The sequence below is a fragment of the Dreissena polymorpha genome, chromosome 8, assembly GCF_020536995.1.
Source record: "Dreissena polymorpha isolate Duluth1 chromosome 8, UMN_Dpol_1.0, whole genome shotgun sequence".
NCBI lineage: Eukaryota > Metazoa > Mollusca > Bivalvia > Myida > Dreissenidae > Dreissena > Dreissena polymorpha.
In genome coordinates this window covers 94,583,029-94,691,565 of record NC_068362.1, presented here as the reverse complement: position 1 = coordinate 94,691,565, position 108,537 = coordinate 94,583,029, and the positions used below count along the sequence as shown (strand labels likewise).

At 37.4% G+C, this 108,537-nt stretch overlaps 1 protein-coding gene and 2 long non-coding RNA genes across 3 annotated transcripts; all 3 read right to left on the bottom strand.

Annotated features, from left to right (window-relative positions):
* Positions 1-8,018: 8,018 nt before the first annotated feature.
* On the bottom strand, positions 8,019-79,204 carry LOC127842812 (major facilitator superfamily domain-containing protein 10-like). The gene is made up of 12 exons (XM_052372559.1): positions 79,002-79,204; positions 51,634-51,851; positions 51,281-51,377; positions 49,798-49,901; positions 36,146-36,304; positions 34,370-34,561; positions 34,024-34,120; positions 33,039-33,150; positions 18,968-19,023; positions 17,940-18,083; positions 13,927-14,064; positions 8,019-13,203 (listed from the first exon to the last, which is right to left on the bottom strand). Exons 2-12 carry the CDS (start codon positions 51,835-51,837, stop codon positions 13,094-13,096), a joined length of 1,413 nt encoding a protein of 470 aa, XP_052228519.1. The 5' UTR covers positions 51,838-51,851; positions 79,002-79,204; the 3' UTR covers positions 8,019-13,093.
* LOC127842813 (uncharacterized) lies at positions 15,739-17,862 on the bottom strand. Its single transcript, XR_008031886.1, has 2 exons — positions 17,489-17,862; positions 15,739-16,155 (listed from the first exon to the last, which is right to left on the bottom strand). It is a non-coding gene; the product is annotated as an uncharacterized LOC127842813 (long non-coding RNA).
* LOC127842814 (uncharacterized) lies at positions 22,136-25,554 on the bottom strand. Its single transcript, XR_008031887.1, has 3 exons — positions 25,519-25,554; positions 23,114-23,431; positions 22,136-22,214 (listed from the first exon to the last, which is right to left on the bottom strand). It is a non-coding gene; the product is annotated as an uncharacterized LOC127842814 (long non-coding RNA).
* Positions 79,205-108,537: the final 29,333 nt, after the last annotated feature.

The window sequence follows — 108,537 nt, the reverse complement described above, 5'->3', positions numbered from 1 at the left end:
TATCCTACGCGGTCACCATCTACTCTGCCATTTAGAATGTGTATGTCAAGGGAGCAGCACTGATCGATTAAAAATGTCCCAAGCCTGTTTAAAACACAGTCTTTTGAGACTCTTTTCTTATTAAAAGTGTCGCAAGGTTATGCAGTTTCCCATACAATGTGATCAATATCGTCATTCGGAATATAATCTTTTAGATAATCCGTTCGCGCGTTAAGATCACCCTCTAGAAGGATAAGTGCAGATGGAAAGTCAGAGAGAATTAATAATAATTTCCGACGTAAAATGTCTATACTGTCATCATTGTCTTCATCGTATATAACTGATATTTCTGGTGAGATGTATGTGAATATCATAAATAGTTCATTGGAATATCACGTCAGATCGCATGACACGTTCACAACATTGCTAGTGTTAAATGTTATAAATTACTGAAATCTGACTGCACATATTCCTTCAAGGCTTTGGGCTTCGGCAGATGAGAACTGCGTGTTATCTATGCAAATACACATAAGAAGGAGGCTTGGATTGGGTTTTTAAGTTATGTTTACATTTTGCATATATCATTACCAAAAAGAACGAAAATAAACAGACATTGACACACGTGAATTGTCGGAGATGTTTGCAAAGCTGTCAACTTCAAGTCATGTATCATTGATCCAAATTTAGTTCAGATTTATGAAAGTCTACCCATAATTGGAACTAAAGGCAGAACATATTAATATAAATGTTTACATTGCCTTACTGGCGTATATTTTTACCTGTATGAATCAATTGCTTTACATTTACAATGATTTTCAAACAATACAATAATCACCAAAAGATACAAAGAAGCTGGCAATTAAATAAGCTTCAGAACGGATATAATTATGAAACCTCAAAGTTCAATGGAAATGATCTTAAATGCATCAGAGTGGGCATAAATCAGCTGTAATAGTGAGCTTTTAAGTTTATACATGAACTGCACTCCTGTCACATCTTGACATCTTTGGCACTGCACCGGATCATATATTTTTTTTATCAACATTTTGAATGTAAAGTCGAATTTCTCCGCCAATACGATATTTTTTTTAAGAAACCCCGACGAATATGTTACTCGGTGACATTGGTTATTACCATTTTCGGGGCAAAAACTTTTTCACTGGCATACCTTTAAAGAAATTTGTAAATAAAGTGCTAAATAGCGGACAAATCCATGCATCGTCGACTTCAAATAGCCATATTTCAATAAATCCTGCATAATAATAACCATGATTTTTCTAACATACATGATAATACCTCATTTGCATATACCAAAAGATATTTTAATTCAAAAATGCTTTTAAACAATTATAGAACTGGATTACCTTACCCTACCGAATTTCAGCAAAATGTATCGGAAACTTTTCCAAGCACGTCCAACTTTTCACATCATATCGGGTTTCCGCGGGTGATGAAATTAAAACTGTATCATTAATTCATAGAACAACATGATTTGTCGTAAGTTGTGGAAGAATATAATAACGCAGTGATTTTGTCAGAGATGCGAACAAAAACTCTGTCTGTTGAGTCTTTATGACGCAAAGATCATTTCAATCAAGACAAGACTTTCCAGTAAATAACAAGTCCTTCTAAGAAAATTAAAATACTCGCAAGACGGTGGATTTTTTTTTATAAATGCGAACACTATTGTTTTATCATCTGCCAACGCATTATATTATAGATCTACATCGTCATCGTAAATGCGCGCACTTCGGACACTGACACAGCCTATGGTAATGCTCATAAACTGATCACTGTGTTACCTCCCCTTTGGATTTAACGATAGACACTTCATTCACATGTAAAGTCCTCACTGTCACTGAATGACAATTTATATTAAGTTCCATTTTCTTAGTTTAGGCAAAGCCATGGTATTTTCTACTTAATTAAACGTGTGTATATATTACATGTGGTTTACAGTTACAATTGTACACTCATGAAAACATTTAGTCAGAGAAAATCATATAAACAAGAGCTGTCAGAGGACAGCGCGCTCAATTATTCGAGTGCTTGACAGTATAACGGAAGCCATCATGGAGAGGGGGTATAATGTGTGTGTGGGGGGTCATTTAATAAATGATCTTTCAAGAATAAGGGGAAGGGGGGGGGGATTCTGGGGTGAGGCGTGGGGGATGTTTTGGGTGGAGTCCATTGTGGTATGTCAGGTAAGTGTTGTTTTGTCAAAGTATGAATCAAATGTGATCATAAATAAAGAAGTTACTGTAAAGAAGAAATACTGTTAAAACCACCATGTCAAAAGTGTTGTCCCTCAAATCCTGAGCGAAACTAGATAGAATGTTTCGTCAGAGAAATGACGTCACAATAGATACGTCATAAATTGCGTAATCAAGTAAATGAAAATGATAAATACGGAAAGCGGGTTCGGTAATATATTTTAAAGAAGAAAAAAAGGATTATATATAATATAACGATAACATTCATGATGCGTCCCAATATTTTTTTTCAAAGGTCAAATATTAGACATCGTGCGTAGGAATACACTACTTCCGGAAAGTTTAGCCGACCCTGCTTTATTTGGTCAATGTTTGCAACAGAGGCAGGATAAAAAGCAGAATAGCTCTATTATATAGATCTATAGTTCATATATAGTTAAAGTAAACCTAGTGGTAATATTAAAACAACACTATAGAAACTGGCCAGGGATTAGGAAAATACCTACTCCTAAGAACACGTCTTGTTCGGTCTACGACTGGATCAGAAGAGAGCGTGAAACGCAGTTTGTGAACCCCACTTCTGCAAGAGTTCATTTCCTCGCTCGGTCTTGGGTAATGGGCCAATGAAATCAATGTGCACTCTCTCCATCTGGGCTCCCGCCTGATACATAGTCATTGGGACCCTCCCGTAGTGTTTGTTCTTCTTATTCTTATTGCACACGGGACACGTTAGCACAAAGGTTTCAGTATCTTTGGACAATCTTACCCAAAAGAACTTTTCCTTGAACTTTGCTTTAGTTCTAGCCACACCTTGATGACCTGATGATGGTTTATCGTGATGCCACACCAAAGTTTGTTCTTGAAGGCTGTTGGGTACCACTAGTTCAAGATCTTTGCTGTTCAGTTTCTGTTGAAACAAAACACCATCCACTAGCTAGAACAGTTCTTTATTCACCCAGTAGTACTTGGCTTCTGGACTGGCGAGGAATAAAATTCCTTCATCAGGCTCTTTGCCCTTTAACAGCCACTCGAGGATAATAGTCAAATCTTTATCCTTGCTCTGCTCCACCTGTAGTTCTTCCAGGGTAAAACGTAGGTGTTTCTGCAGTACTTTCTTGCATCACCTTTACATCACACACTTTGACGCATTGATCACCCACGTTGATGATATCAAAATGAGCATCACTCAATCCTAAATCCTCATTATGGACTAAAACATTGTCTTTGGCTTGCGCAATGAAACTGGAACTTGCACTTGATACAGTTTCCACCAAAACCTTGTTCGCCTGGTTATTTGCGAAATTGGACAAATTAACGACATCATCCACATCTTCAGTGAAACCACCCCATTGTTCATGTGCACGTTTGCAGTAATGACAACCCCCGCATGGCAAGTGCTCTGGACGAATACCCGTTACGTAAAACGAACAGGGAACCAGATCATCAGGCCTTCGGGATAAACTGTCTGTATTACCATGTTTCTTACCCGGCCGATGTTGAATAACCACGTGATATTGGGACAACTCTTCAATCCATCTAGCCAACTGTCCTTGGGGATCCTTGAACTTCAGTAACCACGTCAGACTGGAATGATCGGGTCGCACTGTAAACATTTGTCCCAGCAAATTATACCGGCCTGTTGGCTGCCAAAACTGTCCTTGGCATCAGAACTTTTACTGTCCCCAACGATTCGACAACGTAGTCACTGGGCATGGGTGCATCTAACTTACACGGCAAGCGTACCACCGAATAAGGTGGGACCACCACTCTCTTTTTCAGCATCACTCTAGCCGCCGTCGGCTCTCCTTCTTTAAAACTAGAGCTAACTGGTATTCTTTCCCCATCCAGTATCAACGTGTCTGATTGCATATCCAATAACACTCCAAGATGATCCAAAATAGCATGCCCTAAAAGAATGTGATCGACGATTGGAGCCACATTAATCCTTTCTTTAAAGCAACGGCTGCCCGATTGCATCTTTAAAGGTGCTGTTATGAAACCTTTAAGAGCAGTTTCTGCGTCGGCCATCTGCATTACTACATCTTGGACCTTTTTCGTAGCTTTCTTCAACTTCTCATACATTCTTGAAGAAAGAATCGTAATTTCTGCCCCCGAATCCAACTTTGCATTCAGTAATAAATCACCAACCTTGATTTGCACTACAGAAGTGTCTGCCTGTACCCTGCATATCTTTATTGAGTCACTTGGCCCTCCGGAGCTTGTCCCTTGCTCAGTGGACTGGTTATCTTTACCGTCGTCACTTTGACTCAAACTTGACTGTACTTTCTGTTGACTCAATTGATCCTTCTGCATTTGCTCTTTCCGTGTAGGCGAGCCACAGGCCCCACCTACAGGAGTTATTACTGAAACTGGCGGAGTATGCTGTGAGCTATGCTGAATACTCCCCTTTTCTGCCTGTTTTGGTACTTCTAACATGTTCGGCGAGTCAAAGGACCTACCGCATGAATCTGTAACGGCTGATTGAGTCATTTGTGGTCCGCAGTTAACTGGTCGTTTAGGAACATCAACGCTCTTTATATTTTGTTGTTGTTTTGGTTGAGATATCTGTTGGGATTTCTTGAAAACCTTTGGCGAGTCACAGACCCTGTCCTTAGAAATCGCCCCTATCTTTTGAGATATTATCTGTTGGGATTTCTTGAAAACCTTAGACTCTGCCCTTAGAAATCGCCCCTCTCTCTCCCCCCAACCGACCTTTCTGGTACACCATCAGTTTTAACTTTTGTGGGCTCGGACGTGTGGTCTTCCCGTCGAGCCCCTTGTCGTTTAAACGTTTGGGCTTATTCTCTTTTTTCTTCAACCATTCCTGATACTGTATACAATCTTTTTCCGGTGACCCATTTTTCCACAGAAGAAACATGGCCCCCATCTTTGTGGCTTCTCACCAGGCTGGGTCTCCTTTATCACAGCTGTAGGCGGGGTAATGTGCATTTGCTTGGAATATTATTTCAAAGCAGATGCTATAAGCTCAACTGTCTTTGCTTCTGAAGACGGCCCCGTCTGTTCTTTTTGCCATCTACTGCCTGCGATATGTATTGGTGCTGTTTCACCAGGTCGAGGGCTTCTTCAATGCTCGAGGGATTTTCCAAACAAGCATGCTTGGCTGCCTCTTTGTCATAATACCCCTGGCAAAAACGGGCAATCGCTTCAAACCGCATGTGGTCCTCTGGAAGGTCCGCAAATGCTGGTGTGGCTAAAGTAAGCACACGGTCGGCCCAATCTTGCAACGACTCCTCCTGTCCTTGCACAGCCTGCCGGAACTTAGCTTTCGATGTCTCACGAAGTTCCTTGGTACCAAAACGAGACTCCAACGACTTAATTAACCGACGAAATGAATATTGTTCATTTTCTGTTGTCGTAATAGTGAAGAAGTCCTCTAAACTCCACAACAGATAAACTTTGCATTCGTCTTCCGACCAATTCATCACCTTTTGGTAACTATCAAACTTTCGCTTAAATGATAGCCAACTGGTTTTCCCATCATAACGCAACGCCTTCGGGTGTTTCCGAGGATCACCCTGTCTTTGAGAGCTACGTTTGTGAGAAGAACCATCGTTATCGTACGTTCGACTGTTCTTAGCCTTATCTTTATGTGACCTTGACCTCGATTCGGAGTCTGAGCTTGATGAACGACGTGAATGCGCCTTTCTTGTTTTCCTTTTACTTTTCATGTGTACTGATGGACACCTACGTGGTCTCACACCCCCATCTGACTCTGAACTGGACGACGATCTATGCACATTTACTTGTCTACTTCTTGATTGTCGTCCGTTTGTCTTGTGTGAAACCGTCAACCGTTTTTTAGACGATGATAATGGAGAACTATAAGTCCTTCCATTATATTTGCTTTCATCTCGTGTTGGTGACTTCCGGTGCCCTTTGTCGCTGTACGTCTTACACTTCCGATGGCTACGTGAAGACCTTTTATCTTCTGGTGACTGTGATCCACTGGAGGATAGTGATATAGAAGACCTACCACCTGCAGTTATTCTTCTCCTACTTCCGGTTGTCCGTTTCCGGTTGCGTGAAGACTCTCTTCTGTCTTTTGGTGAATGTGACCGACTAGAAGATGGTGATCTATAAGACCTACCACCTTCAGTAATTTTACTACTGCTTCCGGTTGACCGCTTCCGGTTGCTTGAAGACTCTCTGCTGTCTTTTGGTGAATGTGACCTACTGGGAGATGGTGATCTATAAGACCTACCACCTTCAGTAATTTTACTTCTGTTTCCTGTTGTCCGCTTCCGGTTGCTTTTAGACTCTCTTCTGTCTTTTGATGAATGTGACCTACTTGGAGATGGTGATCTAGAAGGCCTACAACCTGCAGTGATTTGACTTCTACTTCCGGTCACCAGCTTTCGTTGTCCACCCGCATCAGTTTGTTCACTGTCCCGCTGTTTTTTAGAACTTGGTGTTGGGTACTGCCCAGCACTGTGAGAGATAGATTTCCCCAATTTCCCGTATTTATGTCCCGATGAATCCACCTGACCAATTGGTTTCTGTGTCTTTGAGGCATTTAAACCTGTTCGAGCCGGAGAACATGAGCTGGCTCTTGAACTACTAGAACGCCGACACTGGTCATCTTCAAACTTCACTGGACTGTAATGACGGACCGTTGGTTTAGTCTGTGTCAACAAACCAGGCCATGGTGCTCTACTGTACGGCGGATTCGCCCACGAGGACATTATTGGGGCAGTCGTGGTTATCCACGAAGACTGTGTGTGTGCCACTGATAGTCTTGTACTCGTAGACACAGGTATGGGGTTCAGGCGCAAGGGACATGGAGTGCTGCAGCCATTGAATTTAGATCTTCATGCATAGACAAGCAGTCAAAATCCATCAAATTTCGGGGTTTAGGCTCAGAAATGTTCAACATGGCTAACACTTCTGACGTCATCTTGCCCCGCAAGGCTAAATGCAGCACTTCTTTGGTGACATACCCATACGAGGAGCGCAATTCCACAATAAGGGTAGCAATTTTCTCACCGACTCCAGGAATTTGCATTAATTCTCGCACAGATGCAGTATTCACGTTGATAGACATTTTTATTGCAGAAACAAGTGCAGGGCCAATTGAATGTAACAAACACACAAAAACAATACCACTACTGTTTTATTTATTGAACTACCAAACCAAAATATTCAATAAATTGTAAATTACTTTAATTGCAATAAAAAAATAATATTACACAAAAGCAATGCCAACAATGTTTTTTAAGAAAGGATAATTGGATGTAGGACTTCGCAGCTACCGGTCACCTTTGCGGACACTAAGGTTTTTACCTTTGAACTATTTATGACTACAAGTCACAAATACACTGACCAAGCGTGACTACAAGACACAGCTTGACGGTTAAATGGTTTAAGCATGACTAAAAGACACTGCTTATACAAATAGACCAAACATTAAAATATAATGGCTTTACTTATTTCCCCAAAATGTTCCCAACACTGTCCCTTTAATACTGTTGACGGACTCACTGGCTACTTAAATCCGTGTAATTAATTAATTACACTGATACTCCTTTACAGTGTTAATCCTTAACCCCCACCGAGAAACTGCTGTACAATCAACCAATTATTTTCAAAACCCACAATTTCCCTATACTCGGTACCAGCCATGTCTCTGAGGTTGTAAGTCACGTATTGAGAGGGTCTCATACGTCATTTTATTAGACTGGTACATTTCCACAAATATCGGAACATGAAAGGTCATGCATGGGAGAGCACGTCAACAACACACTTGGGCTGCGAGCGGAGTTAGACTGTGAGGCAAGGACATGTGGCCAGCAAGGAACAAGACATGGACAGGTTCTGATTAATTTAATTAAATAGACAAGCCATATTTACACAATGTAAAACATAGCAAAGTATGCGCAAGACGTTTAACAAGAGCACCGCATAACGGGTGCCACGCTCGGCCGCGAAAGCTTTGTCAGAATTTATTTTTTTTATTTTTATTTTTTTTTAAGAGGTCAAAGTGACCTTGACCTTTGACCTAGTTATCCCAAAATGGGTGTGGCGTGTAGAACTCATCAAGGTGCATCTACATATGAAGTTTCGAAGTTGTAGGTGGAAGTACTTTTATTTTAGAGGCAATGTTAAGGTTTTAACACGACGCCGGCGGACGGCGGACGACGAACAGGCCATGACAATAGCTCGGGTTTTCTCCGAAAACAGTCTCGCTAATAAAACTAAAACTTCAACGACCAGCATTTATTTTTAGCACGATGCAAAGGTCATTTTATAAGTTAAATTATTTAAAAGCTGATGTATCTACATGAAAGTTTATTCAATTCGAAATGAATTCAATATGGAAAGCCATTTGGAACAGTAAAAGAGCATGGTTCGCAAAATAGCACACAGGCATCTGTCACATTGTTTCTCATCAATAGTTCTGTTAAACATGGAACAATGACTTAAGTTCTGACTAAGAAGTTACCCATGAAATACAGCGATTTTACATAATTTCTCACTAACAAAGCCATAGATACAACCTAACAAATGCGCCATCTATAACCAGGTATTCAAATGCTAAAGAGATCTTAAAAACAAGAGGGCCTGAAAGGTCCAAAGTCGCTCACCTGAGATACAAAGGAACTGACCTGCTCAGTGCAGCGCCAATATATCATTAGAACAAATGTTCTGACCAAGTTGCATTAAGATTGAACTATAAATGTGATTTTAAGAGTGCTAACAACGTTTATAGGCATATTAGGATAAATTGCCCAACCCCTGGTGGCTATGTTTTTCAAGAGACCGGAACTATTTTCGAACTGATCCAAGACATAGTTAAAGCCAAAATGTTCTGACCAAGTGTTATGAAGATTGGACAATAAATGTGAAAATTAGAGTGTTAACAAGTTTTTACTATAACCATATAAGAAAAATGCCAAGCCCCCTGCCGGCCATGTTTTTCAACCAACCGGAATCATTTTTCGACATTGTCCAAGATATCATTGGGAAAAATCTTCTGACCACGTTTCATGAAGATCAGACAATAAATGTGTCCTCTAGAGTTTTAACAAAGTTTTACTATAGTAATATAAAGCCATTGAGGATAAATGCCCTGCGCAATGTTTTTCAACAAACCAAAACAATATTCGAACACGTCCACGATATCATTGGGACAAATCTTTTGACTTAGTTTCATGAAGATAGGACAATAAATGTGGCCTCTAGAGTGTTAACGAGGTTTTACTATAGCCATATAAGGAAAAATGCCCTGCCCCTGATGGCCGTGTTTTTCAACAGACCAGAACCATTTTTCGAAATTATCCAAGATGTCATTGGGACGTATGTTCTGTCCAAGTTTCATGAAGATCAGACCATAAATTTGGCCTCTAGGGTGTTAACAAGGTTTTACTTTAGCCATATAAGGAAAAATGCCCCGCACAATGGTGGCCATGTTTTTAAACCAACTGCAACCATTTTCAAACTCATCCAAGATATCATTGGGATATATCTTCTGACCAAGTTTCATGAAGATTGGACAATAAATGTGGTCTCTAGAGTGTTAACATGGTATTACTAAAGGCTTATATAGCCCTACAAGGAACATGCCCCGCCCTCTTGTTGCCATGTTTTTCAACCAACTAGAACCATTTTCCAACTCGTCCAAAATATCATTGAGACAAATCTTCTGACCAAGTTTCATGATGATCGGACACTAAATGTGGCCTCTAAGAATGTTAAAAAGGCAAATGTTGACGCCGCACAAGCACAACAGACAAAAGGCGATCACAAAAGCTCACCATGAGCACAGTGTGCTCAGGTGCGCTAAAAACTTTCAACTATAAAACACACAGAACAGTGTCATAATAATACAGAAAAATAAGACTTTCAAAAATACGTAATAACACATACCATATGCAAATTGAACTATGAAAGACCAATGCGTATATATCGTGACCAAGGCCCTGAAGACATTCAATAAAATTTAATAACCCATCCATATGAAAACATAGTGAACTATGGAAGACCCATACGTATAAAGAAAAACATTGCACAAAACAACATAAGCAAATACATTTTAGCAACAAGAATATCGTGCATATAAAAATAAACTATATAAAGTCATGTCTCTGGCAGTTATAAAAACATTGTTTTATACATATCTACGCATTAATATAATGTCATGAACTTATTAACTGTATCACAATTATGACAACACAAATACAAGTCAGTCTATGCATACAAGGAAGATTTGAGCATCTCATACAAACGGTCAAAACACCTTTTCAATACAAGAGTAAACATAGGATGCTGAGCTCAAAATACAAACATTATTTACCTAAGGTTTTATCTTTTACAACAAATTATCAATATTATGTCACAATAGAACACTGTTTTTTATGTTTGATTACTCTTTGAATGATTTATGCACAGACAAATATGTTTGCATGAAAAGATGACAATGATGGAATGTACTCTCAAAGCAATAACAAAAGGGCTTAAAATGCCAAAAGTCGCTCACCTAAAATACGAAAACACTGATCTGTTCTCCTTGCTGCCCAAGATATCATTAGAACAAATGTTTTGTAAATGATTCTTGAAGATTTAACTATAAATGTGAATTTTAGAGGGTAAACAAGGTTTATCTATATAAGGAAAAATGCCCTGCACCCTGTCCGCCATGCTTTTCAAAAGACCGGAAACATTATGGAACTAATCTGTGATATCATGACATAAAATGTTCTGACAAAGTTCAGAAAAGACTGGACTATAAATTTGACTTTTAAAGTGTTTACAAAGTTATACTATAGCCATATTAGGAACACTGCCCCACCCCTACCAGCAATGTATTTCAAAAAACCAAAACCATTTTGGAGCCCATCTTATCATTAGAACAAATGTTCTGACCAAGTTTCATGAATATTGGACAATAAATGTGATGTCTAGAGTGTTAAAAATGTTTTACTTTTGCCATATAAGGAAAAATGTTCCACCCCCTGGCAGCAATGTTTTTCAACCAACTAGAACAATATTTGAACTATTCCAAGATATTATTGAGAGAAATATTCTGACCAAGTTTCATGAAGATCAGAAATAAATGTGGCCTCTAGAGTGTAAACAAGGTTTTATTATAGCCATTTTAGAAAAAATGCCCAGCTCCCTGGTATGTTTCAACCAACCAGTACCATTTTGAACTCATCCAAGTCCAAGATATCATGGGGACAAATCTTCTGACCAACTTTCATGAAGATCGACCAATAAATGCGGCCACTAGAGTGTTAACACAGTTTAACTATAGCAATATAATGAAAAACGCCCGCCCACTGGCAGCCATGTTTTCAACCAACGGGAACCATTATCAAACTCATCCATGATATACTAGTAATTAGGACAAATGTTCTAACCCAGTTTCCTCTAGAGTGTTAACAAGGTTTTACTAAAGCCATATAAGGAAAAATGCCCCGCCCCCTGGCGGCCATGTTTTTCAACCAACTGGAACCATTTTCGAACTTATCCAAGATATCATTGGGATAAATCTTTTGATCAAGTTTAATGAAGATTGGAAAATAAATGTGGGCTATAGAGTGTTTACAAGGTTTTACAATACTAGCCACATATGCAAAAATGCCCCGCCCCCTGGTGGCCATGTTTTTGAACCTACCAGAATCATTTTACAACTTGTCCAAGATATCATTGGGACAAATCTTCTGACAAAGTTTCATGAAGATCTGAAAAGAAATGTTGCTTCTAGTGTGTCATAAAGGCAAATGTTGACGCCCAATGATGGACAGAACGCAATCACAAAAGTTCAGCAGGAATGAGCACATTGCGCTCAGGTGAGCTAAAAAGCAACGGAAACTTTAAGACAATGTGAATCAATATTTTAATACCATTATGGAAACGCTACCAATAATGTTACAAGAAAATTGTATAAGAATCCATAATTAATATGCATTAAAAGCAAACTTGTCAATGTACTAAATTGCCTCATGTTATGTGTTTTTTTTTAAACAGAAAATCAATGTGCTACATAGCATTGGGTTCACATATGACAGCATGCCAATAGAGCAGATATTTGTGAATGCCTAGTGAACAACCTATGACATTCTAAGATGGTAACCAAGATATAAGATCTGACAGTTGTCATTTCATAAAATGGAGCCTTTGAAAAGCTTGCTAAAAAAAGCCTGGACGAGTTTAAGAGATCACTGTATGATATGATATGGGGTGTGAGATATTTTTAGCACATGCTTTTAAATTAGCAAAAACAATTAATGAATATGTAAATGTCATGATAAAACTGAAAAGTGGTTTACCTACATCACTTCACTTTACTACATCCTTTCCACAAAACAAAGAAACTATTGGTCATTAAAAAAGAAAGTAGCCAATGAAAACCCTCATAAAGCAATACAATGTTCAAGAAAAAAAATCAAAATGGTTATATTAGATAGAAAAACTGTGGAGCGTGTGATAAATGCAACTTTGAACTTGTGAAACATTATTTGCATGATAAAGAGACTTTCATGTCTGTTTTTAACTCATAGAATTCAATACTTTACATATATTCATTGGCCCTAAGTTACAATTTAGGGGTTTCATTAAATACGTGCATACGATTAAATTCATGTTGGACGAACACACAATGATTTTACACTCACAACTAACAGCACCTTCCAACGATATGTATATCTGCAGCAGTAGCATTTTATAATGATCATTTTCTTTACAAGAATATTTCAATTTACTTATACAGAATCATACACGATTTTTTGTGTGAGTAGTACGTCAACAAGACTGTTGAAAAAATAAAACAAATATATCTGACATGCTTAAAAGATTAGAAAATTATCTTATATGTTACAAATAACATACTTAAAATGTCAAACAACAAGTCTAGAGAATGCTGCTGCTATTCAGTGTGGCTGCTAGGAGGTCTTGACAGTCTTGACTCCCTTGGTCTTCAAGAGGAAGTAAGGTATGACCAGCATGACTCCTCCTACTATGTAGCATATATGGCTCCCACAGCTCCAGTACACTGAAACAACAATGACAAGCAGTTTCGCATACCAGCCTCTGGAAAAATGGGGCTTAATGCATTTGTGTGCCTAAAGTGTTGTCACAGATAGATAAGCCTGTGATGCTCAAACATTTTTTGTTTAAAACAGGAAGTCTCTTCTTAAGTTAACCAATATCCAGTTCAGGTGGAAAGTGTTATACCCGATTAGCCTGCGCAGACTGCAATCTGGCCTACCAAGGATGACACTTTACACACGTGCATTAAGCCCAGTTTTCCCAGAACCAGACTATATAAATCTTGATGTTAATTCAAGGCAGCACCAACATTGGTTTTTCAGTATTTTCATACTGTCAAGAGTGAAGACCGCAAACATAGCACACTACATGACTTAGATACAATTCTATTCATGAAAATGTCATGTGATTTTTGTAATACAAGTCAATTCATTTTCAAGAACTATGTTTTCTTTCATACATGGATGTTGAATGAAGAAACCAACTCAATTCAAACAGAGCAATTTGTAAGAAAATCACGCCCCTTTGGTCTACAATCAAAGTATTAGAGTGTTTACAACTCAAAATGTCAAAGTATAATTAAATCAAGGTCCAATCTTTCCTAGGGAAATTAAGATTATTATTGATATTATGCTAACAAAGATTTTCATGATTGCTAGATTTTAAATCTGACCTGACACTAATTTGAGCGTAAGATAATGTTTACATGATGTGAGTTGTGTCTTACCTGCTGATGAGAAGAAGGGTCCCAGAGCCCTAGCCAGTGCCCCTAGAGCCCTGAATATGCCCATGATAGTCCCCTTCTGGTCATCACCCCCATACATGGACACCACCGTTGTCAGACATGGCACCACAGTTGCTGAGGCTGAAATACAAGATTGTATGTATGTATGTTGTGGGAAAGTGTGGGCAAACAAAGTGAAACTTATATCCTTATCCTTATATCCTTAGTTGTTGAAAAGTCTCATTAAAATTTCAGAACAGGACACACCTGTTTTTATAAATCTCAAAAAAATATTCATATAGACAAACACAAAATTCTTGTTCATAAAGCATAGTAGGAATAGCATTATGATATGCAATCATGAACTTAAGAGGCCAGAACTTTTACATGCAGGCAGTTAAAACAAAACCTACATTTGTGAAAAACAATGCCCCTGAAGTCCAAGGCCAATAACTTTTCAAAAAATCAAAGGACGGGAACGAGTTTCACACCTCATGTATGTAGCCTCACATACCAAAAATCAATTCAATATCTGCAAGCTTTGCGTGTAGTTCTTCCAGAAAACTTTTATTATAGAGAAAATGTCTAAGTCGAAAGCCCATAACTTTGCCAAAAATTAATGGACTGGAACGGATTTAACACTTCATCTGTAGGTCATGTAGGTTGACTCACATGCCACAAATCAAATAAATATCTGAAAGCGTTGGGTAAAATTAACTCTGGAAATGCTTGTTTTAGGGACAATGTCTAAGTCCAAGGTCCATTACTTTGCCAACAAGGGCTGTTTGTAAAACATGCATGCCCTCAATATGGGCTGTCAGTTGTAGTGGCAGCCATTGTGTGAATACGTTTTTTGTCACTGTGACCTTGACCTTTGACCTAATGTAAGTTATCATCCGGAAACCATTGTACTATTTCGAGTCACTGTGACCTTGACCTTTGACCTAGTGACCTGAAAATCAATAGGGGTCATCTGCCAGTCATAATCAACGTACCTATGAAGTTTCATGATCCTAGGCATAAGCATTCTCGAGTTATCATCTGGAAATCATTTTACTATTTCGAGACACGTGACCTTGACCTTTTACCTTGTGACCTAACAAGAGCTGTCAGAGGACAGTGCGCTAGACTATTCGAGTGCTTGACACTTCTTGACTCATTAAAATTTACGTTATGTAAGCCATCATGGGGATTGTTCCTATTCAATAATTTATTAGACAGCCTTTCAAAAATAAAAAAAGGAAAAAAAATATATATTTTTTTTTTTTTTTTTGGGGTGTGGGGGGGGGGGGGGGTTGTAGGGGGTTGAGGAGGGGGTATAATGTGGGGGTGTAATAATTTATAAGATGTTTACAAAAAAAATATGTGGGGGGGGTGGGGGGTAGAGGGGGGTAGAGGGGGTGGTATAATGTGGGGGTGTGGTATTGGTTAATTATAGATGTTAAAAAAAAAATTGAGGGGTGGGGGGGGGGGGGGGGTCGGGGTTGGTGGGGGATGCGCGGGGGGTTCTCTGTAATGTGGGGTGTGGTCATTCCTTCCTGTTTCCCAAACAAAACTATTTTTTTTGGGGGGGGGGGGTAGGGGGGGGGGGGGTGAGAGGGGGTATAATGTGGGGTGTGGTAATTTCTGAGCTGTTTAAACCAAAAAAAATTTTTTTTTTTGGGGGGGGGGGTGGGGAGGGTAGGGGGATGCGGGGTGAGATGGGGGTATAATGTGGGGTGTGGTAATTTATTAGATGATGTTTAACAAGGGACAAAATTGTCACAAAACCAGGTTTTCATTGTGAAAAAAAAATCTGATAAAGGGAGAAAACTCAAACTGAACTTTTGAAATGACCAAAAAAAATTAACCCCCTTTGTAAGTTTTTTTTTTTTTTTTTAATCTATTTTTAGTCGTGGCGACCTTGACATTGGAGATATTGACGTGATTCTTTCGTGGGACACACCGTCCCATGATGGTGAACAAATGTGCCAAATGATTTTAAAATCTCACAATGAATGACATAGTTATGGCCAGGACAAGCTCATTTATGGCCATTTTTGACCTTTGAACTCAAAGTGTGACCTTGACCTTGGAGATATCGACGTAATTATTTCGCGCGACACACCGTCCAATGATGGTGAACAAATGTGCCAAATGTTTTTAAAATCTGACGATGAACGACATAGTTATGGCTCGGACAAGCTCATTTATGGCCATTTTTGACCTTTGAACTCAAAGTGTGACCTTGACCTTGGAGATATCGACGTAATTATTTCGCGCGACACACCGTCCAATGATGGTGAACAAATGTGCCAAATGATTTTAAAATCTGACAATGAATGACATAGTTATGGCCCTGACAAGCTTATTCCGCCAGCCCGCCCGCCAGCCAGCCCGCCCGCATTCGCCAATCTAATAACCAGTTTTTTCCTTCGGAAAACCTGGTTAAAAAAACAAATTAGGGGGGGTCAGGTTGGGGGGGGAGGGATTCTGGTAGGGGCGTGGGGTATTGTTTGGGTGGAATCCATTGTGGTATTCAGGTAAGTGTTGTTTTGTCAAAGTAATAATAAAATGTGATCATAAAAAATAACAAATGATCTCACACTGACATGAAAAAATATCCTATATTTATTAAACATGAAATTTAAACTTATTGCATTTGTTTCCCCTGTATATAAGAAAGATATAATTGTGTATTACCTCACCTGTCCTGCTTATATTTATATTAATCAACAAAATTAAACATTAACACAATATTTAATAGACAAAATATACCAAAAATCTCATATTCTGATAATATTTTTACTGATCCACTTTATTTTACTCAAATGATGATGTTTCATTGGACTGATAATTATAGATTTAGGATTACAGACCAGTTGCTTCAGTTATATTGTTCAGAGTTCGCCCTGTTGGCCGTGTATGCGTTCTTGAGTTATCATCCAAAAACCATTTTACTATTTCAGATCATCGTGACCTTGTCCTTTGACCCAGTGACCTCAAAATCAATAGGGGTCATCTGCGAGTCATGATCAACGTACCTATGAAGTTTCATGATCCTAGGCCCAAGCGGTCTTGAGTTATCATCCGGAAACCACCTGGTGGACGGACCGACAGACATGTGCAAAGCAATATACCCCCTCTTCTTCGAAGGGGGGCATAAAAATCAATGGACCAGAATGAATTTCACACTTCATCTGTACGTCACGTAGGTATCCTCACATACCAAAAATCAGATCAATATCTGAAAGCATTGCATAACAAGGGACAAAATTGTCACAAAACCAGGTTTTCATTGTGAAAAAAAATCTGATAAAGGGAGAAAACTCAAACTGAACTTTTGAAATGAACAAACAAAATTAACCCCCTTTGTAAGTTTAAAAAAAAAAAAAAATCTATTTTTAGTCGTGGCGACCTTGACATTGGAGATATTGACGTGATTCTTTCGTGCCACACACCGTCCCATGATGGTGAACAAATGTGCCAAATGATTTTAAAATCTCACAATGAATGACATAGTTATGGCCAGGACAAGCTCATTTATGGCCATTATTGACCTTTGAACTCAAAGTGTGACCTTGACCTTGGAGATATCGACGTAATTATTTCGCGCGACACACCGTCCAATGATGGTGAACAAATGTGCCAAATGATTTTAAAATCTGACAATGAACGACATAGTAATGGCCCGGACAAGCTTGTTCCGCCCGCCCGCCAGCCAGCCCGCCCGCATTCGCCATTCTAATAACCAGTTTTTTCCTTCGGAAAACCTGGTTAAACCCTCTGGAAAACAGTTATTATAGAGAACATTTGTAAGTTGAAGGCCCATATTTACACAAACATCAATGGAGGTCTGTGACTTTGGACCATTGTAATATTTTCAAAATACAATGCATGCAAAAAATATAAATACCCCCCCCACCTTTCCTTTTTCGCTTTGGTTTATTTGATACAGTACTGTACATAATACAAGAGCAATATATGCAATAACAACCAAATCCCTTAAACATGTCAAAGTTCAGTGTGGTACTTACCAAAGGAGAACAGTGCTAGTGCAGTGTATATCCATAGGGCAGTGTGAGCGAAGGCCATGAGGATGAAGGCAGGAATAAGGAACAGGATTCCCTGCAGAGCTATCTGTATCTCCTTGCCAGCAGACACACGGCGCACATACCCACCTTAAACAGCAGGCACATTGAAGGTTAGTCAGTGTTTAAATACACACAAACCTGCTTTATAAATGCAAGTAAGTAGCAATGTACACCTCTGTGAGATGAGAAAACAATCTGTCTTGCATATTTTTTATGCAATTGTTAACCATCATATTCCGAAGTGCATGTCTGTTGTCATTCTGATGGCATCTGATGCCTGACAGAATTCTGAGCTTTTATTCATACAAAGCAACATGTAAAGGGTATTTAACAAAGAAGCAGTACACATCTCTGACTTGTGTACCGTATTAAAAACCTGAAATAAACATGACCCACAGAACATTCTTCAGCTCAGGGTCATTAAACTTCTGTTATTGAAATTGATTGAAATCCCTTATAATCGGGAAAAGGTTAAGAATTACCATCAAAATTAAAAAAAAACAACATATTGTTATTCTTTTGTCACTTATTTTTTAATTGTTCAGTAATTTATATGAATTTTTGTAAAAGAACTTGGCCATGTTTATCTCTTGCATATTAAAGAAAATGGCGGATGAAATGGTTTTTCAAATTACTCAAATGGGTAACAATTTTATGATTGAAGCCAATCCATGGCTTTAAATATGTATGTAGGACCTTAAATCCATATGCATTAACAACAAAGTTAAAGTTGAGTCAAACACAAGTGTCCAAACATGTTTATTCATTTTTTTACAATAATGCAAATATTTAAACAAATCAACTGATAACAAATGTTGAAAGCTGGACAATATTGCATGTTAAGCATTTATGTATGATAATGTTTCATTATCTATTTGTGTTACAATATGTTTATCAGCAGAGTAAAAGATATGTATGCTTAATTGGTAAAGTAAATCAACTAACAAATGCCAAATTTGACACTATCTTACCTTGAACTGAGGCCATAATGGTTCCAATAAAAAAGAACATTTTTCCTTGCTGCATACTGAAAAAAAACAATCTTACATAAAAGTTAACATTATATTTTATTTACACTTTTACAACAAATAGTAACATAAAAACAGTATTATGTGAAGTCGGAATAAGACATCAATTTGGGAATAAATTGTGTTTTTTTCAACAGTGCATAATACGCAGCTTTACAAGTTGTATTTATTGAGTTTTACAAAATATAATTAAAATATAAACGTGCATATATAATAAGTTAATAACATCATTTAAATTGATTTTACTACAAAACTGGATTTTTTATTGATTTTTTAAAAATCCTAATAAAATGAAACTGTGTCCATGCGGCGCATGAACACAGTTTAAAAATACAGTAAAAATTATTTTAAAAATCACTGTTAATGAAAAAGTCATAGAAAATTGCTTATTAAGCTTGAAGTATAGATAAAATAGTACAAAAATAAATTCAGATCATGAAATGAATAGTTTTGTTTGAGAAAATCATCAAAATGATGCCCATTCCCAGTTTGATGTCTTATTCCCAATTCACATAATACAGTGTTCATAAATAAAAACAGTCGTCAGAAACTACATTTCATCAAAAATAAATTACTGGAAACACTTTCACATAATTTAATTAATAATAAATAGATACAGCATATTGTCACTAATAACTATCAGACATTTTGAGAATGTTTTTGTTTAATTCAAATAAATCAATGTAACTTTAATTCATCTAAACACAAAGAACAAGCGTGAGCCAACTCTCTTCAGCAGAAGAAGAAGTCTGAATTTCAATGTCTTCTTCCAAAAGGTAAGATAGTTATGATTACTCATTTCCAAGAAAAACATTAAGTTAACAACAACCTATTTTGACAAGAAACCGTCGGAGACGGGTGATGCTCCCCAAAGGTTTTTTTTGTCACAATATTGCACTATATATTCAGATAAAAGGAAACGTCGAGGGCACAGTAGTTGGGGGGACAATAATTTTTTTTATAGAAAATTTCAAAGGGCCATAACTTTGTGAAAAATCATCCGACCAGAACCCGCTGATAATATGCACATCTCCTCTTGGTAGTTAAGCTTCCCATAAAGTTTCGTTGAATTCCGGTCATTAGTTGCTGAGAAATAGCCCGGACAAGAATTGCACTATATGTACAGTTAATGGAAAATTTCAAAAATTTCAAAGGGCCATAACTCTGTGAAAAATCATCCGACCAGAACCCGCTGATAATACGCACATCTCCTCTTGGTAGTGAAGCTTCCCATTGTGCACGGACGGACACACAGACACACGGACGGACAGACGAAGCGGCGACTATATGCTATTTATTTTGGGGAGCATAATAAACAATTTCATGCTCAAAACAAGAGCTGTGTTTGTGAAACACAATGCCCCCTACTGTGCCGCTTTGAAGCCATATATTTGACCTTTGACCATGAAGATTGACCTTGACCTTTCACCACTCAAAATGTGCAGCTCCATGAGATACACATGCATGCCAAATATCAAGTTGCTATCATTAATATTGCAAAAGTTATGACCAAGGTTAAAGTTTTGGGACAAACACACATACAATGACAGATAGACACATACAATGACAGACAAACAGACAGGCCAAAAACAATATAATCCTGGTCATTCGATCCCAGGGCATTAAATAAAATAATTCAAAAATCCTCATTAAGTTGTGATGTTTACACATGATAATTATTTCAATCTGAAAAACAGAATTGTGTACTGGCAAGCAATCTAATAAGAATATTAATGAACAGGCACAGGAAGAGACAGTACTACCTGCATGTCATAGTTTAGTCTGTTATGTGTGAGGAATGTAAGGGTGAACTCAAGTCCAGAGTACAGATAGAAACAGTACTACCTACCTGTCACAGTTGAGTCTGTTATTTGTGAGAATGTGTGAACTCCAGTCAAGAGAACAGGTCGAGACAGTACTGCCTACCTGTCACAGTTGAGTCTGTTATTTGTGAGAATGTGTGAACTCCAGTCCAGAGAACAGGTGGAGACAGTACTACCTACCTGTCATAGTTGAGTCTGTTATTTGTGCGAATGTGTGAACTCCAGTCCAGGGAACAGGTGGAGACAGTACTACCTGCCTGTCACAGTTGAGTCTGTTATTTGTGAGAATGTGTGAACTCCAGTCCAGAGAACAGGTGGAGACAGTACTACCTACCTGTCATATTTGAGTCTGTTATTTGTGAGAATGTGTGAACTCCAGTCCAGAGAACAGGTGGAGACAGTACTACCTGCCTGTCACAGATGAGTCTGTTATTTGTGAGAATGTGTGAACTCCTGTCCAGAGAACAGGGAGAGACAGTACTACCTTCCTGTCATATTTGAGTCTGTTAGGGTGAGGAATGTAAGTGTGAAGTCCAGTCCAGAGAACAGGTAGAGACGGTACAACCTACCTGTCATAGTTCAGTCTGTAATGTGTGCTGAATGTAAGTGTGAACTCCAGTCCAGAGAACAGGTGGATACAGTATTCCCTACCTGTCATAGTTGAGTCTGTTATTTGTGAGAATGTGTGAACTCCAGTACAGAGAACGGGTAGAGACAGTACTACCTACCTGTTAAAGTTCAGTCTGTTATTTGTGAGAATGTGTGAACTCCAGTCCTGAGAACAGGGAGAGGCAGTACTACATACCTGTCATAGTTCAGTCTGTTATGTGTGAGGAATGTAAGAGTGAACTCCAGCCCAGAGTACAGGTAGAGACAGTACTACATACCTGTCATAGTTCTGTCTGTTATGTGTGAGGAATGTAAGTGTGAACTCTAGTCCAGAGAACAGGTAGAGACAGTACTACCTACCTGTCATAGTTAAGTCTGTTATGGGTGAGGAATGTAAGTGTGAACTCCAGTCCAGAGAACAGGTGGAGACAGTACTACCTACCTGTCAAAGTTGAGTCTGTTATTTGTGAGAATGTGTGAACTCCAGTACAGAGAACAGGTGGAGACAGTACTACCTACCTGTCATAGTTCAGTCTGTTATTTGTGAGAATGTGTGAACTCCAGTCCAGAGAACAAGTAGAGACAGTACTACATACCAGTCATAGTTCAGTCTGTAATGTGTGAGGAATGTAAGTGTGAACTCCAGTCCAGAGTACATATAGAGACTTACTACCTACCTGTCATAGTTCAGTCTGTTATTAGTGAGAATGTAAGTGTGAACTCCAGTCCAGAGAACAGGTGGAGACAGTACTACCTACCTGTCATAGTTCAGTCTGTAATGTGTGAGGAATGTAAGTGTGAACTCCAGTCCAGAGTACAGGTAGAGACAGTACTTCATACCTGTCATAGTTGAGTCTGTTATTTGTGAGAATGTGTGAACTCTAGTCCAGAGAACAGGTGGAGAAAGTACTACCTACCTGTCATATTTCAGTCTGTTTTTAGCGAGAATGTAAGTGTGAACTCTAGTCCAGAGTACAGGTGGAGACAGTACTACCTACCTACCTGTCATAGTTCAGTCTGGTATTAGTGAGAATGTAAGTGTGAACTCCAGTCCAGAGTATAGGAACAGGTAGAGACAGTACTACCTACCTGTCACAGTTGAGTCTGTTATGTGTGAGGAATGTAAGTGTGAACTCCAGTCCAGAGAACAGGTCGAGACAGTACTACCTACCTGTCATAGTTCAGTCTGTTATGTGTGAGGAATGTTAGTGTGAACTCTAGTCCAGAGAACAGGTAGAGACAGTACTACCTACCTGTCATAGTTGAGTCTGTTATGGGTGAGGAATGTAAGTGTGAACTCCAGTCCAGAGAACAGGTAGAGACAGTACTACCTACCTGTCATAGTTCAGTCTGTTATTTGTGAGAATGTGTGAACTCCAGTCCAGAGAACAGGGAGAGACAGTACTACCTACCTGTCATAATTCAGTCTGTAATGTGTGAGGAATGTAAGTGTGAACTCCAGTCCAGAGAACAAGTAGAGACAATACTACCTACCTGTCATAGTTCAGTCTGTAATAGGTGAGGAATGTAAGTGTGAACTCCAGTCCAGAGAACAGATGGAGACAGTACTTACTACGTGTCATAGTTCAGTCTGATATTAGTGAGAATGTAAGTGTGAACTCCAGCCCAGAGTACAGGTAGAGACAGTACTACATACCTGTCATAGTTCAGTCTGTTATGTGTGAGGAATGTAAGTGTGAACTCTAGTCCAGAGAACAGGTAGAGACAGTACTACCTACCTGTCATAGTTAAGTCTGTTATGGGTGAGGAATGTAAGTGTGAACTCCAGTCCAGAGAACAGGTGGAGACAGTACTACCTACCTGTCATAGTTGAGTCTGTTATTTGTGAGAATGTGTGAACTCCAGTACAGAGAACAGGTGGAGACAGTACTACCTACCTGTCATAGTTCAGTCTGTTATTTGTGAGAATGTGTGAACTCCAGTCCAGAGAACAAGTAGAGACAGTACTACATACCTGTCATAGTTCAGTCTGTAATGTGTGAGGAATGTAAGTGTTAACTCCAGTCCAGAGTACATGTAGAGACTTACTACCTACCTGTCATAGTTCAGTCTGTTATAAGTGAGAATGTAAGTGTAAACTCCAGTCCAGAGAACAGGTTAAGACAGTACTACCTACCTGTCATAGTTCAGTCTGTAATGTGTGAGGAATGTAAGTGTGAACTCCAGTCCAGAGAACAGGTAGAGACAGTACTTCATACCTGTCATAGTTAAGTCTGTTATTTGTGAGAATGTGTGAACTCCAGTCCAGAAAACAGGTGGAGAAAGTACTACCTACCTGTCATAGTTCAGTCTGGTATTAGTGAGAATGTAAGTGTGAACTCTAGTCCAGAGTACAGGTGGAGACAGTACTACCTACCTGTCATAGTTCAGTCTGGTATTAGTGAGAATGTAAGTGTGAACTCCAGTCCAGAGTATAGGAACAGGTAGAGATAGTACTACCTACCTGTCACAGTTGAGTCTGTTATGTGTGAGGAATGTAAGTGTGAACTCCAGTCCAGAGAACAGGTCGAGACAGTACTACCTACCTGTCATAGTTCAGTCTGTTATGTGTGAGGAATGTTAGTGTGAACTCTAGTCCAGAGAACAGGTAGAGACATTACTACCTACCTGTCATAGTTGAGTCTGTTATGGGTGAGGAATGTAAGTGTGAACTCCAGTCCAGAGAACAGGTAGAGACAGTACTACCTACCTGTCATAGTTCAGTCTGTTATTTGTAAGAATGTACGATTTCAAGTCCAGAGAAAAGGTGGAGACAGTACTACCTACCTGTCATAGTTGAGTCTGTTATTTGTGAGAATGTGTGAACTCCAGTACAGAGAACAGGTGGAGACAGAACTACCTACCTGTCATAGTTCAGTCTGTTATTTGTGAGAATGTGTGAACTCCAGTCCAGAGAACAAGTAGAGACAGTACTTCATACCTGTCATAGTTCAGTCTGTTATGGGTGAGGAATGTAAGTGTGAACTCCAGTCCAGAGTACATGTAGAGACAGTACTACCTACCTGTCATAGTTCAGTCTGTTATTAGTGAGAATGTACGTGTGAACTCCAGTCCAGAGAACAGGTGGAGACAGTACTACCTACCTGTCATAGTTCAGTCTGTAATGTGTGAGGAATGTAAGTGTGAACTCCAGTCCAGAGTACAGGTAGAGACAGTACTTCATACCTGTCATAGTTGAGTCTGTTATTTGTGAGAATGTGTGAACTCCAGTCCAGAGAACAGGTAGAGACAGTACTTCATAACTTGCATAGTTGAGTCTGTTATTTGTGAGAATGTGTGAACTCCAGTCCAGAAAACAGATGGAGACAGTACTACCTACCTGTCATAGTTGAGTCTGTTATTTGTGAGAATGTGTGAACTCCAGTCCAGAGAACAGGTAGAGACAGTGCTACCTACCTGTCATTATTGAGTCTGTTATTTGTGAGAATGTGTGAACTCTAGTCCAGAGAACAAGTGGAGACAGTACTACCTACCTGTCATAGTTCAGTCTGGTATTAGTGAGAATGTAAGTGTGAACTCTAGTCCAGAGTACAGGTGGAGACAGTACTACCTACCTGTCATAGTTCAGTCTGGTATTAGTGAGAATGTAAGTGTGAACTCCAGTCCAGAGTATAGGAACAGGTAGAGATAGTACTACCTACCTGTCACAGTTGAGTCTGTTATGTGTGAGGAATGTAAGTGTGAACTCCAGTCCAGAGAACAGGTCGAGACAGTACTACCTACCTGTCATAGTTCAGTCTGTTATGTGTGAGGAATGTTAGTGTGAACTCTAGTCCAGAGAACAGGTAGAGACATTACTACCTACCTGTCATAGTTGAGTCTGTTATGGGTGAGGAATGTAAGTGTGAACTCCAGTCCAGAGAACAGGTAGAGACAGTACTACCTACCTGTCATAGTTCAGTCTGTTATTTGTAAGAATGTACGATTTCAAGTCCAGAGAAAAGGTGGAGACAGTACTACCTACCTGTCATAGTTGAGTCTGTTATTTGTGAGAATGTGTGAACTCCAGTCCAGAGAACAAGTAGAGACAGTACTACATACCAGTCATAGTTCAGTCTGTAATGTGTGAGGAATGTAAGTGTGAACTCCAGTCCAGAGTACATATAGAGACTTACTACCTACCTGTCATAGTTCAGTCTGTTATTAGTGAGAATGTAAGTGTGAACTCCAGTCCAGAGAACAGGTGGAGACAGTACTACCTACCTGTCATAGTTCAGTCTGTAATGTGTGAGGAATGTAAGTGTGAACTCCAGTCCAGAGTACAGGTAGAGACAGTACTTCATACCTGTCATAGTTGAGTCTGTTATTTGTGAGAATGTGTGAACTCTAGTCCAGAGAACAGGTGGAGAAAGTACTACCTACCTGTCATATTTCAGTCTGTTTTTAGCGAGAATGTAAGTGTGAACTCTAGTCCAGAGTACAGGTGGAGACAGTACTACCTACCTACCTGTCATAGTTCAGTCTGGTATTAGTGAGAATGTAAGTGTGAACTCCAGTCCAGAGTATAGGAACAGGTAGAGACAGTACTACCTACCTGTCACAGTTGAGTCTGTTATGTGTGAGGAATGTAAGTGTGAACTCCAGTCCAGAGAACAGGTCGAGACAGTACTACCTACCTGTCATAGTTCAGTCTGTTATGTGTGAGGAATGTTAGTGTGAACTCTAGTCCAGAGAACAGGTAGAGACAGTACTACCTACCTGTCATAGTTGAGTCTGTTATGGGTGAGGAATGTAAGTGTGAACTCCAGTCCAGAGAACAGGTAGAGACAGTACTACCTACCTGTCATAGTTCAGTCTGTTATTTGTGAGAATGTGTGAACTCCAGTCCAGAGAACAGGGAGAGACAGTACTACCTACCTGTCATAATTCAGTCTGTAATGTGTGAGGAATGTAAGTGTGAACTCCAGTCCAGAGAACAAGTAGAGACAATACTACCTACCTGTCATAGTTCAGTCTGTTATAGGTGAGGAATGTAAGTGTGAACTCCAGTCCAGAGAACAGATGGAGACAGTACTTCCTACGTGTCATAGTTCAGTCTGATATTAGTGAGAATGTAAGTGTGAACTCCAGCCCAGAGTACAGGTAGAGACAGTACTACATACCTGTCATAGTTCAGTCTGTTATGTGTGAGGAATGTAAGTGTGAACTCTAGTCCAGAGAACAGGTAGAGACAGTACTACCTACCTGTCATAGTTAAGTCTGTTATGGGTGAGGAATGTAAGTGTGAACTCCAGTCCAGAGAACAGGTGGAGACAGTACTACCTACCTGTCATAGTTGAGTCTGTTATTTGTGAGAATGTGTGAACTCCAGTACAGAGAACAGGTGGAGACAGTACTACCTACCTGTCATAGTTCAGTCTGTTATTTGTGAGAATGTGTGAACTCCAGTCCAGAGAACAAGTAGAGACAGTACTACATACCTGTCATAGTTCAGTCTGTAATGTGTGAGGAATGTAAGTGTTAACTCCAGTCCAGAGTACATGTAGAGACTTACTACCTACCTGTCATAGTTCAGTCTGTTATTAGTGAGAATGTAAGTGTAAACTCCAGTCCAGAGAACAGGTTAAGACAGTACTACCTACCTGTCATAGTTCAGTCTGTAATGTGTGAGGAATGTAAGTGTGAACTCCAGTCCAGAGTACAGGTAGAGACAGTACTTCATACCTGTCATAGTTAAGTCTGTTATTTGTGAGAATGTGTGAACTCCAGTCCAGAAAACAGGTGGAGAAAGTACTACCTACCTGTCATAGTTCAGTCTGGTATTAGTGAGAATGTAAGTGTGAACTCTAGTCCAGAGTACAGGTGGAGACAGTACTACCTACCTGTCATAGTTCAGTATGGTATTAGTGAGAATGTAAGTGTGAACTCCAGTCCAGAGTATAGGAACAGGTAGAGATAGTACTACCTACCTGTCACAGTTGAGTCTGTTATGTGTGAGGAATGTAAGTGTGAACTCCAGTCCAGAGAACAGGTCGAGACAGTACTACCTACCTGTCATAGTTCAGTCTGTTATGTGTGAGGAATGTTAGTGTGAACTCTAGTCCAGAGAACAGGTAGAGACATTACTACCTACCTGTCATAGTTGAGTCTGTTATGGGTGAGGAATGTAAGTGTGAACTCCAGTCCAGAGAACAGGTAGAGACAGTACTACCTACCTGTCATAGTTCAGTCTGTTATTTGTAAGAATGTACGATTTCAAGTCCAGAGAAAAGGTGGAGACAGTAATACCTACCTGTCATAGTTGAGTCTGTTATTTGTGAGAATGTGTGAACTCCAGTACAGAGAACAGGTGGAGACAGAACTACCTACCTGTCATAGTTCAGTCTGTTATTTGTGAGAATGTGTTAACTCCAGTCCAGAGAACAAGTAGAGACAGTACTTCATACCTGTCATAGTTCAGTCTGTTATGGGTGAGGAATGTAAGTGTGAACTCCAGTCCAGAGTACATGTAGAGACAGTACTACCTACCTGTCATAGTTCAGTCTGTTATTAGTGAGAATGTACGTGTGAACTCCAGTCCAGAGAACAGGTGGAGACAGTACTACCTACCTGTCATAGTTCAGTCTGTAATGTGTGAGGAATGTAAGTGTGAACTCCAGTCCAGAGTACAGGTAGAGACAGTACTTCATACCTGTCATAGTTGAGTCTGTTATTTGTGAGAATGTGTGAACTCCAGTCCAGAGAACAGGTAGAGACAGTACTTCATAACTTGCATAGTTGAGTCTGTTATTTGTGAGAATGTGTGAACTCCAGTCCAGAAAACAGATGGAGACAGTACTACCTACCTGTCATAGTTGAGTCTGTTATTTGTGAGAATGTGTGAACTCCAGTCCAGAGAACAGGTAGAGACAGTGCTACCTACCTGTCATTATTGAGTCTGTTATTTGTGAGAATGTGTGAACTCTAGTCCAGAGAACAGGTGGAGACAGTACTACCTACCTGTCATAGTTCAGTCTGGTATTAGTGAGAATGTAAGTGTGAACTCTAGTCCAGAGTACAGGTGGAGACAGTACTACCTACCTGTCATAGTTCAGTCTGGTATTAGTGAGAATGTAAGTGTGAACTCCAGTCCAGAGTATAGGAACAGGTAGAGATAGTACTACCTACCTGTCACAGTTGAGTCTGTTATGTGTGAGGAATGTAAGTGTGAACTCCAGTCCAGAGAACAGGTCGAGACAGTACTACCTACCTGTCATAGTTCAGTCTGTTATGTGTGAGGAATGTTAGTGTGAACTCTAGTCCAGAGAACAGGTAGAGACAGTACTACCTACCTGTCATAGTTGAGTCTGTTATGGGTGAGGAATGTAAGTGTGAACTCCAGTCCAGAGAACAGGTAGAGACAGTACTACCTACCTGTCATAGTTGAGTCTGTTATTTGTGAGAATGTACGATTTCAAGTCCAGAGAAAAGGTGGAGACAGTACTACCTACCTGTCATAGTTGAGTCTGTTATTTGTGAGAATGTGTGAACTCCAGTACAGAGAACAGGTGGAGACAGTACTACCTACCTGTCATAGTTCAGTCTGTTATTTGTGAGAATGTGTGAACTCCAGTCCAGAGAACAAGTAGAGACAGTACTTCATACCTGTCATAGTTCAGTCTGTTATGGGTGAGGAATGTAAATGTGAACTCCAGTCCAGAGTACATGTAGAGACAGTACTACCTACCTGTCATAGTTCAGTCTGTTATTAGTGAGAATGTACGTGTGAACTCCAGTCCAGAGAACAGGTGGAGACAGTACTACCTACCTGTCATAGTTCAGTCTGTAATGTGTGAGGAATGTAAGTGTGAACTCCAGTCCAGAGTACAGGTAGAGACAGTACTTCATACCTGTCATAGTTGAGTCTGTTATTTGTGAGAATGTGTGAACTCCAGTCCAGAGAACAGGTAGAGACAGTACTTCATAACTAGCATAGTTGAGTCTGTTATTTGTGAGAATGTGTGAACTCCAGTCCAGAAAACAGATGGAGACAGTACTACCTACCTGTCATAGTTGAGTATGTTATTTGTGAGAATGTGTGAACTCCAGTCCAGAGAACAGGTAGAGACAGTGCTACCTACCTGTCATTATTGAGTCTGTTATTTGTGAGAATGTGTGAACTCTAGTCCAGAGAACAGGTGGAGACAGTACTACCTACCTGTCATAGTTGAGTCTGTTATTTGTGAGAATGTACGATTTCAAATCCAGAGTACAGGTGGAGACAGTACTACCTAACTGTCATAGTTGAGTCTGTTATTTGTGAGAATGTGTGAACTCCAGTCCAGAGAACAGGTGGAGACAGTACTACCTACCTGTCACAGTTGAGTCTGTTATTTGTAAGAATGTGTGAACTCCAGTCCAGAGAACAGGTGGAGACAGTACTACCTACCTGTCATAGTTGAGTCTGTTATTTGTGAGAATGTGTGAACTCCAGTCCAGAGAACAGGTAGAGACAGTACTACCTACCTGTAATATTTCAATCTCTTATGTGTGAGGAATGTAAGTGTGAACTCCAGTCCAGAGAGCAGGTAGATACAGTACTACCTACTTGTCATAGTTGAGTCTGTTATGGGTGAGGAATGTAAGTGTGAACTCCAGTCCAGAGAACAGGTGAAGACAGTACTACCTACCTGTCATAGTTCAGTCTGTTATTTGTGAGAATGTGTGAATTTCAGTCCAGAGAACAGGGAGAGACAGTACTACCTACCTGTCATAATTCAGTCTGTAATGTGTGAGGAATGTAAGTGTGAGCTCAAGTCAAGAGAACAAGTAGAGACAGTACTACATACCTGTCATAGTTCAGTCTGTAATGTGTGAGGAATGTAAGTGTGAACTCCAGTCCAGAGTACAGGTAGAGACAGTACTACCAACCTGTCATAGTTCAGTCTGTTATGGGTGAGAAATGTAAGAGTGAACTCTAGTCCAGAGAACAGGTGGAGACAGTACTACCTACCTGTCATAGTTCAGTCTGTTGTTAGTGAGAATGTGTGAACTCCAGTCCAGAGTACAGGTAGAGACAGTACTACCTACCTGTCATAGTTCAGTATGTAATGTATGAGGAATGTAAGTGTGAACTCCAGTCCAGAGTAAAGGTAGAGACAGTACTTCATACCTGTCATAGTTGAGTCTGTTATTTGTGAGAATGTGTGAACTCCAGTCCAGAGAACAGGTAGAGACAGTACTTCATAACTAGCATAGTTGAGTCTGTTATTTGTGAGAATGTGTGAACTCCAGTCCAGAAAACAGATGGAGACAGTACTACCTACCTGTCATAGTTGAGTATGTTATTTGTGAGAATGTGTGAACTCCAGTCCAGAGAACAGGTAGAGACAGTGCTACCTACCTGTCATTATTGAGTCTGTTATTTGTGAGAATGTGTGAACTCTAGTCCAGAGAACAGGTGGAGACAGTACTACCTACCTGTCATAGTTGAGTCTGTTATTTGTGAGAATGTACGATTTCAAATCCAGAGTACAGGTGGAGACAGTACTACCTAACTGTCATAGTTGAGTCTGTTATTTGTGAGAATGTGTGAACTCCAGTCCAGAGAACAGGTGGAGACAGTACTACCTACCTGTCACAGTTGAGTCTGTTATTTGTAAGAATGTGTGAACTCCAGTCCAGAGAACAGGTGGAGACAGTACTACCTACCTGTCATAGTTGAGTCTGTTATTTGTGAGAATGTGTGAACTCCAGTCCAGAGAACAGGTAGAGACAGTACTACCTACCTGTAATATTTCAATCTCTTATGTGTGAGGAATGTAAGTGTGAACTCCAGTCCAGAGAGCAGGTAGATACAGTACTACCTACTTGTCATAGTTGAGTCTGTTATGGGTGAGGAATGTAAGTGTGAACTCCAGTCCAGAGAACAGGTGGAGACAGTACTACCTACCTGTCATAGTTCAGTCTGTTATTTGTGAGAATGTGTGAATTTCAGTCCAGAGAACAGGGAGAGACAGTACTACCTACCTGTCATAATTCAGTCTGTAATGTGTGAGGAATGTAAGTGTGAGCTCAAGTCAAGAGAACAAGTAGAGACAGTACTACATACCTGTCATAGTTCAGTCTGTAATGTGTGAGGAATGTAAGTGTGAACTCCAGTCCAGAGTACAGGTAGAGACAGTACTACCAACCTGTCATAGTTCAGTCTGTTATGGGTGAGAAATGTAAGAGTGAACTCTAGTCCAGAGAACAGGTGGAGACAGTACTACCTACCTGTCATAGTTCAGTCTGTTGTTAGTGAGAATGTGTGAACTCCAGTCCAGAGTACAGGTAGAGACAGTACTACCTACCTGTCATAGTTCAGTATGTAATGTATGAGGAATGTAAGTGTGAACTCCAGTCCAGAGTAAAGGTAGAGACAGTACTTCCTACCTGTCATAGTTGAGTCTGTTATGGGTGAGGAATGTAAGTGTGAACTCTAGTTCAGAGAACAGGTGAAGACAGTACTACCTTCCTGTCATAGTTCAGTCTGTTATTAGTGAGAATGTAAGTGTGAACTCCATTCCAGAGTACAGGTAGAGACAGTACTACCTACCTGTCATAGTTCAGTCTGTTATTTGTGAGAATGTGTGAACTCCAGTCCATAGAACAGGTAGAGACAGTACTACCTACCTGTCATAGTTGAGTCTGTTATGGGTGAGGAATGTAAGTGTGAACTCCAGTCCAGAGAACAGGTGGAGACAGTACTACGTTCCTGTCATAGTTCAGTCTGTTATTAGTGAGAATGTAAGTGTGAACTCCAGTCCAGAGTATAGGTAGAGACAGTGCTACCTACCTGTCATAGTTCAGTCTGTTATTTGTGAGAATGTGTGAACTCCAGTCCAGAGAACAGGTAGAGACAGTACTACCTACTCGTCATAGTTCAGTCTGTTATTGGTGAGAATGTGTGAACTCCAGTCAAGAGAACAGGTGGAGACAGTACTACCTACTTGTCATAGTTCAGTCTATTATTTGTGAGAATGTGTGAACTCCAGTCCAGAGAACAGGTAGAGACAGTACTACCTTCCTGTCATAGTTCAGTCTGTTTTTAATGAAAATGTAAGTGTGAACTCCAGTCCAGAGAACAGGTGGAGACAGTACTACCTACCTGTCATAGTTGAGTCTGTTATTTGTGAGAATGTGTGAACTGCAGTACAGAGAACAGGTGGAGACAGTACTACCTACCTGTCATAGGTCAGTCTGTTATTTGTGAGGAATGTAAGTGTTAAATCTAGTCCAGAGTATAGGTAGAGACAGTACTACCTACCTGTCATAATTGAGTCTGTTATTTGTGAGGAATGTAAGTGTGAACTCCAGTCCAGAGTATAGGAACAGGTAGAGACAGTACTACCTACCTGTCATAGTTCAGTCTCTTATTAGTGAGAATGTAAGTGTGAACTCCAGTCCAGAGAACAGGTAGAGACAGTACTACATACCTGTCATAATTCAGTCTGTAATGTGTGAGGAATGTAAGTGTGAACTCCAGAGTATAGGAACAGGTAGAGACAGTACTACCTATCTGTCATAGTTGAGTCTGTTATGTGTGAGGAATGTAAGTGTGAACTCCAGTCCAGAGAACAGGTAGAGACAGTACTACCTACCTGTCATAATTGAGCCTGTTATGTGTGAGGAATGTAAGGGTGAACTCCAGTCCAGAGTATAGGAACAGGTAGAGAAAGTACACCAGACCCAGCTTACGGACCTCTGACAGATCTGTAAGGTTTAACATAAAAATTGTGACAACAAACATGATGAAGGGATAAGAATAGCTTTTCAGTTTTAAACTAGATCTTTCTTAAAAATACATAACTAAAAAACCTCACTTCTTTGTGAGCCATGATAAAGGGCATATATCCTAGGAATGCGTGGGGATGAAAATGTCTTGCATACCTACACTAATGGTGATAACAAATTTCAAGTTTCAATTGAATTGCTTGCACAATTTTGAATAGTTCGCTCTTCATACTGATCAAATTGTATGCAGACTGACTGATCATCTCACTGCCAGGCAGAGTGACTCCAATTAACCCTATCAAAACTTCATTTACAAGTTCTTTAATTGCTGGGGCAGGGAGTGCTGAACACAGTTCTGTAGTAACAGTTCAGATGGATTTATACTTTAATACAGCATAAAAATTTATTAAAAATATTTTGTTGCCTTCTACTGAGTTTTAATTCTATGTACAGATAAACTTGATGTTAAACCAATCGTTCAACTTTCTCTAACAAATTAGTTAAAAAAATTTCCAATGCAAGATTCATTATTTACATTTTTGAGAAATTTAGTCAATTTAAAAGAGCATTTAATCAATTCAGAACCACTACATCAATATACATTTCAGTGAAGTGTAAACATCTTTTTGTTTTCAAATAACCTTAGAGAACTGTTCGGAGTTCCTTTACTCTGAATCATAACACAACATCTTTGGATGTTGATTTGAACAAACAAGTGTGCATTTTATACAAACAAAACATTATTGACATTACACATTGATTATTATTTAGTTTCAAACAAATATTTTCACACTCTAACAAAGTTATTTAATAGCACTTCACAAACATCATACTATTGGACAAGATGCCTACCTTTGGTAGTTAGTTTGGACACAGATGAGAACTTGAACAGGGACACTGGATTGATGAGATAGGACGTGTTCTGCCAACCACTTGAAATAGACTTGGCCTGAAACACAAGTGCATTAAAAAATATATGTACTCTGATACAAGTGTGTACAAGAGGCAAGATTTTAACAGCCACATCAAACTGTTATTTTAAACGCAGAAATAGATGTGTACAACATATGAGCTTGCAAACATATAAGGCCTATATAGTACTTAGAGGATTGATCAAATTTTTACCAATCTATTGCTTGTAGATTTTTGAAATAAAATGCTTATACTTCACACTTATTTAAAGAAAGTGTTTTCCTACCCTGCGGTGTTCAGGCAGTGATTCCTTGAAGACTGCAGCCACATAAACCACATCAATGGTGGCCAGAATGAGGGCAAACAACGCTGGCAGCACATAGAACTCCCCCTGCTGTTCACGCGCCCAACGAGAAAACACTGCACCCACCAGGGGACCAAACACAAAACCAATTGAGAACGCAATCCCTATCACCGCCTGAAATGTCGACAAGATCATACTCAGTATGAATTATGCTACAAAAAACAACAACTGCACACTGGTAACACTCCATTCAACTGTGTAGATGGCTCAGGGAATAGTCCAACATGTGTGTGGTGTGAGTCCCATGATCACAATATTCATCACCTAAAACAATAAACAATCCATCATCCCCATTTTACATTGCATTTACATCCCCCTGCAGGTTCATCAGGGCATGAACATAGTTCAAGCAGGAATCATACTTACAAATGTTCTAGCATTTATGATGAATTAAACATTTGTATTTCTTTTCATTGAGCCCACACTATAAGAGATCCGTAAACTGGGTCTATATGTGAATAGTGAGAGCAAGGAATGGCAAATCTAGTAGGAGATTGATATATCTGCATTTCTACAGAGTCAAAGCACTAAAGTACTAAAAAATAGCATTGTATTATATCTCACCCTTACTTTAAAGTTATATAAAAGGGGAGATAATTCAAAAACTAAGGTAGATAGAGTTATGGTTCTTGGTCACTGCACTTCTCCTAGTTGCCATCTGTTTATATTTCAAGTAAATCCCTTCAGTAGATTTAGAGTTATGCTCCGGACAAAATCTGTTTATATTCTAAGTTTAAAGTAAATCCATTGAATAGATTTGGAGTAATGCTCCGGACAAAGTTTCAGACGGACGGACAGACGGACAGGACAAATTACTATATCCCCTCCGAAAAAATATTCGGCGGGGATAATAAATACACTCTCTTTATATTTGGATGCAATTTGATAACATTTTACAAAATCTTAAATAAACATAGCGTAATCTTTGATAGGAATTAACATTCATAACTGATATGAGCCAAGCTCTGTCAAAACACGTGCTTAAAGTGTTATCCCAGATAAGCCTGGCCAATCCTTACAGGCTAAACACAATGTTCTGCCTAGACTGAATTTTCATTTAAATGAAAAAGTCCACTAAATTGAAGAGTGTCACCCCTGATCAGCCTGTGTGGACAGGCATAGTTTTCCCAAAGAACGGCTTATATATTCTTGCTTCTAGGATTGGTATGTGTAATAACCAAAGCAAATTGACCACAGGTGGCTTGGGAAAAATAATAAATTGTAAGAGGGCACTTAACCGATTTACACTCACAGGCAATACTAATGCAACATCTTTAAAAATTAAATTGCTTAAACAGCTGAACGTATCAACTTACAATTTTGAACAATGTTGCCAAAGGAAATTTTCTACAAAGATCCTTTAAAATAATTTCTCCATGACACTCTGATACTTCTTTAAAATTTGCTGGTGTGGTTTTCTAAAGATGCAAATTGATTTACTTTTGCATATGACTCTTTTCTTAAAACAATAAGAAACAAACATGTTTAAAAAGCATCTGTGAGAAATAAGATGAGTGCAGACCGGTCCATCCTAAAAGTAGCCAAGTATTTGAAAACAAGCCTGTACCCATGTGAAACACATGCATTTGGTAGAAAAAGCTCCAGTAAAAAAAAATTCAACAAATAAACCATGTTAAAACAGTTCAGCATTTAACACAACATAAAAATGTTTAATGATTTAAAGGTGAGATAACCGACCATGCCTTTCCCCCGTCGGTGTGGAGGCAGGACGTCAGCTACGACTGCTGTAGTGAGGCTGATATTACCCTTGCTGATACCACCTACGATGCGAGCAATCACAAACAAACCGAAGTTCCTGGACACTGCCCAGATGGCATACGACACTGCCACACCCACCTGGAAAACATACAAATTATATTAAAATAACCGATCGCGCTTGTTGTAGTGCAATAGAAAACAAATGCTATGGGATGGATAGCAACCCCACAATACAATTGAAAAGCAAAAATGCACCTAAAAACAAATGACTATGGGTATATTTTTATCAGAAATATCTCATTAAAAAATACTTAAGAAATTGAGCTGTTTCCAAATGGAACTATTAATCTTAAAAAATAATGTTTTTATGGCATTTTTTACACTTATTTTTTGCAATTGTATAATTTACCCAATCAAAACGTAACCGTCTGTCTAAAGGTCATAGGTCGCTCATCTGAGACATGGAGATAGAAAGCATAATGTGCAGACTTTGTGATGTTTGTGTATCAACTGTGGTTTTTATCTATGATTTTTACTCTGTATGATAATAATATGGTCCAAGACAGAATACCCAATACTTTCATTCATCAATATTTAAAAAACAAAAGATGTGTTCGTCAGAAACACAATGCCCCCTATTGCGCCGTTTTAGATTTTTTTTTCTTTTTTACCTTTGACCTTGAAGGATGACCTTGACCTTGAACTTCCACCACTCAAAATGTGCAGCTTCATGAGAAGGCCACTTTGAAAAAAAAAAGAAATTTTTTTTTTTGACTTTTGACCTTGAACTTCCACCATTCAAAATGTGCAGCTTCATGAGAACGCGGCTTTGAATTAAAAAAAAAAAAATTACCTTTGACCTTTGACCTTGAAGGATAATCTTGACCTTGAACTTCCACCACTCACAATGTGCAGCTTCATGAAAGGCGCTTTGAAATTATTATAATTTTTTTTTTACCTTTGACCTTGAAGAATGACCTTGACCTTGAACTTCCACCACTCAAAATGTGCAGCTTCATGAGATACACATGCATGCCAAATATCAAGTTGCTATCTTCAATATTAAAAAAAGTTATGGCCAATGTTTAAGTTTTCGGATGGACATACGCCATATATTTGACATTTGACCTTGAAGGATGACCTTGACCTTCATCTTTCACCACTCAAAATGTTCAGCTCCATGAGATACACATGCATGCCAAATATCAAGTTGCTATCTTCAATAGTGAAAAAGTTATGGCCAATGTTAAAGTTTTTGGACGGACGGACAGACGCAATATATTAGACATTTGACCCTGAAGGATGACCTTCACCTTCACCTTTCACCACTCAAAAAGTGCAGCACCGTGAGATGCACATGCATGCCAAATATCAAATTGCTATCTTCAATATTGAAAAAGTTATGGCCAATGTTAAAGTTTTCGGACGGACAGACGCCATATATTTGACATTTGACCTTGAAGGATGACCTTCACCTTCACCTTTCACCACTCAAAATGTTCAGCTCCATGAGATACACATGCATGCCAAATATCAAGTTGCTATCTTCAATATTGAAAAAGTTATGGCCAATGTTAAAGTTTTGGGACGGACGGACAGACGCCATATATTAGACATTTGACCTTGAAGGATGACCTTGACCTTCACCTTTCACCACTCAAAATGTGCAGCTCCGTGAGATGCACATGCATGCCAAATATCAAGTTTCTATCTTCAATACTGCAAAATTTATGGCCAATGTTAAACTTTTTTTCAGGACGGACAGACTGACATACACACAAACTGACATACTGACTGGCGGACAGTTCAACTGCTATATGCCACTCTACCGGGGGCATAAAAATTACAATCAAACAAATATCATACAATCATTGTATAATATAAAGACACATTTACAGATACATGTAAGAAACAGCAGTAAAATCAACAAGAGGGCAATGATGGCCCTGAATCGCTCACCTGACTAACCTTGCTACATCAACTTAAATTCTATCAGACCCATATACAATCCCAAGCCAGATTTCATTTATTAATACATTCTGACAAAATTTCATTAAGTTATGATGAAAACTGTGACCTCTTTCATCTACACAAGGTTTTACTAGAATTGGCCCCGTGACCTAATTTTTGACCCCAGATGACCCATATATGATCCAAAATCAGATATTATTAAGATAAACATTCTCACCAAATTTCATAAACATCTGATGAAAACTGTGACCTCTATTGTCTAAACAAGGTTTTTCTATTATTTGACCTAGTGACCTAGATTTTGACCCCAGTTGACCCAAATACAATCCCAACCCAGATTTTATCAAGATAAACATTCTGAAACATTCTGACCAAATTTCATAAAGATTGGATGAAAACTGTGACCTCTATCGTCTACACAAGGTTTTTCTATTATTTGAACTAGTGACCTAGTTTTTGACCCCAGATGACCCAAATACAATCCCAACCCAGATTTCATCAAGATAAACATTCTTACCAAATTTCATTAAGATCTGATGAAAACTGTAACCTCTATTGTCAACACAATTTTTTTTTCTATTATTTGCCCTAGTTTTTGACCCCAGATGACCCAAATACAATCCCAACCCAGATTTCATCAAGATAAACATTCTGACCAAATTTCATAAAGATTGGATGAAAACTGTCATCATCATAATGGGGTTGTTTACCCTCGGGACTTCGGTTAGAAACCATTGCCCGAGCACACTGCTTAACATAAAACTCTACGTTTAAGAAGCCGAAAACGGCTATAATATGGTCAGCCCGATTTTACTGGGCTGTACCATTTATAATACAACTATACATTGCAGTGTTGATGCGGTGCTTCAATAAAAATCTATTGGTTAAAAAATATCTGTACTTTTCTATTCAAAAAGTGTTAAAAAACGCCGTATTCGATAAACTTTATGGACGATGTCTTGCCTAAAGCTGTTAGAAAGCGGCGTTTTCATTGGTTGGCAGTATTTAAAAGCCGGGCTCTGATTGGTTATCTCTTTCACGTCCGCGCAAACGCAAGTAGGTCAATCCGTTTTGAGATGTAGAATTCACACAAAGAACCACCTTTAAATGGCGTCCGCTCCTGCACGGACGTGAAAGAGACAACCAATCATATTGTAAGGCTTCTGCTCTTTTGCACTTTTAAAATGTAAAAAAAGCAGAATTTCATTAGGAAATGTATGAAACAAGAAGGAACAAGCAAATTCGTTGAATTGATATCCCCTGCCTATATATTTCTGGACACAAAAGTGTTATATTTGACACTAAAATAGCATTATTTTTTGAAGATACAAAGGGCCATAACTCTGTTATTACCAGATGGAGTACAATGCCATTTGGCGTGCATCATCCTATTATCCATATATATACTCATACCAAGTTTCAATGAAATCCGCAAAAGCACTTCCACGATATGGCTCCGGACACAAAAGTGCCTATAGTAAAAAGCATTTTTTCAAGATACAAAGGGCCATCACTCTGTTTTTAACAGATGGTGTACAATGCCATTTGGCGTGCATCATCCTCTTATGCATATATATACTCATACCAAGTTTCAATGAAATCCGCCAAAGCACTTCCAAGATATGGCTCCGGACACAAAAGTGCCTATAGTAAAAAGCATTTTTTCTTGATATAAAGGGCCATAACTCTGTTTTTAACAGATGGTGTACAATGCCATTTGGCATGCATCATCCTCTTATGCATATATATCTCATACCAAGTTTCAATGAAATCCGCCAAAGCACTTCCAAGATATGGCTCCAGACACAAAAGTGCCTATAGTAAAAAGCATTTTTTCAAGATACAAAGGGCCATAACTCTGTTTTTAACAGATGGTGTACAATGCCATTTGGCGTGCATCATCCTCTTATGCATATATATACTCATACCAAGTTTCAATGAAATCCGCCAAAGCACTTCCAAGAGATGGCTCCGGACACAAAAGTGCCGGACAGACAGAAGGACAGCCGGACGGACAACGCAAAAACATAGGCGGAGGGATAATAATTACATCCATTAATGCTTGAATCTATTTGAAATTAATATGATTGGTATATGTTATTAAACCACTATGAAGATGTTATATTAATATTATTGTTATTATTATTATTAACATTGCCACTATGTATTTACATACATAATAAAGTATCAAAATAAGGTGTATATTTAAGGTTTGAATTTAATGTCATACAACAAGATCTAGGCAGTGGGAAAATATGACTATTTACAACATTAATTTAATACCGTAGGTTTCCACGTATAGCGCGCTCCCGTGTAAAGCGCGCAGGCTGTTTTTTAAATGCAAAAATGGAGAAAAAAATATTAAAAGACAATAAAACCACCAAATCGGACCGAAAATGGCTGCCATTTTACTATTGCACAATCCAATAATCCGGGGCATTGGAAAGCTTAATTAAGCATTCAAAATAGGAAGCGTTATTATGATTAGGAGCATGGGTTGCATAGCACTATACTTTTCTGACAATTTTGTAATTTTCTAGCAAAAGATTAACAGTCCACGTGCATTTCGTGAAAAACGTGAGAAAAAAAGAATTAGTGTACATCGTGTGATTTTTCCTCGGGGAAAGCATGGGCATTACCGGTAAATTTGAATGTCGCATAGGAGACAGGGATACAGTTGTTGAGGTACACCACTATTAAACGTTTAATATTTATACACACAAAATGCAATTGCATATCTTCACGTTCTCAAGTGTCAATTAGTGTCTGAAATGTCAATTAGCGTCTTAACAAGTAGTGACACATATTACTCAATAACATCTGCCAATTGCGAAGTGCAAAATGACCCCCTTTCACACCTACCGTTACCCGCAAAAAAGACCTCGTTCTCACCTACCCTTGCCTGCTCTCCGGAATGTCGACAACAATCCCCATCGGAATTCATCAATAAAGAAGTGTAAAAACACAAACAAAGAAATGTCCGCAAGTTTATTCAAACAAATTTATTTTTGACCAAAAGTTCTTCTACCGCGTTCATATCTACCAAAAGCGACTTATTGTTGTTTCGACAATGGCCCCTCAGTCTGTACGATTATAGGGTGGTAGTTTTCTGGATAAAAACATGGCGGCTATTTTGATTATTTACGGCCACAACATATTTTTTACCAATTTAGCAGCCAGGATAGCGTTGTATCAATGTATAGCGCGCACCAGCTTTTTAATTTGAATTTTGGAGGTACAACACTGCGCGCTATACGTGGAAACCTACTGTAGTAGGAAAGTTAGAGCCTGGTTGAATAGCTTTCATATGAAAAGAGAATTTGCATGTAGACATGCAGTTATATGGAAAATTGTAATTTTTAATGTGTATATATTTATGTATGTGGCTCAATATTAAACACTTGCAGACAGGGAATATAGCCGTAATGCTCCAACATAAGACCCTGTCTGTATGGAACTTAAAGAGGATTGGGCTATGGAGAAGAGAAGTCCCCCCAGAGTGGCTTTAAAACAATATTTAAAAGTGAAATTTGTAAAAACCCTTATATAATGAGGGTAATAACTTACGTGTCGCCAACCGGTCACCTTTATAGGGCCACATAAAAATCATGAGTAAAACAATGTGCTTTACAGTTAAAAAGGAGACAAAACTAAATTTGTACAAAAAGTACATTATTTACAATATGTACAGTACTATATGCATTTATATATATATAATACAAATTGCCACCCTGGAGGGTTGAAAGAAGAAGAGATTTGGAAGTGTAGGCTGGAGTGAAAAGGGGAATAGCCAGCAGGGGCGATGCCCCTAGGTTGAACTAAGGGAGGTAATTGTGGAGATGGGGTCTACAACGGTTGTTTCCCCAGGACCAGAGAGAGTGCACGGTAGATGAAAAATAGTTTGAATACAATTAAAGGAAATTTAAAAAAGCGTGATATAAAATTGGGAAAAAGACCAGATATTACCTATGGGGGAAAACCCCCACAAAAAGCTCTTATCCAACCAATATTATTAATATATTGGGGATAACAATAGAGGAAATAGTACTGAAGTACCTTATCTGCTATGTAAAATAGCAATTAAACACAGAACCAAGGCAATTTGCTATTTAAAATAGCAATTTAACATAAAATAATGAATTTGCTATATAAAATAGCAATTTTAACAAGGATTAATGTAATACAAGGTACAAAGCCCGCTATGACGCAGAAACAGCAACACAAAGAAAATGTTAAAGCAATTTGCTATAAAAAATAGCAGATTCACACAAAAATAAGGAAATTTGCTATACTAAATAGCAATTTGAACAAGATTTAATGTATTACAAAAAACAAAAATTGCTATGATGGAAAAATAGCAATATTAACAGAATCTACAATATTACCAAGGAATTGGTATTACCCTGAATAGGGCTAAATAAGGGTTTTGCAAGGTATAAGGCCCTGTACCGTGCACTCCAGTCCGACATGGCTCTTCAAGTTTGAAGGGGAAAGGGTGAGGTGTCAAAGGGGAAGAGAGGGGGTGCAATGCAGCCAACAATCCCAGGTTACTGGACAGCCACGTCCTTTCTTATAATAAGAACTGCCATAAAATATGGTTATATTAAGACACTGAGAAATGTAAATGGTGGACTAACGTCATACTCTCTTAAAAAATGTTTTAAAATAAAGATTACCAGGTCAATACCATTGGCCTGATTTAGAAAGGGCGGGGTAGAACAATAAACCTCTTAAAAAACTAAAACAAGATTGTGTAAAGGTGACACAAACCCAACGCAATTACAAGATTGCATGAGATTTGTGTAAAGATCACACAGTTTTAAAGAAAACAGTCACAAGACTGAATATTTGGGTGGGTGCTGGCTGCTCTCCCTCCCCCGATGACCTAGATTTTGTCAGTTATCTGACAATCTAGAAGGTATTTGGCGAGGGCAGATAAGACCGGGCCCCTAGCTGCTCCCTTGGGGTCTAGCACATTGGAAAGGTTTAAAACTGGTCCATGGGAGTGCAATGCAGCTTCAAGGTGGTCCCTCTGCGCCTTATGGTTAGGACAGTGCAGCAGCATGTGGGGCGCAGTGAGGGGTTCCTGGCACCTAGGACATGCAGGGTCTACACCGAGGACATACTTTCCTGTGCCACTGGGTAATAGGGTGGTTCACATCCTCAGGGGCGTGATGGCTCTGTCAAGCACAATGCTTGCTGAGTACCTGTCAGGCGGCCTGAGGGTTTTCGTAGGTCTGGTAAAAGTATGTCGACGGGAAGCCAAATTGTCGGTCCGGAGGTTCTACTGACCCACGACATATTTCTTTGTCAGGGAGTAGATCTTAGTAGGTGCCAGGGGTTCCCCAGCATCTACCTCCCTCCTCAAGAGGCCCTCCTTAGCCCCCCTGTCGACCTGCTCATTCCCACTGATGTTGACATGTGCTGGACACCATACTAATGTGACCTATAAAGATTTATCTAGGCACTGTTGATGAAGTTCCAAAATGCTAGTTAAAATATCAGGCCTAGATCTGCTATTTCTGTTTTTTATAGACTCAAGAGATGACATTGAGTCTGATAAAAAAACAGTTTTAGTAGGTTTATTGACCAATATCCAGCACAAAGAGTATTTAATTGCCAAAAGTTCTGCTGTAAAAATAGAGAGATTGTTGCTGAGCCTGTGCGTTTTGGTAATATTTTTTGAAGGAATTACAAAAGAGTAGGTTACCAAACCAGAGTTAGGCCATTTGGAGCCGTCAGTGTAGATTTTTAGATGCTCAGCATAGATATTATCTATAAGGGAGAGAGTTTCTGACTTGATGAGGTGTGGCAAGTCAGTTTTCATTATTTTATTAGAGAGTGATAGGTCAACATCAATGGGTCCAAGCGTCTAGGTTATTTTTTTGGAGGGCCTCAGGTCTGCTACAGGTACCTTGTTGAGGCTGGCATCTTCAACAAGAGTCCTAATACTCACACCAAATGGTAGGGCGACATGCTTACGCTTAAGTATTTTCCCCTTGATAAAGGTGCCAGTCCCGACAAGTTTGTTAACAGGGTTTGAACCATGCCGAGACTTAGCCCTAGCCCAGAAATTAAGGGACTGCTGATTTCGACGCAAGTCTAAATGTAGACTACCGGCCTCCTCTTCAAGCAGTGCAACCAGTGTGCAGCTCAGGGCCCTCAGAGCAATCCTAAGTGCCTTATGTTGAATGGCATCAACCATTTTTAGGGCGTTTGGCTTTGCACATGCATAGATCTGGGCTCCATAATCTAGCTTTGGACGTATAAGGGACTTGTAGAGAGTTAAGAGGCTATTTTTATCTGATCTGAAACATGTGCCTCTTAACATTCTCATTAAGTTTAGGTCCCTTTCGCACCTTTCTGCAATATTTGAAGTGGTGAGTAAAAGTTAACTGTTTATCTAGGTACATACCTAGAAATTTCACCACTTTTTCAAAGATAATTTTGGTGCCGCCTAAATTTAAGTCCAAAGAGTGCTGAATTTGGTCGCCAAATAGTACTCCTACTGTTTTGGTTGGAGAAATTTTGAATCCCCATTCAATTGCCCATTTCCATATGGAGTCTAAGTCTGCTTGAGCCCTCTTTTGCAGGCGTAACATGTTAGACCCCTTTCACCAAGTGCCTGAGTCATCCGCAAACTGGGAGATAACCATTACTGAGTCTTTTACGGCATCAGGTAGACTGTTTACAATGAGGGAGAACAGTCGCGGGGATAATACGGACCCCTGGGGGGTTGCGCGGTCAGTTATGGCTACCTCTGATAACTCCCCATTGACCCTGACCTGGATTTTACGGCCCTCTAGGAAAGCTCTGAGGTAGTGAAAACAGTATCCAGTGATTCCATAGTCAGCTCGCTTTTTTAATATGCCAAAGGTCCATGTTAAATCAAAGGAGGCCTGCAGGTCCAAAAAAATTGCTAATACTGATTGCCCTTGATTTTTTTGCGGAAACAATGTCATGTTGTAATCTAGCTAGCTGATCTAGAGTGGATCGCCCCTTTCTAAAGCCAGACTGGAAGGGGTTTAGTATGTTATTTAATTCCAATAAGTGTTCTAAACTATTTTTGACCATTATTTCTAGTAATTTACCTGCATGTGATGTTAAACTTATTGGACGATATGAGTTTGGATCATTTTTGTCCTTACCTGGTTTAGGAATTGGAATCACTGTGGCCTGCTTCCACTCGGGTGGTACCATGCCTGTCCTATACACCTGATTGAATAGGTTAAGCCATATTTTGAGAGTTATGGCTGGCATATTTTTAAACATAAAATATGCTATTTTGTCAGGCCCCGTGGCGGTGTCTCTCCTGGTGTTAATGGCACTTAATAATTCTGTTATAGTAAATGGTAAATTGAGAGGCGTGTTGTTGTCCCCAGGCTCATTTAAAATGTTTTGGTGCTCAGTCTCAAACCGCTTTTGATACTTCAAAGTTTCCAGGGGAAGGTTTGAGTCACTGGAGACAGATTGGAAATGCTGTACCAAAAATTGAGCCTTGTCCCTTGGGGTAGTGGCAATTTCGCCTTTGTATTTAAGTAGCGGTACAGGGGAGAATGATTTTCCTTTAATTCTGTGATTTTTTTGCCAAAAATCCCTAGTATTTTTCTTATTAATAATTGCCGAGTCACAGAATTCTTTCCAATTTTGAGTTTTTGCGTCCAAAATAACCCGCTTTGCCTGATTTTTGTGGGACCTATAATTAAGAAGATTATGCTCAGCGGGGTTCTTTTTAAGAATTTTTAATGCTTTATTACAGTCCTGTACCGCCTTGGAGCACGCCTCATTCCACCACGGGACCCTATTTCTGGCCTTAACCTTGCCGGAGGAGACCGGTATGCTACATTCCGCTATGGTCAGTATCTTACTAGTTAAGATGTTAAAAAACAGATTAGAGTCCTGAGAGTGGACATCTGCAAGGGCGAGATCTGAGCAGACGTCCCTAAACTGAGCCCAGTTAGCTTTTTCCAATAAAAACTTTTGCTCACCTGAGCATTGAGCCTCAGTTCCCTGTGCAATATAGTTGAGCAGGGTAACCTATTGTGGGAGGTGATCAGATCCCATGGTATCATTAACGGTTGCCCATGCAGACTCACTTGCTATCCTGGCATTAACAGCAGTAAGGTCAATGTGGGAGTTTAATCCAGTGGGGTTAAGTCTGGTTGGAGAACCGTCATTGAGCAGTATAAGATCTTGCTCGTCCAACTATTACCGCCCGACCTTCTGCATCTGAATTGATGGAACCCCAAGCAGGGTGATGTGCGTTAAAGTCGCCTGTGAATATAACATCAAAGGGTCCTTTAATGGTCCTTAATTCCTTACAGGGGCCGTTCAGAGTTTTAAGATCACATCCTCTTGAATATAAATTGACCAGGATAAGAGGCCGGTTCTTATCAATAACCAATTTAATTGCTAATGCCTCAATAGCAGTGCTACCATCAGATTTAAATTGGTTGTTCACTCCCAGGTGTTCATAATTAATTGAGTTTTTAATATATATGGCAAGGCCACCAGCAATATTATGGTTTAAAATACCAAAATTTTTTAATTCACAGTTGTACCCAGGTATATGTTTTACTGTACTATTGGAAAATTTAGTTTCCTGTAAGCATAGGATATGGGTATTAGGGTTATTATCAATATAATATTTTAACTCTGTAAGTTTGTTGGCGGTAAGACCACCAACATTGAAAGAAATTATTTGCAGACTACTGTCCATATTGGAGTGAAATGATCTTGCGTTTAATCTGATTAAGTTGACGGTGCGGAGATTTAACTCCTAATTTATGACCGGCACAGGCCCCTTTGAGTTTCGCGGGGGTCCTGGCCGGCCGAACTGGTTTCTTGTTAACAGAGGAGGGACCTAAATACAATCCCAACCCAGATTGCATCAAGATATACATTCTGACCAATTTCATAAAGTTTGAATGAAAAATGTAACCTATATTGTCTACACAAGGTTTTTCTATTATTTGACCTAGTTTTTGACCCCAGATGACCCAAATACAATCCCAACCCAGATTTCATCAAGATAAACATCCTGACCAAATTTCATAAAGATTGGATGAAAACTGTGACCTCTACTGTCTACACAAACAAATTGTTGACGGACACACGCATGCACGCACACACACACACACGCACAACGGACGCCGGACATCACACGGTCACATAAGCTCACCATGTCACTTCGTGACAGGTGAGCTAAAAATCATCATTTCATGAATTTATGTGCTTGTTTTTCTTTTAACATGTTGTCAGTTTGTGTTTTGTTCATGAGTTGTAGTACTGATACAAAGTTACAAAGTTTTCTATTCAATCAAGTTGACATTATACATGTTGTGATGTAGCTGTTTGAGCCATCATAATACTGCATCAACAAAAAAGACCAGATCTTTTAACAAAATGTTATCTTTTACTAAATTAACGGTTGAGTTGATGACATGTTTGCAAATATAGCTTGTCTTTAATAATAGCGCTCCTTATTGATTAACAGCTTTATGCCACCCGAAGCCAGTTTGAGCCAAAGAAGAAAATAACATGTGAAAATTGTGACCGGGTTTGTAAAAACAGTTTGAGCAATCCAATAATTCGGCCCTTTCAAAATCGAGCCATTCAACAAACAATAATAGGAATATTAAGCGATAATAAATCTGTCCTTCCAGAGGAATTCGAGCCAACCAGAAGTTCGAGCCAAGCGAGTTCGAGCTATCGGGTTTTGCCTGTATTAAAAAAAACAAGAAGACCACTTGGGTGGGGCAAACTTTAACCCCATAATTTATATAAGGGAAACAAGATGGCTCCTGTTTGAACCCTCATGATTGAAAAAATTTGGCAGAAGACCACCATACAATGTTTAAAGCCAAATATTACAATTCTTGGTCTTCTAGTTGTTGATGAGACGGTCTTTTAGTCATTTACCAATATTAGTCTATACAATTCTTCTGCCCTCTGGGGCGTAACCAGTTTTTTCACCCCAGCAGCATGATTTGAATCCAGCGGTATGATTTGAATCCAGCGGTATGATTTGAATAAACTTAGTAGAGTGCTACTGGATGGTGTTGCGCAACACATATTAAAGCCCTGACCCTAGTGGTTTTGTGAAAACATACATGTAAGTCATACAAACAAACAAACATAAAGATTCAAGAATTTTCCTTCCAACAAATGTTACAGACAGAAATATGGTTTCAAAGAATTATGTTTTAACGAGAGGACTCTAGGCTTAGTTGAATCTTTTATGAGTATTATATTAAGAAAAGATGTGTATGTTGATATGGTTTTATTTCTAAGACTGTGCTCCATCTTTGCCTAAAAGATGATAAAATTAATGGTGTTATTACTTTGCATTTGTGTGAACTTTAGATTACAAAGGGAAATTAAGGTGCATGTAACATTCCAAACCATTTTTTTTTAAATTACAACTTCCAACCAGAAATGTTGACCCTTGAAGTTTTCGAGAAGATTTTTGAAGTATTGATTATAATAACCTCTTTTATTTAGCTCTGGTGACCTACATATTTAATGGAACAATTTGAAGAACTTTGAAAGAGGGTATCTAAGAGGCATTAATGTGAAACATTTTATTAAAATCTATCAAGAAATTAAGGAGAGGTTGTTAAAAAGAAAATGTGAAAAGGTCTCGCGCACAGTAAGGGACTTCTGACAACATGGTATCCTTAAAGCTCCCCATGAGCACTATGTGCTATGGTGAGCTAAAAAAGCACACAAGAACCAATTATGGCCTTGTCAACATTATTTAGGGAACATTTGAATAAGTCAAAGTAAAATCAGGACAATGTTAAAGTAATAATACGGTCAGGTCATGTGAGTGTACTGAGTGTTAAATGGAAGTAGCAATTCTTTAAAGAAAGTAGTATTGATGTTAATAAGTCAATTTAGGGTCACCAAGAATTTTGACCTTCTGAATCGAAAGAGAGATAATGCCAAGGTCCAAAAGTGGTACGGATGATGTGGGTGAGTTGAAAGCATTCAAAGATAATATCCATGCCAGTATCAAAGCTCTGCAGCATGCAGTGCAGATGTTAGGCATCAGCTTGGGTTCCCCAAGAATTGAGACCTTCCAAAAGTCCAACAGTAAGTCAATGTCAAGGTCAAAATGAGGTCAGTTGATGTGGGTGAGCTGATTTCATAGAAAACGCTTTGTAAGAAGATTTATTAATGTTACACAAAATGTGTCATTTTTTATTAACCATTGTATGGATGAACAATTGCTATACACCTCTCAGAATTTAGGGCATAACAAAATCTCTATATGAAAATTAGATAGAACGTAATATATTAAGAAATATTTCTTTGTGGGTGTGGCTTATTTAACAAACAGACGCCTGTGACCTCTGTCTCAGACAGATTCTTTGGGTGAAGTCAAACATGAACATTGTTGTTATCTTTGATGTGTACATGTATGTGAATTCAAAAAGTTTGAATGCCTCAACTTTGAAGAAAACACTGAGTAAGTAATAAAGATGTAACAAAGATCTGACTCAATGATTATAGCCAAGACTTTGACATCATGTTTCAATAGAAATTATCATTTATAACCTTGTATAACACTACAGGTTACATGAACATGTAACACACTGTCAATAGGAAAAATGAAGAGCCATTCCCCCCCCCCCCCACTTCCCCCACCCACATACCATAGTGAGTATGAGGAGAGGTTTACGTCCGTACACATCTGATGTGGCACCTATCACAGGGGAGGCTACAAACTGCAGCAGGGAAAACAGCGAGCCAATCAGACCTACAAAACAAACAACACATTAAAATGGCTGCCCTGACAACTACATGCATATACAAATGACCTCCCAAAGTCTGTTCCATAAACTGTCAAAATTCTCTCTGGCTATTCCTTGTGAATTAATAACCATTCATCAACATGAAAAACAGGACAGTTTACCACAAAATCAATTGTGCAAAAAATTTAACTTTCAGTGATAACCCATGATTATAAAACAATAAAATTCAATTGCTGACATATCTGCAAGTTATTATTATTTGTAAAAACAACATAAAGTGTTCACTGTATTAAATCATAAAAGCATCACATAATTCACAGAACATGCTACAAAATTGTGACAGCAATGGTGACACACATCTTTCACACTTTGCTACAAAATAAAACACATTTTTACCTAACAAATGCACAATTAATTCTTTATCAGAATGGAGTTTCACTCATTATCAGCATGTGAACATTCGCACCAAATCAGGGCCACTGATAAATCAATGCATTAAATCGAATTTATATATTGAATACAGTATCTGTTTTATATCAAAAGTTAGTGTTCTTAAACACTTAAAAGGTATCATAAAGGTGTCACAGCATTGCATCTGAACTCTTTACAGGGGTTGAGTTGTGAGGACAATCAGCGTACAATCAAACTCCTTAAACTCTATCAGTTCTTATCAACCACTTTGATAGCAGAACACCAACTATATACATCAATGATTAAAACTGTGATAACTGCATTGGCTTATGCAAAGCCTTGTGGTATTAAAACAGATTCAAGGGCACCTATACCTCACACTTAGTTTAGACCTAATAAACCAAACGTGCTTTTAAAACAAATTTAATCAAATGTATAAAAACATAAATCTGTACACATGCTGCACGACTTCAATACTTCACACATTTCCGTGTACTTGTGTCGTTAGTATCCGATATGTATAAAAATAATTGGGAAATGGGTTAAAGGAATTAGTAAACAAAGAAATATCCATCTTTAAACAAAATTTTACTTTCACAATAGCAAATTTTCTGAAGACAAAATGTAAAACAATTTCGGTGTAAGAAAGATTGTTATTTAGTTTCATCCACATAACATTAAATAGGGGTACTCCATACAGCTTCTGAAGACTAAAATGTATGACAACATGAAAGATATGAGGAGGGAAACATTTCAACTCATCCACACTGCACAAATAACAATGTTGAAGTATTCAATATAGCAAACAATACAACTCCAGAAACTCGTATAGGGAGAGAAAACCTTGTTATTATCATCTACATTAACAACAAAAAACCAACTATAAATTACTAAAACTGCAATCACCACCTTGAAATTAATGTATACCCGGTACATATATCATGTGAATGCATGTAGGTGACTGATTTCTTACCTCCAAAGAGTACAGAGTTCCAGCGAGGAGTGTCTGGGGCCCCTACTAGCTCTCTGAAACTGGACACGGAGTCCTTCAGTGATCTATACAGGCCATCCTGAAATAAGTTTACATGATTTTCAATACAATTTTTCAATCTGTGTGAATGTTCTCAAAAATATCCATTAAGACTTGGGTTTGTCATTTGAATATCACTGCATAATTGTTAATTTACTGTAATTGTGATTCATTAATGAATTTTTTTTAAATTATGTGTAGACCTCAAAGAGATATGGACAATAAATATTTTCGAAAAAATCTATCTTACAATTATTTTTAATTGGAAAGGGTTTTAAAAGAGCCCTACATGCTACCTCTTTGGACCCATAGTAGTCCAGAATGGATGGCAGCAGAGGCAGAATTACAGTGAAGGCAAGAAGATCAATCAGAAGGGAGATAAACACGACTTTAAGGATCCGTTTCTCTTCTGAGGTCAGAGTTGTGTCCCCTGAATCCTCCCTTGAATTCTGTGTGGCCTCTGGACTGGAGCCGGAGTTTTGAGACCTTGTAACAGCCATCCTCAGACTTAATGCTGCAATAGAAGTTGATATAAGATGAAAATTTAGATGAAACGTAATGTATTGGTTTCTATATAAGTAATGTGTTCATCAACTGGATTGTTAAAACATTTTGTTGAGACTTTATATCCATTATGCTTTCTGGTCAGTTGGTTCTTGTTTATGACTCTTGCTGAGTGAACATCATATTGTGATTTATGGTTGGATTGAACTAGTTTACCTGTATAAACATTTCAAACATGAGTGGATTCGGCTGAACCTGTGAAAATTGGATTTATCACATGTGTGGGTTAAGAAAGAGACAAGAGTTCCGCGGTCGGAGATGACCGCATTGAAGCCGGATTTTTTATTTAAATGACAGGAAAGTACCTTTCGTGTTTTTGTCAATGCAATACTTAAATTACTGAAATATTGTTCAAAGGTCAAAATGAAATGTAAGTACTTTTCAAGGCATGAGCAAACCTTGTGTTATGTTTTGAATGCATGCATATACATGAACAACAATAACATTTAAGGTCACAAATATGAACTTGAATTGACAATTAGGAAAGTTTGATCTCAATTTTTTTATTAGCAAATTAGTAACATATTGTTTGAAGTTTCCATCAATTTCATTATCAAATGTAAGAAAATAAACTTAGATGAAATAATACTATTTATTGTTTTGCTTTCACATACCTACACAGAAATCCAGACAGCCTTCAAATGAATGACCTTGAAATGACCAGTGGTTACTAACTAGTTCTGGCCAACCTTCATGTCAAGTTTCAAGACTCTAGGTCCAAGCATAAAAAAAAAGTTATAACAACTTTAACATTTTTTATATTGAAGGTCACAGTGACCTTCACCTTCAAATGAATGACATTGAAATGAGCAGTGGTGATCTTCTAGTACTGGCCAACCTTTATGTCAAGTTTGAAGACTCTAGGTACAAGCATACCAAAGTTATAACATGGAATAAGAACTTTAACATTTTTACCTACCAAAGTTATAAGAACTTTAACATTTTTACATTCAAGGTCACAGTGACCTTGACCTTAGAATGAATGACCTTGAAATGACCAGTGGTCATCTAAGTGTGCTTGCAAACCTTCATGTCAAGTTTGAAGACTCTATGTCCAAGCATACCAAAGTTATAACAATTTTAACATTTTAACATTTAAGGTCACAGTGACCTTGACCTTCAAATGAATGACATTGAAATGACCAGTGGTCATCTTCTAGTACTGGCCAATCTTTATTTCAAGTTTGAAGACTCTAGGTACAAGCATACCAAAGTTATAACATGAAATAAGAACTTTAACATTTTTACATTCAAGGTCACAGTGACCTTGACCTTCAAATGAATGACCTTGAAATGTCCAGTGGTTACTTACTAGTTCTGGCCAACCTTCATGTCAAGTTTCAAGACTCTAGGTCCAAGCATACCAAAGTTATAACAACTTTAACATTTTTACATTCAAGGTCACAGTGACCTTGACCTTCAAATGAATGACCTTGAAATGTCCAGTGGTTACTTACTAGTTCTGGCCAACCTTCATGTCAAGTTTCAAGACTCTAGGTCCAAGCATACCAAAGTTATAACAACTTTAACATTTTTATATTGAAGGTCACAGTGACCTTCACCTTCAAATGAATGACCTTGAAATGACCAGTGGTCATCTGTTAATCCTGGCCAACCTTCATGTCAAGTTTGAAGACTCTAGGTCCAAGCATACCAAAGTTATACCATGAAATAAGAACTTTAACATTTTAACATTCAAGGTCACAGTGACCTTGACCTTCAAATGAATGACCTTGAAATGACCAGTGGTTACTAACTAGTTATGGCCAACCTTCATGTCAAGTTTCAAGACTCTAGGTCCAAGCATACCAAAGTTATAACAACTTTAACATTTTTTATATTGAAGGTCACAGTGACCTTCACCTTCAAATGAATGACCTTGAAATGACCAGTGGTCATCTGTTAATCCTGGCCAACCTTCATGTCAAGTTTGAAGACTCTAGGTCCAAGCATACCAAAGTTATACCATGAAATAAGAACTTTAACATTTTTACATTCAAGGTCACAGTGACCTTGACCTTCAAATGAATGACCTTGAAATGACCAGTGGTTACTAACTAGTTATGGCCAACCTTCATGTCAAGTTTCAAGACTCTAGGTCCAAGCATACCAAAGTTATAACAACTTTAACATTTTTTATATTGAAGGTCACAGTGACCTTGACCTTCAAATGAATGACCTTGAAATGACCAGTGGTCATCTGTTAATCCTGGCCAACCTTCATGTCAAGTTTGAAGACTCTAGGTCCAAGCATACCAAAGTTATACCATGAAATAAGAACTTTAACATTTTCGAGCACGCCGCCACCCCGCCCGCCCGCCCGCCCCCCCGCCCGCCCGACAACATCAATCTATAAGCCGAGATTTTTTCGAAAAAAATCCGGCTAAAAAATTGATTGTGTCCTATAAATGATCAATCTCTCCAGACCGTCAGAAAAAGAACACCTTTTCAATCCATACACAACTTAACAATTTAGTTTAAAAAAGCATGAAAATACTACTCATAAAAATTAATTTTCGATAAAAATAAATATTCAGACTCAACTTATCAAAAATACGATAAATAATAATCAAAGTATAACAACAAATTGTATACATGTTCATAAACAATTTTTGCAAAAAAGGGCAGTTAAGATTCGGACGTAGATAACTCATTCTTTCGATTGTTTGATTGCAAATGAACTTATTCCATTGATGATGATGAAAAATTTGGAACCATTTCAATTAAATGAATTAATTGTATAAAGATTTTCATAAACAAGGAAAATGTTTTGCGTTATCATACCAGTAAATAACATAATCATATATGAAGTAAGAACTCATGTTTGCTAATATAAAATCTTCTTCTTGCCAAATTTACTACCAAGTATTACAAACATTACTACAAATGTTGACAACATAAAACTTTTTATTTGATTTATTAACCTTTAAAAGGATTCAATTAAAAAACACAGATATGAACACAACATTTACAAAACATAAAAGGAAAAAAACACACCAAAAACTCTGTAAAACAATACTTTTTATCACTGCAATAAGTTACCTTAACACTTAACTAATATCACAATGAATTCAATGCACACTGGCCAAGTCAAAACTGAAATAGATATGGCCATGTACAAACAGGCCTTCTGAGTGTTTGGTGCTTGTGAGTCAGTCTTACAACAGTTAAATCAAACTCTTGCTGCTCAGGACATAGGCATGTTAGACATGTCTCCACAAGTGTCTGTCATCCAACAAGCTTTATCATTACAGTTGAATTACAGTCCAACAACAGTACATACCAGTAATTGAAACAGATACATGCCTCTGGGCTTTGTTGTACATCTTCTAATGTCAATCTGTGACATGATAATTTGGTGATCAATTCAGTTGATCCATGGCTTCATTACACAGCATATTTCTCTAATGTAGGAAAATGCAATCAATGATATAAAACATGAAGCAACTTGCAGGGGTTCTTTCCAACGATGGATTTATATACAATTATGAACATTACAAGTACAAATATCCACTTGATTCAAGTTTTGGGATAAACATGCTTAAAGCCCAAAACTATCTTGAAGATATCTGTTAAACAGTAAAACATCAGTTCAATTGAAGCACATGATTGCAACATCAATATTTTAGCTCTGAAATGCTATCTAGAGCATTGTATGATGATTGTGCACACACATGGTGGTGTGAGTTTCATAAGAGAAACATCAACAAATGAATCATGTTAAAATTGTACTGCACTGTTTACCACTTGGATATCACATGTACATGGTGGTATTCCTGTTACTTGGATATCACGTGTACACAGTGGTCATCCTGATACTTGGATATCACATGTACACAGTGGTCATCCTGATACTTGGATATCACATGTACACAGTGGTCATCCTGCTACTTGGATATCACATGTACACAGTGGTCATCCTGATACTTAGATATCACATGTACACACTGGTCATCCTGCTACTTGGATATCACATGTACATGGTGGTCATCCTGATACTTGGATATCACATGTACACACTGGTCATCCTGCTACTTGGATATCACATGTACACACTGGTCATCCTGCTACTTGGATATCACATGTAGATAGTGGTCATCCTGATACTTGGAAACCACATGTACACACTGGTCATCCTGATACTTGGATATCACATGTACATGGTGGTCATCCTGATACTTGGATATCACATGTACACAGTGGTCATCCTGATACTTAGATATAAAATGTACACCCTGGTCATCCTGATACTTGAATATCACATATACACAGTGGTCATCCTGATACTTGGATATCACATGCACACAGTGGTTATCCTGATACTTTTATATCACATGTACACAGTGGTCATCCTGATACTTGGATATCACATGTACATGGTGGTCATCCTGATACTTGGATATCACATGTACACAGAGGTCATCCTGATACTTGGATATCACATGTACACAGTGGTCATCCTGATATTTGGATATCACATGTACACAGTGGTCATCCTGATACTTGGATATCACATGTACACAGTGGTCATCCTGATACTTGAATATCACATGTACACAGTGGTCATCCTGATACTTGGATATCACATGTACATGGTGGTCATCCTGATACTTGGATATCACATGTACACAGAGGTCACCTGATACTTGGATATCACATGAACACAGTGGTCATCATGATAATTGGATATCACATGTACACAGTGGTCATCCTGATACTTGGATATCACATGTACACAGTGGTCATCCTGATGCTTGGATATCACATGTACACAGTGGTCATCCTGATACTTGGATATCGCATGTACACAGTGGTCATCCTGATATTTGGATATCAAATGTACACAGTGGTTATCCTGATACTTGGATATCACATGTACACAGTGGTCATCCTGGTACTTGGATATCACATGAATACAGTGGTCACCCTGATACTTGGATATCACATGTACACAGTGGTCATCCTGATACTTGGAGATCCAGAGCTCCAGATAAGGATTTGTGAAATTAGTAACGGTACTGCCACTGACAGAAAGACAAGGAGTAACGCTGAAAATCAATTAGTACTTGTACTACCATATCCAAAAACACAGGTAGTACTGTACTACCCATGTTCTTGAATATTGAAGGGTGTATAACTGCCGTTACAAAAACATTTGCATCAATTATAATAAATATACTTAGCTTTTTAAACAGTTACTTTATTAGGTTTTCCATTCAAAATTATGATGCAAATACAACTACACATTTAAACTCGTGACTAAATACTAGTTCTTCATTTAAATATTTTTTCTTGACAAGAAAACACAAGCCAACTAGAAAGCTAAGTTAATGAACACAAATGTCACTGTCTCATCTCAAAAGAATAATTGCTTAGCAGTTAACTGTCAAAGCCACATTTTTAGCCACCGATGCAATCAAATTGTTTAATGTCCGGCGAGAATGTCTTTTTCCTGGGTTTACAGATTGAATGTCAGGATGGTAAGACGACCTTATGTAGCCATTGCAACAAAGAGTGTTTTATTAACCGCTTTCGGTTTAGCCGGCCCTCCCAATCTGAACGCATCGGACAGTGGGCTACACCACACCGTCTCTCTGATGTACGTAGGCGGCCGTCATATTGGATTTGGAACTACTTTAAAAAACAAGATGGCGGCCCCCTTGTAAAGAGGAAAAATTTGAAAGTGTGTTTGAGCTCGTATTTTTCAAGATAACATTCTTTAAGTAATAATTTAATGTAGATCTGTGAATTCCCACAACGTACTTAAAAACTTGTTAAAATTTAAAGATGTCATTACTGATAGGAGTACTTATACTTATAGTATTGACATCGAGTAAATTTAAAAATTAAATCGACTGTTTTCATTATATTTTGTGAGATACGAGGATTGCTTACATAAACTTGATAAAGTATGAAACACATCACTCATTGTATGAGCATGGATGGCCGAGTGGTCCAAACGGTAGACTTTTACTCCATGGGGTCAATGGTTCGAGCCCATTTGAGGGTTACTTTCATATTTGTATTCAATTTTATTCCTTTTTTTAATTGCATCTTTTAGATCCAATGTTTGCATTTATCAATATAGCATAGAGTCTATAATGAAAAGAAAATTTGGGGAAATCTTATGTTGTAGTTAGATTTTGTGACATTACAAGGATTGCTTATCAGGGCTTTTTTTCCTTAGTTTGTGAAGCGGCCCTGGCCCCCTCACTTTGTGAAAAAATGAGTGGCAAACTTTTTTAAATTGTGAAAAAATGAGTCACGAACTTTTTAAAATTGTGAAAAAGCTAGTTGCGAACTTTTCAAAATTGTGAAAAATTGAGTCGTGAACTATTCAAAATTGTGAAAAATTGAGTCGCAAACTTCTTAAAATTGTGAAAAACTGAGTCGTGAAATTGTTAAAATTGTGAAAAACGGCCAATTTTGTAAAAAATTCACGGCCATGTTAGGTTTGTGAATTGTCCCTATCAACATTTTAAAATGTCCTTCCAGGGCCACTCGCAAAGAAGAAAAAAAGCCCTGCTTATATAAAGTATAAAATAAACAAGGGTTGGCACCAATTGACCGCCCCCGGTTTTAACCGGGGTTTTTTACTGGTTAAAACCGCCCCGGTCAATACTCCCGAAGTGGTCATTACTGGTCAATTTAAGATTCGACACTAAGGCACGTCCGACAGACATTGTCTAGTAAGATCCGTGGTCGGGCTGGTAAAACTGTGGGCTAGCTTGTCCGACTGGTCGTACATACAAAATCTATACTGATTCATATAACTATAACTAACCGAAAACCTTTTTCTCTTAATGTGTAAAATAACTATTGTATCCATTATTTACATCAGAACAAAACTAGCGTATATAAATAAACGCGGAGCATTCACATGATTCATCGCTATTTTTAGACGCGAAGGAGAGCTTCCCGCAGAAATAGCTTGTTTCCATTGGTAAAGTTGTCATGAATATTAACGCTTTGCATGCTGGGAAATTTGTAGACTGCTAAAAAGTTGTCTGCTGAATTTCTAAAATTAGCATTTTCTTCAAAAAAAATTCAAAGAATACTATCAGAATAGCAAACAGTTTGGATCCAGATGAGACGCCACGTTTTGTGGCGTCTCATCTGGATCCAAACTGTTTGCAAAGACCTTCAAAATTCGGTTCCAGCACTGAAAGAGTTAATGATTTTCTGCAGTGTTGTAGAACTTTACATCATGTTTTTACGACTTCTATGGAAAATCTGTATCGTCAATGTAAACATTTTGGCGTAGCAGACGAGAGAATGTAATTTAAAGAATGACTTTGTTGAAGATTGGATTTTCATCCGACAAATAAGTTAATAAAGAAGAATCCAACGGTAAAACTGACACAGATTATTATGATGGTAAAGGGCATTGGAGCTGTGGTAGCATGGAGCACAGCGGTCAAGGAGGCCAGAATTTGATAACGTTTAATAAATGTCACATGCTGTACAGACATCATTTGTTTAACTGGTGATAAACAGTGAAATTACAACAAACAATTTATGTTGTTAAATACTTAGTAGTTTTATTTAATTTTTTACTCTGTGCATCAAAATAACTTTCTTGTGTTCACTAATTATTTTCTGATAAAACCTGGTTAAACAGTTACATGACATAATTCTGTTTATTTGCTATGTCATTTATGGTCTAGTAGACATCAGATTCGGGCTAGTACATTTTTAGAGGAGCTGGTCCGATGGTCTGGCTGTAAAAAAAAGTTAATGTCGAACCCTGTCAATACTGGTCGATTGAACTTTACCCCCAATTTTAATTTATATTCCATGCCTAATTAAACAATATTGATAATATAAATTAAACCACAGGAGTTTGAAATTCTATCAATATAGCTAATCTAATGGCTAAACATTTTTGTTAATTAGCCATAAGATTAGCTATATTGATAGAATTTCAAACTCCTGTGATTACACAGACATGTTGCCAATAATGTCTTAAGCTATTAATACCCACTATTTTATACCCGTTCATGCAATTTGTAGGCCAACCTCTCAAAATTTTGCAAATAAGTCAAAGTTGGTCAATTGGATTTTTCTGGTTGATTGAACCTTTTTTCAATTCTAATGAATTATGATGCTCAGATAATTCTGTGCTTGATTCAACAATAACCTGTCAATTACTGTGTATGCGTTGTTCCTCATATCCCACTGTCCCCACAGTCTTCTAACAGTCTTCTCACCTATACTGGTTGGGGCACCCGCAACTGATAATAGGGCCTTAAATGGCACCTTTTTGACACAATCCTTACTTGTAGTGTAATCTTGCATTGATTTCTTTAAATACTTTTTAAACAAAATAGTGAAAAAAACTTCAATTTTTATTGATATAAGAATAAAAAACATAATAAGAAACAATTATTAAAAGAAAAAAATAATTGAAAAGAAAAGTAGACCCCCACTTGGAAAACATTATTTGTTGGCAAAATCAAGAACTTTGATTGTTTATTCATTTGAATACCAATTGAACTTTTTCATATGAAAGGGAAAAAACCCTCATAATACAGAAAGGAAACAAGTTAGAAGTAACTATTAAATAAATAGCAAGTACAATGTAATCTTCTTTTGTGTGAGTGATATGAAATAGCCTAAGGGCAGATTTGCTTAATTGTCAATATCAGAGACATAACACTGCATGCATTTTATTACCAACTAAGAGGCCAGATTTATAACCCTAGAATACACAAGAGTTCTGTTTGTCCATCTGCTTATCAAATAGATATACCAATAGATAAGTGAAATGCTATGGTACCTACAATAGTAATAATACTTTAGTAACGAATGTGATACACTGAGATAAAGATATTGCCTTAGTCCTTATGTAATTGAGGCTGTTTCCATAAATAATAAAGAAGTAACTTTTTACAGCTTTAAAGATTTTTTTTACAATAAATAACTCAGAAAAAAGTTTATCAATTACAGAATAATTATTGATTTAATATAAAATGGCTCCTTTGTAATGTTTAAATGCTACAATTTTCAATCGACCAGTATTGACCGGTTTTAACCGGGTATTGACCACCGGCCCGGTCAATACTCAATTGACCGGTCAATATGTCAACCCTGAAATAAACCACTGACTATAATGGGAGCACCGATGGCCCATTGGTTTAAGCTTTTACTCCAAGGGTCAGTGGATCGAGCCCTGTTAAGGAAGACTTCCTTTCTTTCTTTTTAAATTTCTATTTTTTATTGAGGTATTTTGCTCAAATGTTTACTTATCAATTTAAAGTATTTAATAACAAACTTCAATCAAGTCTAATCGGTGAAAATTTCCCTTTGAATTTGCTAGTTTTCCTCTTACATGCCCTTGTATTTTAAGATAGAATACTTTCCTCTCCAGAGGAAAGAGGTGTGGGTTTGAATCCCATCAGGGGCTTCAGAGGATGATTCATTTTAAGACAAATGTTAATATTTGCTTTAGTGTATCCCAAAAATAACCTAATATTAAATATATAACTGTGAAAGATAATTCAAAATAATGTTTATTTCTATATACATTGTGATCCATGGACATAAACATTCAATTATGCAAGAAACATGTATGATTTGAGGGATGAATACGACAGAAAACTTAGAATGGACATTCATTTAAGATTGTTAAGTAATTAAAACTATAAATGTTGTAAAGCTTGTATATGACATCCTTGCTTCTGGACAGCAGAACAGTTTAGGCATAAATGATTACTCTTTTTCTTTAGAATCAACATTTATGCATTATTACTTAAGCAAAGTTGAACTTTTTTAAAACGCGATGAATTGGGAACTGAATTTTTCATGTTCGTTGCTTGCAATTTACCAGTACTGAACATAATGTTACTGGTGAACAAATGCCTTCTCTCTTTACACTTTACAGGGAGATGGTGTTTTTCATAAATATCCAGGTTAATTTGTATAAATACCGGGTAAGACCTCGTATCATATTTATATACACGTAAGCTTTACATTTATGATGATCACATTTTGTGTTTCGCTGTAAATTTACAGAGAAAATATACTACAGCAGCATGTCACCAGAGTTGTTAAAAGGGCATTTAGACAGTATTGTCCCTGACTTTTGCCCATTTTGACATATTCTTATAAACAAGAGGGCCACAATGGCCCTGTACATGTATAGCTCTACTGCTGAAAAAAGGCTGAAACAAATACTCTTGGCATGTGCAAATACTTAAATATAGGCCCTATTTAAGCACATGTACACTTTTGTGACTCCCTGGGCTGGGTCAAATTTAACCCCAGGGGCATAATTTGAGAAAACTTTGTAGAGGACTACTATACCTCACTACATACAAAATGTGGTAGCCCTAGGTCCTAGAGTTAAGGATAAGAATATGTTAACAGTTTTCACAAAATAAGCAAGATATAAGCGTATATAATGTTCAATTTTGTGACCGCCGGTCAGGGTCAAATTTGACCCAAAGGGCATAATTTGAACAAACTTGGTAGAGGACTATAAGATGTTAATGCAAACCAAATTTGGTAGCTGTAGTCCGAATGGTTTTCGACAAGAATTCACAAAATAGGCGCTTTATAAGCGTTTATTCAATTTTGTGACCCCCGGGGCAGGGTCAAATTTGACCCCAGAGGCATTATTTGAACAAATTTGTAGAGGTTTATTAGATGCCACTACATACCAAATTTGGGAGCCCTTGGCCCAATGGTTATGAACAAAAATATTTTTAAAGTTTTCACAAAATAGGCCCCATATAAGCGTATGTTCAGTTTTGTGACCCCCCGGGCAAGGTCAAATTTGACCCAAGGGGCATAATTTGAACAAACTTGGTAGAAAACTATTAGACGTTACTACATACCAAATTTGGTAGCCCTATGCCTTATGGTTAAGGACAAGAAGATATTTAAAGTTTTCACAAAATAGGCCTTATATTAGCATATAATCGATTTTGTGGCCCCCAGGGCAGGGTCAAATTTGACCCCTGGGGCATAATTTGAACATACTAAGTATAGGACTATACAATGTCACTACATACCAAATTGTGTAGCCCTAGGCCTAATGGTTATGGACAAGAATTTTCTTTTAAGTTTTCACAAAATAGGCCTTATATAAGCATACATGTATGTTCAATTTTGTGACCCTCGGGGCAGGGTCAAATTTGACCCCAGGGATAAAATTTAAACAAATTTGGTAGAGAACTATAAGATGTCACTACATACCAAATTTGGTAGCCCTAGGCCCAATGGTTATGGACAAGACGGTTTTAAAGTTTTCACAAAAAATAGCCCTTTATAAGCATATATTCAATTTTGTGACCCCCGGGGCAGTTTCAAATTTGACCCAAGGGGCATTATTTGAACAAACTAAGAAGAGAACTATTACATGTCACTACATACCAAATTTGGTAGCCCTATGCCATACAGTTATAGACAAGAAGTTTTTAAAGTTTTCACAAAATAAGCCTTATATAAGCATATGTTCAATGTTGTGACCCTCGGCGCAGGGTCAAACTTGACTCAAGGGGCATAATTTGAACAAACTTGGTAGAGGACTATAAGATGTCATTACATACCAAATTTGGTAGCCCTAGGTCCAATGGCTATGGACAAGAATATATTTTAAGTTTTCACAAAATAAGCACTTTATAAGCATATATTCAATTTTGTGACCCCCGGGGCAGTTTCAAATTTGACCCAGGGGCATTATTTGAACAAACTAAGAAGAGAACTATTACATGTTACTTCATACTAAATTTGGTAGCCCTATGCCATACAGTTATGGACAAGAAGTTTTTAAAGTTTTCACAAATTAGACCTTATATAAGCATATGGTCAATTTTGTGACCCTCAGGGCAGGATCAAACTTGACCCCAGGGGCATAATTTGAACAAACTTGGTAGATGACTATAAGATGTCACTACATACCGAATTTGGTAGCCCTAGGCCCAATGGTTATGGACAAAAGATTTTTAAAGTTTTCACAAAATAAGCACTTTATAAGCATATATTCACTTTTGTGACCCCCGGGACAGGGTCAAACTTGACCCCAGGGGCATAACAAACTTGGTAGAGGACTTTATATGCCACTATATACCAAATTTGGTAGCCCTAGGCCCAATGGATATGGGCAAGAAATTTTTTAAGTTTTTACAAAATAGGCCTTATATAAGCATATGTTCAATGTTGTGACCCTCGGGGTAGGGTCAAACTTTACCCCAGGGGCATAATTTGAACAAACTTGGTATAGGACTATAAGATGCCACTACATACCAAATTTGGTAGCCCTAGGCCCAATGGTTATGGATGAGATTTGTAAAGTTTTCACAAAATAGACCCTATATACGCATATACTCAATTTTGTGACCCCGGGCAGTGTCAAATTTGACCCCAGGGGCATAATTTGAACAAATTTGGTAGAGGACTATTAGATGTCTCTACATAATAAATTGTATAGCCCTAGGCCTAATGGTTATGGACGAAAAGATTTTGAAAGTTTTCACAAAATAGGCCTTAAATAAGCAATTTTCAATTTTGTGACCCACGGGGCAGGGTCAAATATGACCCAGGGGCATAATTTGAACAAATTTGGCCAGTGGAGCTAAAAACTGATTCTTTGTTTAGCGTGCAAAGGGGATTGAGGAACATTTTTTGGTGCCTTTTTAAAAAGTTGCTTCATTGTGTGGAAAATTGAGTTTAAAAATGTATGCACAATGCCTAATATGTGGCAAATTCCAACAATGTCTGTGGTTTTTCATGTAAAAACAAGAGATGTGTTTGTCAGAAACATAATGCCCCCTAGTGCGCCGCTTTGAAGCCGTATATTTGACCTTTAAGGATGACCTTGACCTTTCAGTACTCAAAATGTGCAGCTCCATGAGATACACATGTATGCCAAATATCAAGTTGCTATCTTCAATATTGCAAAAGTTATAGGAAATGTTTAAGTTTTCGGACAGACAGCACATGTAAGTTGGTTTTACAAATTCACTGAGGGTAAACATTGGGCACTTATATAGTTCAAAGTGACCGGGAAACAAATTCTTGTGTTCTGATTTACATACATGTATTTACACTTGCAAAATTCAAAATTAAGAATGGTAATTGTTCTCTTAATGCCAACAACTGCATAAATCTTAACATTGTAAACTGGTTGTTTTATCTTTATTACTACTTTTGTACATTCTTTTGTATTGCCCTCTTTATATTAACTTTCAACATATATATTATATCCAGTAATTGTAGATATCATATGTTTTGTGATGTAAATGTGTAGGGTTCTTGTTACTTGTCACACCATTTCCATTTCATAATGCCTTAACACTGATATAGGATATTAGTGATTTTTGATTATTGTATTTATGTAAACTTATTCTATATGCCGATGAAAGTGTCATCCTTTATTTTCACAAAGATCCTAGTATCATCAGTAATGCTTTTTGTAAAGAACTTGCAAATTGTATTAAATGGTTAGTGGATAACAAACTGTCTTTACACCTTGGAAAAACTGAATGTATAGTGTTTGGTTCCAAAAGGAAATCTAAACTTCATAATTTTAATGTAAAATGTAATGATCACACTATTGTTTCTCAATCATCTGTTGAACACCTTGGTTCAATATTCGACACTGATCTTTCTGCTACATCTATTGTTAATAATATAATTAAAAAAGGTGAACTCAAGAATAAGATTCTTCAGGGGCGTAGCTAGCATTTTTTGAGCTGTAGGCCAGAATATGTTACATAAAAACGGGGTGTGTGTGCGGGGGTCCTCCCCCAGAAATTTTTTAAATCCAATAACGCCTGTGGTGAGATTTAAAGCATATCTAGACAAATAATAAGGTAAGAAAATATAAGACTTTGGCCTGTATTTCTTTGATATTTTACTTTTTTATCTCAATGTCAGAGAACTAAATTTTACTGTATTATCTTTATACCAGAGAACTAAATTTTAAAACAATATTGAACAGAGAAACATTTAAAATTGTAACACTCGCTTATTCACAAGTCAAACCATGGGAATACTTTCTAATAATACTGTCTGCATGTCTATATAGAAAGAAGTAGAGTTGATAATTGGAAGATATGTCCTTTGAACAAGACCAGAATCCATTGCCTGAGGATCATGTCAATATGAAATGCAGATTCAGGGTCAACATTTTAATGCATTTTTAAAGTTGAAGCAATTTTAATTTTTTCATGTTTCAAAAAAAAAATGTAGGCCCGGGCCTGCTGTGCCTAAATGCAGCTACACCCCTGTTCTTTTATAGACAAAACCACTGTTCAAATATGGAATTTAGAAAATTGTTATGTAACTCATTGCTTCAATGCCATTTTGACTATGCTAGCTCTTCATAGTACAATGGTATTAGCAAACAGTTAAAAAATAGATTACAAGTTGTACAGAATAAAGTTGTTAAATTTATTCATGGATATGACTCTAGAACATCTTTGAAAGTTAAAGATTTTAGTAATATTGGTTGCTTCAATGTTCAAAACAGAGTTAAGCAAATAACACTCATTCATGTTTATAAAATTGTTAACAAGAAATGTCCTTCTTACATGACCTTTTTTGTATAATAATTTTAGTTTAGTGTCTGATATACATAGTGATAACAGTAGACATAGTAAAGATAACTTTTATTTACCTAAATGTCCTCAAGTGAATGTTTTTACCAGCACTACTTTTAATTATAAACGATCAAAGACTGGAACTGTTTACCTGCTGATGTAAACATTCTTATAAAAGAATAAATATGAATTTGAAAACAGAGTGAAAACTTCTCTCACAGACAATATGATTGAAATTGAAAAAGATGCTGATTTTATTTGTTACTAGTAGTCTTATTGTTTAAATTATTGTTTTATGTGATTGGTTTGTTATATTATATATATAATATATATATATATATTGGTTTGTTATAATATATATATATATATATATATATATATATATATATATATATATATATATATATATATATATATATATATATATATATATATATTACTGTTGTTCAAATAAGTCATCAATAAAGTATTTGTATGTACATTTAAATGTAATGACAAATTGTCACAAAATAGTAGTATACATTGTGTAACTAATGCTCTCTAATAATATATGCTAATTACTATTTGATCTCAAGACTATAGTCTCAAGTTTAAATTAATGATATTTTTATGCATATTAATGCCACCATTTTTGTACATTTTCCACCCATCTATAGGGCCCCATTGGAAATAAGTTGCAAACCTTTCATGGGACATCCTGTGGTATATATATAATGTCTTGATTTAAACATCTTGTAACTACTTGTTATTTCAGATCTCTGCCAAATACACTGACTATTTACTTATAACTGAATTTAAATGATTAACTTTGACTGTGATATTCAAAATGTGATATATCAATGCATTGTGATCCAAATCCTGTGATAATTGTTTTCCAATTGTTAAATGTTGTAAATTGACTGTACTTGTATGGCATATATATACATATGCATGAATAAATCAATATTTAGGAAAGTGTGACTGACACTGTTTCCAGACATATTACAGTTAAATAACTTCATGTCAGTAATGGCAGTCATGGATGGAAAATATCTTTTTACAATTGTTGCCTGCACTGTCGACCATATTTAGTGTTTTTGTTTCCCATCTAAAGAGTAACGACCCAAAACCATGGGCATGCCTGTGATATGTATCTTAAAGTTTCTTAAAAGATAAATAATATTAATTTTAACAACACCACAGCTCAGTTTTAACATTTCCAATACAGTATGTCTTATTTTGAGAGGCCATTCTGAATTGAGTTCATTTCCAAGGGCAAAGTTATGCCTTATAATATATTAATATTACAAAACTGAACATTGTTACACTGTCCCTAATTTTAATGGCACTGGATTGTTTAAGGCTTTGAAAAGCTAGTTGCCTGGCCGGGATTATAACAACATCTGGAATTAAAATGCCTAGGATAAAGTATAAACAATATCTGCCAGAAGTACTGTATGGTTGCCATCATCAAATGTACAGAAAGAATCGTTTTTCAAATTCAATCAAGCCCCACTCATTCCATTTCATGAAATATACAGTTTGTGACTGCCTGGCTGGTCACTATAATGCCATTGGGACCAACGTGGAGTTTACTATTTCTTATATTACATCGAAAAGTTTTCTCTGTACCACTGTACAGTGTTGTACGATTGTTGATGGTATAGAACATAGACATATTGATTAAATCTCAAAGTTTGTCGCCTGCAGCCGAACATCAGCAATGTTGCAATGAATATAATTTAAGAAAAACTGATTCTTTTAAGTTTGAATAATGTTGATGTTTTCCCTTCAATAAACAACTAATAGGCTTTTTTAGCATTTTATTAAAACTTGAATATTTTGCATGCAAAATATCTAATTTTAAACAATAACATTAATAAATATTCTATTATATTACTCCTTAAAGATATTTGTCCTTATATATCTATATTATCGGTTGATTCAGTGCAAATTTAATGGTGTGTAACCCGAACTATATTTTCGGTGTAATATCTTCCGCCTAGAGGAGTAAGACATATCCTTCCACCAAATACACCCGAGAGACGATCGCCGATATGGCGGAATTGTCCGAGGAGTCCCGATTGCCGGCCCTCCTTGCGCGCAGACATATTTTTTTGACGGGTTTACAAGTAACCAGAAATCACGCGACAGAATAGACAATAATACCGAACCCAGTCTACAACATTTCGGTAATTTAAATAACGAAAAAGCGGCGTTAGGTTAGAGACCAGCAAATCACGCCGCGCCGACGCGGACGTATCGGTACGGCCAGATTTTTTTCGTAAATGCGTAAAAGGGATATTCAAGTCGTAATTGTACGTCCAGTTTATCAAATTAAATGCGTAAACCTTCATGAAAAAGCCAAATGTACGGCTGTACGGCCCTTATCTGGAGCTCTGGAGATCACATGCACACAGTGCTCATCCTGATATTTGAATATCACATGTACACAGTGGTCATCCTGATACTTGAATATCACATGTACACAGTGGTCATCCTGATATTTGAATATCACATGTACACAGTGGTCATGTGAACTTAGATTTTTAGAGAGCTTATATATATGTCTGTCTGTAAACAAAATGAGCAATGGAATTATATCAGATGTTCAAAATTGTCAAAGGGTTGTTAAATCAACGATTTAAAGCCCAAGTCTCACTATTGCCGGTAGAGCCCTAGTCCATCCCAGTTTGCTAATGCCGGTCGACCAGCGAGAACCGGGATGATTTTGTAGAAATGTTTTAACGCGGTCACACTATTTTCCGGTGCCGCCCCGGTTGAAGCCAGTCAACAGCCCGGCAGAGTTCCGGTCAACCGCTGACTGGCTATAGTCTATCCCAGTGAAGCCCTGGCAGAGCCCCGGTTGTCGCAGGTAATGCACCGGTTGAGCCCCGGTGAAAGCCGCCAGCATCCCGGCAGAGCCCCGGTATACCGTAACTCCGCCGGCACTCACCAGGGCTATGCCGGCATCAGACCCCGGCAGATTTACAGCAACGCCCCGATTAACCTCGGTCATCGCCAGTAATGCCCTGGCCGAGCCCCGGTTAATTCCGGTGGCGTCCCAGCAAAGCACCAGTTTACTTAATGTACCATAGCTATACCGGGACTCTGCCAGCATTCCTGGGGGCTCCACCGGGGTGTTGCCGTAGCTCTGCCGGGGTCTGTATGGGCCCCGGTGGAGCTACGGTGCCTTCCCGGTTGTTCCCAGTGCTGTCCCGGTTGTTGCCAGAGCCACGCCGGTCGTTGCTGGTCCTTCCCAGTGACTCCCGGAGGTATTAAACATTTTAATACTTTCCCGGTGGAGCCCCGGTTGTCCCCGGTTCATCCCGGTGGAGCCCCAGTTCATCCCGGTAGAGCCCCGGTTCATCCGGGTAGATGCTGGATCATGCACCGGGGCTCCGCCGGCATCATAGTGAGACTGGACCTTAAGGAAAAAACGATAGGTCCAATTCAAATTTAGCCTGTATGTCGACCAGTGCCTGCAAATAAATGTTAAACACGTAATACAAAACTTGCTATAAGTATGTAAAAGCACTAAGTACCTAGACCACTGTGTTGTGATCATTTTTAGTATGACAGTGTACAGTAGCAACAAACTTGTTTAATTAATTCATTAATATGAATAGCAGATTTCCTGTTTATTTTGAAATACATACTTTGGCTGTTACTTGTTGTTCCATGATAAATGTTTAATACGCTGGTAAAAAAGCAGATTGTTTAGTATTTTAAAGGTAATACAATTTTATGATATTGTTTGGAACAAACTGCATACTATGCTGTATTATACTTATCTTTCATACATGTACATGCACTGAATGGTTTATAATAATTCATTAATTCTACAGTTTTACAAAATACATAATCACTTTGCAAGGACATGTACCTAAAAACTCATGTAAATTGATTACAGTGATTTAGTATTATGTATTGTGTAATTATTCTTTTACGTTCAAATAAATTATGTTAAGTGTTTTATCACCATATAAGTTTGTATATATTCACTGAATATATTAACATTATTTACATGCTTTTGCTTGCGGCAAAGCCTAGAAAGACAATGACTGACATAAATAAGCTCATATGATTACTGATATATGTTTGTTACATGTGTTATTAGAAAGTATAAATAAAAAAGAGGGCCTGAAAGACCCAAAGTCGCTCACCTGAGATAACAAGATATTATTGGGACAAATCTTCTGACCAAGTTTCATGAAGATCGGAAAATAAATGTGGCCTCTAGAGTGTTAACAAGGTTTTACTATAGCCATATAAGGAAAAATGCCCCGCCCCCCTGGCAGCCATGTTTTTCAACCAACCGGCATCATTTTTGAACTCGTCCAAGACATTATCGGGATGAATCTTCTGACCAAGTTTCATGAAGATCGGACTATAAATGTGGCCTCAAGATTTTACTATAGCCATTTAAGAAAAATTTCCCGCCCCTTGGAAGCCATGTTTTTCAAGCAAACATAATTATTTTCAAACTTATCCAAGATATCATTGAGACCAATCTTCTGACAAAAGTTCATGAAGACTGGACAATAAATGTGGCCTCTAGAGTGTTAACAAGGTTTTACTATAGCCATATATAGCAATATAAGGAAAAATGCCCCGCCCGCTGGTGGCCATGTTTTTTTAAGCAACCAAAACCATTTTCGAACTCATCCAAGATATCATTGGGACAATTCTTCTGACCAAGTTTTATGATGATCGGAAAATAAATGTGACCTCTAGAGTGTTAACAAGGTTTTACTATAGCCATATAAGGAAAAATGCTCCGCCCCCATGATGGCCATGTTTTTCAACCAACCAGCATCATTTTTGAACTCGTCCAAGATATTATTGGGATAAATCTTCTGATCGAGTTTCATGAAGATCGGACTATAAATGTGGCCTCTAGAGTGTTAACAAGATTTTACTATAGCCATATATAGCCATATAAGGAAAAATGCCCCGCCCCTTGGCAGCCATGTTTTTCAATCAAACGTAACCATTTTCGTACTCATCCAAAATATCCATAAGAAAAATCTTCTGACCCAATTTCATGAAGATTGGACAATAAATGTGGCCTCTAGAGTGTTAACAAGGTTTTACTATAGCCATATAAGGAAAAATGCCCCGCCCCCCTGGCAGCCATGTTTTTCAACCAACCGGCATCATTTTTGAACTCGTCCAAGACATTATCGGGATGAATCTTCTGACCAAGTTTCATGAAGATCGGACTATAAATGTGGCCTCAAGATTTTACTATAGCCATTTAAGAAAAATTTCCCGCCCCTTGGAAGCCATGTTTTTCAAGCAAACATAATTATTTTCAAACTAATCCAAGATATCATTGAGACCAATCTTCTGGCAAAATTTCATGAAGACTGGACAATAAATGTGGCCTCTAGAGTGTTAACAAGGTTTTACTATAGCCATATATAGCAATATAAGGAAAAATGCCCCGCCCCCTGGTGGCCATGTTTTCAAGCAACCAAAACCATTTTCGAACTCAGCCAAGATATCATTGGGACAATTCTTCTGACCAAGTTTTATGATGATCGGAAAATAAATGTGACCTCTAGAGTGTTAACAAGGTTTTACTATAGCCATATAAGGAAAAATGCCCCGCCACCATGGTGGCCATGTTTTTCAACCAACCAGCATCATTTTTTAACTCGTCCAAGATATTATTGGGATGAATCTTCTGATCGAGTTTCATGAAGATCGGACTATAAATGTGGCCTCTAGAGTGTTAACAAGATTTTACTATAGCCATATATAGCCAAATAAGGAAAAATGCCCCGCCCCTTGGCAGCCATGTTTTTCAATCAAACGTAACCATTTTCGTACACATCCAAAATATCCATAAGAAAAATCTTCTGACCCAATTTCATGAAGATTGGACAATAAATGTGGCCTCTAGAGTGTTAACAAGGCTTTACTATAGCCATATAAGGAAAAATGCCCCGCCCCCTGGCGGCCATGTTTTTCAACCAACCAGCATCATTTTTGAACTCGTCCAAGATATTATTGGGATGAATCTTCTGACCAAGTTTCATATAGATTGGACAATAAATGTGGCCTCTAGAGTGTTAACAAGATTTTACTATAGCAATATATAGCCATATAAGGAAAAATGCCCCGCCCCATGGCAGCTATGTTTTTCAAGCAAAGGTTACCATTTTTGAACTCATCCAAGATATCATTGAACAAATCTTCTGAGCAAGTTTCATGAAGATCTGAAAATAAATGTGGCCTCTAGAGTATTAACAAGATTTTACTATAGCCATATAAGGAAAAATGCCCCGCCCCCTGGCGGCCATGTTTTTCAACCAACCAGCATCATTGTCGAACTCATCCAAGATATTATTGGGATGAATCTTCTTACCAAGTTTAATGAAGATCACACAATAAATGTGGCCTCTAGTAGGGCTGCAACGAATCCAAAAAATTTGTTCAGATCCGAATCCAAATATGGTTTCTTACAGTTTTTCGGATCCGGATTCCTCAGATAAGAGAAAATGAGAATTGTATGTCTAAATTAAAGAAATCAATGTTTTAGAAGTATAATTTGACTACAAAGCATTAAACATTTATTAACAAAAAACATAACAAAGTTCTCGTTTAAAATTGTAGCAATGTCAAAGCAAAACGAAACCTTAAGGTTTATTCACTTAAAAGTTTGCTCGTTAACATACACTTTTCACTGTTCATACAGTTTGATGTTTGTTTTCACAAAAATTAACATATCAACATTGTCCGGGTCTAGGCAAGCCCTATGAGCACTGACTAGGTCTCCTGCTGTGGAGAAGATTCTCTCACTGGGCACTGAGGTTCCTTGCATCACAAGATAGCATTTAAACTTAGTATATGACGAAAGATGCTTTCAAGACATTACATGATGCAGGAACACAATATGACAGGTCGCTAAATTTACCTGAATAACCTTCTAGCCGCACTGGATCCACTACCTTTGTTTTTTATACAACTCAGAAAGACAATAAGGATTGAAAACTTACTTATTGCCTAACAGCGCTAGGTTACATACAACTATGAAAATAAATATCCAGAACCGAAATTTTCATGGGTGGATCCGTTCCCGCGAATCTGAAGTTGGATCTGATATCATCGGATATTTCGGGTACCCGCTGCAGTCCTAGCCTCTAGAGTGTTAACAAGATTTTACTATAGCCATATATAGCCATATAAGGAAAAATGCCTGGCCCCTTGGCAGCCATGTTTTTCAAGCAAACGTAACCATTTTCGAACTCATCCAACATATCATTGAGACCAACCTTCTGACCAAATTTCATGAAGATTGGACAATAAATGTGCCCTCTAGAGAGTTAACAAGGCAAATGTTGATGCCGCACAATTCACAACGCACAACAGACACAGGCGATCACAAAAGCTCACCATGAGCACGTTGTGCTCAGGTGAGCTAAAAATATGGATAATAGGTAGATGTAAGATTAGAAACAAACAATCATCTTAAATAAAAATTTTGAGGGATAAAGCTGGGTGTCCGCTGACAGAAAAATTAATTTTAAAAAATGTGCAAATTATAACCATGTCATCGATTTTACCGATATTATATTTTCAATAATACCGGTATATAGGAAAATAAATTGACAGTAAAAAATCTTAGCTAGTCATTATATTCAACATAGTTTGCATAAACACATATCAAACAAATACTCATCATTTACACCTTTAATCACACAAACGAACTGACAATTGATTCAATTAAAAACCCACACAATTAATACACAAGTATACAAATTGGTAATAGTTTGCAAACGATAATGCTGTTAAATTATTTTCTTTAATCAATCATAATCAAAGGCAATATTTAAAAAACTAATTGACAAAAAAAAACACATCAACCAAGTACTCATCATTAACACCTTTAATTAATTAGAACGCGAAAGACATTTTCAACAAACGGACTGCCAATCTAACCCCACTGTAATCAATTAAGTACTAAAGAAAAAATAAAATATAGGGCCGAACAAGCTTGGAGCCAAATCAACCTAAATTTTAGGACTGGGCCGAAAAAGCTTGGTGCAGAAAAGCCTGCTTCCCATTAAATCACTACAACAGCTTTAGTTGAATTGAGACATAATAAAACAATCTGTATCCTGTGTAGGATCAGTATTTGGTTTCTAAAGAGTGATAAAAAGGATGCTTGCACTTAAAGGATCAATACCAAGACCCCCAAGTCGCTGAGCGGACACCATATCCACTACGCCACAGCCACCAAACTATCTTTGAATTCTACAGGCTGAATAACCACACATTTATAGCGAGCTCGCAGAGCAACCATAGGTGGCTCGAGAAGCTCGCATTATGTTTACACGTGTATTTCAATTTGACTGTAGATCTACAGGTTATTGTTCTGAAAAGTTTGGTATCTGCGCGCGCAATATCCGAACCGGATATCCGCGGGTGCTGGACGTTTCGTGCCACTACCAGTTCGTGCCACTGATATTTGTGTAGGAGGGCATTGGACGTTTCGTCCCACTGATAATATATAGGCGGATAGGTGTGAATAATACCGTATAGGTGTGAAATCATAACAGGAAACTTTCGCACCTTTGATTGTAACATCCGTTCAATGGGAAAACAACATTGTTTTTTTTTCAAGATTGTTTAAGAGTCAATTTAAATGCTTCATATAATACATTAACAATACATAACATAAATGTATTAAAACATCAGAAGTGAATGAAAATATACATCTTAAACAAAAAAATTGCATCCTACCCAATCTTGTAGGATTATCTTGTGTTGGCAGAGATTACATAAATATATACAAACATTTGCAATAAATTGACATTAACAACATCAGAAGTGAATGCATTCATACATTTTAACAATATCTAGATTGATTACATAAATATATTCAAACATTGTTTTAATACACATATACAAAAGTGTACCCGAGTCAGGGCATGCTTTGACACAAGGCGGATTGTCAGATCCACTGTTTCTGCCTCACGACGCAAAAGGGGAACGAGCACGTAAAACCCTAGGTCGTGACGCTCTGCTCGACCGTTGATTCTGCGATGCCATCCTGGAAAAAAAAAATGTTGTGAACTATGATGTATATTAGTTTGTATTTAATAATATTTAAATTATAACTATCCAATGAAAATATGATATACTAGTTTTTATAAGATAATATTTAAATTATAACTATCAATTGAAAATAATATATTGCTTTATTATTCTATACATGTAAAAAAATACCTTTAACGTTGTTGTTCGTTCGTGTGTGTTCAACTGACTTTCTGCTTTGTGTTAACTGACTTTCGGCTGTGTGTTCAACTGACTTTATTTCCTCTGTCAATGAATTACACAGTTTACCTCAAAGACCTCGTGAAGAGGCCGGTAGGACCTGTGAATAAACTCTGATACACACATACACAGTTTGTATCATAATTAAAGCGGTGAGTTGTTTACTTATCGGTTACTAATTGGCCACTAAAGGCCCATGTCGGTAAATTAAAGGCCCGAGTCGGTAATTAATTGTTTGCTAATTACGTAAAGACACATACGGCTAATTGAAAGTTTGTGAGGCAATAGTAAAGCAAAAGCTTTTCTTAAAAAAAAAAGACCAACTTTATTTTAAATTGTATTACTGTTCATTCATGTTATATATTATTTTGTATATATATAATACATACAATTGAAGCATAGAAAATAACAGCATTTCATGTTTTATATTTATTAAACATAATGAACTATGCACACATGTTTTTATACTAACAATAAATCATTTTATTTTATTTTTACAAGCCCATACACATGATTCATAAAAAATAACAACACTTTATGCTTTATGTTTATCGCATATAATACACTATTTACAAATATTAGTATTCTAATGATAAATCATTTTATTTGTTTGTTATTTATAATCATAATTGTCAACTTTGTTGTAATTTTCTACATTTATATACACCCCAATATCATTCACACCTATACGGCATTATTCACACCTATCCGCCTATATATTATCAGTGGGACGAAACGTCTACCCCTTTTCAACACAAATATCAGTGGCACGAACTGGTAGTGGCACGAAACGTCCATAAACAATATCCGCAATATCCGAAACCGGAACTGGAAATTGTTGAAGTAAATAACCGGCGTCTCCTGATTGATCAGAATGATACAATAGATAAAAATGATCAAGTTTACGGCTTTTAAATATTTTAAAATTCTTCTCTGTATTTATTGTAAATATATATCGCGAATAAAACATCGGCATTCTTCACATAAAACAGTTGTCTTCATTCCGGGAGTTCCCGTTTGATGACGTCATCGCAAAATTTAGAATTGGAATTCTGTTAACTTGTTGTTAAAAAAAATAATTTTTTTTCGTTTTTGAAATCATCATTTCAAGTTGTTTTTCTATTTCATAAAAAATACATAGTATGCCAATTAAATTAATTATCTCAAGAAAAAAAAAATGAACTGGTGGGCGGAGTCTTTAGCGGCTATGTTACAGTATGCTTGTCAGGCTGTGACAATAAACTTCCAGGACGAAATTAATCTGTTTGAATACCATCAATAGTTATACAAATGCCTGCATTTTGTGCAGTGTGTGGTTTTTCAAAGACATATGACAGAATACTATGTAAGTATCATTGTTCACTGGAATTTGTCCGACGCGTTAAAGAAATGATTACACGCCGAGGATTGCAATGAGCAACAATCATTAGCATCATACCGTTACAGTGACTAACAAGAGTTTATAAAAAACACTTAAGTTAGTATAAACGTCACGCTTATCTTAATGGCATCGTTCATCCATTGTTTATAAGAATTAAGTTGACAACTTAAATCCACGATATGCACTTCCACTTCTATTCTTCCATGTCTTTATCGAAACTTAGTTTAAACCACACTATTTTATGGTATTCTTATAAAAGTTCTTATAGAAGTTTACATTTATGCATGCTAAACACCCACTCCGAAATACGTTTTGCATTCGTTCGATGCTTTAAACAAAAAGTTTAATGTTAAGAAACAACTCGTCAAACATTTCCTTAAAGTCCAGATAGTTTACATAAAACTCTTGCGTTTCATCACAGAAATGACGTCACACTATTTACTACGTAATACATTTCGTAATATGAAATCAAAGAAGTTTGTAAATACAGAAAAGGGCTTTATGTTATTCTTTTGTATATTGGCTAAAGGTGGGGATGTTCGACAAACTGCAGTTGTTCTGTGATTTTTAATATTATAGTGACAATCTGTTTTAGGCGGGGTTTTGTGCTAACAGTTCAGTTCATCAGGTCACATGAAACCCTTTAATAAAGCCCATTTGTTTTTTGATTGCTGATTAGCAAAATAATAAAAAGTTCATTACCTTATTTTTTATACCAGTCTTTACAAACTCCACGTTTTTCTGCTAAGAAGTGCCTTAGTTGAAATAATACAACTCCCAGGTATTGACCCTCCGGGTCGCTGGGAGTTGCAACCGACAACCTGATTTTCCATAGAAACTCGCCGCCCAGAATCCGGACGGCAGTTTAAACGGAAATATTAGCCACATAAACTATTTAAACTAAAGTTTTTTGTGAGTTTTTTCTATTAAACATTAATCGAGCTCGCTTTGAGGCTTTGCCTTATTTCATATTATATATTATTGTGGACGAACCAGTTATCGAACACCTAAGAAATTACGTTAAATTACCTTAAAATTGAAACACTTAAAATGACAAAAACATTTTGTTTAAACAAATGACTAACAGTTCAATCATTGAATGATTTATCTGTAAAGTTTTCCAGCAAACTACCATCAAGAAATCATAACAATGATTCCCTGATTATTGTCACCTCTAGCAGACAAAACAAAATGGCGGCCGATGTAAACATCACCTATTACCGACACTTCATATATACTACTCCAGTATATACAAAGTTACATGACTATCACGTGACCCGGACTTACCGAAAAATCTGCGTCTGCTGCAATCAAAATTGCAAACGGAAATATGCTTTTTGGTGTGTAAATGCACGTTTTGATAAATGCATTCAAAAAGTAATAGCAAAAAAAACACAAAACGGTGTAAATAACAATAAATGCATTCCTTTAACCTGTTTTCAACGCATTTGTTTCAAGCTAAGTAGGCAAGTAGGTCATGGACTTCATGTGCAACCATTTGTTTATCAATGTGACGTCATGTGCACTTTTGCGCATGTGCATACAGAACCAAAACAAAACGTCCGATAATAGGTGCTGTTCGATAACAGGTACTTACACATCTAAAAGCTTGGCAGATGAAAAATGCTTCCTCCAGCAAAAAATTAGATTTAATTGTTTGGATGCATTATTTTTGTATTGAAACTATTGTAAGGTTTTGACTTTTATACACAATAGTCAATAATCTCCAAATTTTTATTACATAACATGGTTATCAAATAAGCTTTTGCTCGTTAATTAGGTAGCATCTATTGTCATAGTGTATAATTATGTACTATTTAACCCAAATTCGGAAACGAACTTAACTGTTATAATACATATTACAACAAAATCTTTAATGAACTGAAATAATGATAAGGTAACATACGTTCGAAATAAGGTAAAACCGCATCAATTACGTCACACAGTTAGTTGGGCGGATTGACACGTCAATAGTTGTCAACTTCTTAGTTTCATTTTACCTGCCTGGTTTGATTGTCATTTAAGTTTAAAGCTTAATCGATTAACTTTTGGACATGCAATTAACCAACAATCGTGATACATCGGCTCACTCTGGATTAGCAGACGATTTATTTCATAAATCAATCTTACGGAGGAATCCGAGATAGCCGATGTATCACGATTGACATCGGCTATCTCGGATTCCTCGGATTTATTTTGAAATAAATCGTCTGCTGATCCAGAGTGATTAACCAAGTGTCTTGGACGGCCTACAGTTTCCCTCGCGTCGGACATCTTTTCAATGCCGCCAGACTTCTATTTGTTTACAATAGAAGCTGGGAACCAGATTGTCCTAATTTTAGTATTAGCATGTCTATCCGTAGTATTGGCAGGTGCCAATCTCTTGCACTACGGTTACATTACAATCTCTTGCACGACGGTTACATTACATTCACCTCTGTGTTAGGCTCAGAACGGTGTTATGAAAGCGTCTCATTCATGTCATGATCATACCAAGCGTTCATCATTGAGGTTACAAGGTCCTCGGATGTTTCGCCCCCAAGACGTTTCCGCCCTGGTCGATTCGCACCTGGTCGTTTCGCCCCCATATTAGCGGAACACTAGGTGTTGAGTAGTTTAATTGGTGACCATTATATAATCATCAAAGAAAGTACCCTGAAGCATGAGTCTTAAATTAAAAATGTATTTCATTCCCTCATTATGTAAATGTGATAAAACAGGTGTTAGTTATGGTAGCTATAGCGCTTACCATTTGTAGAAAACGAAATGTGAAAACATTTGGAGATCCGTATTAAAAAAAATAAACAGTGCTGCTATATATTGTAATGTAAATAATTACGACTCATTCAGTTTATAAATGTGCTTTGCTGTAATTTATTATTGTGTGCTATGTATACTCGAATAAACTATGTGTTCTGTTCTATTATATTCAAAAAATATTCATGTAGTGCAATTTCATATTTAATACAATACAATGTATGGAAATAAAGCATTTGGTTTCTTGTAAGCGTGATATTCTATTAGTATTAAACTATTTATTAAATTCAATTAAAAATGACTTTGTAAATGGAAATAATATTAAGAAAGTGATGACATATTATAATGTTAAAGTCGTAAGACAAAATTAAACATCTTAACTGCGATAAGTTCCATTTATTAACTTCACAGCTTACGCACAAAGTGGTGCTTGGGCAATACTCAATTACTGACACCCGCCTTCGATTGTCAATAAATAAACAAATCGGTTTTCTTTTAAAGTGCTCCCTTAATGGATATTTGATTAACAGTCTGAACAGGTGTTATAAACATGCCATTCAATGCGGAAAGCTTATCTGTTAGAACATTGCCGCTAATCCGATGTTGTTGCGTAATGTTATTTTAACTATCAGATAAAGATCGTCGTGTATTCGCTTCACAGTAAAAATGATTTTATAAAATGTTTTTTTTGTGGTTATTTTTATTTTTTATTTATTAATAATGAAATGATAAATCAACTTGTTCTATTATGTACTTGATTTACTAATAAAACGATATACATTTACTAATTATAAAAAAGTTATTATATAATCCATCACTACCTGCGTGATTGCGGAAAACTATACGGACCGCCAGACATGGAGTAACGTACGCTGTCGAACTCACCTACCTGCGTGCCTGCGGAAAACTACTGAAATATCGAATGTGTTCATCGCGTTGTTTTAAATTGTTATTTTATGCCAAATAAATAAACAAATAGACTCTACGGACATTTCTTCGTGTTGTCATACGCTGTTATGTTTATGTACTTCATAAACTATATAAATAAAGAATGCTTTCATTGTCGTTTTATGTAACTAAACTACTGAATTATCGTATGTGTTCGTCGCGATGTTTTACACTGTTATTCTACGTTATTTTATGCCAAATAAATAAACAAATAGACTCTACGGACTTTTCTTTGTGTTGCTAATACGCTGTTGTGTTTATGTACTTCATAAAATATATAAATAAAGAATGCTTTCTTTGTCGTTTTAGGTAACTAAACTACTGAAATATCGTATTGGTTCATCACGTTGTTTTACACTGTTATTCTACGTTATTGTATGTCAAATGAATAAATAGGTCAGAAAAATTATTTCTTTTTAGTTTTTTGTTACTACTCTAGAGTCTAGACTATAAGTTTAATAATTGACGTGATAAATATCCTCTTATTAAAAATCATATAATGGTCACCAATAAAACTACTCAACAACTAGTGTTCCGCTAGTATGGGGGCGAAACGACCAGGGCGGAAACGTCTTGGGGCGAAATAACTAGGGTGCGAAAAAACTTGGGTGCGAAACGTCTGTAAATCGGTTACAGTATACTAAACAATCTCTTGCACGACGGTTACATTGCATTCACTGCATTAAAGAAAACCATCTCATACCATGATATCTTATGTCAGTCTTAATTCATTATTATAAAATTGATATGGTTTTTTATGTTAAAAAACCAACATACATACACACGTCGAAGCAATTCCTAACGTCACTCAGACCCACATTATGTTCATTTGTTTACATTTGTAAAGTGCGTGGAATGATTCCATCTGCGTAAATGGACAATAAAATAGTTCCAAAGAGTTGCATTAAAACAAGTTTTTTGCACGATTTATCGTACATTTAAAAGTCATATTTCTTAATTTAATGCATTCGATCTTAAATATCCAATCAAATATACATTGAATGCGTTTGTTCGGTTTTAGCTATTTGGTAGTCAAAATGGCGTGCTGAGCCTTTCGCAGAGTTGTATGTGAGAGCAAGGAACGACATCTCTGCGTGGAAATTGTATGTGAGAGCAAGGAACGACAACTCTGCGTGGAGATTGGGCAGGTGCCAGACGATTCGCCCCGACGCACTACATGCTGAAAATACCGACTCGTCCACCGATCCGCCCCGTCTGATATTCCTTATCGCCCCAGATCCCTATCAGATCGCCCCATTATAAATTTATGTGTGCTTAGGCTAATACAATTAGGTGTCCATTAAGCGTTCATAAACAGAATACCATTACATATACATTTTAACAATATTATTTCAAAGCTGTCGGGACCTTTAAAAAAACTACACAAATAAGTAATTATCGGCTTTTGACGACTTAATAAAAATTAACACGCCACGCGCAGACAACAAACGTGCGAAATTACGCTCAATTAACAGCTGGTTTTAATTGGTGTATGCACTTCGGATTATTGATTGATAATTAGTTGCGAATTATATAACTTGAACATTTCCAGTTCATCGTTACATATACATAACTGACAATATATAAGCAATAAGCACATGCATAGTAATGCGAAAGTGACCAAATATAGTACATAAAAAGGTGTTAAAAATGCACTAAGGCCATCGATCATATTACTAAACGTTTGCATTCAATTTATCAGTTCTCATTTAAAAAGCATTTTTACAATATATCGCTTGTTTATTTAGGACTTTGGTTTTAGTATTTGTTAACAAAAGAATAAATTTATGCATACTAGGTCGGTTATAATAGAATTTGTCAATATACATTTTTCTCATATCTGTATAAAGAGGACAAAAAGGTATTCGTCTTCAATATCACCTGAGTTACATATATTTCATTTGCGTTCGTTTTTAGGAATATTTATATGTCTCCCAGATTCAATGTTTAACATTTGGGACGAAAGTCTTAATTTTGATATGTATTTTCTTAAATTAAAGTTTTGGATTATGTTAAGGTAATCAGATAGTTCAAATCGATGTTTCAATTCTTTGAATAGAGTTAATGAACTTTTAACATTTAAATCATTTAGTCACAAACCTATGTAAATATCAATAAGTCTATTTTTAAATATCGGAATAAATACACTTGCATTTACTGATTCTGGATACATCAAAACATCTACAAAACCAGTGTTTTGTAGCCAGTCCCGTACTTTGGTAATCCAATTGTTACATCGTATTATGTATTTTCAGCACCATTTCTCATATAACGTATTTACCCCAATGGAAGTGTGTGTAGCGTGTTCCCGTGGCATCCGCCGCCGGCAACATGGAATTGCCTGTGTTGCATGTTGCCGTCTTACGCACAAGTCCTGTGCTACAGGCAAGTGTTTTTCATTAAATTTGCTTAATGCAGGCTAAATTGATATTGCTTGTGTAAAGTAATGCAACTTATTAAATTGACAAGTGGAATGGGACGGATTGGATAGCCTTAATATAATCTATATTTGTTATCACATTTGCAAATAGTCTGGAAAATTACTTTAAGAAACATACAGATTGTCACGAGTGACTATTTAATATACTTCAAGTTTACTCTGCACTGATTATAAGTCACTCCGCGCAAAATTAAAACTGCGTGTGAGAAAACGTAATATTTGCATGAAAAGCTTTATATACATGTAATACGAAATGGAAACTGTTTAGGGATAACTGCGGTAGAGTATATGGTGGCTGTTCGGGAGCAGAGGGATATGCGGTTCACCTGTACAGAATGCACATATCCACCGACGACGTCAATCTCCGCATCACCGTCGATGCCGGTAAAATCTCCACCGACGACGTCCATCTCAGCATCGCCGTCGACGCCGGTAAAATCTCCACCGGTTTCAGACAATTGTAGATTATCCGTACATATTTTTTTATATAAATATGTTTGTCCACTGATGAATAAACGCGTCGAGTTGTTTGTTCATGCTTGCTTGCTACATGTATCCCAATAGTTAACTCATTCTGCCCAATTGACGTATGGAGTCGTGTGTTTTTTCATATCAAGTCCATCAAGTTAATCTGCCAATACCCAGCCCACAAATAAACATTTTTCTTTGTGTCAATGCAAATATATATACATGTTGTATATATATAACATGTTGATTTCTGACATTTTTGCTAATGTCCGATTTTTTAAACGACGTCATTTTCAATGGGAAGTAATAATTGGAATTGTTTTCTTGAACATTTTGTAAATAGGATTGTCCAGGGACATATATAACATAATTCTTATTTAGCGTCCATGGATTATCCGATTATCATATAATTTTAACCACTATATCTTCAATTCAACATGAAACAGTGTATGAAAAGGTTATAAAAGAGCTCCCCGAAATTAAACGCCCATTAGGATTGAATAAAAAAAATCACCTTATTATTGTCGTAGAAGGAATTGTATTCGATAATATTTATCTAACAAGTATTCTAAAGTTTAATATATTTAGTGTGATACGTGAACCAACGCGTATAGTAAACTTTTTATAAAAGCAAAACAAGTGCTGATTATGATTTCATTTGTCACACATTCAATTACCGTGTGTGTTGATGGACGAGACGTTATAAAAGGCCAACGCTTCCTGCGTTAATTCGATTATCCATTAATAAGGTAGATCATATCAAGTTATTACTCCAAGATATGTAACGTTACAGACAAATGTTAATCATTCAAGATAACGAGGCGCTCGAATAATATTTTCACTCCTACTCACCAAGGTCGTAAATATATAAGGCACTGATATTTGAGATATGGGGCGAATCGGTTATCACAGATGGGCGGGGCGATGTGAAAACCTGGTGGAGCGAACTAAATTGCAGGCGGGGAGAGCCGGTATGGGACGAATTAGTGATGGGGCGAAACATGGTACACCCGTATTGGCCCGCTTAATGAATACATACGATTTTTGGAAATGAACAAATACAAAAACACGTATGTGTTATATGTCAATTTATAGTCAAATGTGTATTCTTTGACATAACAACTCTTGCTCACGTTGTTCTTTTTTTTTTTTTAAATAACACAAAGATCTATTAATATAGATCTTTGTATAACATTTTATGAAAAAAATAATCTGAGTATAAAACATTTCATAAAGCTACTACTAATCCATAAACAAACTAATATAATTGTGTGTTTTGTAATTTAATAATCATAGCATAAACCTGGTATAAAGATAAACATTAAACATTTCTTTCCAATGAACACTGGACATCATGAGAATATTCATCGTAATAGTCATAGATAACCATCAAATACATAAAAACTTCTAAAAAAAAACATAAAAAAAACAACTTTCTAGCACTTCTTGAAGGTTTTTCGTAAAGACACGATACTATGAGGAGGGCCGATACTATGAGAGTAAGGGATACAGCTAGTATGCGCGCAGGTGTTTGAATGAATTATAAAATACAATATTGAGGCAATAAAACACGCGCGCTTTAGTATTAAGCTTTCGTATAGTCTTGGCCAATTTACATAAAACTTCATGAACTGTATAAGAGATATAAATAACAATTTAAATCTTACATTAAATATAGCTAATAATAACGAATATAACGCTGCGCTATGCTAGATTGTTCTGAATTTAACTATCCGAAATTATGGCCTCTGAATAAGGAATTTGTCATTATTCGGAACCTGCATTTTGACGTTTTTTAAGATGGTGTGTGTATTGTCTCTGTCAAGAGCAACGAAGAAGCTAGTGCTCCTGGAACTGACAGTGTCATGGGAAGAGCGAATGGAGGAAGCCCACGAGAGAAAAAAGGCCAAATACCAGCCGCTACTTGATGAATGCCGACGACAAGGATGGAAGACCTGACACCCCCCTATCGAGGTTGGCAGTCGGGGCTTCGCCGGGCAGTCACTCTGGAAGGCTCACGGAGTTTCATGTTTTACTTAACAAAACAGTCCCTCATCTGCACCACCAAGGCAGATAAGCTGATGCAGCAACACACTGTGGTCATCAATGTGGACACATGAATTTTTTTAATTAAAATAATTAACAATCAACAAAACACAAAACATTATTAAACACAGTTTTACAACCTAACATAAGAGTGCAACATAACATTGATAATGAAATTATTGAAACCGAAAACATGAATCACATACATGTAGTATCATATCATGGTATACAGTTTAAATTCTGTATTTTATGCACATTACAATTTCTATAGACTCTTCAATCAAACATTTTTAGGACATGAAAAGAACACCAAAACATCCTATATCATAAAATGTACATACAGAATATAAGAATTTTATGGCAGCTTCTGCATATAAAATGTATTTGAAATTGAACATCAAAGTAATTAATTGAACAAAATTGCACTGTGTTATTAATACCAATTGTAAAACGATCTTATCTCATGGGTATCAGACACACAATGGTAGATGCATATCCTAAATTATTCTACAAGACTTCAAATGCCCCAAAATATTTAAATAATTTCCAATATTCAAAAGAATTGGAAGCCTGTAGATACGCTCAATTCCATCTAAGATCAGGAAGAGCATTAAATATCCCCTCAGAAGAGCGTCCCTGGAGAAAGACCTGTTACAACTATCTGCTAGGATTTGTTCTCACCTCTGAAATGGTTAATATTTTTCTTCATCAAAGGTGTCCATATACATATGTAGATATCACAATGGTGTACAACAGCACTCCTATACAGGAGGTTGAGGACCACCTGCGAAATTTGCACTCTGACGAGAACAGAGAACAGGACCTGGGCGATCCCAACATGCTTATGTCTCCGGAACAACCAACATATCTCTATGACTATGCGGAGCCAAAAATGCAAGAAGTCAGAGACTTCATCAGAAGGGAAAGAACAGGATCAGCGCCAGGGCCAAACGGAATCCCGTACAAAGTGTATAAGAACTGCCTGAGACTGCTGGGGATACTTTGGAGACTCATCAAAGTGGTGTGGAGGAAGGGACTATTACCAGACTGCTGGTTACTTTCAGAGGGCTGCTTCATACTAAAAGAAGAGGACTCCAAGACTTTGAATCAGTTCCGGACTATTTCCCTTCTTAACGTTGAGGGAAATGTGTTCATGTCCATCCAAGCAACGCTGCTTACAAAGTACATGTTGGCAAACAAGTATATGGCCACCTCAGTGCAAAAGAGCGGAGTGCCAGGGGTCTCAGAATGTCTTGAACACATAAGCGTACTCACACAACTCATAAAGGAGGCCAAGGCAACCAAAGGAGATCTGACGGTCTTGTGGTTGGACTTAGCCAATTCATATAGAACATATCTAACTATACAACGTCATGGCAACGCCTCGAAGTTGTGAAAGTTACCGGCTGTACTATCCCTGACATTCTCTCTGCAGCAATAAACCTAATGGTGAAAACAGGAACCTAATGGTGAAAACAGGAACCTAATGGTGAAAACAGGAACCTTATGGTGAAAACAGGAACCTAATGGTGAAAACAGGAACCTAATGGTGAAAACAGGAACCTTATGGTGAAAACAGGAACCTTATGGTGAAAACAGGAACCTAATGGTGAAAACAGGAACCTAATGGTGAAAACAGCAGAGAAGATGAGCCGAGGTCCAATAACATCTCAGGTATACGCCAGTCACCATCAAGAGCCTTCATGGATGACATGACATCAACATCTAAATCCGTTCCAGAAGGAAGATGAATGTTGGAAGACTTAGAACAACTCATCTCATGGTCAAGGATGAAGTTTAAGCCAGCAAAGTCCAGGAGCTTTGTTCTGAGGAAAGGAAAGATCGATTTCGCTTCAGAATCAACGGAGAACTCATCCCGACAGTGACTGAGCAGTCAGTAAAGAGCCATATTTTTGCGTGGTGATGAGGGGCGAGTCTGATCATTTGCCTATTAGTTCTAAAATAGTTTTGGGCAAAAAGAAAATCATTCGTGCTAAATACAGCAATCAATATTACTGAAATAACGATATCGAACACTTACCAAAATAGAAAAGTATAAAAGGAAAGACGCGCACAAGCAAGATTTCCTGAGAATATTTGAAAACAGTTTTAACATTCAACATTCGCAAATATTTGAAGCAATCGCGTGCATGGATATTGACGAAGCGATCGATAAAATATTAAATTTGTACAAATACGCTGCATCCGATATGATGGTTAATTATAAAACAAACTATCTTAATAAAAATGACACTTCAGTAAATCAACCGTGGTGGGATAGAGAATGTAACGCGGCTAAACAAACGAAGTACGCAGCATTACGAAGATTCCGGTTAAGTAATGATGTAACGGATTATCAATACTATATATCACTCCGTAGAGGGTTTAAAAATATATGCTCGGCCAAAAAACAAGCGTATCAAACGACGAAAAGAAACGAATTGGTTTTATCGCGTACTAAACCAGAGTTGTTCTGGAAATTAATAAAAGGTAGTCATAAGAAGAACAACAAAGATTCTTGTAATATAGATCCATTTTCATGGTACGAATATTTTAAAAGCCTTCTTTGTAAAGACAATCAACCAAGTCTAAATGAAATAAACCTAGAGGTTAACGAAACTGAAGATGATCAAGATCAAATATTAAACACAGAAATCACTAACGAAGAAATTATAACAAGTATTTAAAAACTCAAAGATGGAAAATCGCAAGGGACAGATGGCATTGGGGCGCAATTTTATAAAAATACGATGCATATGATAACACCTTTACTTCGAGATTTATTTAATAAGATTCTTAATACAGGGCATTTTCAAAATACTTGGCGGGATAGTATAATTGTCCCGGTATATAAGTCAGGCGCTACAGATTACCCCTCTAATTATAGAGGTATATCATTAATTAATGCAATGTATAAAATATTCTCCAATATCGTATACAACAGATTATGCAAATGGGCAGATTTAAACAATAAATAGCAGAATCACAAGCCGGTTTTCGCAAGGGATATTCAACCATTGATAACTTATTTACTCTTCAAAGCATGGTTAAAAAATATACGTGTAAACCTGGTGGTAGGTTTTATGTTCTATACGTAATTTCCAAAAAGCATTTGCTAGTTTTATTATATTAAAATCCATGTATTCAAATCTACGCGGATGTGTACGGATAAATGATAAAATGTCACGCAAAACTTCAATCGTAACATCGGCACTAGAAAAGGGGACGTAGCCAGTACAATATTTTTTTATTTATACATGAACGAGTTGTCTCCCTTTTTAAAATCTAAAGGTCATACGGGTATTTTTATCACCGAAGACATTTCAGACATAATTTGCATTCTTTTTGCCGATGACGTTGCGAGCTGCGCTGATACCGCGATCGAGCTACAATCACAATTGAACTCTATATCGGAATTTTGTGAAAATACTGGTATGACAATTAACCAACAAAAGACGAAAATCATTGTTTTTAGAAACGGAGATCCGCTAAGATCATACGAACATTGGATCTTTAAAAGTAATCCCGTAAATGTCACATCTGTATATAAATACATGGGTCTATGTCACATCTGTATATAAATACATGGGCCTATGTCACATCTGTATATAAATACATGGGTCTATGTCACATCTGTATAGAAATACATTGGTCTATGTAACATCTGTATATAAATACATGGGTCTATGTCACATCTGTATATAAATACATGGGTCTATGTCACATCTGTATATAAATACATGGGTCTATGTCACATCTGTATATAAATACATGTGTCTGTCACATCTGTATATAAATACATGGGTCTATGTCACATCTGTATATAAATACATGGGTCTGTCACATCTGTATATAAATACATGGGTTTATGTCAAATCTGTATATAAATACATGGGTCTATGTCACATCTGTATATAAATACATGGGTCTGTGTCACATCTGTATATAAATACATGGGTCTATGTCACATCTGTATATAAATACATGGGTCTGTCATATCTGTATATAAATACATGGGTTTATGTCACATCTGTATATAAATACATGGGTCTATGTCACATCTGTATATAAATACATGGGTTTGTGTCACATCTGTATATAAATACATGGGTCTATGTCACATCTGTATATAAATACATGGGTCTATGTCACATATGTATATAAATACATGGGTCTATGTCACATCTGTATATGAATACATGGGTCTATGTCACATCTGTATATGAATACATGGGTCTATTTCACATCTGTATATAAATACATGGGTAAATGTCAAATCTGTATATAAATACATGGGTAAATGCCTCATCTGTATATAAATACATGGGTCTATGTCACATCTGTATGTAAATACATGGGTCTATGTCACATCTGTATATAAATACATGGGTCTATGCCACATCTGTATATAAATACATGGGCCTATGTCACATCTGTATATAAATACATGGGCCTATGTCACATCTGTATATAAAAACATGGGTCTATGTCACATCTGTATATAAATAAATGGGTCTATGTCACATCTGTATATAAATACATGGGTCTATATCACATCTGTATATAAATACATGGGTCTATGTCACATCTGTATATAAATACATGGGCCTATGTCACATCTGTATATAAATACATGGGTCTATATCACATCTGTATATAAATACATGGGTCTATGTCACATCTGTATATAAATACATGGGTCTATGTCACATCTGTATATAAATACATGTGTCTATGTCACATCTGTATATAAATACATGGGTAAATGTCACATCTGTATATAAGTACATGGGTCTGTCACATCTGTATATAAATAAATGGGTCTATGACACATCTGTATATAAATACATGCCTAAATGTCACATCTGTATATAAATACATGGGTCTATGTCACATCTGTATATAAATACATGGGTCTATGTCACATCTGTATAAAAATACATGGGTCTATGTCACATCTGTATAAAAATACATGGGTCTATGTCACATCTGTATATAAATACATGGGTCTATGTCACATCTGTATATAAATACATGGGTCTATGTCACATCTGTATATAAATACATGGGTCTATGTCACATCTGTATATAAATACATGGGTCTAAGTCACGGTTTAAGGTCGCCGTGGTGTAATGGATATGGTGTCCGCCTTGCGACCGGGAGGTCACGGGTTCGATCCCCACCGTGGGAGCGTTCTTTAGATCTCCCCCAAAGACACCAAGTACTGGTTCTAGGCCCAGGAAACGGACTCGAGAGCGTTTATATAAGCCTAAGGCTTTCGACGCAATCGAGCTAAAATAAATAGGTTTAAACTAACTAAATACATGGGTCTATGTCACATCTGTATATAAATACATGGGTCTATGTCACATCTGTATATAAATACATGGGTCTATGTCACATCTGTATATAAATACATGGGTCTATGTCACATCTTTATATACATACATGGGTCTATGTCACATCTGTATATAAATACATGGGTCTATGTCACATCTGCATATAAATACATGGGTCTATGTCACAGCTGTATATAAATACATGGGTCTATGTCACATCTGTATATAAATACATGGGTCTATGTCACAGCTGTATATAAATACATGGGTCTATGTCACATCTGTATATAAATACATGGGTCTATGTCACATCTGTATATAAATACATGGGTCTATGTCACGTCTGTATATAAATACATGGGTCTATGTCACATCTGTATATAAATACATGGTTCTATGTCACGTCTGTATATAAATACATTGGTCTATGTCACATCTGTATTGAAATACATGGGTCTATGTCACATCTGTATAGAAATACATGGGTCTATGTCACATCTGTATATAAATACATGGGTCTATGTCACATCTGTATATAAATGTTGGGTCTTCTTTTTACACCAAATTATCATGAAGAAAAGCGAAAGAAAAACTTGCAGCTCAAGCCCGAAAATCTATGTTTGCTATTAAATCATACCAAAGAAACTTTGGATATTTTTCATACACGGAATATTTTAAATTGTTTGATTCAATGGTAAAACCTATACTTACATATGGCTCTGAGATATATGGAATAGAATTCTCAGACATACTCGAAAAAGTACAAATCGAGTATTGTAAATATTTTCTTGGTGTAAATAAATCTGTAAATTTTAGCATTGTACTAGCAGATTGTAGTAGATTACCTCCGTGTATAGAGCATCATGTTAAATGCGTTAAATATTGGTGTAAATTGATTAGTATGACAGATGATCGATTTCTTTTATACCTAATGATAAAATCTGACATTTCTGCAGTGAAATAACAACAGTGAAAATAACACAATTGTTCTTTTCACCGATGAAAAGAACAAACTTTCGGAATTCCTTTTTCTATTTTTAGATTATCATATCAAGATGTACTTCCCTTGTTTATATCCTTGTTTATTTTTTTCTGTGATCACGAGTGAAACAAAATCAATATTCCACCGAATCCAACACGTTTTCTTTTAGTTGTATGCTTTTTTACCGTTTATTTACATTGTAAAAGAGTTTAACTGAAAAATTTCCCTGGAATAATGACGTAATTTCGTCAACAAAATGACGTCATATCAATGTATTGAGGCACGCCACGGGAGAAACTCCGAGAAAGGGTATTTTTTTAGCAAAAGGGAAACAGCTGTTAATTATTTTCTTTGAAAAAGGGGCATAAAAGAAACAGAAAATTTGTTCATGTCAGTGTAAGATCGTTTGTTATTTCACTTGTGATCATAGAAAAATAATATTTTCACTCGTGGCTGCGCCACTCGTGAAAATATATTTTCTATGATCACTCGTGAAATAACAAACGATCTTACACTGACATGAACAAATATCCTCTATATCCTAGAAATTGTTCTATTATCTTAAATCGACATGACGAAATCGGAAGAACTTACTGGGTGACATCTATAAAAGATATTTTGTACCGTTATGGATTTGGTTTTGTTTGGATAAGTCAAAAGATAGGAAATGTGGAATTATTCTTAATGTCATTTAAACAAAGATTGATTGATTGTAATTCACAGAACTGGCTTGAAACTCTAGGAAATTCATTAAGATGTGATACTTACAAACAGTTCAAATCTATGTTAAACCTCAAAAAATATTTGTTTAGCGACATACCATTTTATGTTCGAAAGTCAGTTGCTAGATTCCGTTGTTCAAGCCATAAATTAGCAATTAAAACTGGTCGGCATTTAGGAATTTTAAGATAACACCGATTATGCTCATATTGTTCAGTCTATTTTAATAATGTATGTATTGAAGATGAGTTTCATGTATTCTTTAAATGTCCAAAATTCAACCAAGAAAGGCAAATGTATATCTTTTCATGGTACAATGGTGAACAAAATTTCCTAAATTTTTGCAATCTTATGCACATTTCTGATGAAAGTTAATTAAAAAGCATAGCCTTTTTTGTAACTGAAATAATGAAAAGAAAGATGTAGAACAAAATTGATGTTCAAACTTGATGTATCACAACTCAAAAAATAATATGCTGTTACTTATATATGCTGTATTTTGGCCCGGTGACAAAATAAACTTTTGTCTTTGTCTTTGCAAGTAGTTCAGGAACTCTCTCAACGACACGGAAAGTTTAATAGAGATGCTGCAGCAGTTAGATGACTGGGTGCAATCCGTGGACAAGAGCGGTCTACCTGGAAAGTACAAAGCTTGGATCTATCATCATGGAGTATTACCAAGACTTATGTGGCCTCTTTTGGTGTACGACGTCCCAATATTGACTGTCGAAGCCATGGAGAAGAAATTGACATGACGCCGCCTGTCAATCAAGTTTATATCTAAGAACTGATCTATCAATCAGCGATCGATTAATCGGGCGCGTTAGTTAGCAACGCACTGTCCGCCATTTTGTAGACAAGCTATGTATAGGTTCACTTTTACTTTAGCGAGTTTCTTTTGTTTTCCTCTTAAAAAAGTAGATTAAACATGGTTAAACGGTGTCGATGGGGACTATGTAACTCGGACAATCGATATCCTGAAAGATTAGTTGGTGACATTTAATTTATATCGTTTCCAAAGCCGATAAGAGATCTTGAGAAGTGTAAGAGATGTATAAATGCATGCGGTCGTCACCACGAACAATTGAACGTCAACACTGTCAAAGACAATTATAATATATTTTTATCAGATATACTAGCAGATTTAAATAGTTTATGTTATCGATCTGATTATCACATAATATTTCACGTTTTTTTTTTAAAAAGTGTAATCAGTTACTAGGTCATTAATATTGTGGCGTCCGTCAGGATGGGTTTATTGGTTTTCTTTGTGAGTTATATTCTTACAACAAGACTGTCGGCAGTTTAAATAATATATTTATTTAGTAGGTTTAATATGTTATTGCAAAATTAAACAAGTTTGGTGGACACTTTCTCAGAAATACGTTAAAAGTTATTTTTAGTTACCCAAGATGTTTTTACTCACTTTACTGCCCAGACAAGTGGAGCTACCAAGATGGAAGTTGTGCTGTCAAATTCAAATTCTAGCGCACTTATATACTTTCTGGAAAGTGCCCACGTGACCTTAACTGACCAATGACCATATGACAGCCTGCCAGCATAATAACAATAAACCAATAGGATTCTGACAGCTCGGGAATCATCCAATCAGAATCCGTCAGCCTGAGCTGTCAGAATCCACAATGATGCTGGCAAATTCTGTGTCATAGCGGCCATGACAGGTCAGATTTATGCATAACATTTACATAATAATGCATACATATGGCTTGTCAATAAACAACAGGATCGAAATGGAAACAATACACATAATACTAATAGTTCTGTTAGTGCAGTTAATAATTCGTGGTATTACGGAATAAGTCATGGAAATGAAATGGATTATTGTGTTAAAAGGATGTAAACAATGGACATTGCAAGCCTTACACGAATAACAAGGTAAGTGCAATTATCATCATCATCATCATAATCATTAGTAGTATAACTTTGGAAACTGCATTCCACGTAAGTATAACAGTAAACAATAAAGCATTTAAGCATATAATGGGTGTGGGGGTGGGTCATTACAATCGCCCCACCTTTCTAAAATTAAAATTCTCCTGAATTTTGATAGCTCAAAAGCAAACGTCATGTGGTAGTTATCACATAAAATATACTGCAATTCAAACTTATTATAAGACTAACATTAATTAACAAACGAACATGAACATTAGAAACAGTTGGTAAGTAGTTGTTATCCAGTGCATATAACTTCCACCAAATACCATTACGCCGTACTTATTCACTCGGGGTAATAAGTCACACTAAGATATTTTCAATCTTACAAAGGTTCTTGTTTTGCATTCAATGGTTGTACACTACACAATCATTATGAAATAATTACCCACACAGTAACGTAATAGCGGTACATTCATATCGCAAATCCCTAGAAGGTTGGTGTGCACAGACAATCAAACTATTGATTTTAACTTGAACAGCAACAACAATATCAGATAACAATACTGAACATAATAAATTTAAATTCGTTATAATTCGTGAATACGTTTACCAATTATCGATAATACAGTAACTATTATCAAATTTTAAACTTAACGCGTAATCACACAATTTAAGTTACCCCTCTGTTTCAGGTGTAATTTAGAATAATGACATAATGAACTTAATAAAAAAAACACTTAGTTCAGTCAATAAACAATAAAATGCAACATATTTGTGAATCAAAACGACAATACAATACATCAGTCAATAAACAATCAAATGCAACACATGTGTGAATCAAAACGACAATAATAATAATAAATTATCAGTCAATGTCCAGACTGAATGACGCCGTAGAATAGTTTGCATGTTAGTTAGGTGTAGCCTTCAACACCGGAAATTGAGTCACGAAATCAATGTATGGAAAACGATTGTTCGCAAATAACAACCACATGTTTGAGGGTTAGTTTGTCATCCAAGTGAACCTCGCCGTTCGTGGTAAAGTATACCTTTATTGTCAAGCTGTCTATTTAACTATCATTTATCGAGTTTCTTTGCTAATGCTTCACACATTTATTAGTTTTAAATTAAAGGAATTGTTAATAATGTTTGGATCAAGATAAACTTGGCAATCGTTCACACGCTCAGCAATTATTTGTCTTGATAACTTAGTTACACATATATTGTTACAGATTTGAGACATCAAAGTCTGAAGAGTAAAATCAAGACCAATTTCATCAGTCGAATATAGTACAATATACGACGAAGACATCAGGGGAGCACGTAATGGATCGACATCAGGAGAGCACGTCATGGATCGACATCAGGGGAGACAATCATGGATCGACATCAGGGGAGCACATCATGGATCGACATCAGGGGAGCACATAATGGATTAAGTACAATATACGAAGAAGAAGACATCAGGGGAGCACGTAATGGATCGACATCAGGAGAGCACGTCATGGATCGACATCAGGGGAGACAATCATGGATCGACATCAGATAATGTCAACGAAAACAATTCATTGTCGATTTTTCCTTCTACAGTAGAGGACCCATGAGAAACCGCAACATGCGAGACCGATATACCGCCTGCAGCTCCCACTGATACCGAACGAATATCACGCCAAAAGCTGCTCCCAGCAGACCGCGATGGTCCATACACCTTTACGAAATCTTCCTGGAAAATGGCTAAACAAACCATCTCCCTGACATGGAAGGCCGTCTCCGGAACATTCGTATCTGGGTGAACCGTAAGGATGTGGCGTTTCATATCAGCTGCGCGTTTAATGGTTACATGGCAAAATGGACACTCCACTCCCAAGCGCTGATGTACAGTCTCGACATGTCTCTCAAATTGACGTTGAGTTGCCAATGTGGCATGGCACAACCAACAATTTTGATGTTTCATTCTGTAAATTTACAAAAAGGTATAACAGTTTATAAGTTTGAAATTTGCTACTTTATATGTTCTCGCTTACTTATTTTCATCTTCATAAAAAAAAAGTTATATGAGTCATTTATACATAACACTCCATTAACTCAATTATATGTGTTTTACACTTTAAGAATTTTACAAATGTCTGAATGTTTAAACAGCAAGCCAATAATGTTCTGTTCAAATTGCATGTTATTGTACACATAGATATAGTTCACCAAATCAAATGTTATATGCAAAAAGCAAGTTTATTTGTTTCAGGTATCAACGAAGTGTCCACCACCCTAATAAAAAGGCAACACAAGTACTCAAAGGTATCACACATTACTCTAAAATCCACTAATTACTTTTAATAGCACTATTTTGAAACGTCTGCTCCAAATATATAAAACATCATATTTATTTAAATATGAAAGAATAACCGATAACGAATATGGTTGCGCAGGCCAATTCAATTATCAAAACATGTGATATATAGCCCATATCACATACTATGGTGCCTTTAACACGGTCACCACAACTTCATGAGCAACTTAGCTGATTCTCCCCAGCTTTTGCAGCAGCTCATAAACTATATATTTGGATCAAACCGACACACAATATAGTGATATAAAAATTAAGTCATATTTACTTAATTCATTTATTTATTCGAAATCTGCACTTGACTTATTGCAGAATTGAGCAAACCAAGATGGAATATGGTTTCCTTTGTAGGGAATTAATCTGTCTATGTGATACACTTTTGGCTTTAACTTTAGTCCACTCTTTACTAAATAGGTTATGTCGTCTAATTTCCTTGTTATTACATATGGACCTTTCCATTTGCAGGTCAATTTCGAACAGACTCCAATACGTCGAATCGGGTTATACAACCAAACAGCTTGGCCGACCGAAAAAGACCTCTTTTTCGCCTTGATGTCATAATGACGCTTCTGATATGCTGTGTTCTTACGAAGAGACTTCCTCGCAATTGTATGACAGCTCACCAGGACCGTCTGTAACTGGCTACAATATGACTCTGGATCCCGTGCCTCAATTGAAGAATTTGGTGACCCTATAAATGCCTCTACTGGTAGGGTTACATCACGCCCAAACACCATTTTGTTGGGAGTTACACCAGTACTGCTGTGCACGGAAGCACGATAAGCCATGGTTAGCTGTGGAAGGTACTCATCCCATCTCTGTTGGTCATCTTCACAATAAATGGCCAACATGGATTGAAGAGTTCTGTTGAATCGTTCTGGACAACCATTACTTTGGGGTCGAAGCGAACTTGTTGTTACTTTGTCGATGTGAAGAAAATCACAAATATCTTGAAAAAGTTGTGAAGTGAAATTTGTCCCTTTATCACTTAAAATTTGTTGAGGACAACCAAACCGACAAATGAAATTATTTACTAAAACATCAGCAATAGTTTTTGCTTCTTGGTTAGGCAGGGGATAAGCCTCAGTCCATTTTGTAAAATTGTCCACTACTACTAAAATATATTTGTTGCCTTTCAGTGTTGTACTTAAAGGACCTAACACGTCAATGGAAATTCTCTCCATTGGTTCACCATTGATATAATTTCTCATTGGGGCTTTAGGAGCTGTATTAGACTTACGACATGCACATTTATCGCATTTAGTGATATACTTATAAACATCCTCTTTCATACCTGGCCAATAGAACGATTGTTTAAGCCTATGTAAGGACTTTTCTAAACCCAAGTGTCCAGCAGACGGAATGTCATGCGAATACTTAATAATTTCATCTCGTTTCGTTAACGGTACAATAAGTAAATTTTGTTCGAAGCCAGTTTCCGTGTCTATGAAAATACAATACAATATTTGGTTAATTACTTTAAGTCTATCCCACATGCGCCAAAGTGTTTTAAGAAAAGAAGTACCATCTGATATTTGATCCCATGAAGGCCTATCTAATTGGTTTGTCTTAGCATTAAGAATAGGACTAATATTTGGGTCATTTAATTGGGCAACTAAAAGGTCATCAGGGGTCCAGCCATTTATAACTATTTGTGCGTCTTGTTGTATTGCTCGTATAGTTACACTGTTATTTTGGTTTATGATTAAATTATTATCACAATCACTGTCAGTATCTTCATTATTTAAATTCTCTTGTCTTTCACAAACTTTACATGGTCGTCTACTTAAAGCGTCAGCATTTGTATGTTTGAGCCCAGGCCGATGAACAACATCAAGGTCATATGTTTCTAGTTCCTGTAACCATCTTGCCATTTGACCTGACGGGGTTTTCAGCTTTTTGATCCAACTTACAGCTGCGTTATCAGTTCTAAGCAATGTTTTCTGACCATATATGTAGGGGTGAAAGTTCTTGAAGCCATTACGGCGGCCAAAAGTTCTTTTCTTGTTGCACAATAATTTTTCTCGCATTTACTAAGACCTTTGCTCATGTAAGCAATAACACGTTCATGACCGTTTTGCACCTGGGATAATACACCCCCAACTGCTAAGTCACTAGCATCACAATCTATTATGTATGATAATCCCGTTATTGGATAAGCTAATATGGGTGCTGACGTTAGCGCCTGTTTTAATGTTTCAAATGCACTATTTGCGTCCTCATTCCAACAAAATTTAATACCTTTTTCACATAACTTGTGGAGAGGTCGAGCTATTTTAGCAAAACCTTCCACAAAACGTCGATAATATGAGGCAAGACCAAGAAAACTTCGCATTTCTTTGACTGACGTTGGCACTGGCCAACTATGGACAGCTTTTATCTTTTCCGGGTCAGTGGAAACTCCTTCCTCAGACACTATGTGGCCTAAGAAAGTTATTTTCTTTTGAAAGAAAGCACATTTGGAAGGCTTTAACTTTAGATTGGCATCAACGAGTCTGTCAAAAATACGGGACAAACGCTCCAGGCCTTCAGAGATGGTGTTTGCTGGCGAGGTTATATCATCCATGTAGAGGACTAGTTCTACCCACTGCAAACCGCGTAGAACATCCTCCATGCAACGTTGAAAGGTTGATGGAGAATTCGCGAGGCCGAACGGCATACATACCCACTGGTACAATCCCAGTGATGTGGCAAAGGCCGTCTTTTCACGGTCCTCTGGTGCCATTTCAATCTGCCAGAAACCGGAACACAAGTCCATTTGGCTGAACCAGGTCGCACCGGCTAATGAATCCAAACAGGCATCTGTTCTAGGAAGAGGGTACGCGTCCTTAACGGTAACATCATTAAGTTGCCTGTAGTCACAGCAAAACCTAACGGTAGAGTCCTTCTTTGTTACAATGACAACAGGAGAGGCCCAAGGACTTTTGGAGGCTTCAATGACATCCTGTTCGAGCATTTTCTTGACTTCATTTCGCTCAGCTTCCTGTTTTGCCAATGGTAATCGACGCAACGGTTGTTTAATTGGTAGCGCTTGACCAGTATTAATACGATGTTGTACCCGGTTACATTTTCCCAAGTCACTAGAATGTTTTGCAAAAACAGAACTGTATTTTAATAATAATAATGCTAACTGATGACACTCTTCTTTAGCTAGAAATTTCGAGCTTCTATCATAAAGATCTTTTAAATGCTCAGGCAAATCAGTTCTACTGGGGTTTACAATTTTATTTTCACTAGTTGGTGTCACTGATCGTACTTGAACTTTATTAAAAATTTCTTGATCAATGTATGGTTCACAAGTGCCAACTGATTGGTTTTCGTGTAAAGTTACAGAGCTGTCGGAACAGTTTACATAATTAATTTTAAGGTCACTATCGTTTGTAGTTAACACACCAGGCAACATAAGACAGTGAGGATTTGCAGAGCCGATAGGTTCCGCCAGCGAGTACTTTGTCAGTTTATCTTTATTAGAAATGCCGACGGATACAAAAGCTGCGGAATTGGCAGGAATTACAATTGTCCTGCGCACAATAACGCGACATGAAAAAGATTTTTCAGAGCCCACAAAGCACGGGATCTCATTACAATGGGTAACAAGTTTACCGCTTTTGTAATCAATAATTTCAACATATTTCAAGAGAAAATCCTGGCCTATTATGCCATCTTGCGAAATGTCACAAACTAAGACCTCGATGTTGAAATTACAACCATTTAATGTAACTTCTAAAGCAGTTTGGCCATGACAGTTAATTTGATTTGAACCGGCATCGAATACAGGGGTTGCAAATGGAGTTAATAAGTATTTTGAAAGCTTAGGCATATTTTGATAAACGGTACTTGATAAAATGGAGCATGTTGCACCGGAATCAATTAAAAATTCTACTTCTTGAACATCAAGTTTGCCTGACACGTAAAAACCATTGTCCCAAACTTTATCAGAAAAACTACCGGTGCGAATTACATTTCCAGCAGGCCGATTTTGATTGGATTCAGTCGACACATGACCTACTGGGTCGACCGTGAGCCGTTTCCCTGAGACAAATGTGCAGGAACGTTTCGAGAAACTTCGCCAAACGATTGACGTTCACGCTGAGGACAGTCCCGGAAGAGATGCGCTTCCGAGCGGCACTTGAAGCACTTGCGCGACTCGCTCTTTGTTTTGGGTGACTGTTGCGTTGATCTTGCAAGAGACACGCTTTCAAGACGCTCCAGGCGGGAGTCGAGGCCCTTAATGAGACCTGACAACTTCCGGTCTATGCCGTTGGTGTCTACGGCTCGAACACGGCTGGATCTTTGTTGATCATACCCGAGGATCGACTCATACTTATCGATCACTGCAGCGGCCTCGTGAATACTGGAACAGTTGTTGTCGATACAGCGACACTTCATTTCGGGTGAAATTATTTTATACAGTTGATTTAAAGCAACAATGTCCTGTGATTGTGTGTTCAATTGACTGTACGCTTTCTTTGTGAGTTGTCTTATGTCGTCACAAAGAGAGATGATGCTTTCTCCGGGCCGGCGCTGTCTATTCTCCAACATCCCAAGGTACTTCGATTCATGTACACTGCTGCCGAATCGTTGTTTCATACGTTTTACCAACGTACAATAATCGCGGCGCTCGTACTCGTCCAGGCTCATATAAAACTGCCTCGCCTTTCCTCGAAGACTGGATGCTAGGAATAAAACACGGCTCCTCTGGCTCCAAACACAAAGCTCGGCGCAATCCTCAAAATGGGAAATATAACTCTCCCAAGGCTCTTCGCCGCTGTATGGCTCTGGCTTAAGATGGGGGACATGTTCGGATGCCCTCCAGTTGTTACAACGGTCAACACCTACGTTGTTGAAATTGAGATTTTGCGCTCGGCCATGTCGGCGCACGGGACTGGACCCAGCCTCGGAATCACTTTCCGACGTACACGGCGGAACAGGTGTTGCTCGCTGACGTCGACGATGGCGACCAGTAGACATGGAAGAAGTTACTGAAGCTTCACTCCTAATTTCGAATTCACTATTTTCTAAATTTCTCAAATTTAACACAACCTCGGAATCCGAACTTTCGCTAGCCATATTTTTTAATTTGCACTTATTTTAAAGGAATAGTCAAAGATTTATAGATTTATATTAACCACAATATTTATTAAATGTTCCTTGAACACGGGCCTTTTAAATAAACACAATATGTTAGTTATGCAAAAATAACACACAATATATTTTATATAATATCTATATTGCGATTCGCGAATCACGGATAAAATATTTTAAATTATCGAGGGATATGCCCCTTTAAACCACTTCAACGAGCGCTAAGTAAATACTGCGTCATATATTCATTCAATGACGTCATCACATTGGAATTTACTATAACTTCAGGCGGGTTTGTAAAATCGTCCTTCGGCACTGAACGATCCCCAGTTCTGACACCAATTGTGGCGTCCGTCAGGATGGGTTTATTGGTTTTCTTTGTGAGTTATATTCTTACAACAAGACTGTCGGCAGTTTAAATAATATATTTATTTAGTAGGTTTAATATGTTATTGCAAAATTAAACAAGTTTGGTGAACACTTTCTCAGAAATACGTTAAAAGTTATTTTTAGTTACCCAAGATGTTTTTACTCACTTTACTGCCCAGACAAGTGGAGCTACCAAGATGGAAGTTGTGCTGTCAAATTCAAATTCTAGCGCACTTATATACTTTCTGGAAAGTGCCCACGTGACCTTAACTGACCAATGACCATATGACAGCCTGCCAGCATAATAACAATAAACCAATAGGATTCTGACAGCTCGGGAATCATCCAATCAGAATCCGTCAGCCTGAGCTGTCAGAATCCACAATGATGCTGGCAAATTCTGTGTCATAGCGGCCATGACAGGTCAGATTTATGCATAACATTTACATAATAATGCATACATATGGCTTGTCAATAAACAACAGGATCGAAATGGAAACAATACACATAATACTAATAGTTCTGTTAGTGCAGTTAATAATTCGTGGTATTACGGAATAAGTCATGGAAATGAAATGGATTATTGTGTTAAAAGGATGTAAACAATGGACATTGCAAGCCTTACACGAATAACAAGGTAAGTGCAATTATCATCATCATCATCATAATCATTAGTAGTATAACTTTGGAAACTGCATTCCACGTAAGTATAACAGTAAACAATAAAGCATTTAAGCATATAATGGGTGTGGGGGTGGGTCATTACAATATACAGAAGCGAGGTTCATCTGCATTACTTAAAGAGAAATAAAACCCAGCATGAAGCCTAATTCGTGCTGTATTTTATTACTCCGATAGTAATGCACTTTATTGCCATTATACATGTTATTAGAAGGTGACACGTGATATATTATATTAATAACGGTATCTACACATGTGCAGACATGTGATGTCACCAATGAACGCTTTTAATTCACCTTTGAGATCGAATGCCTAGTTCTCATTTTTTTTTCAACGAGTTTCGTTTGATTTGTTCGAAAAAAAGCGGAAATGAAATAAGGCAAACACGGTGTGAATAGGTTTTATGTAACTCTGACATTCGGTATCCATAAGTTAGATTAATTAAATATATACCATTTCAAACGCGCAAATGCGGTCTTGACAAGAGCAAGTGGAAGCTTCAATGTGTAGAATTACCGATATCACCTTTTTGGAGCATTTATTTATTTAAAAAACTGGAAATGTTATGTTAGAAATAACTACGCATTATTAAGTATGAATTATATCACGTGTGCTTGTAGAATAATTGAAAAGATTGGTACCAACTTTGCGTAACTTAACGAAATCCCCGTTATAAATTGAGTTTTGTGTGTGTCAGAAACATGTGAAAACGATTATATGTTTTTATTTTAATAGAATCGAATCGATAAATGCCACATAATAAGATTTATTATTACTGATATAACCAATAAATGCCGAACTTGGGAGAAGTCGGTACCTGCGCCAGCGTCTGATACAGGTAGTTTTACTGAATTCCCCTTCATACAGCGCTACTTTATATATGACAATGACCAAACTCATTGTGTTGTCTTGCACTTTTAATTATAGTGATTGATAAATGTCCCATAAGCAATGTTTAATATTATTAATATCACTTTTATACGTAATAACATGTGGGATTTTGGTACACTCGGTGTCAGAAAGCGTGTAAAACCTCACCGGAATCCCAGTTTAAAGCGCTATTTCGTGTCAAATACACGAGTGGAAATGTTTCGTAAATAACATGGGTAAATGCCGTTGAAGAAGTGTTAATTTATTGCCAAATCCAACATCACACGTAATAACAGGTTCGATTTCGGTCAGCGCGCAAGCGTTTGAGAACGTTATTTATGTACCGAAAAACCATGCAGCTGGAGCGTGCTCGTCGCGACCGAGGCCAGGAGCCGCCTGCAGAAGATTGATATCTCGCGGCTTGATCTTCTGCGGATGGCTCAGCAAATCCAGCTGAGTCCGTCACTCTCGAGCCGGACGTCTTATTCACTGCTGAGACTGCTGTCTTCTCCAGGATGCAGCGGATCTTACCAATCCGCTGTTTATCGTCGAGAGTTCGCTTGCCCGTACCGGTCCAGAGGTCCCGTCTGTAGAGGGACGGGTACGGCGGGACAGCAAGACCACCAGTGGAAGGACATACGGGACGGACTCGGGGTTCCTTCTGCGGGGAGGGAACCCATGAACATCGAGGGGGTGGCTTTAAAGAGGGACCCCGGGGCGGCGGTACCTAGTGCGCTCAACGCACTAGGGAACCGTCTCGGGGATGAAGACGACAGCCGGTGACAGCGAGAGGGGCCATAAAGGCAGAGCGGTGCTTGCACTCCCTTGGCGGAGGCGTACAGACAAGAATTTGTCTTTGAATTGTCAACTACCAGTGCACATTAAGGTCTCATTGGCCACCGTGCACTGGTTTATTTGGATCTAAATTATATCTTTGGCGAATACCCGGGAAGCCGGGGGAAATTTGACCTACTTTGGCTAAAAATTCATATTTTTCTCCTGAAAGGTCACAGGGGCAGGTCCGCACATAAGGCAGTCGTGAAGACGCAGCGAGACCTGTAAATAAACTCTGACATTCACCCACACGCCGCTACATCAGAAGATGGCTTTGAGTTCGAAAAAGTTTCTCAAATATCGGCCTGTACAGCTCGGGTAGCAAGCTACAGCTTCCATTTTCCTCTCTCACAGAGAAGTTCAAGGTCACCAAAGTCAGGCAAGTCATGATTCTGCGAGACAGTGCGGACGAAAAAGTCAGAGGAGAGCGAGTGGAAGTCCACACAGGTAGGAAGTGGAGAGCAGACAAGTCAGTCAGCGACGCAGAATCCAGGCTCAGACACAGTGACATAGTGGGGACAACTACATCTGGCAGGTTGGGATTAGGATGTGTCACTAGAGCCAGTTGGAGTCCAGGGTGAAGTTCGGTCAAAAGAGGAGGAGACAAGACAAGCGGCAGCCGTTGGAATGAAAAAAACAGGGCAGTTGGTTAAAATGGGAAGGGGTCCAAGCAAGAAGCGTGTCTTTGAGTGACATGTGAAAAATGAACCACCATAAAATTGGACTTCTTCTACGCTCTATTTACGACATGTTGCCTGCACCAACCAATATCCTCAGCGAGATTGCAGCAATCCTTGATGTGGCACGAAAGAAGAAGCCATTAATGCAGTCGATTTCAACCTTCATCACTTTCGTTAAAGAGGGAGGATCAGCACCAAGCAAAAGCAGGGCTACAAATTCAGGCATCCTAGCTACAGCAAGCGACTGGAAACTTAGGATATACATGACGAAGCAGCTGAAATTTCCACCAGACGTCGCCACAACAACTCTACGTCCTGACGTGTTGCTGTCAAAAGCAACGAAGAAGCTAGTGCTTCTTGAATTGACAGTGCCATGGGGAGAGCGAATGGAGGAAGCCCACGAGAGAAAGAAGGCCAAATACCAGCCGCTACTTGATGAGTGCCGACGACAAGGCTGGAAGGCGTAACAGATACGTTCAGTTTTCGGAAAGCGCTTTAGTCAGTGCGACGTCACTGACGTTACCATAAAGATGAGACTTCACCGGAAGGAGCGGCCCAGGTACCTCTTGAAAACTGGAAAGTTCCATCGAGGTGCATCGGTATTATGTTCATCATTGGCAACAGAACCATTCAAATTACTGATACCATGCCAATGCTACTTAAATAATTAACTGTACAGTTGAAAGCCTTCCCTAATGACCAGTAATCACTTAAATTCATCGAATAAGTCATTTAATCCAGTATAACAACTAACATGTTACGCCCGACCGTTATCACTCATCAGCAAATATGAAACCAATACGATGTAATTATATGCCGACTGGGCTACGTCGAAATTTGCGCCCAACGTGGGGTTTTGCTGGCAGCTGGATGTCATCGTCAGTTGACAAAGTTGAGTGATAGCCATACTGTTTACCTTACTCAATCACCCGTGAAGAGCGTACATCACCTGTTTGTTAAATAATTTTCATCATTTGAGTTTACGAACTAGAAGAACATTATTTTCCCATAATGAAATGCTATGAAAGCTTTTGCACACTGTAAGTGCGCACGAGGAAATAGTGTGTTTGGTGTGTGTTTTTTTTAAAGTTTGTCTTGAGGTACGCTGTAACGTGGTGCTTGTTCAGCTTGATTTAAATAAAACATGGACACACTTAGTAAAGAAGATAGCAGTTGTGGGGATTTAAATCCCATACAATCAAATAAAAGATATGTTATCGGATCTAACCAGTTTGAAGAACGAAATGTATGGTAATTATCGTTCAATTTCTTCCGAAATGAAAAAAAACTGAAATAATTAATTATTAATGATTTCGTTATAAATGTAATACAAAGTGGTTAAAAGTCCACTGTATACAGTGCCGAACAAAATAATAAGTAATGTATCGAGGCCCCTTTTGTATTTTATCCGTTAACCGGTTCGGTTGAAAGTACCGACAAAAAAGAGGTTAACGAACATTTATGAAAGCAGTCAAATAAGTATGAAAATATTACAGTTGTTTTGGATTTTATTTAAAAGATTCCTTAATGAAACAAGAACACCGCCCTGCGGGTGCAGACCGCTCATCTATTTTTCTTTTTCAAGGTGAAGGGAACTATCTCAATACTTCAATCAAAAAAGATGGATGGGTGGGGTGGAGAGGGGTGTATAGTGTGGGGGTGTGGTCATTTATTACACTATCTTCCAAAAATAAGAAATAAAAATGCAAAAACAAAATAATTTTTTTTTTGGGGTGGGGGGGGGGATTCTTGGGTGGGATAGTTGGGGGTATAGTGCGAGGGTGTGGTCATTTATAAGATGATCTTTCAAAATAAAAATGAAAAAAAAGTTTTTTTTTGGGATTCGGGGGGGGGGGGGCATGGGGATGGTTTGGGTGGAGTCTATTGTAGTATGCCATGTAAGAGTTGTTTGTCAAAGTATCAATCAAATCTGATCATAAATAACGAAGTCATGGCAATTTTTGCAAAATTTAATTATTTGACCTTGAGAGTCAAGGTCATTCAAATGTCAAGGTAAAATTCAACTTGCCAGGTACAGCACCCTCATGATAGTATGAAAGTATTTGAAGTTTGAAAGCAATAGCCTTGATACTTTAGATGTAAAGTGGATGTAAACACAAAATTTAACCATATATTCAAAGTAACTAAATTAAAAAAGGGCCATAATTCCGTCAAAATGACAACCAGATTTATGCAACTTGTTCCGTACAATCCCCTTATGATAGTTTGTGAGTGTTCCAAGTCTGAAAGCAATAGCTATGATACTTTAGGAGTAAAGCGGCCCAAAACACAAAACTTTACGAAATTTTCAATTTTCTAAGTATAAAGGGGCCATAATTCTGTTAAAATGCCAGTTAGAGTTACATAACTTTGCCTGCACAGTCCCCTTATGATAGTTAGTAAGTGTCGCAAGTATGAAAGCAATAGTTTTGATACTTTAGGAATAAAGTGGACCTAAACACAAAACTTAACCAAATTTTCAATTTTCTAAGTATAAAAAGGGCACATGATTGTGTCAAAGTGCATGCCAGAGTTATCTAACTTTGCCTGCCCAGTCCCCTCATGATAGTAAGTAAGTGTACTAAGTTTGAATGCAATAGCTTTGATACTTTATACATACATACATACATACATACATACATACATACATATCCGGTTAGGGCCGCAAGCTGGATCAGCTTCTAATAGCCCCCTCATGTTCGTTAACCCAGGTAGTCTCAGGTATAACTGAGTACATTTTATCTCCCATGTATTTGTCCAATCTGTTTTTAAAGGTATTCAGGGATGGCGCAGTAACAACGAATTCCGATAGATTATTCCACGGATCTATCACTCTCTGAGAAAAGAAGTATTTTCTGGTGTCCTTTCTACAGATTTCTTCTTGAGTTTAAAACAGTGACCCCTTGTCGTAGTATTGTTTATTTAAAAAAATCTGTCAAATTCAATGACTTCTTTTTTATTCAACTTTTTAATAACTTCGAT

Bases quoted from the DNA above. Each gene is read 5' to 3' on its own strand.
- LOC127842812 (XM_052372559.1), bottom strand. From the start codon at position 51,837: ATGGCTGTTACAAGGTCTCAAAACTCCGGCTCCAGTCCAGAGGCCACA. The intron at 51,378-51,633 runs GTAGCATGTAGG...AACTTATTTCAG, and splicing joins ACTACTATGGGTCCAAAGAG to GATGGCCTGTATAGATCACT. The intron at 34,562-36,145 runs GTCGGTTATCTC...TCGACATTTCAG, and splicing joins ACCGACGGGGGAAAGGCATG to GCGGTGATAGGGATTGCGTT.